The following is a 124736-nucleotide window of genomic DNA, read 5'->3' as shown; positions in this document are numbered from 1 at the left end:
TATATATAATTATGAAAGCAAGAATATGGTGGGCATAGCCAGATGATTTCCGAATGCCCTATTGCTTAATGCAATTTACTTAGTTTTTTTAGTATTCTTTTTAAAATAAAATTGTGAAATTTTTAAAATATACCGATATATATTTGTGGATGTTCATTATTTCCTCGATCTTTGAGGTTTCTTTTAAAATTATTTTTAAATTTTTAAATTTTAAACAAGTCAAAATATAGATTTTGGGATTGATAATTATTTTCTTGATTTCTGGAACTTTTTTAAAAGACGAATTTCTCATTTTAAATTTTTTAAATTTTAAGACATAATTATAGATTTGAAATAATACAGTTCATTCATTTTTTGAATTGATATGAATTATATTTGTATTTTAAAAAATCTATTATCAATTTATATAAGTAAATAAAAGGGCAAATTACACAAAAAAAACTTAAGTTTTGTAAAACGTCTCAGTTTTGTCCTAAATTTTATTTTGTAACAAAACAAACCATAAGTTTTCTAAATTGTCTCAAAAATGACCTCCGTTATAAATTCTATCAATTTTGCATACGCGGACTATTAACTTCAGACATAAATCAATTAACAAATAAGATAGGTTAAATAAAAAAATTCAAATTTTCAAAAACGTCTCAATTTCATCATAAATTTGGTATGTAATGAAAAAAAACCATATGGTTTATCAGAGGATGTGTAAACTTTGTGGGTCCTGTGAAGTCCATGTAGGCAAATAGACGGCAAACTTAACATAATGGTAACGGGAGGTCAAATCTGAGACGATTCTCAATACATGTGATTTTTTTTGTTACAAAACAAAATTTAGGACAAAACTGAGACGTTTTACAAAATTTAGATTTTTTTGTGTAATTTACCCTAAATAAAATAAGATCATATATGCATTTCAAAAAATAAATATCATAGTTTTTAGATATATGAATCAGATTTGCTTTCAAAAAAACAATTATATAGTATTTATATAGACATATAAATCATATTTGCTCTCAAAAGACAAGTATGATCATATTTTTATTGATATTCCGCATGATACGTTAGGAACATGATCTATCACACATAAACTGCGATAGATTCGGCTATAAAAGATACTATATGATGTTCAATTTTTTGCTTTTTCTAAGTTCTGATTATCGATCTCAAATACGAAAATAGAGATCTACCTATCTCCATTTTTTTATCTTTTTTTCACTGATTTGCAAGTTTTCTATGTAAATTATTAATCCTTATCATGTCTTTGTGTTCTGCTTGCTATTAGATGCATAGAAGTTATTGATGACTGATGGTTCTTGAAGATGAGTTGTTTAAATTCTTTTTTGACCGTTGACTAATAATTTCTCAATTTTGTGTTATTTTTTCACTTTTATCTTGTCGTGCTTAGAATTTTTCTTTTTTCACATTCTTTCTCTTGCAACGCATGAGCTCAACTATTAGTCTGTGTAGATATATATATATATATATATAATCATTGAGAACTCTCTATTTATAGTTGGTATCTTTACTTCATACAATATTTCATATATTTTATTTTTCCAAAACATAATATAATTTCATTATAAGAACTTTGCTATTATTCTGCTTGGCACGCTTTCCACAGGTTATCTATCATCTTATGTTCAAACGTTATTGCATGTCAAAGAGCTGTATGCATTGAATTAGATAACTTTTGCTTCAAAGAAAACTCATCATGTTATTCGGTATATCTAGATATTGAGGAATTCTAGACAACTAGTTGTCAAAATAAATTTAGAGCAAAAATAGCTTTAAAGGAAAATTTTAAAGATATTTCTTACACGACATCATGACAACTAGATGATGACCCGCTCAATGCGCGGGATCAAAATTAAAATTTAAAAATTTTATGAACATTTTAGTATATATTTTTAAAAAATTGTCTTTCATTCACCCAAAAAGTTGTCTTTCTAATTTAGCAAGAGAAAGTAATTTTAAGACAAAGATAAAAATAATAACAATAAACTAGTATTAAGTAGTATTTGAAATTCATCCTAATATTTGAAATTCAAAAATATAATATATATTAATCATCTAACAAAAGTAGTACGAGTAGAAGAATTATAATAATAATAATAAAAGAAAAGAATCTATGCTAATTGAAGAGTCGTATAACTTAAATAAATATAATTAGCTTATCTCTAATATAGGCTCATAAAATCCAACACCGAATTGTTCCTCAAACAATATAAATCAAACGACATGATTTTAGATGAAAAAAATTAGAACTATTCAACTATCTTTTTATGTAAGCACACAATCACTCGTAAAAAAAATGAATCACTCATAAAAAAATGACAAATTGCGTGTAAGCATAAGTTTCATAAAATTTGAAGACAATAATAGAGTTTGAAGGGAGAGAAAACTAATAGAAAGAGCTCGGATGAGAGGAAACGGAATACCAAATTCGTAGTTATGTATATCACAATTAATTGGATTTTATACTTTGATGAGTTAAGAAAATATAATAGGAAACTCCATACATATATATATATGAACTATTTTATTCTCATCCTCAAATTAATAAATATATTACATTGTGAATATTCAAATTTTTCTTATAATTTAATAATTTTGAGATAGCACATATATGCAAATTATTTTCTTAAAAATTAAATATGAAATTTTTCTTCCTATTCATTGAAATATTCCACTATAATCTATATATATATGTACATATAAATAGACGGCATTCGTATATATTGTGTATAATATATATTTCCGTTGGGTGAAATATATATATATATATATATATTATGTTGGGCCATGTGGATGTAATCTATAAATTCTACTATATATATTAAATAAGAAAATATTATGAATATATTTTTTCGGTGGATATATATTTCTTGATAAAGGAATATTAAAATTTTCTTACTATATATATGATGACGTGATATAGTAAGAAAGCTCCATTTTTTTTTATGATGTGGCAACATGATAATTTAACTCGAGACTTTATTTTCATATATATATATATATAGAGAGAGAGAGAAAGTGAGAGAGAGAGAGTTAGAACATCATTTCACAAAATATATTCAAAATATTACATAGTATATTTTCTCATATTCTCAGTACTTATTGTTCAAACAAGACTTTCCTCGACTTGCCTTCAGAAAATGTCCTATTCATTCATATTACTTGTCCAACAAGACTTTCTAAGTTTCCTCAAACTTCTGGATAATGAAATACTGCATCTGTATATTGCCGGAAGAACATTTTTCCACTTCTTCCATTTACTTGAACATTTGTTTTGTTTTCAAGCAATTTCAAAAACTTAAAAAAAATTATATATATTTATTTATGTGTTTCTTCCCCTCCGATATATATATATATATATTATGTATATATATATATATTATGTATAAATGATATCAACCTCCCGTTTCTCTTGGCCTATAATAAGTTTATTAAAAAAATTGACGTGTCAAACTGACAAAATTTGAATTTATAGATTACTTTGCAGGAGACCATTATTGGACGCTAGTCAAATGACCCCGTATGAATTTACACATGAATACCGATTTATATATCTCTCAATTACATAAATAATTATAACTATAAAAATATTAAATAAATAATAATGTATACTCATTTTTCTTGTCGATTTTTATAACCATGGAAGTAGCGATGGCAACAGGTTCATGTAAATGGGTATTTCACCGGTCTCAACCCTAATAGGTGTTTAACGGGTTTTACCCATTGAGTCATGGTAAGAGTTTAGGAATTTGAGGTCAAAATCCTATAGGGTTTGGGAAGGGTTTGGGAAGGGTTTAGGATTTCACCTCAAAACCTATCTCAAACTCGTTAAGCATAGATTTACTAAATTACCCTCCATATTACTCATATTTACAAAATAACATTTATTATTTTCTTTTGCTTCCCTTTATTATAATTCCAATTTCTAGTATTTGTAATACTTGTTTAGTGTTATGATTGAAAGTGTTGTGGTTTATTATTTTTAAACATATTACGAAGTTATAAGTGTTGCAATTCATTTTTCTCGAACATGTTATGAATTTATAAGTGTTGTGATTTATTTTCTTTCGTATAATTATTTTTCTAGAATTTATATTTTGTATTTGAATACCGTTTGTTATATTAAACCATTTTCTATAAATCAGATGTTATGATAAGTTTATACAAACTTTTCTCGCAAACTTATTAACGGGTGAAAAATGGGTTCTCAATGGGTTTTCGTTAAATTAATAGGATGGGTTTGAGAATTTTCTTTTAAAATCTTAACGGGTTTGGGAATGATTTAGAATTGACTTTTCTTAACGTGTATTGGTATAAGATGGATATAACCGCCCCAAACCCTCCCCAACGCCATCCATCCCTGCATGAAAGCTAAAGTAACTCCTCAACCTCAACCCGCAAAGGGCATTCTGGTCATTTAAAATAAACTGCAAAGCCCATGGCATACGAGAATGACAAGACATGGGTTGAGGATATTATTCTTCCACGTGGAAAGATTGGGGACTGAAAGTCTGAAGAAAAAAACATTTTGGGAAGTAAATTTTATTGCGATAAATGTTCGGGCGTGAAAAGAAATTTCCCTTTCACTTCGTCTTGTTCGTCTGAGCGCAGTGTCTACCCCAATCCCAGCCAGCCTTTCGCTCTGCCGAGCTCGCTGGCGATGGCGCGCTGAGGTTGAGAAGAAGCGCTCCCTCCATTCCTTCGGTGGCTTCAGAACGTGTCAGGGCTTCTCCCGGCTTCTTCTTCTTCAGCAGCGCGCGATCCCCGCTCTCTTCCATCGCATATCTAATCTTCTCCGGCCATCACTCTGTCGTCGTAATTTCTGCTCCAAAACTGCGATTTTTGAGGCGAAGCAGGCTCAACTGTTCTTGGATGAGATGAGGCACAGAGGCAAGACCGGTGGATTCAGAAATCTCAACCAAGCCTTGTCTGCGTCCGATGGAATGACCAGAATCCGGCCCTTTTCCTGCAGTTGCTGATTTTATCTTGCTCGTGGGGGTCATCGTTCGGATGAAGCACTATGTGGCCGCTATTGGTCTAATAAAAAGATGGATGAGGTCGGTATCAAGTATAATCATCATAGTTTAAATATTTGGATAAACTGTCTGTGCCGTTCGAAAAAGGGTGGATTTTGGGTTTGCTGTTATGGGTAGAATGCTCAAACTTGGCTTTAAACCAAATGTGGTGACCTATAATACTCTGGTCAGTGGACTCTCCATCAAGGGAAAAAACTTTAGAGCCGTGCAGTTAGTTGATGTTATGGAGGAAAGAGGGTTTGAGCCCAAAGCAGTCACCTACGGAACAATAGGACAGGCAAGATAGATTGTGGCCCTCAGCTTGCTCGAGAAATGGGAGGGCAGAATCTGCAGGGTGAATGTTGTTGCGTACTCCACTGTAGTCGATGGCCTATGCAAGGAAGGGAAGTCGTTGGAGGCCCTTAAGCTCTTCAACAGGATGGTGGATCGAGGTGTTGAACCCAATATTGTCACATTGATTCATGCTATGTGCTCCGCAGGACAATGGGAGGATGTTGAAGTACTCTTAGCAGGAATGAACCAAAGGGACGTCAGGCCATATGTTCTGACCTTCACCACTATAGTAGATGCACTTTGTAAGGATGGGATGTTTTCCGAAGCAGAATCAACTTTTGATGCTATTATTCGTAGAAGTATCGAGCCTGACGTTGTCACGTACAGTTCATTGATTGCTGGATATTGCCTTCAGAATAGAATGGATGCTGCCGAGAATTTATTTCATTCGAGGGTAGGAAAGTGGTTGTCTCTCGAATGATGTTGTATATACTACATTGATAGATGGACATTGCAAGGGGAAGAAAATGGATAAGACAATGATTATGCATCATGAAATGCTTCGAAAGGGTTTGATTCCAGAAGACGCGACATACAACACCCTTATCGGCGGCTTTTGTCAAATTGGCAACATACAAGCTGCAGAGAAACATTTTGAAAAGATGCAAACTGTCGGTCACCCCCCAGGCAATCTGACATACGCAATTCTCTTGGATGGGTATTGTAAACATGGTCATTTTGATAGGGCAGTTGTACTGTGCCGGCAATTGGAAGATCAAGAGGTCAATCAGAACATTGTGGTCTGACCATACTCATAAACGGCATGTGCAATGCTAATGCTGGGAGACTCGAACATGCCAAGAGACTCTTTAGTACCTCGCCTGGGAAAGGGTGTCAACCTAATGTTGTGGCGTTTAACACGCTCATAAATGGAACGTGTAGGGGAGGTCATGTAAACAAGGCCCATAAGTTGCTCCAAGAAATGAAAAGGAAACGATGTTCCCCAGATGGTGCCACTTACGATATTTTAATCAGGGCGGCTCTTAAGAATAACGAATTGCTTGGTGCCCTAGAGCTTGTTTGTGAAATGCGTGACGACGACTTCTCCTTAGATTCCTCGACAATGGAATTGCTCTTGGATGATAGGTTAGATCCGAACATCTTAAAAACCATACAAGATATTATATAGGTTCCTTTCTCTACTTTATAGGTCTCCATTGCAATTATAATATGTTTGAAGTCATGGTAAATCTACCAGAAAGCATTAGTTGTAACATCTGCTTTTTTGTCAATGAAGAGTGTTAAAAATATCAAAGCTTAGTCCTTACCAATCATCGTGTCTTTCGTGCCTAATCTTATTTAAGGCAAAAAAAGAAGAACAAACTCAGTTGCAAGCTCTTTCCGATTAAGTCATTTATGAGGCTTTTTACAATTTTCTTTTTCCATTTCCAGTTGAATGTGGCAAAGAACATTGAATTTTTTAAAATCATGTTAAATCTTTTAGAGGCTTATTTTGGACTCTCATTGTTCTTTCATTTATTCCAAAACGGAGGGAGCGTGAAACTGCAGATTGTTCTTCGAGCTTGACATTTAACATTGATGGCTTCTGGTGTTTTTTCCATTTCGCTCAATGCTGTGATGTTACATACTATTTTTAGAGCTGGACAGTGAAAATAACTGCTCCTCTAATTAGGTTGAACTATGATTTTGGTCAACAGTCTTCCAGGTTGATCGCATAGATGGAGACACCTCTGATTCCATGGGTTGTCGTGTCCTATGAGGCCCGGACCCGACGAATAAACCTCGTGAAAAAAAATGAAGTAGAAAAAATAATCCAAGTTAGAAATTATGTCAGTATTTAGTGCGTAAATTGCATGGGAAATCCCTTAATTTGTTTCTTGTTAATTGGGAGGCACTGAAAGAAACTTAATTTATTAATCTCTTCTATCTTCTTCTATAAGTTGATGATTATCTGAGACTTGCACATGGTCATCCAAACTCTGATCTTGTTCTCTCGAAATTTTGCTTTAAAGGCAGCTGACATCTTGGAGTATGTGGTAAATGAGCGAAGAGATGATTTCTTTCCGCAATATACTTTTCCATCTATCTTTTTCTATGTTAATTCGTAGTAGTACGTTATCATATAAAAAGAAATTGAAAAATAAATATTCTGCGTGCCCTGGATTTTGATAAGCAAAATTTTTCAGCTTGCTCCTACCACGACGGTTCGATTGGTAAATTGGAACTTATTATGGACTAAATATTCAACGAGTGTTATGAATGGATATTTATGGGATATATGATAAGTGGTGGTATCCAAACCTCATATAAATTCATGGTTATTATTTTATTTTTTCCAAGTTAGGGGAGACTTACACGATGCGCTCTTTTTTTGCTGTTCTTGGACATACTAGACTTAGCGTACAGGTGCGCATACTGGCGTGGACGCGCATACGCATAATCTGGTCTCTGATATCATATTGAATTTTCATTGGACTTATACGAGCTTGAACTCATTTCCATTTAAAATGTCAAACTGATAAGTTGGGATATTCAAATCTCATATAAATTCATTATTATTTTTTAAATTTTTTCCATATGGGATTATAATTCCCAACACTTACACATTTCATTTTGCTTATATTTTAGTTTAGTTGGACAAAAGAAGCCAACCAAGTAGGACAAACGAACCCCATTTAGCACAATCACACCCATCGAGGGTTAATTACCTAAAAATGCAAAAAACAAAATTCACATTTTATCAAGCAACACTAGGTGAGGCTAGGAAAATACAATAGGATTAATAACTTAGGACTTGAAGAAGCCGATTCCATGCTCTTTAGCGAGCTTCAACGCCATCCTTCGGCAAATGCTCAAGCACGAGCTCCACATCGTCATCTTAGGCCCTAGACTGTTAATACTACTGATTCCTTAGAATTATCTTGGATTGCATCTGAGCAACCTATTTCTGATATACAGGATCCTTATAAGAGACAAGCACTGTGCATACTTAGGTCATTTGCTAGTATTGAAGAACTACTTTGCAATTCTAAATCCCTAGCCCAAAATGAAAGAGTTTAGAAGATCATGTTGAGAGACAATGTATTGGAAATGTTCTGTTATTCCAAGCTGATCCGATTACAGAGCGGAGCTTCCATTATGTAGGCAAAGCTCGAGTAAGACGACAACAAGATATTTTGATTTGGTCGACAAGTATGGCCGACACCTATGGCCTGTATAAAGACTAAGGCTTTCTTTTACAAGACTGACATGATATAATGGTCGACAATTATTACATGACAGCCTAATAAAACTTTAACAGCTGGTGAAGATAAGATGGAATCTCCGCTATTTTCAAAACGGCTCATGAGATGGTGACATGTTGGGATCAAAGTTGTTGTCAGAAGAGGACCACCACGATTTCTTCCATGGCCACTGCTCTTCAGGAATCACGTGTAGGTTCTCTTCTGTCACGTTCCTTCACCAGTCTTCTTCAAACATTGTCAGTTGAGGTCAGTTGATAGGGTCCTGCAGATCATTATTGCGAGAGCTGGGTCCTGCTTGGTCTTCAACAAAGACTGGTGGTTGAGTCATTGTGTCAGCTGGTGGGTTCAAGTCTAGCTGCATGAAAGCTTTCGGGTCTAGGGAGTTTGGATCTTGGGAATCCAATGGAGGGACTGGGTTGTCCCTATTACATTCTTCAAGGGCACGTTGGATCGTGAGTCTGGTTAAGAGATAATCTCTTGGATAGTCTCTGGGGGACTTGGACGGTAGAAGGTGGCAAGATGACCCAAGGAATTACTCTATTCTTTTCACAGATCATCCTCTGAAATTCTCGGTATTGGCCTTCGAGATCTAGGATATCTGCGCTGAAGTCCTTCATACCTCAAAGGAGTAGGGTCGTTAAAACCCTGTAGGTTCTCCCTGTGCTCGGGGTATTCTTCCACGTCTAGAAACCATACTCCAAGGCTATTTAAACAGATTAATGGTGTGTCTATGCAGCTCAGGATGAGAGGACACTCTTCTGGCTTCTTGCTCAAGAAGCTCTTTCCAATAAAAGATGGACTTAAACCATTCTAAGAACTTGATAAAATGAGTATTCGGGTTCCTATCTTCAGAAAGATAGCTAAGCATCTCCCTGTTAGGGAGGTTGCAATTGAGGAAGTTAAGCATCAATTCGGAATTGAATCCCGATGGTATAGCTGTGGCATAAATACCAAAACAATCATTTCATGTCTTTGTGATATAGGAAGCTGCACAAATGCTTGAACGGGTGGATGAACGGGTATTGAAGATGCATCCCGTAAGTTGGAGAATGAGACCTTCGTGATACCGAAAGATCTTGTACTGGTATTCCCCAATGAGCTTATTAGCCTTAACAAGGAATGCTTTCATTCTGATTAATTCTAAGACTTCAAGGGGAATATCACCCCTAAGCCTTCTATGCGATCCTAGTCTCCAATGTGCACCTGTGGCTTAGTTTTGGGCCCATAGAGTTGTGAACATGCAGATGACAGGCAAAACTTGCAGTGATTGCCCAATTTGTACATGTTCCTTCCTTGACAGAAAATCAACAAGAATGTTATGCTTTCCCTCAATGTGCTTGACCTCAAAATCAAACCTAGAGAACCATTCAGCCCATCTAAAAAGTTGAGGATGAGGCACTTGCTTTTGCTTGAACTGGATCATCTTTGGGAAAGAAGACATATCAATTTCGATTGTGAATTTATGTCCGATCAGATGACACTCAAACTTTTTTATTTCATTTATAACCACTAGAATTTCCTTGAACGTGGAATGATAGTGTTGTTCAGACGGTTTGAACATTCTGCTCCTATATCCACAGATGTGGCGTTTACTATGAAGTTCTTCTATCAAGACTGCACCCCAATACTCATCACTTGTGTCTGTCTGGAGTATTATTTTTCCTGTAGAAAGAATCTAGATATGAGGTATAAGATGAATCTCAACCTTGAGCTCCTTTATGGCCTTAGTTTGGGATGGCCTCGATGCTGAGGTGTCCTTCTTTAGCATCTTTTCAAGCGGGTGAGTGAGTCGGACAATCTTGGGAATGAAGTCGTTGAGATATTTCACTGTTTAACTGTTGGATTTATTTCTTAGTAAGTGAATCTTCATGATATTTTATTAGCTCTTGGGCCACATGAGGCCCTAGTTGGTACTGGCCGTCTGCAAGCTTCATTCCAAGGAATTGGATTTTCTGTTGACCAATAACCATCTTCTTTTCGGAGAGCATGATACCATATCTAGATACTTACTCTGAGAACTGTTGGAGCAAGTGGACATGGGCCTCTTCAGTTGGGCTAAACAGAAGAATGTTGTCAATATATACGAGGGCCTGATCCATAATAGGATTGAAAATAAGACACATGGCCTTTTGAAATAGCGATGGAGTTATCTTTAGCCCAAAAGGTATGACCTTCCACTGGAAATGGGCATTAGGAATATAGAACCCGGTTTTGGCTCTGTCTTCAAGGTGAATTCCGACTTGTCAAAACCCAGCTTTCAAGTCAAACTTCGAGAATACCTTAGCTTGGGACAGACTGGTGAATAGGGCTTGCTTGTTGTCATCTTGGAGGAAATGGTTGAGGGGCTGGTAGTTGATAACCAACCTCAGCTTGCCTCGGATTTGCTATGATATTTTATTAACGTAAAAGTTCTCACATGCCCACGGTGAACTGGAAGTAATCCCACCCCATTTTGCAGTTTATCCTCAACCACGGTGGCTCTGACAAGAATCAGATCCTTCTCCATTTCCTCGGTCACCCCATCTACAAGTGGACTGCGATCAGCAGATGCTACGTCCCCTGAGTTCTTGCTGAAAGTTCTGTATTCTTCCTCATCAAGGTCTAGATGAGCAAGTAAGAGGGTCCTCAGTCGTGCTTCTGCATAGGCCTAAAAATGTTCCCGTGGTATCCTCTTCTAACTCCCCACCACTTCTAGAAAGCCTTTCAAACATCACACAACAAAGTAATGAATGCTTCACAATCACAGACATCCTCCTTCTTGACATGTTGAATTCTTGGACATTTAAAAGCTGATAGATCCTGCAAAGTGAAATTTTTACATCATCACTATGCAGCTTTTCAGAATTTTAGAGTTCATTCAGAATGGAGATGACCGGTTTTCCTAAACACGAAATCTTGTAAGGAGGTACACCAATAATACTAATGATCAATAACAGAAAGAGGAAATAGGCTGAATAAATAAATAAATGAGCATCATCGATGAAATACTTACATTCAATTTGAAATGTTAAGATAAAAACTCGAACATGAGTTCTCTCTCGCTGCAATTACGAAAGCAGCTTCACCTGCTGACTCCAGCTTCATACAATACTTTCCTAGTTCGGGAATGGCTGTGGGACTAAGTGCCTGTAAATAGAGGAATTTCGGAATCACGTCCAAGTGTTTCTTCTTCACCCATTTGGCACTCTCGATTTCTCATCATTAAAATCGTAGCCCTTATCGGGCGATGATTTAGCCTCATCCGAATGCTCAGTGGGTTTGTATCCATAAGACTGACTTTGCTTCAGAACCCTCCTCAACCTCTGTGACTGCAAGCCCATAGGCAGTCCACGATAGAACACTTAACGGACCCCATAGAAATGCACGTTAAAGTTCCTAACCCGTTTGGTTTCGCAATCAAATTTTTAAAATTTTAACTCTAACTTTAACTATACTCACTACACAACAAAAATCAACACCACAATTATTACTTTTTTCTTTTTCTTCAATTTTTTTAACCATTCAATTCAATTTTTAATATTAAATTCTCTCAACTATCAATTACTTTTTCCATAATTCAACAATACAATCATTACAACCCAATTAAAATCAAAACTAAATTCTACTTAATTCTAAAATCAAACACACCAAAATTCCCGTCTTATCATCAAGTACTTTATCGACCAATCAAGTGTCCTAAGAAAGTGAATGAGTTTGCTTTCCGGAAAATAACCGGGCATCCCAGATTATTTTATCGTATCGGCAATTTTTCCTGCTTGCACAACAGTGTCAGTTATGCGTCCATTTGTTGAGTTGGAAGTTTTGAAACCATCAACCTGTAATCTGTAAATGTGAAAGGCTCTGCATCTATGTACTGGAAATTTTTGCAGCTCATTATCATGTGATTTCTCCTTGAATTTCCAACCTGTTTTGTTCCTCTCTAATCTATGATCCCGATTCCGAACATCAAATCTGGGGAAATCTCATCGTTATTTGAATCGAGGAGATTTCCTGATCCTGCTTTCTGCCTAGCTTTGCTTAGTAAATGACATGGACGTCTTACCAATGGTTAGGTTTGAGCTAAAAGGATCCAGAATTGTTAGGTAAAAGGTGCAGTTGGCAGTGCTACTTCAAACCCATCCTTTTCCCCTTCATTTCCCTTAATGTTCTCCGTTTGGAGCATCCTACAATAAGCTCGAGATAAATTCAGGTCCAAGCACGTCATCGCTGACAGACCCATCAGTCAATAATTCCATTAGTAGGTGTTGTCACACGCTATACAAATTAGAACATATTTGATTATGCAAGAAGGGAAGAGTCGGAAAGTAGAGACCCTGCAAATCTAGAGGGATATCTCATACAAGTTCAAGCATTTCATGTTTTGAGCAAAATGAGGTTACACATTGGCACCGGTATCATATCAATTCCAAGCACCGACCTCTAGTTGAGATGATACGAATCATATCCCGATTGATATGAACTCATTCATAAAGCCAAATGTTGCCGAATCACCAGCCATAATAGATAAATAGGGCAAGGTGGGATGGAGCAGCTCTTTCTCATGAATTGAGGATCCCTTGTCCATCACCCATCATTGTAGACTTTTTAGACAAAATGTTGCTATCAGTATGAGCGTTACATTTCTCCCTCCAAAACACACCAATTATTTTTAATGAACCTTTCAAACCCCTCCATCCTGTCATTCCTACCTCTATATAATATGCCATACAAAAATCTTCTGCATAGCCCTCCCATATCAATAAAAATGGCTCGCTGTCCTTGGCTCCAGGTCTTGATTTATATCGCGTGTTCGCTAGCAATCGCACATGCGCAAGGTCCGGCTGCCTCACCCTCCAATCCACCTCCTGCTTCTGTAACGCCCTCCTCCTCTGTGCAGCCGCCGGTAAGTACAACACCACCTCCCTTAGCTGCAACTACACCTCCACCTGCAGCAGCTACACCTCCACCTGCAGCAACCACGCCTCCACCAGCAGTAACTCCTGTATCACTTCCGCCTCCTAAATCTGCACCGGTGGCGACTCCATCGGCTCTGCCACCCCAGACTCCACCACCACTGCCACCCCCGAGCCCTCCCGTCTCGGCCCCAGTGCAACCGCCGGCATTGCCCCCATCGCCAGTAGCTTCACCGCCACCACTGCCACCAGCACCAGCCTTGCCTCCACCACAGGTGTCTCCAGCACCAGCCCCGGCAAAGCCGACACCGGCGCCTGCACCGGCTAAGGAAGCGCCGGCACCTTCACCACTAATGGCACCACCAGCACCTGCACCAGCACCAACACCACCACCAATCTCGGCCCCGACACCCGTTCAAGGGCCAGCACCAGGACCAGCACCCCACAAGCACAAAAAGAGAAAGCACAAACACAAAAGACATCACCATGCACCTGCCCCAGCGCCGACCCTCCCGAAAAGCCCCCCAGCCCCTCCAACAGCAGTGCAAGACAAAGAGGATACAGCCCCAGCACCCTCCCCAGACATGGTAATATAAGTAACATGCCATTATTAGTATAAACATACTTTTGGTTATATATTATGTCATGGAAAGATCACCCATCTTTTACACGCTGTCACTTGTTTTTACAGAGTGGTGGAATTGCTGTATACCTACAAGTAAGAAGGTCCGAGATGTGGATGAGGGTTGCACTTACTTCTGCTGTTCTTCTAGCTTTCAGAAGCTGCATTTTCTGATATGATGTATTTGAATGCCATGAGCCACTTCCATACTTTACGAAGAGGGTAATCTATAGCAAATATGAAGTGGAGGCAAAGAATTACGGATATGGAAGAGAATAAAACGAAAAAGATAGACCACCAGGCTTAAACATTTTGTATTCTTTGAAAATTCTTGGAAGAATGGAAACGTTCTATTTTCTTCTTCTTCTAATTTGAACATATCTTGATCTGTTTCTGACTTTATATTAGTCTTTTCTTGCAAGTCATACTCCACGATCAGGCCAGGATTGTCGATTAACCTATGATGCCAAAGACAACTTGCACATTGATCAGGAACAATACCAGTAATTTATCCAGTACAAGACAATTTTGTTAGTCAAAATTATACACGAGATTCTAATAAAATCAAGAGAAATTAGGTGCGAGCAAGAGACTTTGAACTTAATCAATCTAATCCCTAATCACAGGCATCTCTTTTCTTAAAATTTAAGAAGGCAGTTACTTGCCTTAGAATGGAAATCACAGCAGTGTCTGAGTGACTGCTCATTGGCTTGAATGAGAATATGCATCCTACCAATGACATGACATTTAAAGTCACATACAAAGCTTTTCATAGAAAATTCTTGGTCTAGATATATTTCGACACAGTGATTGATCATAATCCACAAAACATACCCATTTTCTGGGGAATATCGTCAAAGAAATTCAAGACAAGAACAAATCCAACAACATTCAGCAAGAAAACACAATTATATCAGCAAAACATAAAAATTTTACCTGCACTAGCAAATTGGTCCACAAGTTGTTCGTGATCTTTCACCACATTCATTAAGCGTAAAATCAATCTTCTTCTTCTCAGGAGCTTCAAGTCAATAGCTGCGCCCTGCAAATAAGACATGCATTATCATGTTGCCACACAGAATTTGAGCTTTCGCTTTTATATGTGGAAAATACAGGACTCCACCAAAACAGGATGTTCCACAAAAGAAGCCACAATGATTCTCGATAAAGTTATCCGGATTGGATCGTAAAAGCCTAGAAACATCCGACGAGAGAGGATAACATTAGGAAAAAGCTAATAAGCTGAAAGCTGGTTTTTGTAAAAAGAAAACATGTATCTTAAAAAGAGCATTGTAAAAGGTAGTTGAGTCTGCTTTGGAAGCTGTCATTTTCTACACAAGTAAACAAACAGAAACCTGATCTTGTTTAAGAAGCAAACCGATTGATGCAAGCCAAACCGTATAGCAGCACAACCGAACAGAACTTAACAGATTCTATTGAATACCAAGTCTGTATGCACTGCAGCAGCTTCCTGATCATTCAACAATGCGGGAACTGCCGGACTCCAATGTCACGACTTTCCCTCTCCACCTAAAGTCGGAAAGCAACCCCCCTACGAAATGAACAAGGAATCCGTAAAAATTGGTGCAAACCAGAAACCAAATTGAGGGAATGATATTAAGAACAAAGAAAATGAGACCTTTAAAGTGGGTTAGCTCTAAGTCATGAGCCCAACTTGGAGAAGCCGATGCTGCGCTTCGTGTTGATAGAAGATTTGGGCTTGAAGAAGGAAGGACAAGATGGATTGGGTCTGTGAGAGACTACCGACCCTCGTTAGATGCTTATTCAGCAGCCAAAAATGTTAATAATAAAATTGTATTTTGACAACACTAAGATCCAGAAAGCAAGAACATTCGATAGGACTGACAATCTTATATGAATGTCTACGTCTAATCAAACTCCAATTTACCACTAACTATATTCAAGCAGTCACAGCAGGGGTACGGTCCCCGTAATTCAATCTACCACCAACTATACTGCTCAGTGAAGGCTCACACACATAAATGAAAAATCCACCATAGTAACTCTCAAGAACTCAGTCCCCTCGAGACTCGCTCGCACCAATCATCGATATACAACGAAAACTACACCTGAAGAGGAACGGCCCGCCTCCACATACATGACATCCTATACATAAACTATAAAATGCAGCAGCTCAAGGTGATCAATTAAGAATTGAATTGAAAGGAACATCCAGTACATGGAAAAACACAACATAGCGGCGGCGAGAGCATCGAGAGAAGCGGGTGGATTGACAACCGCTGTCCGAGAATCACCGCCCCTGCCTTCAACCAACACCTGCCTCAGAGCCCAAACTGGATAACCCCAATTCATTTCAATGTACAGGCAGAGCATAGCAGGGAAAAGTATTGATTCGAGAGGGTTGATCCTCAAGATCGTCTGCTCTGCAGAAGCAGAAGCATTGTTTGCGAGAGAGGAGAGGAGGGGAGGGGAGGGGAGAGGAGCCCTGTACGCTGCTCCAATTCATTTCACATTCAAACTACAGGGAATAAATATATATAGCAGGGGAAAGGGTTAATTGACGTTGCTTGGTTTTTAGGTTGTTTTAAGCCTTTTAGGTTATTTCAGTTTCATTGATCTTTAGTTTTAATTTTAATATAATACCTTTTTTTTTATTTGTACCTTTAAGGAAGCATAATTTTGGCTTCGTTCTTTTCGGCCCTGTAACTTTGTGCGTAATTTGGCAGGATTAACTCGAGTAATATGCTCGAATATGATTCTCCAGGGGTGGTTTTTTTTTTTTTCGAGTTAGGAGACCAACAAATCGAACGGGACGTGAATCCGGGCTGAATGAGAAAGTTAATGGACTGACAATAGTTGCTAGGGTTGACTGTGGTCAACATCGCCATGGCCATGAACATGACTGCGGTCAAAGGCAGAGCTTGCAAATTGCTATAAGATTTTCCTATTATTGGAGAAAATCTTGTATGTAACAAAGGTATCACATGACACTGTATATATTTATATTTAGTATGCTATTGAGTTTGACATCACAGATATTATAATGGGTGAAAATTATAACTTATATGTCTATATCTATATCTATATTTATGTGAAAGCGGGATACGAGTTGGGTCCTGCCAGAGACCTCAGAATGTTCTATTTCTAAATGAAATTTTTTCATTTTTTAAGTTTTTAATTTCTAAATTATTTTTGAAAATACCATAAAATCTTTTGTATACTACACAATATGTTCAATTAATTTTCAATTATAAAATCTTCTAAAATTATAGAAAAAATCTTTGCATAGTATGGCGATCTCTTATTGAAACCTATACGTAATATATGTATTATAGTACAATATATATCTAAATATATTTATATATTAATTATATATATAACATATGTATTATGCTTTCTTTTTTTTTTTTTGCCAAGATCGTTAAGTATATCTTACTTATCTATGTCTACATGGCGTCCTTAAATCTTATAATGCATACATCATATAATACGTTATATAAATATAATATAGATTACATCATATATAATATAATTTATTTGTACCAAAATCATATTTGATTTTAAAAAATAAACCGGATTATATTTTATCTAGATTTTGTATAATATATTATCAATGGGAAACATAGCCCACATAAATGGTGTCCAATTTAGCTCTAAAAAGATTATGTCCACGAGCAAGTTCTCAAAAAGTTCGTTTAGCACTACACGAGTGAGTTGTTCAATTATTGTTGTTTTAATTTTTAGCTTTTTGTTGTTTCATTTCTAATTCTCAATTTCAAAAGTGCAAAAATATTGAAAAAAAATCTTAACTTTTTTTCTCAATTATATGTTCTACCTATATTGCCTATGAATTTTACACGCTTCGAGAGGAAAATTTAGCTTCGAGACGCAATATTTACTTGACAAGATTGATGAGGTAAAGTTATTCATCAATTTAACTACTTCCCGAGTACTTATTTCTTATGAATTAATTAAACTCTTTGAATACATTACAGCAATTAGAATGATGGTCAGGGAAGTAGGGAAGATATAATCAGCATAAATAATAAAGACATTAAGAAGAGGAAGCTCCGTGGAATGGATGCTGCATATGTAGTAGGATTACGATGGATATTATTTTTTTAACTACATTATGATTAGAAACTTTGTAATTTATTATTGTCTTCAAGTTATTTATTATATTTTATTTAAGAAGAATAGATTTTAGCTGTATAATTCGTACTGAACTCATGAATACAATGCAAAAGTTACTAAATACCTTTTTTTACTTTGAATTAAATTTAATGCTATTTTAGTTACAAAAATTGAGTTCAATAGTGACAGCAAAATAATGATATTAACATATAGTTCCATAAATGTACAGTATCATATTGTAAATTGCTAGAAAGGGGAAAAAGTTAGCCATGCCTTAAAAAAACAATTGGATGCAACAGTAGTATCTCCTTGAAACCTAGATGATACAAATAAATTGTGAAAAAAGTTTTTTCTTTGTATAAGAGGTAGACGGTGACCCACACGTAGATTAGGTTAAGACATAGATATAGATATAATATCTTAAAATAAAGATATAGATTAAATTATCTTAAGATATTGAAATCACCCACAAATTCTTATTGATAATAAGAAAACAAAACGATAAAAAATTTAAGATATTTGAACAAAATATTTCTTAAAGATGATGATATTAAGATCAAATGACATGAAAGAATTAAATAATCCTTCACTATCTAATTGGTGGACATATTCACAATATAATTGGTGGGTGTATTCACTATATAATTGGCGGGGCATACGCTGCAATAAGCAAAGGCTCCAGCCAGTCATGGACAAATACATGATAGAAAGCAGGAGGACCATATTGGTCAATCGGCCCCATAGAAAGCATACTAATTTACTCACTCACTAATTTGCTCAGATACTAATTTGAACCGGTGATTTTTTCAATATATTTTTGGCTTTTATTATCTAAGAAATATTTAATAATCTTGAAGTTTAATTTTTTATTTATGATGAAAGTTATTATTTTATCCCTATATACAAAATAATAATATTAAAGTATATATACACTAAAATAATAAAGATTAATATACAAAGAAGTTTAAAACATGCATATAATGTTTAATATTATAAAATTGTAAAAAAAATAATCACGTTCTATCCCGTGCAGCGCACTAACTCCACGACTAGTATATATGAAAGCAAAGACAATGTTGGTCTACTCATATGGTCTTAGAACACTCAATTTCCGAATGAAATTTTTTCGATTTCTTTAGTTTCTAAATACTTTTTATAGATTTTTTGTGATACATTATAGATAGCACAGCCTGAGGCGTTCAATCAACTGTACAACCTAAGACATTCAGCCAATTTAAGTGCTTTAGGTCATCGAATTTCTTGACCAGCACTAAGGTATTCTCTTAATTTAGCTTTGAAAAAGTTTCTTGCCGATTTTTTTTTTTTTTTTGCTTTTGCCAGATCTAATGAGATTAGTGACATGAGTTCAAACCTTTTTTTTCAAACCTTTTTTTATTTAAATCTTAATTATAAGTCTTAATTGTAGGTTTACATGTACTCATTTGTTATTTTTATTTTTATTTTTGAGGATGTCTTATAATTTATTTATGTAGTAATTTGTCTGTAATGACCTAACCCGAGTATTTCCTTCTCGCGGTATCCTTTTCAGGTTGATCTCTAATTCTACACATGACAAAATATTTCTATTAAGCAATCCAATTTCTCTTTCAAATTCTTATTCATCATCTCTTTTCAAACTGGCGGAACTATCCTGTGTAACACACGATCTCCACGACTAGTATATATAATAACAAAGTTCCCAGTCGAATTTTCACGCCGCCGCATATTCAAAAATATAAAACGGAGTTCTCTCACGTTGTCACGTCATTATTTATATATTAAGGAAATTTAGATATTCTTTTATCAAGAAAATATCCTCATATAGATATTTTAATTAAATATATTTATAATATATGTTCTCATTTAATTATATAGTAGAATATAGGGATTATATCCACATATAATCCATCGGAATATATAAACACTATATATAAGGCAAGAATATAATATATACATTGGCCAATATATAATTTATATATGACGAAATATAGCCCAATAGTGGCATTATAAGTTGCAAGCCATATACAAATATAGAGATGTCGTTTGTATTATACCAATATATTTATAGATTATATGCTGACAGATTTACATTGAAAATCATACTTTTATTGGAAAGTGGTAGATATCATCTAATAAGTTGCAAGCCATATACAAATATATAGATGTCGTTTGTATTATACCAATATATTTATAGATTACATGCTGACAGATTTACATTGAAAATCATACTTTTATTGGAAAGCGGTAGATATCATCTAATATTTAAATAAAATTATTAGTAGCCTAATTGGCATATGAAATTCTTATATAAGTACCCACTGTTAAATTTTTAACATCACTGGCCTTTTTATTTCATTCATACTCCTCCAACACCGTAATTTTTTCTTCACTCATATTTATGTATGTTCCTCCTCTTTTTCCTTGGATCTTAGTTTGATTTATTGTTATACTCATTAGAAATTATTCTATTTTACCCGCCTTTTTATATTTTGTTAGATGTAGTTAATTACTTTGCCGAAATAATTTGTATGCATTCGATATGAAGGATTTGTTTTAATTTAGATATGTATAACACAATTCATCTGATTTCTAATAAGTCATATTTATGCATTACCTATATAACTATCTGACAAGATTAATTTGGTAACTAAAAGTTGTTTGATTTTTACCCGCGCAATGAGCGACTATTAAACTAGTTTGGCTTAATTTGCGATTTCCACTGATGGTGTTCTTTTTCTTCTCCGGTGAAAATGAGATCGGAACCGAGGTTTTCTTTTCTTTTTCTTTTCCGGTGAATAGAACGGAACTAAAGGTTAATTGAATAATGAAATACGAAATATCAACTGCTATTACTTATTAATGCAGGAGTACTAGTAGCCTATTACTTTCTCTCTCCGATTTTACCCTTCTAACAGCTAAGCATATCTCATGGATTGAAGTCGGTGTAAGTCCACCATCGAGGCTCCTGTTACAGCAAGATAAGATTGACAGTAGTGGCAACAATAACAATTGTATGGCATAAGCTGCAATCCAAGTTTCAGTATCTAGCGTAGGCTCTCCATGTAGCGATTCATTTAGTCACCCTGGTCAAGCTAGAATTCATGAAATATAGATGCACGTATATACATCCGACCAAACCAATCGTAAAGTTCTATTGTCAGGTATGAAACAGGCATTAAATTTATAGGAAACAAACTTTCCTAGAACTACTTTCACACGGGTTCAAACAATAGTATAAACTTAATAACACAAGGGCAAGGAAAGGCATCATAGCAATAGTCACATTCAAAAAAACAGCCACAACGCCACCTGAAATGCTCTTGTAAATCCATTTTGATAAGCTCAAAGCAGATCGATTCCCCCATAGATCAGAGAGCATTTCAAGAAAGCAAGGCCAGAAATATGATCGTAGATAGAAAACCATAAAAGACATAACTCTTCATTATGCGAACAGAGTCCGATGTATAACAAACCTTTCCTAACACAGTTTTCCAGCACTACTCTCATAGCTCACCCATAAAGAAACAATAAGAAGCACAGCTGAAAAAGCAAAAATTAATGGACAAAACCTGAACTTACAGCTCTCAGAGCGATAGCATTGCCTTAATACCTACCCCTGCGCCCGAAAGACTGAACAGGCATTGCCTGTGGCTCAATCTCAACGAGCCCGGGAATGTTATCCTTCATCCCGAGGGCAGCAAGCATCTCAAGGGTCTCCTTGTCGACCTTGATCTCGTCGGTCCTGATGGCAGACTCGTCGGGGACGAAGTCCATTCTCCTCTCGCGCTCCTCCTCCTGGAGCTTCAGGGAGATCCCTCGGACCGGGCCCTTCTGGATCCTCTTCATAAGGTGGGTGGAGAAGCCCGCAATCTTGTTGCGGAGCCGCTTGGAGGGGATGATTGCGACCTCCTCCAAGATCTTCTTGTTGGTGTGGAAGTCGAGGGTCATCTTGGAGTAGTACCTCTCGATGACCTGTCTAGAGGACTTCTTCACGGTCTTGGTGCGAACACGTCCCATCTCCGGCTCTTAAGTCGTTCCTGACACATTAGTATTGGTAAAGAGATCAGCTATACAAAGACATACCCATCCACCAACATAGTCAGAACCGAGTTAACTAAGAGGATTTCCAACTATTATGGCCAAATGCGGGAAACATTTCAAGGAGAAGTCAACGAAAATAAAAAATAACGGACTTTTACGGATCACAGCTCAAAACGAGAAACAACATCGATTGATCATTGCATTGAACCCAAAAATTTCAAATAAAGGGGCGAAACAAAGCTGAAACAACAGGAAATGCTGCAATCAAGCCACAACATTAATCGATAATACAGCAGATATACAAGAGAGCCCCGGCCCGACAACTAAACACGCACAAACACAAGCATATGTATACAGGTGAAAATACAGGGACATAGGATGTCAAAATGGAACAAAGGTTAAAGCAAATATATATATTTATATATATATAACGCAACACTATTACTGCATTGAACCCTGATGTCTCAACGAAAGGACACCCAAAAAACCTCTACTCCTATCCTACCACTGCCTGGCTTGGAATACACAGCAATTCAAACGAAATGCTGCACGCAATTGAAGAGGCAGGGCATTCGTTCGGGTGTTCTACTGCTAGGGCTACACGGGAACCAAATAGAGTACAAAGATGAAGAGAAGGAAGGGAGAGTAGTCACCAAGAGATGGATCTGCCGGCAGTGCCGAGAGAATTGCGAGCGAGCTGCAAGAGACGGCTGCCGATGCTAGGGATGGAGTGGGGAGACGACGCTAGGGCAAGCAAGCAACCGCTGTATTAATCATTTGGGGAAGAAAACGCACAGGGGAATTAGGTTTGGAAGGACTTGTGCCTGTTGGCTGCGTCAGATGGGCTTCCGAGGAAGCCCATTTGCAATTTAAGGCCCATCTTAATTTAACAATTATTATCTATTTGGTTCGGATATCAAGTGCTGCCGGGCTCAATTTTTCATTCTAATTTGTGACCCCGTCTCTGTCCCTTACTAGACTCATGGGTCTCCTGCGATCCATCATGTATTGCACAATTATTTGTCATGGCATCCATTTAACCCTTTCACAAAATGATTAAGTATAGGAAACAACGTTGTGCCAGTTCTAGAATTTATTTTATTCGTCATTAAAAGTTTCTCTTATTGATGGAGAGAAAATTTAATATTTTCCGAGAAGAGTTTTTTTTTATTTTAGGAAATTTTAGTTACAATTTTTAAATATAATAATCCAATATACTAATTTCTTTAAGGAAAAAACTGAATCAAGAATTGAGAGAAATTTAAAAAAAAATGAATCAAAGTGAAGTTCCTACGTTTTGCACAATATTTTTTTATAATTTTTTATGCCTTTAAAATAGATATTCAACCTAAGTAATAAAGGAACAAATATAATTGCAAAATTGAATAATACAAAAATGCTATTGATATTTTTAGACAAAGTATAATATTTGTTAATAAAAAAAACTTTTAAACATTTGACGTTCGTTTGCAAATTTTAATATAATAATTAAATATACTAATTTCTTAAGAAAATATAATTTAACAAAAAAACGAGAGAATTTAAAAGATAGTTAAATGGAAATTCCTGCATTTGCACCTCTTTTTATAATTATATATGCTTTTTAAATAGATCATAAACCTAAGCAATACATGAGCTAAAAACATATTTGCGACAATAAAATCATTTAAAAAATAATGCTTTAGAATATATATTGTGGATGTTTTATCTTTTTGGAACGTAATTAGCACTTTTTTTTAATCCCATAAACATTATTATTTTTTAAGAAAATATTTCTAATCTTATTTGCAATTTTTAATATTATTTTAATGTATCAAAATTTCTAAATAAAAAATAAAAAAAATGTAGAATAGTCAAAATGGAGCTCTTTACGTGTTGCGGGAAATTTTTATATTTTTTTATATAAATGAGATTTGAACATGGTACACAAGATATGTTATGGTTGTAGGGTTACCCTTTATCATTTCCGAAAGGAAACCATTTTGCTCGTGTTCGGGATTTTGTTAAATCATTTTGCAAGTCCCCAAACATTCCAAAAGAACCATTTTGCACATGGAATGTTCAATTCTTGGTTCAACTTTTCTGAGATAATCATTTTTTGCGTGATCAAAATTTCTCCTAAATAATTCTCCTGCCATTTTTTTTAGCCAAAATTAGGTTTCTATAATCGTCCTTTTTTAATGGTTTTCACTATTTCATGAACAATTACTAAATAAGAGTCTTTTGTAAATCGAGACGGGTTGGACTCTATAGTCTTGTCGGTCAGGCTTTACCCTTAATTAAAGCTTTCTCCCACGCTACGTGCAACTAATAAATTAAGCAAAATCATATTAAATATTTTCAATTTAAAAAAATCAAAATGAAATGAAAAAGATAATTAAAAAGAATTGAAGGTTGGGGTGGAGGTAATGCAAGAGGAAGAGAGGGAGAGGGGAATGTAGGAGACATGGCGCAATGAGGAGAAGGTTGTGAAAATTGATGAATAGATGCTTTTAAGGTTTTATCCTTATATCTAACAATTTTCTTAAATATAATTAGAATTGTTGAGGGCAATTTAGTAAATTACAGTTAAAATAACTATCTACCATTGTTATTAGAACTAGAACGAACCGATCGATTTGACCGGTCGAATAGGAAACCGGCACTTTGACCGGTCTGATTCTACCCGTGGACCCAAAGTGTATGAATGAACTTATAAACCAAAGAATCGGGAGGTTTTCAAGGAAACTCACATGAACTAGCCGATTTTATGAGTTATCTTTATTCTTTAAAAATTGTCAAAATAGCCATGGTTGGAGAATGAATTGAACATTAGACCTCCAAGTTATTACTTCACCCACTAATCCACTGAGCTATCAACTTTTTGTTGTGCAATTTTTACCTTTCATTTGTGATTTATCAGAGTGACCTTACTAAATGTTTATTCATAATCATATTTTAATTGTTTTTCTTAGTAATATTGTAATTATTGCATATTTATCAAACTATAATTATTTTGATTGGTAGTATTATTATTTATTTAATTTTTAATTAAACGTGCAGTCCGATCTATCGAATCCCCAGTTGAATCCATAAACCTGTGAACCCATACCGGTTTGATATCCGGTCCTATTCTGATAACACTATCAATAGTATCAAAAATTTCCATTATGTATATAGTAGTGATTTCTAGGAGAATGCTTAGATGCCTTCCTTCAAGTGTGCAACTTTCTTCATTCCGTTTAAGGAGTTGCACCATTTCATTTAAGGAGTAAATCCAGTTCAATTGTACTTCTACCGCTCTTGAGTCTCGATTCTCGATGGATCGAGATTGCTACATCAGTTATCACACCATGAGGCCCTAGCCGATATCCAATTACATCATTGGCTGGCAGTTCGCCAGTCATAGCTTTAACCCCAAATCAAAAAAAGGCACCTAATATTACATCATTTATATTTGATGAAAGGTCAGTTAGATCCTTCAAGATTTAATGCCATTTCGCCTATAACCTAACTGATTGTATGGAGACCCAACTGACGTGACTGAGAACTTACTAATGTACTTAAGGACCTAATTGATATAACGCATTGTCTCAATGACTAAATTGATGTATAGAAAGACTTAATTAATGTAACGCATACTTGTTTGATACTTCGAAATGTAAGGAACCATATTGATGTAAGAAAAAAAAATCAAGGACCTGATTGATGTAACTTACCAATCTCAAGGACCAAATTGCCTATTTAACTCATTAGAAAACAATTACCAGGCTTATACTTATGGTTTTCAACTTCTCATTGGATGCGAGTAGACTGATCTAATCAATGTTTCATGCAAAATACGGATGCTTGTATAAACATCCAATCAAAACAATCGTAAAGTTGTATTATCAAGGATTGAACATTGGAGAATCTATACGAAAAAACTTTCTCAACCTGTTATTGTACATTGTTCAAACCGATTCAGTAATTCACTTTTGGACGGGTTTAAACAAAGAGTATAAATATTCGAGTACAAAGGACAAGGAAAGGAGTCGAACTAACACTTGCTGTCAATGAAAGTCTCAACGCCCCTTGAAATGCTCGGTAAATCCATAAAACCAATCGATTCCCTCATCAGTAAATCAGACCCATTTCAAGGAAGAAAGGGCAAATATGATCATACACACAGAAAACGATAAAACCGAACTTTTTCATTAACCAATCGATAATGATATATAACAAGCCTTCCTCAATCATAGTTTTTCCACATTAGTCTCATAGCTCATCCATTAAGAAACAACAAAAAGCACCTACGAGAAACAAAAGTTCACCGACAAAAACTGAAGTTACTGCTCTCAGAGTGACAGCAACAGCATTGTCTTAATACCTACCCCTGCGCCCGAAAGACTGAACTGGCATAGCCTGTGGCTCAATCTCAATGAGACCGGGAATGTTATCCTTCATCCCGAGGGCAGCAAGCATCTCAAGGGTCTCCTTGTCGACCTTGATCTCGTCGGTCCTGATGGCGGACTCGTCGGGGACGAAGTCCATTCTCCTCTCGCGCTCCTCCTCCTGGAGCTTCAGGGAGATCCCTCGGACCGGGCCCTTCTGGATCCTCTTCATAAGGTGGGTGGAAAAGCCCGCAATCTTGTTGCGGAGCCGCTTGGAGGGGATGATTGCGACCTCCTCCAAGATCTTCTTGTTGGTGTGGAAGTCGAGGGTCATCTTGGAGTAGTACCTCTCGATGACCTGTCGAGAGGACTTCTTCACGGTCTTAGTGCGAACGCGTCCCATCTCCGGCTCTTAAGTCGTTCCTGACACATTAGTAGTCGTAAAGAGATTAGCGATACAAAGACATACCCATCCACCAACATAGTCAGAACCGAGTTAACTAAGAGGATTCCCAACTATTATGGCCAAATGTGGGAAACATTTCAAAGAGAAAGTCCAAAAAATAAAAAAAAAGAACGGACTTTTACGGATCACAGCTCAAACCGAGAAACAACATCAATCGATTATTGCATGGAACCCAAAAATTTCAAATACCGGGGCGCGAAACAAAGCTGAAACAACAGGAAATGCTGCAATCAAGCCACAACATTAATCGATTCAAATACAATATACAAGAGAGCCCCGCCCCGACAACTAAACACGCACAAACACAAACATATGTATACAGGTGAAAATACAGAGACATAGGATGTCAAAATCCGGTTAAAGCAATATATCTATCTATCTATATATATATATAACGCAACAAACCCAAAAAACCTCTACTCCTATCCTACCACCGCCTGGCTTGGAATACACAGCGTTTCAAACGAAAAGCTGCACGTAATTGAAGAGGCAGGGCATTCTTTCGGGTGTTCTACTGGTAGAGCTACACGGGAACCAAATAGAGTACAAAGATGAAGAGAAGGAAGGGAGAGTAGGCACCAAGATATGGATCTGCCGGCAGTGCCGAGAGATTGCGAGCGAGCTGCAAGCGACGGCGGCCGGTGTGAGGTATAGAGTGCGGAGACGACGCTAGGGCAGCCAAGCAACCGCTGTATTAATCATCTGGGGAAGAAGACGGACACGGGAGTTAGGTTTGGAAGGAGTTGGGCCTACTGGCTGCATCAGATGGGCTTCCGAGGAAGCCCATTTGCAATTTAAGGCCCATCTCAATTTAACAATTATTATCTCTTTGGTTCGGATATCAAGTGCTGCCGGGTTCAATTTTTCATGCTAATTTGTGACCCCTTCTCTATCCGTTACTAGACTTATGGATCTCCTACCAACTGGCGACCCGTCATGTGTTGCACAATTATTTGTGATGGCATCGGTTTAACCTTTTCACAAAATGATTAAGTATAGGAAACCGCGTTGTGCCAGTTCAAGAAATTATTTTATTCATTATTAAAAGTTTCTCTAATTGTTGGAGAGAAAATTTAATATCTTTCGCGAATAGTTTTTTTATTATTTTGGGAATTTTTAGTTACAATTTTTAAATATAATAATGTTATATACTAATTTCTTTAAGAAAAAAACTAAATCAATAATTGAGAGAAATTAAAAAACCTGAATCAGAGTGAAGTTCCTACGATTTGCATGATATTTTTTTATATATAATTTGTATATATGTTTAGAATAGACATTCAAGGAACAAATATAATCGCCAAATTGAATAATACAAAAATGCTATTGAAATTTTTAGACAATGTATAATATTTGTTAACAAAGAAACTTTTATTTTTCAAGAAAACATTTAACGTTCATTCGCAAATTTCAATATAATAATTAAATTAGGAGTGTAAACGAGCTGAGTTATTCACGAACAGTTCAGACTCAAGTTGATGAAAGCTCAAATTTGACTCGCTCTTATAAAGTTCAAGCTCGGCTCGAGCTCGCATGTTAAAAAAGTCGAGCCAAGCTTAATCGTATTCGACTCATGAAACTCGCGAACCTAAAGGAGCTTTATATATATATATATATATACTCTTGTAAGTTATATATATATATATATAATGAGTTATTACAATATTTCAATCCAAACACATGCCTAATCCAAGCACATGCGAGCTCGAGCTCACAAGTCTATACAAGCTTGAGGTTACAAGCCTATACGAGCTCGAGCTCATGAGCCTTATACGAGTGGAGCTCTGTAACGTGACAAGCCTATACGAGTCAAGCTGAGCTTTCATTAAATACAAGATGAGCCCAAGCTCGAAGAGTTAGGCTCGTGCGAAATAGAGATGGAGCCCAAACTTGTAAACTAATAAATGAGCCAAGCTTGAGCCTAGTATATTCATGTTCGGCTCAGCTCATTTACACCCCTAAATTAAATGTACTAATTCCTTAAGAAAAAGTAATTAAACAAAAAATCGAGAGAATTTATAAGATAGTTAAATGGAGTCCTTACATTTGCATCTCATTTTATAATTTTTATCATATGTCTTTGAAATAGACCATAAACCTAAGCAATACATAAGCTGAAAACATAATCGCGACAATAAAATCATTTAAAAATAATGTTGTAAAACATATATTGTGGATGTTTTAATTTTTTGGAACATATTTAGCACTTTTTTTAATCCCAAAAACATTGTTATTTTTCAAGAAAATATTTCTAATCTTCACTTGCAATTTTTAATATTATAATAATGTCTCATGATTTCTTACTAAAAAAATAAAAATATAGAATAGTCAAAATGGAGCTCATATGTGTTGTGGAATCTTTTTATATTTTTTATATAAAAAAGTTGAGATTTGAAGATGGTACACAATATAGGTTATAGTTGTAGGATTGCCCTTCGTAATTTCCTATAAAAGAAACCATTTCGCTGGTGACTGGTATTCAAGATTTTGTTAAATCATTTTGCAAGTCCAGCTTCGTTTGGTTTTCAAAATCAAAATTTTATTCAACTCAATTCATCTTGACTTTTCCCTCCATTCAACAATACAATCATTACATTTTTATATTTTTTTAATTTAATAATAATTTCTCCCACATACTTTTTTCTAATCATTTTATAACTGATAGTTTAATAATAAATTTCTCATATGCTTTTACATCTATATATACATATAAATTTTTAGATAACAAATTTTTCATCTTCTTTCATATTTATATATACATACATATGTATTATTACACATCAATATATTTATCAACGTTTGTAGCCAATTATTAAAATTAAGTGGAGTTATCCAACTCGAAAACCAAACACAAGCACCATTCCAAAAGAATCATTTTGCACATGGAATGATCCCATTCTTGTTTCAGCTTTTCTGGGAGAACCTATTTTTGGTGTGATCCAAATTTCTCCTAATTAATTCTCCTGTCATCGTTTCTAGTCAAATTCAGGTTTCCATTATCATCCTTTTTAACGGTTTTCGCTGGTTTATGAACACTTCCTAAATGAGAATCTTTTGTAAATGGAGATGGGTTGGACTCAGTAGTCCTGTCGTCCTCATGCTTTACCCTTAATTAAAGCTTTCTCCCGCACTGGGTACAACTAATAAATTAAGCAAAATCATATTAAAAATTTTCAATCTAAAAAAATATCAAAATGAAATGAAAAAGAGAATTAAAAGGACTTGAAGGTTGGGGTGGAGGAAATGCAAGAGGAAAAGAGAGGGAGAGGGGAATGTAAGACACGTGGAGTAATGAGGAGAAAGTTGTGAAAATTGATGAATAGATATTTTTACAGTTTTATCCTTATATCTAACAATTATTTTATATATAATTAGAAATGTTGAGGGCAATTTAGCAAAATCACAGTTAACAAAACTATCAGGAATATCAAAATTTTCCATTATATATAGTAGTGATTTCTCCCATTATATATATAGTAGCGATTTCGGGGTTAATGCTCAAATACCTTCCTTCAAGCGTGGTACTTTCTCCATTCCGTTTAAGGAGTTGCACCATTTCATTTAAGGAGTAAATCCAGTTCAATTGTACTTCTACCACTCTTGCGTCTCGACTCTCGATGGATCAGGACTGCTGCATCAATTGTCACACCATGAGGTCCTAGTCGATATCCAATTATATCACTGGCATCCACCAATCATAGCTCTGAATCAGACACCAGCATTGGAGGGGCACTTGGAGATCTCGTCCTGCTGGCCACAAGTCACACAGTATCAACTTTAGTTCCATACGCGTCTTCGTGTCATAACTGGATGTATTAACATGTCCATCTCTTGACTTGTCTTATGTCTATTATAACCAAGTAATCACTCGCTCAACGTTAGATTCGCTTTGTGATAAAAAAGAAAAGGAAAAAAAAACCATTAAAGACTCGCTTGTTGAACATGTAAGATATGCATATTTGGTCATGACAAGTATGAGCAAGCTGAACATCAAATTGAATTCAGAACCTTGATTGAGCCATCAAATGAAACTAGGACCGTGCAATCTCCTTCAAAAAGCCAAATATGGATAAAAACCATCAACTTCCTCTGAATTGGGATAAAAGTGACTGTACGCACCCGAATTTTAATCTCGTTGGGGTTCGCATGCGCATGCTTACGCAACGCGGCTTGGAAGTGTCCATCTTTCAGGGAATGCGCAACGGACGCACGTGAGAAGGAGTCGCCACCTGCCATTTTACGACCCGAAGGTCAAAGGTCAGTAAGTTACCCGGGTCTAGGGGTATGCAGTACACCTAATTGCTAAGGCATTGGTAGTACGAAAACCGGAAATTCCGAATTCGGGGGCTCTATTACGTGCGGATCTATATCTCGCACGCCCTTTCGGTACTCTAATTTGCTAGGCTTGCTGTTTATTATTTATTTACCGCGTTTAGGTTGCACTCGATTCGCCCGTTTTGATATCGTAAATTCGATGAAATGATCACTTCAGGCCAAGGCCTCGAAAGAAAAGTAGGCTTGCATCTCGAGGAATCGGTTCACTATCTTCGCGTTACAGTTCGTAGAACTGTGCTGGTCGATTCCCTGCACGAACCGAGACCACGAGTGTTCGAGCTTACTCATCTCTTGGTAACAATAGACCGACTTGACCGGTTCGACACTCGGACCTCTCGCTCGCCGATTAGGGATCCTTACAAATGAATAAATAAATGTACAAACGAAATCCTCGCAACGTACACTCGAATAATTACAAAGTACAACTGAATAAAGTAAATGGATCCCGATCGATTTGCATTGGGCCAATATTCCGCTCCGGCTCACGGTGAGATATTTGAGTGACCGACAAATAAATTAAAGCAACGCGGGTTCAAGAAGCCAGGGGTCGGGTCCGACCGGACCAATGGGCGACACAAGAATCAATCGATTCTCAAGATAACTGTTGGACCGTTCGAGCTCCCGGGTGATGTCTAATCACGATTCATACACCCGATCCGAGTCATCTTCCACATAGACATTACTCGGAGTAGAGTGGTGACTCGAGGCTAGACCTCATTCCGCACTCGGGTTGCGCGCGCTCGGTGTATATGGGGGAGTTGGAGCCCGTGGTCGATGATTTGGGGTGTTGGACCCAGTGATAAGCGTAACCTATGGGTTCGGGTTCGAACCGCGACAAATCAGCAAGCAATAATAGAAAATAGAGAAAAAAAATGATAGAAACAGATGAAAACAAACAAAAACTGATAAATACAGACTATACAGACAAGTCCTATATTAAGCCGAATTTACGTGATTTAATAAGTTATTAACCGGCGTTATTTGGAAAACAATTTATCTACCCTAGGTAAGCAAATGGATGTACTAGTATGCAATTCTAGGCCAACTATGTGCATGGGTTTGTTTTAAGACTTTATTCTATTAGTGACACACTGCGGTTTCACTGAATACGCCAAACTCGTGTTTTGACCATAGATTTGCAACTTAGAGTTCCACCTAACCATTATCTAATGTTTGATTAAGTCAAGTGAATGATTAATTCGTTTTTATATGTTTTGTGACAGAGATAACAATGCTAACTACCGAATCTACGGTAAGAGAATAGAAACACCGAAAGTGAGCAAAATGGGCCATGCGAATGAGACTCGCATCCAAACGGATTGCCTCTCTTTACCCACGGATCGAGGTGTTTCATTCTCCTTAACGCCTAGGATATCGGCAAATCATGAAATGATGGTCATGCCCTTGAACGGTAAGATATGTGAAGTGCGTATGTAAAAATTGAGATCACATGACACGAAGACGTCTAGAGATGACTCGTATATTTCGACTTGAGCAGCCTCAAATTAGGTCCGAACTTGAGTCATAGCACGCGAGTGCTCTCTAGACACCAATTCTATTCATGTCACACACCTTGATGTTTTGAGATTATGAATTTTAAAAGGGCATTTCCACCATTTGGTGATCCGTCGATGCGTTTACAAATTAATACTCGATTCATCCAATTATTTAAGCCGAATGATTTAATTAATTAAGTGATACATCCCATTTCCCGTTTGTGGAGTGGTTTAGTGATTGAGGTCTTGGACCTCGATTATTATGGATTAATGAGATGATTGTTCAGGATTAACGCGCCTAACATGCAAATTAACACGAAACTAATGATTTAAGCAAATGATTCATTACGAACAATTCCGAGAACCAACTTGGAATCGAAGGAGGAGACCGCCCTTGACTCGAGGAAGGTCATGGAGCTCTCGGCCTCTCTCTAGGAGGGTAAGCCGAGAGCCATCTTGACCCAACTCGGGTCTCGGGTGGTCTCCTACATTGATTCTTACCACTTCTCGCATGTATAAGATATCGAACATAATAATGACATACACATTTTACAAAATCAATGCCGCCAAGATCTTTGAACACAATCGAGCATACAAGCAAACACATACACGATATTTAAAGAAATTGATAAAATGACACCGGTTCATGCAATGACAAAATAATAAAAGGAAAAAAAAACAACACACTGGAATGGATTTATTTCGGGGCAAGGAGCTCATTTAAGACCTGAATGAGTCTCAAGGAGCTCTCGGTCACCCTCCTCAGGAGATAACCGAGGGCCTCCCTTGGCTCTTCCGGGTCGTGGTGAGCTCCTTAACCTCAAAAACACATTGTTTCCCGTCATACCAATGTACAGCATAATCATAAGAACGTAAAATGCAAGAATCGGCCATCTTCGAAAAGAAAGAGATCATTTTGGTCTCGAGTAGGGCATAGAACCTCACGGCTTCCTCCCATGGAACCTAGCCACCTTGACCGGACCGTGGTGGTCTCTTCCACCCCGACTCTAGTCGTTTCCAGTCACGATGAATGCATTATAGTAACATGCGAATGTAACGAGCGACGTAAATGTGCATGAAAACGAATAAAAACCATAGTTTGCATGTGACGTGATTACTTAACCACCTTATCACCCCTACAACAACCAAATATTGAGGACCTAGCTTCTCTAAGTCGTAGTGGAGTTATACCTAGCCTCGATGTACGAGGAAAGGAGTCGGAGAAGTGGTAAGAGGGTCAAATGACCTGGATGGACGATGAGCACCGAAGCTGACCCGAGAATACGGCAGCGACACCTGGGAGGAAAATGGCTAGCTCGGGCTGTTCGACACGGTTGCACGAGTTGGCACGGGTTCCCTCAACTCCTAAGGGAATGCTCTTGATGTTCGTGACCGATTTCGAGCGTGCAAGGGCCTGAATAAAGCTAGAAAATACAAAGAAAATCCGGTAACGCTAGGAGAGCCCGATGAAGAAAAAAGAGAGGAAAACGCGGTCTTGCACGGTTGGATGGCCCTCGGACCGTGACCACCTCTTCACGAGGGAGGGTGAGGGTTGTGAGGAACCCTTAGAACGTGATGGCACGACTCGCCGAAGTCGTGGGAAGGATTGACACATTTGAAGGTGCCGAGAACCCGCCTAAGGGTTCCGATTCAGGACTAGGGTGAAACGGATAGACGGGGACCTCGAACTGAAAATCTAAGGTTGGAAATGATCTTAGGAGGCCAAAGGCATGTGGAATATAAAGTTTGGTTGTGATTGGCTTTGGTTGGGTTGGGCGGTGGTCGGAAAACCGGCTGGTTTTCCGTTGGTTTTGGCCAGTTTGGGCCTTGAAATGGGCTGGACGATGATGGGGAGTTGAGAGGATCTTAGAGGAAAGTTGGCTTGAGAGAGTGGAGTTGTAGTAGTGATTAAGGTTAATGATGGATGGGACCTTATAGGGGTGACTAATGATGCGATTAGGACAAGCTAAGTGTAATTATAGGGGGAGGTCAGGGTGGCCGGATTTTGACAGGGGGTTAGGGTGGGGTTTATGTCATTTAGAGTATAGAAGAAGTAAGAGGAGAAGTGATGGGAGGTGATGAATGTGAGAGTGTGTAAGAGATATTTGAAATGTGTGGAGAGGGAAGCTCTTGGGGTTGAGCCACCGAAATTAGAGTTGAGCCGCCGGTGGAAAGGGGATTAGCTGCGGCTGCCACAGCTTGATGGCTTGGCTTGGGTGAGCCATGGTTTGTCATGGGTCCCACGCTTCTTGGGGAAAAGCCGGAAGAAACTTGGGGCCCGATTGGTTGCGCATTCGGACTCCAGGGTTCGATTAATTGACAGATTTGAAATGCTTGCATGAAGAGGATTCGAATGAGCCCAATATCGCCATATTTCGTGTAAATGAATATTCGGGTGGCTTGGCACCTCGAAAGCCGGTTTTGCCTCGTTCGGATGACTCGAGCAAAGTTGTTCCTTTTCGTCGCCTGTTGGGGGCTCTGTGCATTGTACCGTTCGTATCGGCGCGCTTCGCGCCTTAGGCAGAACAGTTGACTCACCGGCCTCAGCTGAAGACTGATAACCAGAAACGCCCTAAGAATCCGTGGATAGCTCTATCCCGATGTTTTTCGAGTGTTTTGACGTGTCCGGAGACCACTACAATCTCCGTTCGTCGAAGAGGAGTCGCGAAGATTTGCCTGGAGGCGTTCGTGACTCTTAAAATGTCACTCGGGAGACCAATATGATTTGCTTGGTCTGAGCCGAAATGATTTCCTAACTCCTGAAGGTTGTTCGGAGTAGGTGGTGCAGAGTTCGGGCGTCAACATTTCCCTGAATAGGCTCTAAGCGCAATATTCCGTCTAAAAGGAGCCCTTTTGTCGTCGGAATGATATTCGGGAAACCTAAACGGAATGTGCAATGTGAACATAGTTCATTTTCCAAGCCCTTGAGGTCCTTGAGATTAATTGACATAGATCTTGTGCACCGATGATTTGTTAAAAAGGGCTCCGGCCATGTTTCTGAGCAAAAATGACCCATTTTTCGGGTCGAGATGCACTCGGAAGGCCAAGATGAGTTCTGAAAGGTAGTCTGAAATTTGTCCCCTAGTCCTGGTGACCCTCGGGTGTGTTTAGACCTGTTTTCGGGTGCCGTTTATTGGTTCGTGGATCGAGAGTCCCGGGAGCCCCGTCAGGAAGGCGTCTGCAAATGTTCAAGAATACCCCGACTTAAGCATGAGACTTCTAAAATGTGCTCGGGAATGCCGTTAGTCATTTTGGTACCAAGAGGAATTTTTAGAGTCCCATATTAAATACATTCTGATGCTACAGTGATTCGACGGTGAATAGTGCCACAGTGCCGGCTTCCGTTGCCCCCATGTCTATTGTCTGCTCGGCTTCTCTAGTTTCTTGCTGTGTCATTTCTAGGGGCCCTTGCTTCTCTTTTGTGATCCATGCCTCCTGATCATGTGTTTGCCCATGTTGCCCCGACTAGGAATAGTGGTCCAAACTCTTCTATGCCTCGTTTTGCCACGCTTACGAGGCTGTGGTCTTGGTCACCATTGTTGTCCTCTATCGGAGCTAATTGACCAAAATGGGGTGCTGACAATGACGGTAAATTAATCTAATTTGTGATCAATTTGCTTGTGCTTCCAACATTTGGTCCAAGTTGTCTAAACACTCGCACGTTACAAGTACATTGACCACCCAAGCCTAGTTGACATCTGCCAAGCTGAGCGGTTAACATTGACACTGTTATGGCAGTCCATTTTTTGATCCCTGCGAAACCGAAATAATGTATAGTCTGCCAAAGGTAACCCCATTAATAAGTTTGAAGAGGCAATAAGCAAAAGCAGGTACCAAGAGAAAAAAGAAAGGACATAGAGCAGCATCTGATGATTCTTCCTTCTTGAACCACAAAACGACAAAAGAAAGGAACTCTTCAACCAATGACGGACAGGGAATCTGGCCATAGCTCAACTATATCCAGCCAGATAGTTTTAATCGAGTGATCGACAATGGAACAAAAGAATGGATAAAACTTAAGAAAATATGCAAAATGCAAAGGAAACAGGGACTAACACATACAAATCCAGCTCCGAAGACGAAGCATGAAGAATGGATTTCACCAGATCATTTGAGGTGGTTCTCCCTGAAACATTAACTGTCAATCCCTCTTAGAGCTGGGGAACTTGCCGATAGCATCGGATGTCCGTTTGCACATGAAAGACAGAGCGTTTGAGACCATTGAGTCAATCTCTTCCTCCTTATTCTCATACACATAGAATGCTGTGAATGCAACGAGAATCACTGTAGAAAAGAAAAGGAAAAACAAACATGTCAGGCACAAAAGGATACATTTATTGAATCAGACTAACCAATTGTAGTAGTATAGCTCAGCTTAGGTAACACTTATAGTTCGGTTAGTAGACGTACTCTTTAAGAGTCTAGGATGATAGAGGGAGAGAACAAAGAGGTCATAATCACTTGAAATGGTCATTACTACAGCAAAATCTAATTGCTTCAATAATGGAGTTCAACTTTTGGCAATGATTCAGTACCATTGCACAAGGAATGGGTGGAACAGTAGAGAAAGATACCTATCTGAAACAGACTCTGAAGTGAAACGGATCCAAGAATGCTGGCAAGCAGAAGAAAGCCGACCACCTGTTTCAAACAAGAAGACAAAGGTCACGGTCAAATTCACCAACATTCATATTAATTAAAGACTACATCTAACATAGATAATTATGACCCGACCCAGAACTATGAAGAAATTTCTCTATTAATCTTCTCTACAAGTTCATCAGCAGGGTATTGCATCCAGTTCTTTCTCGTCTAAGTGATTGTAATAGCCAGCACCAGGGTATGAACAACCAGATGGAAATACCACAGTACTTTTACAGTTCCTTATATCTGTGAGTGATTAGCTTCAACGGGAAGCAAGACAGTTTTCAGTCTCTGAAGTATTTCTGTTTGTCAATTCTTGTTCTTGTTTGGGCATAATGAACGCGATATGTATATATACACATATTTATATCAGACAATTCTACTTGATAATTTGGCCCACTTGTAAGCTTTTTTAATAAAAATTACTCAGTTTCATGATTTTTGACAAAAAGGTTTGGAAGTTTGTTTCAGACAAACAAAATGTCAGTTATTAAAAACCTCAAAAAAGAGACAATTCTCTATTTTCCCGTTTTCCCTTGTTTCAGATTAATATTTCAATGCAATAAAGTATTCAGAGCTCAAGAAGGTATAATTCCGAGTGAGCCAATAAATCAAAAGGCAAACAATTAAAAACCTTGAAAAAGAGCATCCAATCTTTCCCCTGGCAAAGGGCATTCAGAATTTTTACGGCATTATTCCACAACGAGGCAACTGTCAGAGCAACGTGCTGAGCTTTCTCATCTGACATGCAGAAACTGGACGCAGAGATTTTCTCAACCTGGTAACCCATTCTACACCAGGGAAGAAATATTTCATCCGCACTGACAGGATTAAACTGAATCTAATATTGAAGATAAATATGAAGAAGGAAAATGCCTTACATCTTTTCAGGAAGATAACCATGCACGAACAGAAAAATTGATGACACCAAAAGAAGCTTCGAAATTGCAGTGACAAGTGATGACGAGGAAGCGATGAATGTATAGTAAATTGTGGTCAAGACTAACAAGACAGTTAGCGTCTGTTTCCTATCCTTCCAGAGAAGCGTATTTGCAACTGCAAGAAAGAAAAGCAGAAAGTTCTCAATTTTCCAACAGACATGAATGAGTGATATATAATAAGAGACTTAACATTCTAATAGCTTAAACTAGTATTAAAGTACGCAACCATTGGTGATTCCAGGAAATGAAACAACAATAGGAACATATATAACATCAATAGGCTCCGATACCATCTTATAAAGCAGACTAGCATCCTAAAGGCTTAATCTTGTAGGGAGGTGAATTAAAATTCTTTAAGATTTAAGGGACTTAGTAATGATATGAGCCAAGGAGAACAAGAAGTATCATGCATCTTTATAAACCAAGACATGTCTAGCAAAAGGCATGCAAGGCAATTATCGCATTGACATTGTAGGTTTTAAGCTCTCATTTCAGACTCCATATAAGAGTTCCATTCGACAACCAACATTTCAGGTAGGAAGCAAAGAAGTACGAAGACTGGTTATGGTTTGAATTCTCATAGTGGGACTTACCGTGCCCCTTTATTTCCCCTTCTCTATTAAGCCCATGGGCCTCCTTCGTAACTGCAGAAATTATACTTTTTTCTTTTAATACAAAAAGATTGTTTTAAGTGTGATCATACCCCTTCCATCTCCAAGATATAGCGCAGCCTTGGATGGGCCTTCTCGTTTAGGTTGTTGATCAGCCCTTAGATGTGCATACGATTCAATTGTCCGCCTTAGACCCTCCTGTGGAAAGACAAAAAAATGTTACTGTTTCTGAAATTTCAGCGTGTACAATTTGTGAATAAACTAAAGAAAATGGCACAGTTCTGCTTATGAACCTTCTTTATTCTCTAGTTTTGCCATCGACCTGTCTTTTGTCCTGCTTTTTCCCTTATTATTTACCGAAAGTTTCTATTTATTCATCTCAGCATCAACTTTTAAGTTAACTTCAATGATGAACAAATAATATGGCGAACCAGGCTCTCAGTCCAGCTGTCTGCTGAGACAACAGCCTAGTTCTTTTTCTTTTTCGCCTTTTTCCTTTATTATTCCATATTAATAATTGAAAGATAGAAACAACAATGTTTAATATCTTGGTGATGAGTTGAACACATCCCCGCCATGGGTACTGAGATACAGAAAAGCTGAGAACTGTTCGAACTTAGAGAAGCCTCAAATCAGGAAATAAATCTTAATCTCGAAAAGATGAAGTATATTATACTGATCCCCGTCTTAAAATAAATCAGTAATTCTTGAGATGCACAACTGTAAGCATGTTGCCTTCCTCGCAAGTTATTACTTTGTAAGAGAAAAGATAACATAAGCAGCAAAGTTCAACAAAACAGTGTACTACAAATATCATAGACATATAAACCTTAACTATACTTAGCATGAATGATACCTGAAGAGATACAACAGGTGCATAACCGAGTCGTTCTTTTGCCTTAGAGCAGTTAAATGATCTATTGCAAGAAAGGAGCCTAACTCGAGAAGGAGTCAGCTGTGGCACTTTCATCCCATATGGGGCTAACAACTTATAAATTAGCTCCACCAAGTGTGCAATTGGCATCATAACAAAGGCAGGGATTTTTATTCTAGGCCTGCACAAGGTAGTGATTATTATTAGAACAAGAAATAGAAAGGGAATAAACAAAAAGAGCAAGAACAACAATACAACAAGAAGAAGAAGATTATAGCCCAATCGTACTCCATGCTCACTCAGTAGAATTCTCCAGAACTTATCTGGTTCTCATACGAGAAGTTCCACCCTTGACTAAGATTATGATTCATTTAATTTGCAGTAAGGTTTTTATTGTTGTAGTTTGACAAGAGATGTTAAAAATTTCTCCAATATAAGCTTTGAACAGGGTAGAGTAAATTCTTAAGAGCACCTTTCATAGCCAAGACCTTCTAGAACCTGTGACATAAATTCCCAGAACTTTATAGGCTCCATATTGGTGATGAAATAGGCCTGCATAGAGCTCTCTATTAATAAAATGAAAAATTGAGATTCTCTCATCTAAAATGACGCTGCCATCACCTTTCATGCATGACAACTGCCTAGTTCCTAACCTATAACCAAAGTTTACAGACAAACAGAATGATGAAATCATGAAAAAGTGTCACATCTCCCTTCGATGTCATAGCAGCATAGAAATTAGATAAACCCATCTATGATGGTCAAGAGTGGGTCTTATTTAAATGGAAAGTCAATCTTCATTCTTACTTCGAGGCTCCTGTATGGCATATATGCATCTCATCAAAAACACAATTCACTGCTTTCTAAATTTCATATCCAGAGAAAGCTCAAATGTGGAGTTTTTACACTTCTCTAACCCACTAAGCAACATTTCAAATGCGAAATGGAAGAAAGAAAAGCCACTAGCTGAAGCTGCACTTCAGGCAGAGCAATAGGGGGATATACCCATCAAACTTTTGTGCTAGACCAATCACAAGGTAGAACTTGGAAAAACAAACTGGTACCTGCCCTGAAGCTTTCTCTGACACATCCCCTCCAGAAGCTAGAGCTCGTTCAGCACATATGTGAGCGTGAGCCACATTTTCAACATAAGTGAAGTCATAGTTATTGTTGCCATCACCAATTATGAACTGAATAAAAATCCAAAACATAATTAAAGAAAAGATGTCAGCTTTATGCTCATTCTGTGGGAGCATTACGCAAACAAGTTGTTACAGAACAGGCAGGATGAAGACTACTATTGTTTTGAAAGAGACCATAGGAAATACGGGAGTCAATGAAATAGGCCTGAGGTCAAAACTTAGGTCATTTTGAGAGAACTTAAGCTATTACCTTTGATTTGCCTGCTCTGGCAGCAGCAATTAGAGATGGTACCAGCAACCTATCACCCGGGCCAAAAATGCTACTGGGCCGTATACAACAAGTTAGAAGCCCATTCACTCCATTTGACTTAATGACTAAGGCCTCTCCTTCAGCTTTAGTAGCAGAATACGAATCATTATGCTGAATTGTCATAAGAAGCGACACTTAGCATGCGAAATAAAAATGATAAGGATGGACAAATATTTAAAATAGTATGCACGTATAGGCATAAGCATAAGAAACCGATTGCGTCTATGTTTGTGCAAAAGGAAATTGCTTAATAACCCAAAAGGGTTGGTTAGTGATGGAGCGACGCCAATCCAATGATGAAGACTTTAAGTTCGAGCTATTGTGAAGCCATGCAAAAGAATATTTCCTATTGGGCCACCTGCATGGCCTACGTTCCCATATTTTCTGGCTTGTAAATGTTCACATGGGCCTTAGGCTTTTGGGGATTAGTCAAGTGAAACTAGAAAACCCTTCATCATCAAAAAAAGAAAAAAGAAAAACAGAACTGTTTATTTGTGTGACTTATTTCCAGAAAAGAATTTATATTTTGTTTGCATTAATATTATTCACCGGGGACACGATGAGAGTCTTGATAGAAATATGTCAGGGGCTAAAGAGTCAACACCTTTGCTGCATAGGGCAATGATTCATCTCCATTGAAGATTGGGTGTACTCCATCAGATACGACGCTTGGAGAACTGGTATAAATAAGTCTCTTTGCTTTCAGCTCAACACAAGCATCAATAACATTCTTTGTACCTGCAAGTCAACATTGACATAAAGAACAAAGGAAATAGAAAATCAGAAGACAAGGATAGGAACTAGACCAAGTTACCTTGCACATTAACCGAGTAATGGAGCTGATAGTCATTGATGGATGAATTAGGAGCCGCCATGTGGAATACAACCTCTGCCCCTTCCAAGGCTGTACAGAGAAGGGACATAAGTGAAATTATGCACAACTGAAGAGATTATGACAAGAAACATGCTTGAAAGCTTTCCCATTTTCAAATTCTCCAGAGATCTTTTGCAAAGATTTAGGTAGTTGTTTCCTCTAATTTTACACTTGGAATCGTCATAAAAGTGAAACCTCATTATAAATTCATTCAATGTACAAAAATATGAAGCTTCCAACAAACCAAATAGGTAAGGTAAAAACATGTCAAATATGATACTTGAATATAAGGTATTAAAAGCAATATCCCAAAAACATAGAGCAAAGAAAGGAAAAGGGAAAACAACATTCAAGAATTCTTCATGGGAATTGATAAACCGTCTAACTTCTCACGCCAAGTGAACCTCCTGCATCTACCCTGTCAGAATCTTCAAGAAGTTCACCACAAAATCCACTATTTGCTATCGTATATAAATCGTTATGTGCCCAGAGTGCTAATTAGGCGCAGCAGCTATGCACATGGATGAAGTAAATTTGAGCGAAGACAACCTTTGAGCACTTGGGACTTGTTACAGAGATTGGCAGACACGTATTGGGCACGTCCTGAACGTAAAGCTTGGCCGAGAATCCCCCCTTCTTCATGCGGTTCGAGCTCGATCTGAGAGCCCAAATCAACAATTCGAACGGAGAACATCTCATATCTGATTAGCATTTCCACCAAATGACGTGCCGCGAAACCCCTACCACCCGTCACCACGCACCACCTGTCCTCCCCGGCCATCCTTTTCACAATACTATCATATGGTTATTCAAATTATACACATGAATGCCCAGAGAGATAATCAAGGATGATTCTTTCATTTACCTTGTGCCGTTATTCCTTGATTTCTTCGATTTCGTCAATGCCGTCAAGAGGCAAGCCAACCGTTTCGCTCAGATCGGCAATACCAAGACCGCAGCTCGGATTTATAGCCGAATCAAGGGTCTCGGCCCGGAATGGGAGCCACTCGTACTCGCGATGTTGTCTTCTCTCGACAGTAGGGCACCGATGAGCTCTCCGCTCGCCCTCTCCTCGACCCCGAGGACCGCCGGAGCTACGCGGCCTCCGTCCAGCAGACCGCCCCTCTTTCGGCTCTTCTCGGCTCGGCACCAGCTGAGGCTCACTTGGTTGGTGGTCGCAACGACAGGAACTGCGGTGCCGTCGCAGTGGTTGGAATGGCAGAGGGACAAGTGGTGGCCCCGTCTCTGATGGAGGAAAGCCTCGACCTGGAGAGGAGGTGAAAGAAGCCGCCGGTGGAGCTCAATTTCGGGTCGACCCGAGATCCACATTGCAGCTCTTCAGGTCCAGCCCAATGACAAGCTATTCTATTATCCTGGGGCCCACTCGCACGTGGCCCAACTACTGCTGGCCCATCTACTTTTCAATTTCCTGCAGCTGAATATAGGCCCAATACGTTGGGCTTCAGTCACATGTTACCTGCTGGAATTGTAACAGGATGGAGACCACATTGCCCCATTTTGCCAATTTAACTATAAAATTTTACAAAATAATTATTTTTTAATAATTAAAATTGCTCCTGATAATTAATATCAGTTTACTTACCAAAATAATATAGAATAATAAAAAATTTATTTTCAAAATAAAATAATTTCAGAAATTAAAAAGAAAGGGAGATGAACCAGTTTAGGAATGAAGAAGAGCGGGGAGGTGGGGGCTCAAACGCCAACTACCACCATCCCACACAAGGTTGTCGGCCAACCTAAAAGTCGCCGATGACCACAACTGGAGCGGTGGTGGCCGGCATTGAGCCCCATTGCCATAGAAATCATGCTTACTATCGGCCATCACTGCCCCTCTTCAGCTTCAACCTAAATAAAAAAAATTGCATTTTTGAAAAGTTTGAAATGAGGGAAGGGGCATTTTTGTCTTTTTGAGCAAAACGCTATCTCAATCCACCCTTAACCAACTCGTTAACTTGGAATGCTCCTTAATTGTTATATCTCAATGAATCCCAAACCCAATCCGTATCCTATCGGCACCAAACATGGATATAGGATTTTAGAAATCCTATCATACTATGTATCTCGACGACCCAAATGTGGTCCTGGTGATAATATTGTGAATAATCACTATAAAAGATTATTTAGTGACAAACTTCAAAACACTCATAAGTTAGAGATCTTTTATGACCAATATATGGCATAAAATATCAATATTTTGCCAACTTTCAACTCTCTAAATTTTCTCAATTTTTTCGATTAACCCTAAGCTCTCTAAATTTTCTCAAGTTTTCTATTATTTTTAATATGAAGTCTCCATTTTTTGTCCACAGTCTCTGTCCCATACCGTCCCTTTGAGTTCCTACATTAAATTTATTGAGTGTTGGGCCTTCAGTGCGGTGACAGAAGAATTAATTGAGACATTTTCCAAAGCACGATGCTTCACATCCGTTATGGTAGCATTATATTGTGGTAAACGAAAATTCCAAAACTATCTTATGACATCTCCTGACGCAGCGCAGATCACGATTTATCGCGCCTAAATCTGAATTTAGACTCGAAAGGAATAGAACACGGCTAAACCCTAACGATATGCTGAAAACAAAGTGTTATGACAAACTCAAAGTATCATTCATCAATAGGTGTTTCTGAGATATCCTTTTACAATGAGGTGAATAGCATATATATAGAGGGAAGAGACCTCCTTTGACTATATAATAGGAAACTGCCATCTAATTCTTTTAGATTACTTTCCTAAAATGGAATAAGAAAATAATCTGAAATAGGAAACTTCTGACTTCTGTCTCAAGCTAATATAGGAAATAACATCAAATTAAGAGAACTATATTATAGCAATACTCTCCTTTAGTAGCAGCTGGAGTCTTCTAGAATATGGGCCGTCACTTTAGGTTGGACTCCTCGTCAGTCTTCCCCACTTGTGGAAAGCTTGTCCTCGAGTTTGTGTTGAACTCAGGATATAATGGCTCTTTCGAATCATGGTAGATATAAATGTCTGCCACATTGAATGTACGTGAAATACCCATGGACTCGGGAAGATATATGACATACGCACTGTCATTTATCTTTTTCAACACCTTGTATGGACCATACTTCTTCGGCTTCAGCTTGTTATAACTTCCAACATGAAATCTTTCTTTCCTAAGGAACACCATCACCATATCCCCCTCTGAAAAGAGTCGCTCCTTATGATGCTTGTCAATGGCATTCTTGTACTTCGCATTGGTAACTTCCAACTTTTGATGAATTTGTTGTTGCATTGATTGCACCTCCTTTGGCATACTTTCAGTTGTTGATTAAATCAATAACATGCCTTGGAACCTTTTGACAAACTATCACGAATGGAGATCTCCCAGTAGCACTATGAACTGCACTATTGTAGGCAAATTCAATTTGAGCAAGAGCGAAATCCCATTGCTTTGGTTTTTCTCCAAAAATGCTTCGAATCATATTTGCCAAGGTCCTATTCATCGACTCCATTTAACCATCTGTCTGCAGGCAAGCTGTACTACTGAACTTTAATGTGGCATCAAACATTCTCCATAAGGTAAGCAAAAAATGGCTAAGGAACCTGGTGTCACGATCTGAAACGATCGACTTTGGTACACCGTGCAAACGAACCACACTCTTTGAAAAACAATCGAGCCACACTCGAAACATCTGTAGTTTTTCGGCATGGTATGAAGTGTGCCATCTTCGAGAATCTATCCACAACAACAAAGATGCAATCCATACCCCGTTGAGTACGAGGCAACCCCAATATGAAAATCCATGGACAAATCCTCCCATATATCTTCAGGTACCGGCAACGGTAGATAGAGACCGGTGTTTTGCTTCTGTCCTTTAGAAGTCTGACACGTATGGCACCTTCGCACGAACTTCTCCACATCACGACGCAATTTAGGCCAACAAAACCTCTCCGAAACAGCAGCTACGGTCTTGTCACGTCCAAGATGTGCAACTAGTCCCCCACCATGTAAATCCCTAATTAGTTTCTCTCGGAGGGATGAAGGAGAAATGCAAAGCTGGTTACCTCTCATCAGAAATCCCTCATGGTTGTGAAACTCTCCAACCGCTTGGCGATTTTGCACCTTGAACCAAGTTTCGGCAAAATCCTCATCATCCACATACTACTCCTCAGCTCTTCAAACCCGATAAGCTTGCTTCTCAACATCGTCAGCAATGTTGCCCACCTGCTTAACTCATCGACAACCCTATTTTGCACCCTCGATTTGTGTACTAGCTTAAAAGGGAACTTTTGAATAAATGTAGTCCATCGAGCATGCATATTATTGCTGATCCGCTTTTGACTATTCAAATACTTCAATGCTTGGTGATCAGAGTACAAAATGAATTACTTGCCAATAAGATAATGCTCCCAATGCTTCAAGGCGGGGAAAACAGCATAGAATTCCTTGTCATAGGTTGACCAGCTCCGACGGGCATCGCTAAGCTTCTCACTAAAATATGCAACTGGCCGTTTCTCTTGTGATAGAACATCTCCAATGCCAACACCACTTGTCTCGCATTCCACTTCAAATAGTTTCTCAAAACATGGCAAGGCTAGAACTGGAGCTGAGCATAACTTTTCATTGATCAATGCGAAACTAGCTTCTGCTTCTTCTCCCCAAATAAACCTCCCCTTCTTCAAGCATTCGGTGATTGGGGCCATGATCGTGCGGAAGTCGCGTATAAACTGTCTATAAAATATAGCTAGGCTATGGAAATTTCTTATTTTTCCAACCGTTTTTGGAGTAAGCTAATCTCTAATTGCACTAACCTTCTCATCATCAACCCGAATGCCTTTTGAGCTTACTATATACCAAAGGAACAGCAAGCGCGACGTCATAAAATTGCACTTCTTAAGATTGATAATCAACTTATTCTTCCGCAGCACAGTCAATACCTCACATAGATGCTTGAGGTGGTCATCGGTCGATCTGCTATATATCAAAATATCATCGAAGTAGAAAACTACAAACCGGCAAAAAAAGGTTTGAGTACTTGATTCATCAAATGCATAAATGTACTGGGGGCATTCGACAACCCGAATGGCATTACCAACCACTCATAAAGCCCATCTCTAGTTTTAAATGCAGTCTTCCACTCATCTCCTGGACGAATTCAAATATGGTGGTACCCACTCCGAAGGTCAATCTTGGGAACACCATCGCCCCGTATAATTGATCCAGCATAGGGAAACTTGTATCTCATCGTAATCTTGTTGATTGCCTTGCTATCGACACACATACACCAGCTCCCATCTTTCTTCGGTGTCAATAATGCGGGCACGGCACAAGAACTCGGACTCTCTCGAATATGACCTTTTCCTAGCAGTTCCTCTACTTTCTCCTGTAGTATAGCACTCTCGTGTGTACTCATGCAATAATGGGGCAAATTAAGTAAGCTTGCTCCAGGTATCAAGTCGATTTGGTGCTGTATATCTCTCATTGGAGGCAACCCATCTGGCAACTCCTCATGAATAATCTCTTCAAATTCAACAAGTAGGGGCTTCACTTCCTTTAGCACCTCCATGATTTGCTTCTCCAATGGTAAATCCTTCACAATCAACACATGCATTTCCTTTGACTCTTTAAAATCACCTTCAATCTCCCGCTCCGAATGAGTCTCTATCAAAAACGCTTTACCCTCCACTTTTGGGACAACTTTGGGCTTAGGTTTTAATGATAAGGGCACTAGGGTGTAGCGTACCCCTTCCTTTACGAGCTGATACACATGCTTTTTGCCATGGTGTTTTACATCAGTGTTATACTGCCAAGGTCTCCCAAACAATAGGTGGCAAGCTTCCATATCCACAACGTCGCAGTATACCTCATCTTGATATTTGCCAATGAAGAAAGGAACCTTGCATCGTTCGGTCACTCGGATATCACCTACTGACTTTATCCAGCCAATCGAATAAGGATTTGGGTGCTTCTCAACTGGCAACCCTAGCTTCTCGACCACAGCTCTTCCTATGATATTCTCTTGACTTCCGCTGTCAATAATCAAGTTGAAAGTGCATGAATGAATGTTGCACCTAGTACGAAATAGTTTGTTTCTCTGGGATTGGTCTTCTTGCTTAGGTGCGAGCATCAACTTCCGAACCATGTATGTCTGCTCATAATCATCCTCACCGTTGTGTTCTTCCTCTTCCTCAGGATCGCAAAACACATCTTCAACATCTTCCTCATGCTCCACCAGAGCTATAGCCTTTCGCCAAGGACAATCACTTGATCGATGACCCGGCTGGTTGCACTTGAAGCACTTTGCTGTGAATTGCTTGGCATGAGAATTTTGGTTCCTTGAAATTCCAGTCTCTGTCACCAGCTTCTTGCCAGCTGATTTATCGGAATTCCCTTGACCTTGCTTGTTTAATCCAAGTGGTTTAGTAACTCGACTTCTTTCTGTAAGGTTTGTGACAATTTTGTAAAATTCCTGCGGTATGGATTTCCCTTGTCTTGCGCTATCATCTCAGCCTTGAGAGCTGAGCTTCGAGTATCATCCACCGTTGCTACCATCTGCAAGCCAATCTTGTCCCGAATAGTTGGCTTTAAACCTTCCATATACCGGGCAACTTGTTGGCTCTCTGACTCGTTTAATGCATTATGCTCCGCTAACCTTAAGAATTCCGCCGTGTAATCATGGACGGACCTCAACCCTTGCACACATCTCTGGTACTTCATGAACAAATATTGCTCATAATTTGGAGGAAGAAATCTAGCTCTCAACATTCGCCTCATGCATTCCCAAGTTTGGATGGGCTGCTTCCCTACACGTCCTCGGTTCTCTTGCACACGATCCCACCGAGCAGATGTTCCTCCTTCAATTGGTATGCCACTAGCTTCACACGCTTCTCCTCGGGAACGTCAGCGTATTCGAAGAACTAGTCGACTTTTGATAGCTAATCCAAGAATTCCTCGATGTTTAAGCATCCGTTGAAAACGAGACTATCGACCTTCAAACGAAAGTCTCCAACATCTTGGCGATTTCCCTGATTCCTTCATTAATGAGCAAATCGATCGTATGCAACTCTACTCTCCTCATCTGAATCTTCATAATATTGGATCCTACGGGGAACACGTTGAACAATGGGTGGCTCACGAGGAAAAACTCGTTGTGCCTGATCGCTGTCTACCGCATTCTAGTCAGCACACAAGTTTAGAGCACCAAGCATGGTACGTAGCTTCTCAAACCTCTGGTCTTAACCTCCGCTCGAGAGTCCGTTCCATCCTTTCGATCCTCTGCTATAGTGCTTGAATCGCGTCCACTTCCCACTCTTCGGCATTAGGATGGTTGTGAATCGCCTCGTCCGCCATGATCAGATTTAAGCAACTCCTTTTCTGATAACAACTGACTCAGCGTGAATCACGGTTTCTCGCGGCTAAATCTGAATTTAGATTCGAAGGGAATAGAACACGGCTAAACCCTAACGATATGCTGAAAACAAAGTGTTATGGCAAACTCAAAGTATCATTCATCAATAGGTGTTTCTGATATATCCTTTTACAATGAGGTGAATAGCCTATATATAGAGGGAAGACATCTCCATTGACTATATAATAGGAAATTGACATCTAATTCTTCTAGAATACTTTCCTAAAATGGAATAAGGAAATAATCTAAAATAGGAAACTTCTTACTCCTGTCTCAAGCTAATATAGAAAATAACATCAAATTAAGAGAACTATATTATAGCAATATTCTCCTTTAGTAGCAGTCGGAGTCTTCTAGAATATGGGCTGGACTCCTCATCATCTCCACTCAAGCCCCATCCTATCCCTCTTTTAAGAGTCGAGTCTTCTGTGATTGACATCGTCAAGGTGTCTCCGAAAGGTAATTCAACTCGGTCGATGTGGATAAAAAAATGTATCGCACAATCAATTTGAGGATGGATGTTGTTACCAATTTACATTACATTAATTTCATTTGAGGCACTTTTGATATAGAGATCTTCCATTATAGGGAAAACTTATCCAAAATTTGATTGCCACTTTCTTCTATACAACCTTTTGCTTTGGAGTAATCTCGACATCGAATCCTATAACAACTCTAATTTCCCATGACATGAATTAGGTGCAGTTCAGTGAAAGTGAAATAGCTTATGATTTCTTCTGCAAATTCTATGTATAGAAACACAATCCTTAGTAAATCAATAGCAGTTGGAGAATACAGGGGCTCACTACAAGAAACTTGAAATATAAGGATACAATATTTTCTAGAAAAAGCTTATGGGCCAGTGTGTTGAGGCTCTCTCATTGGAAGGGGAGTTTCACATGCCAAAAATTATTTACTTAAATGTTTGATTAGTATATGGCTTATGAGGCAAATTCAAGATCATATCTCATTTTAATTTCTCTTAAATTGATAGATAGATGATATTACACCTTCTTAAATTGGCTTGGCTATTTTCTCATCTCTCAAAAATTGATGCGTGTGATTCCATTCATAAGAAAGTGAGTAGTATTGATAACCTTATTTTCGGGTTGAGAAATGCAACAGTGCTTATCTGAATAAAGTTCAGAAAATGTATAATATTACAGTGCTGCTTAAAAGCAGTAGTCCGCATGCATTTTTATGAGTTACAATCGAAGTGAAGTTTTTCAAAACAATACCATGTTAACTGACTTCTTTATATATTCAATTTCCCACACACAAATCTATCTTTATGTATAGGTAATTAATTTATTAGGCTCTTGTGAGGAGGCCTTTCATTCATGTAATGTGGGCTTTTCACGCAATCTCTCTTAGATTAGCTACATTTATCTATCGTTATAATCATTAATCTATTGATGAAATTATTACATCGATCCAACAAATTTATTTATTGCCACTCAGGCCAAATAATTTATTCAAGGACAAGCAAGCACTTGATATCCAAACACAAGTCTCAATTTAAGACTACAACTGCTAGCTTTTGTTCTTTCTCTCTTTTTTTTTCCCATTCAATCCTTAATGCAAATTCAATCCAAGTTAGTAGTTTATGTACACGGATGATAATATTGGATTAGATATTGACGTTGTCCATTTCATGGTTCAAAGCATGGTGATAATGTATTAGTTTTCTTTTTTACGAATATAGTAATAATGTATTAGTTTGTCTGACCTCTAGCTAAAGATATATTTCAATAATTTAAAGGTAAATTGGTAACTTATGAATATTTAGATTGCACTTTTATAAACATCAATTCTTTTATTTAATGGGTTATTGCATAATTTTCTTGAGATTTATTTCGCTGAATTTGCCCAGGAGTAGAAGTGGTGATCATTTACTATGTGTTTGTATTATCTTTTAAATGGTTTTACTTAGTTTCTTTAGCCTTTTTTCTTCTGTTCATTTTGTAGTAATATTGAAAATTAGCTTTTTGAATCAATTTGGCTATTGATGGGACTAGCTCAGCATCGGAGGTCAAGAGGAGTCAACGCCGAGCCCGTACGAACCCGCGATACGCCAATTAGGCACTCATCAGTTTTATTCGTATTTTAGTTATTTTCTATTTTCGAAATAATTTCCTATCATTTAGGATTGACAGTTGATCTTGTGGATAATATTTGATCTCGCAAGGATTTGTGTGCTTTGTTATCTTCTGTTACCATGCTAAAGCTTCAAGTATATAGTGGGGATTAGCACATCGTTGGAAGGGGAATAAAAAAACTAGTATTTCCTTCTTATTCTTGATCGACAAGAGCATTCGATACCGTGAGATTGCATCAATTGGTATCAGAGCAAGGTCACGATCGTATCGGAACCCAGCTCAAAGCGAGGCGGAGATTGCATCAAGGTCTTGGCAACAACGATGGCAACGAATCAGGAACGATTCGAAAGGCTCAAACAATCTGTGGAGGAGATAGGGGGCGGCTCAATCAGTTTGTCGCGGTCGTGTCGTCACAGCAATCCAGCTCTCAGCGTCGGTCAGGGAGGTCAGGAGGCCACCGCCGCAGAGGGAGCAGTTCATCGTCATTAACAGCGGCTACGAGTTACGGATCGGAGGCTGAGGACCGAGACTCGGATTCTGAGGCAGAGGGCTCGATTCGAAGCTATAGGTCGAGGCATGGGAGGGAGAAGCTAAGGTGCGTGAGGATGGAGTTTTCATGATTTTCGAGGGAGGACCCGCGCGTTTGGTTGGATCGCGCAAGGCAGTACTTTGCGGCGCAAGATATAGACAAGGAGGAACACGTGAAGCTGGCGACATTCCACCTGGAAGGAGAGGCAAATCAATGGTGGCAATGGCTCAACCATGTGAACCGCCGAGAGAGGATGTCGTGGAGACGGTTTGAGAAGGGATTGCTGGTAAGGTTTGGATCTTCGGAATATGAAGACGCCAATGAGGCTATGAACAAGCTACAATAGAAGGGGGCCTTTCAGGAGTACCTGGGGGAGTTTGAGCGCTTAATGAACACTCTCCCTCATTGACACCCGAGTGCGTTACTTGGTGCATTCATGGCCGGGTTAAAAGAGGAGATTGTGGGACAGCTGCGGATATGGAAGCCGAAGGATTTGCAAACCGCTATCGAGCTCACAAAGAGGAAGGACCAGCAACGGCAGCGTGCACGGAGAGCAGGGGGCGGTTCAGCTCGGTCCGGCTTCAGAACTGCAACTGGAGGAGTGGGCGCACAGGCTGTCCAAACCCCACCACGAGCTAATCTCGGACCAACGCGCCGATTAACATGGGAGGAGATGCAGCGGCGTAGGGAGCAGAATTTATGTTTTAATTGTGACGAGAGTTCGATATTGGACATAGGTGCAGTGGAATTAAGGCGATGTTAATCGAGGTTGTCGAAGACATGCTAAACGAGCTTCACGGGGCGTCGTGGTTCACAAAACTAGACTTGAGGGCCGGGTGCCATCAGATTTGGGTGCATCCAGATGACGTGTTTAAAACGGCTTTCCGAACTCACAACGACCACTACGAATATTTGGTGATGCCATTCGAGTTGCACAACGCGCCGTCCATGTTTCAAGCCACCATGAACAACATTTTTCGGCCCTACTTGCGGAAGTTCGTGCTCGTCTTCTTTGACGACATTCTAATCTATAGTCCGGCATGGGATGTGCACATGAGGCACCTACGGGGAAGTCCTTCAGGTACTGAGTAAAAATCAATTCGTAATTAAGCCTTCGAAATGTTCTTTGGGCAGGAAGAGGTCAAGTATCTTGGCTACTTTATTTCACGGCGGGGCGTGCGGGTCGACGATTGGAAAATTGAGGCCATGAGATCATGGCCTCCACCAAAATCAGTCACGAAATTACGAGGGTTTCTAGGATTAACGGGCTATTACCGCAAGTTCGTGAAGGGTTATGGCGGGATTGCACGACCCCTAACGAATCTCTTGAAGAAGGGTCGTTTTGAGTGGAGCATCGAAGCTGAAGGAGCCTTTAATGCGTTGAAGACCGCAATGACTGCGACCCCCATCCTTGCATTGCCCGACTTTGAGGATGAATTCATGATCGAGGCGGACGCTTCCAGCACTAGCATTGGCGCAGTCCTTTCACAGAAGGGTCGACCGCTCGCTTTTCTAAGCAAGGGCCTCAATGAATCGAAGAAGTCGTGATCGACCTACGAGAAGGAGATGTTGGCGATATTAGAAGTGGTACGTTGTTGGCAAACTTACTTGCTCGGGCGCCAATTTACTATTCGGACTTATCAAAGGAGCCTTCGATATCTCATTGAGCAGCGTATCATCACGCCCGAACAGCAAAAGTGGATCACCAAATTACTCGGATTCGACTATAGGATCGAGTACAAGTCGGGAACCGAGAATAAGGCGGCCGATGCCCTTTCCCGAAGAGTGGAGGTGGCGATTACTATGGTTGTCACAGTCCCCTACTCGAACCTGTGGGCTGAGATCGCGCAAGCAACCGAGGGCGATCCACGCCTAGGACCGATTTTACAAAATATTCGTCAGGGGGAGCTACTGGAGGGGGAATTTAATTTGAGAGGAGGCTGCCTTGTAAGGGCCGGTCGAGTGGTGGTGCCCGACACAATCGAACTGAAGAGAAAAATATTGCATGAGCTCCACGATTCGGTCACAGGAGGGCACTCGGGAATTTTGCGGACTTACAAACGGATCGGGTAGCTTTTCTAGCCCGGGATGAAGACGGATGTGGTTCGTTATGTGCAAGAATGTGATATGTGCCAAAGGAATAAGAGCGATTCACGGAGATCGCCCGGGTTACTCGAGCCACTACCGATCCCAAACAAGGTATGGTCTGACATTTCTATGGATTTTATTGAGGGGCTACCGAGGTCACAGGGAAGGGACTCGATTATAGTCGTGGTAGATCGGTTATCGAAGTACGCGCACTTTATTGCACTCGAGCACCCCTATTCAGCCAAGGAAGTAGCCAAAGCGTTCGTTCGGGGGATCGTGCAGCTACATGGCATTCCAGAATCGATCGTCACGGACCGTGACCGCATCTTCATGAGTTCGTTTTGGCGGGAGCTGTTCAAGCTTCATGGCACAAAGCTGAAAATGAGCTCCGCCTATCACCCGCAAACCGACGGTCAGACGGAAGTAATTAATCGATGTCTCGAGTAATATTTGCGTTGTTTTGTCTATCATCAACCGCGGCTGTAGGATCGCTATTTAGCATGGGCAGAATATTGGTATAACATGACCTATCAAAGATCAATTTCCATGACGCCTTTTGAGGCGGTGTATGGGAGACCGATGCCGGTGTTGGAGGGGTATGAGCCCAGTTCCACGGCTGTCAACGAAGTAGAGGAGCAGCTCCGTGCTCGGGATGCGATATTGCGGGAATTAAAGACCAACCTCGCAGCAGCTCAAAACCACATGAAGGCAGTCGCCGATAAACATCGCCGGGATGAGGAGTTCGAAGTTGGGGATTGGGTGTATTTGAAGCTCTAACCATACCGGCAACACTCAGTTCTCAAGAGAGCTAATCAAAAGCTCACTAGCCGGTACTTCGGGCCATTTCAGGTTATTGCGCGAGTCGGGGTAGCAGCCTATCGGTTAGACTTACCGGATTATGCAAAAATTCACCCCGTGTTCCATGTTTCGCTGCTGAGGAGACGGGTAGGCAAGAGACAAGCCGTACAGCCCACACTCCCTCCTTATGCGAGTGACGGCTTGCCGACTTAGCACGTGTTGATGTTCGGGACTACCGATGGGTCGCACATAGCGGGGGGCGCACCCGGGGAGCTTTGGTTCGATGGAATGCCTTACCAGATGAGGACGTGACATGGGAGCCAGTCGAGGTCCTGAAGCAGCACTTTCCAACCTTGAACCTTGAGGACAAGATTCGACCTGAGGGAGGAGGAGTTGATGGGACCAGCTCAGCACTGGAGGTTAGGAGGAGTCAACGCCGAGCCCGTTCGAACCCGCAATACGCCAATTAGGCACTTATCCGTTTTATTCGTATTTTTAGTTATTTTCTATTTTCGTAATAATTTCCTATCATTTAGGATTGACAGTTGATCTTATGGGTAAGATTTGATCTCGCAAGGATTTGGGTGCTTTGTTATCTTCTGTTACCATGCTAAACCTTTGAGTATATACTAGGGATTAGCACATCGTTGGAAGGGGAATAAAAAAACTAGTATTTCCTTCTTGTTCTTGATCGACAAGAGCGTTCGATACTGTGAGATTGCATCAGCTATGACTATATGCGTTGATACCTTGATAGATTATGGAATTATAGTGTCCTACTAATCTCTAAAAATACGAAAAGTTTGCTCCATCTTTCCAGAAAATATAATAAATAAACTTATTTAGAATTACCTTCTCTAAATTGAAGTGTGATTTCAAAATATTCGTTTAAGTCCCATATTTTTCAAAAACATATTTGTTTGATTTCCCCAAAAAAATTCATTTATAATTCAAAAGACAACTACATTTTTAGTTAGGGTACTTAAATATATTTTTCCAAAAGTAAAATATGAAGTTGACCGCAACGCATGCTACAAGACTTATATATATATATATATGTTTAATTATTTAAAGTATACTTCTAAACCACATGCAACGAAAAGTCTCTATTCGTTAGACGAGAGCCCCTCCACTTATGATTTTCAAGCATTTTTCTATCTTCTCATTGATTGTCATTTTGAATTCCTTACATCAATAAATAGCCCATGTTTATTTTTTTGATGAACAACCCATATTTATTTCAAGCGAGTGTTATTACATTTCCTAATTTCAATCCGCCTGTTTGTCTTCTTGCTCTTTGAAATTTAGATTTTCCAACTCGATTCCTGACTATCGGTCCAAGACCGAGGCTAAGCTCGCCAACATCTTCCTCTGATATATATATATATATGTATTACTTCGAAGTATCCTTAAACTTCTTGATATTTCATCTCCTCTATTATTATCCACTATTATTACTAATGGAATTCGTAAATTTAATTCAAAATACTAACAAAAAGTGAAAGTATGCAAAGACCCGTGCGTTATCTATTATAGATATTTAATTTTGACTCCTTGATATTGTGCAGTAAGTGGTCTCCATTTGTGTAACCTAAATGTGCCGCATCAACACTTTAAGAAGTTTAGAAGCATCCATGCTATTGGCCCTTTATTTTCTAGCATTTAGCTTTTATTCTAAAAAACTAATTAAAAAGGACACGACATTCTTAGTCAAATCTTTGTTTTGGGTTTGTCACTTGCCTTCCTATATATATATTAATTCGACTACACTCACGGAATTCTTCATTGTGTGTGACGAGTCTTTTACATAAGTGTTTTGGACAAATTCTCAACTCGTGGTTAAGTCTTTAAGTTTCTGCATCAATATATACCTTGATTTTTTTTTCAAATTTTCAGAAATCATTTTCAAATTCTCATAATGTATTAATTTAGTTGGATGTTTTCGAGGAGATTATTTATTTTATATCTTCTGTAAACACAACAATATCAACAAATTCATAAAAATATCAATTTAAAATGAAAACCGCAAAACCAATGCAAACGTGTGGTTTATATGATTAGTATATATTAATTTTAGACTATTTTGAAGGAGATTGCTCTATTCGTTTGAGGAGAAGCCTCCGCATGGGTCTAGTGAGCTATCCCTCACCTCATAGTAGTCCGTTTCTTTGACTTCTTATTAGTGCCTATATAAAATTATGATAGTAATTAGTGAATTAAAAATTATAAGTTATAAATTTTCTGGTGTTTCATTAATCATTCTCTTGGATTTGATTGACATTAAGGATGTACAGATCCGGGTACCATATTTTTTTATGGTACCTGAACCCTACCATGTACGTGACATGTTTCAAGATTTTAAAATCGGACCATACCATATACTGTATATGTTTCAAGATTTTGAAACCGGACCTTACCTTGTTAGAACCTATAACCAGAGCCTACCCGCAACATGAATTATACTACAGGTTCTGGGTACCGTATTGGAACCTGTGACTTTTTATTTTATTTTTTTTCTTCAAACACAATAAATGAAATAAATAATTAAAATCGAAAATATCTCATTCACAATCACGTAAAACATATAAATGTCGACATAGATCAATCGGATCATATCTGTCAATCCACAGAACTAAAGGATTACGTAGCTCTCCTTAGAATTACATAACAAGTAAGCAATTAAAAGATTATGTAACTTTTTAGCATAAAAAGGGATGAAAGCAGTTCTCCTTAGTAGACAAAGCAAATAAGTTCTCCTTAGAATTCTGCTACTACGTCGCACATAGAGGATTATGTGAATATAAAATAATTTTTTCAGATAGGATAAATTTCAACAACCCTCATATGGTTTGTAAAATGACAAGTGTCACCCCTCCTTTTAAAAATTAGCCACACACCACCGTTTCTTTTTTGACATGGCACCAAGAGAACATTCACTTTGCCATGTGGATCCCATGTCACCGAACTGCACAAACCGACTCGTTATTTGATTTTTTACTCAAACTCAATCTGAATAGATTTAAGAAAAAACAGTAGAAATCAACGAAAGGAGGGGTGATGCGTGGCTAATTTTGAAAGGATAGAGTGTCGCTAGTTATTTTACAAATTATAGGGAAATAGTCGAAATTTTCCAAAAAAATATAAGTGTGTTTGGTTTTAGAGTTAAGTTGAGTTGAGTTTTTATTTTAATTGAGTTGTAATGATTGTGTTATTGAATTATGAGAAAAAGTGTAAAAAAAAGTAATGAATAATTGAGAGAATTTAGTATTAGAAATTGAATTGAGTATAATGGAGTTGTATATGGATTTATATATGGGGCCCACCTTTTTAACTTTGAAGAGTTGATTTTTGTTGTGTAGTGAGTATAGTTAAAGTTAGAGTTAAAATCTTATTTTAGAGTTAAAATAAGTTTGATTTTGATTTTGATTTTGATTGTGGAAAATGACAAATGAGATGAGATTATAAATTTGACTTGGAAAACGTGTATTTTTGTTATGTAGTGTATTGAGTTAAAATCAAAATCATGATTCTAAAATTAAACTTACAAATCAAACGGGGCCTTAAAATTCGATTGCGAAACCAAACGGAGTGATAGGTTCCGGGTACCGGTTTCATGTGTTTATATGTTGAAACAGGAATTTGAACCTATTTACTACCCGATATCCATGCACACCTTAATCGAAATCCCTTCTTTTTTTCACAGAAACTTAATTAAAATTTTAACTGCAAAGGCCCAAAGACTAGTTAAAATTTGATTTGACAATCCACCCCAGACTTGGACCAGGACTTGAGTCCAGCCTTGGAGCCTTCGCCTCCATCCCGTGCCTCTCCACCGTCAGTCTGTGTCTGCTTGTTGCTGGTGCCTCTCCTCTGTCCGTTGCCACTGCTGGTCGCCTCCGCTGCTGTTCCTCGCCCCAGCGGCAGCTGCTGCTGCTCGGGCCGACCTGCCGCCACTGCTGTTGGCCTCTGCTGCTGCTACTCGCTGCTCCTCTGTTCTGCTCCGCCATCTCCTCTGAGGTCACTAAGCCCAAGGTCGGGTCTCTCTCTCTCTCTCTCTCAATTTGCTGTCTGCAATCTGGTGGGTACAGGTTGAAACTTGAAGCCTTTAGTCCGTCTGCAAGAACTGTGAGAGAGTTCCCATTTTCAATTCGTTCCCAAGGCAAGGGGTTGATTCAGCTCCTCTGAGGGCTCCCAGTTTCCCCACTTCAGCTCCATGACCCGGACATTGTTTTGTTACGCCCCATTTCCTGTGAAGATTTCTTTAAATGTGTTTTTCTTTGCTTGATTCGTTAATAGCGTGTTGTTTAACGTTGACTCAGTGTTGTTGCTGGAAAAACAATCCTGATTGTTTGATGTTGATTTTGGAATTTGCTTAGCATAAATAGAAGAGAATGATTGTGGTGATTTTGTTCAAATTAAAGAAAAGATCGGCTTATATCAAGTTGTAATGGATTATACTTTGTATCATATTGTTGTATAATATAGTTTATCATCATGAATTTTGTTTCGAGCCTAAACAAGCCCGAACTCAAGCCTGAGCATGAGCCACCTAATGGATTTTGTTGTAATGGACTTTTGTCTGCAATCAATCGCTTCCTGTCGGTTGGCCCCCTAATTCTTTCAATGCATTTGGGGCAATAGGTTACTTATTATGGGTAACTATCTCCTCTGGCAGATGCCCGCAAAGATGGCAGCTTTCTTGATCGAATCGAACAGGAGGTCTATGTTACTTCAATGCTGGACCTGGACCAGGTCGATGACAACAAGCAAAAGGGTTCAGGACAGAAGCAAGCTCAAGAGGGTGCATGATCTTGAGGTCGTGACCGAGAAGCACAAGATAGCCTCGAAAATGCTCTTTTTGATGGAGGTGCTGAAGAAAGAACCCGAGATGGTCGCCCCGGTGAGGTCGCTTGACCAGTACCGCAGGCAGATTAACTTGCCCAAACCTCACAGTCTTGTTGATTTCATTCGTAAGTCCCCAAGATTGTTCGAGCTTTACAAGGATCAGAAAGGGCTGCTTTGGTGTGGAATGACCAATGAGGCTGAGGAATTGGTGGAGGAAGAGGATAAGCTGATTGAGGACAATATGGACCGGGCTGCTGAGTATGTCACCAGGATGCTGATGATGTCGGTTGATAAGCGGCTTTCTCTCGACAAGATTGCACATTTCCGGAGAGATTTCGGTCTTCCCGCTGATTTTAGAACTGGCTGGGCACAGAAGTACCTGGAACACTTTCAGGTGGTTAAGTCTCCTGATGGGCCTGAGTACTTGGAGCTGGTGGGATGGAATCCTTCTTGGGCAATCACGGAGTTGGAGAAGAAGGCAGTAGTTGGAGGAACTGAAACCAAATCCACCACTCCCTCTATGCCAGGATTGCTTTCTTTGCCTTTTCCGCTGAAGTTCCCTCCCAATTTCAAGAAGGTTTATAGGATTGGCGGGAAGCTCGAGCACTTCCAGAAACTTCCTTATTTGTCACCCTATGCTGATGCTCGCGGCCTAGAACCCGGGTCGAAAGAGTTTGATAAGAGGGCTATTGCAGTGATGCATGAGATCCTCAGCTTTACTCTGGAGAAGAGATTGGTCACTGATCACCTTACCCACTTTCGGCGTGAGTTTGTTATGCCTCAGAAGCTGATGAGACTTCTTCTGAAGCATATGGGCATCTTTTATGTCTCTGAGAGGGGAAAAAGATTTTGCGTCTACCTCACAGAAGCCTACGAAGGCCGTGAACTAATTCAGAAACCTCCACTGGTTCTATGGAAGGAAAAAGTCCTGAGCCTTACCGGTTACCGAGGGAAGAAAAAGCAGATCGAGACTTTCAGTGACTTTTCGGACACAGAAGATGAAGATGTGATTGAAAGTAACCCTGAGGATGGAAATGTCATAAGCAGCTAAGCTGAAGAAAAAGCTGTCTTGGAATTTAAGGATGTCCTGCTCTTGGACAGCAATGAGATGGATGCTTGAGAAGTTCACAGGGCATACAAACCCATGGTGACCCATTTTGAGGTAGTGCTGGAAAATGCCGAGTTGTTTGTGTCAACTTGTATTTATATAAAAAATAACTCACAACTTTCAATTGTTTGGTGCATTTGGTGGCATAGATTTTGCTATGTTACTGAACCTGCCTGGTGATTTGATAAGGCTGGATATTCTCTCCAAGGACATATGTCATTTCGTTCACAGTTTTGAGGTATGTTTCAGCACGTAAACTTGAGTAAAGAAATTGTGCCAGACAGCTTTTCTGCATAGCTAGTTGAAATTCTTTGACCAGTATGAGGTTCAGATGCGAGTTGAAATGCGGCTAAGATAGGCAATAGTAGTCAGATTTTATATGGAAGAAGGTATTTCTCTCGAACAGGAGGAGCAATGTGTTTCAGTCATGTGATTACGGGACTTACTGACACTGAGCGAAGTGCTGCTGCACTGAAAGCTAGTTATGTTAATCACTTTCTATAGAAAATTTTAAACTTACTTGGTGAATTTGTTCATGTTAAAAAATAACGTATAACGGAAGGATTTGAAGAAAACAAAGCTGATTTAATCCTCCTCCAGGTACTGAAAAGATAGCAAGCAAGAAAAAGAATCAGACCCTGAATCCCTGACATTTTAATAAACCTGACAGTTTTGTCGAGTGCCAAAAGTAGTTTTGTACCAGGTCTTTTATGAAAATTGAGAGCTCAAGTGATTTCCTCTAGTTCCATGACTCCTAAAATAAAACCAGATTTTGCAAATGACAGTCAGATGTTTCTCATTATAAAGATTCTTCTTCCGTAGGAAGTGGCAAACTGGCCTTCATTACTTAAGAAGCTTTGACACTTCATTGCACCTCCTTGATGATTGTCTTGGGAATTATGATGCCGTCTCTTCCCTAAACAAGGAGATGATCATAAAAAGCAAGCCTTCATAATAGATCTGTGGTACCATCCTGTCATTATTTTGAGCTGTTATCTTGTCAGGCATAGGTTTTAGAAGTTATTATTGTGAATCCAGTGAAATAATTTACCTAAAACAATGGAGCCATCATATGTTGACTGGGAATTGATTGTGGGTTTCATTTTTTTCCAATATCAAAGAGAGATGTTATATTAACATTCTCATTAGTCCAGCTTTAAATTTCCAAAAATGCCCATCTTTTATACACACACACACACACACACACACACACACACACAGAGTCTTTTAAGGCCATCATCAGATTAGATTGAACAAAAGGACAAATTCTTGAATTAAAACTCATCATCACTCTTACTTCCCAATTTTTCATTTGTCTCTCTCTTCTCACTAGAGCCGCCCCTTAATTCCTTTGGAATTTATATATGTTTTTTTCCCAAGTAACATGAACCATCTCTTTGCATCGATGCAAATATCACTGAGAAAGACCCTGTAAGTATGGAAAATCTTAGGCTGATGAGATAAATTGCATAAAGTACTTGGGAAAAAAAAAGAAAAAGAAAAAGATCGAAAAACATATGTTTTATAAGATATTCCCTGCACTTACCTGGATCATCAATAGTAGCTGTTTCACTGAAAAATGAAAAGAAAAGGGAAATGACACATGGAAAGGTGGACTAGTTAAATATGCAAAAACTGTTTACTGCATTTTGTGGAGCTCGGGCTCAAAGTCTAGTACAGATAGCTATGGCAAGGAATTGGTTGAAACAATCTTGGGTATATTAGGTTCAGTGGTTGAAGTTGAAAAAATGAAGAAAAGGTTTTGGATCTGCTACAATCACCGTCTCTGTAAGCTCTAAATGGTTACCAATTGATATTTCAACAAGTTGGGTACCCTAGATTTAAATTTGATTTGTGAATTTTCTAATTTCTGAGATTGTTATTAGATAGGGTAAAAGAAAGGCTAATTCATGCTCTTTTTCAATGACTAGCGGATGAAAGTTGTTGTCCTCTGAAACTGACATATGCAGAAAAAGAAAATGTCTTACTGGCACATGCTAAAAGCCACTTCTTTCGACATCTTAGATTAGTTCCAATTTCCAATTAAAGATTATTATTGCATTATGTTGTATAAAAGATTGATTTTGCCCACTGAGCCTCCCATGCTGTATTACATTTAAGAGCCTCACATCCAATTCATCCTTCAGAGTCTCTTCAATATTGCATCGAAACATTAAAGAATAATTTTTAAAAAAAGAAGAAAAAGTGAAAACCGGTTCTTCATTTGTCTTAATGCTCTTACTTCTCTCACTTTCAGGCCACATTAACTCCTGCTCTGACAAACAGGGACCGGGGTCCTCAACTAGTAGCCATTGATGCCGTCACCATAGCCATCGGTGAGGTCAAAAGCATGAAGAGATTCATCAACTCAATCCCCAGAGATGAAGGTACAAACTACTCTCAACTCTTGAGCTGTCTCGAGCGCTTGTTAGATTGCCTGGCTTATCTTTGAAGCATCTTCAGCAGCTTTGATACCTACTGAAGGATCTGTACACGGAGGCCTAATTGAGGTCCCTTAACGGTATTTGGGTCAAGTGATGGATCCTGGAATTGTCCGTCCATTTGCTCTGAGGGATTCCAATTACAATGTCGTTCATATCCTTTAGGAAGCTCATGGACTTGCTCATTCTCATCCATGATGTTAATTACTGCGTTTCTAAGACATTGAACCAGTGAGAATGTTTTATGTTTGGTCGAAGGTAATTCTCTCGTTTTTCCCGATCAAGGCCATATCTTGGCTCCTGGAGATCTGGTATGGCTCGCTGGAATAAGGGAAACATTAGCAAGCATAGACAGGTCGCCAGCCGACCTGCCAGATGTCGTCTTGATGAGGTTCCTGTATGAAGAAGTATTTATAGAAATTTAAATGAGATTATTATAGGGCAAACAAGCTGCAACCAAATGCATTTTTAGGTGAGAATTATTCGACACATGGATAAAAAAGAAGGTAAATTATGTAAAAAGGCTATATAGTTTGAGAGTTTTTTCATATATATAACGACTTTCCAATCGTGATTGTAAATGTACAAGGTATTATTTTCATTCCAAATCTATCCCAGCATTTTTATTCTGTTAAATGACCTTATGTAGATACACTAATTTTTTTTTAAAAAAAATCAGGAAATAAACAATCAAACAAAAAAGAAAAAAGGAAAAACGGGAGAGAGAATGACCAAGGAATGGAGGTCGACCAAAAATCTATGCCACGGACCTCCCCTTTCCAGTAAATTATTTCAAAGAAAGTATTAATATTTAGAAACAAAAAAAAACTAATAAGAGACTTGGGTTGGATTAGCATCGTACTAGATAGATACTATAGATAACTAGGAGTTTTTCGCTTTCAAATTCTCGAAAACACTCCAACTGTTTATGATATTTTAAAGAAGGCGGGGATTTTTGCAGAATTTCATTTCGATCAAACGAAAGTCAATTACCCCAAACGGCTGGGTCACCGACGGCCATTGGGCTAGGGTTCGCACTTGGGTTTCCCTACGCATCATCCTTTCTTTACAATCTCTGTTTATTTTCTCATCTGTAGGTAGCAATACCGCCGCCTGCCAACCCCCATAGTCTTAAGGTCATCGGAGGGCAATTGCGACCTTAACCGGTTGCACACGGATATGGCTTACGATAAATTATTAGTGGGCGGACTTTGCTTGCAGTATAGAGATTTAAATTTTTAGCAGAAGCACCTTGTGAACAGTAACAAGCTCATGTTTGAATATGATTAGTCTCAAACTATTAAGCTAAAAACACCCGTGCTGTTATGCTCGCTCAAAAAGAGAATTCTGAAATACGATAATCTTACATGCTGGCGCTAAAAGGCCCCGCCACGGTCCTCAAGTGTTCTGAAAAACCATTATGTATATGTTAGCTTTGAACTTCAGAGGCAGCCGGGCAGGGTACCCTAGGCCAGCAACCTCGGGTTGGTTTTCTTCACTCAAGGAAACCAGGGATCTATTTCCGATTTTCAGTTCGGGTATTAAAAAAAAAAAAAAGACAAGATAAATCGACTGAAGATAAGAAAAAACACATGTTTTCCGAAGGAAAATGCAAACTAGAATAGTTTTCCTGAAGAGAGACCTTAAGATGTTCGCAAGGTCACGCACGCACACAAAGTAAAAGCGAAATCCATTAATCTACATTCATTACCGCATTATGCTGTTCTTATCCGGTCTGAAATTTATGTTTCATGAGTACATCAGAAGATTGCAAGCTCTACGTGGATATATCTGTTTTAAATAAGGAAACAATGCGGGAATTCCCTCGTACACTGTTGTGTTACAGTTGATGAATTCTCTACCCTGTAAAACTAAAAGCATACAAAACCGCTTGAACTACACTTCCAGGAGGGTTATCCTCAATGAAGCAGGCAAACCTCAACCTGATATAATTGTCAAGAAACATGCAGATTTTGAATTTCTATTTGCAGGGTCCGAAGTCGATCCTCGACACTGGAAAGTTCCTTTTGGATTTCGAGTACTTTGTCGAGTCTTTGCTGAGCTGCCTCTTGGTAAGGCCTGCTGATGATGTTTACAAAGTTCTCCATATTTCCAATCGTTTCTGAGAGATCCTTTTGCATGGCCTCTTCGACTTCGCAGGCAAATGTGTCCACAGCCTTGTTCACCTTATTGATCACTGCTTGCCGTTTGCCAGGAAAATTTGATATCGCCAATAGACTGTCATCAAATAAAGAAACTCCAAACTCAGAAGAAAATCAAATAAAATAAAACTACATTGCAGGAAAATTTGAGAGTGCCCACAAAATTGTCTCACAGCATGCTCCCAGATTGAGTTTTAGCTTGCAACCAGTAAAAAAAGCAACAGACTAGCATGCCAAACAGAAGTAAAGCCCTCACCCTCCAGCAGAGCAAAGCCCAAGTGCTAGAAGATCTTCGAGAGTGGTTGGCAACACCGATGTCAGGAGGGAGGCAGATAGGCCCGCTGCTCCGAGTCCACCAAAAGTCCCCAGGAACTAAATTTAATGCCACAAACTCGAGATAGAAATCAAGAACTTAAGGTAGCGTTGCCCGAGCCTTTCAATAAATAGAAAATATAAAATAAAATAAGAGATCAAGAATTACGTATATGCTTCCTCACATAATCCTTCAGTGGAATGGATGTTCTAATGAAATTAAATCACCCCCTTCTCTTAAGTGTCAGAAGAGGAGAGAAGGAGCAACTTTGCTTTTCTTTCCTCTCTAACTTTCAATATAGCAATTGCACTCTGCTCTGCCCTCAGCTCCCACTCAGCCCTCTTTCGGTCTACCCTGCCACCCTCCCTCTTTCCTCCCTATTGCCAACCCTCTTTGCTCTGTCTCTCCTCCCCCCATCTCTATTTGTTTCCCTTGCTCCTTGTTATCAACTTATTTGTAGCTATAACCTGAGACATATCCAAAGGTAAGTTTTGTCTGAAATATTCTGGAAAACCAGCTTACTACAATCTAGCTATTTAGCCTAGTTTACCTAGGCACTCAAACTTTTTAGCTGCTATCTCCAACACCTTTTTGTTTTTGTTTTTTTTTCCTTTTCCTTTTAACACTAATACGTCCATAAATTAATTTGAAGTTTAACCAAACAACCACCTGAGTTTTGTCATAATTACTGAGTACATTTTGTCTAATCATCTGTAACTTGGCACACGTAGTAGGACTATCCTTTTTCAAATATATGATGGGCAAAGAGAGCATTAACAAAATCATTGTAATAATTTGCACAGTTCTAAGCATGATGGAGAGATTTTCATAATAATATCAGCTTTTAAATAACAGTCACTTAAGTAGGAAGTCCAAGTTTGGCAGCAACTCACCACTTCCCTAATTTCTTGCTCGAAAAGCTTGGACGAAGCGCTAGCACTAAAGTTCTTGACTACCTTCAGGCTGAGTTCATTTTCTTTTCTCAGCAACTCCAGCCTCTCCAAAGACACCTCATTCGCTGGATAGACCAGTGAGGGCCATCTTCTCTCAAAAGATTCCTTATATAGCTTTCCTTGCTTTGCGTTGCTTGATTGCAACCATACCACATAATCTATAAGTAATCTCTGTAAAGCAGCAGACAAAGAGGACCAGAAAAATCAATATTTTAATATTTACTATCAAGGAAAGATATACAGACTCTTCGATTAGCAGAGCAAAGACTGTTTAGTTGCAGTCCATGCGGCCAATCGGGAAAAATACCCCTTGTGTTGACAAAAGTGCATACATTTTTCTTTGTTAACTAAAAAACAGACTCAAAGAAATAAATTAAATGGCATGTGAAACAGTGAAAGAAAACAGAAAACGTGTTTCGGAGAAAATGTGGAGCAAGCAGGCATTGTACATTACAGAATGTCTCTAGGACAGCAATTTAAAACATCTTTTCTACTCTTCCTTCATTTTTTCCTTGAAAGAAAAGGAAAGAAAAATGGAGTCTTCCAAGTTTCTATGTCAATATTTCATAATATGTGAATGTGAGGCAATAGATAATGCATTCAGTTAGAAGATATTCTCAACTGAAGACACCTAGCAGCTTACACGGGCATCCAGAAGAGCAGGACCGATTATGTCATTTTGGACCTTAGAAGTTGCAGGCATTCGTGCAGATTTTTCCCCCTTGAAAACATATGTAGCAACAATATCGAGGTTTGACAACTGGAGAGTAGATCCTATAAGTTCCATGACACGGGATTTTGTGGTTGCAATCTACAATTTCAAGCACCAAAGAAAACATAAATATGTGAACCATAATAAGAAAATAATTATGCAATTGACCCCTAAACTTTATTGAGGCCGATGAACTATATGTTAACCAGTCTCTCTAATCTTTGGAAAGAGCTGAAATCTCACCTCTACGGCTAATAGGTACAAATGAGCAAAACTATAGATATAATAATAACCCATCACCTTCATATATATTTTCAAGAAACACCTTCACTATACAACCACCCAACCCAACTTACAGCCAGCAACAAGGGCAAGCTTATGTAAGGTCCAGAACTAGCATTGCCGAAGCTCCTTCAGGCTAAGCTTGGCCTTGGAAGGCCACTTGCAACCTTGTTAAGGTCCATCTCAGTCTCATTTGGCAGGTCAAAGGGACAGAATCAACAGCTTCAATATGGACAAGGCCTACTCTACCAGAGGCTAAGAAGGACATCAAGGAACTCCAACGAGGCAAATGCCCATCCTTGCTAGTATGACCTGCGTGGGTAATGTGGTTGAGGGCAAGCTGTTTCCCAAACTATAAATGAAGATCAAGAGCTCCTTTGGTGTTCACTCTCTTTAGTGACAGCCATCCTACTGATTTAGGTGGTAAGCTCAAGAAAATGTTTAGAATAATTCCTATCATCACGGTAAAGGTTGGGGAATTATACCAAGAAAAAACTACGAAATCCATAATGTGTCTAAAGAAATTACCAGCGACAAAATCTGTCTTCTCCATGAGATACTTTCGCCTTCCATCTTAATGGCATATTCTTTAACATCGTCAATTATGTCTAGCAGAGAGGCCAAATCAAGCTGCGCAACTTGGCATTCTTTTCTCAGAAGGGACCCACATGAGGAAATTAGTTGCTCACCAATTGCAACTGGTGTTTCAAGTTTAAGTCTTATCCTTTCCATTCCAGTACTCGTTGACCCGTCTAAGAAACTGTTTAAGAACTGCTCAAGTTCGTAGAAGCTACTGGTCCTCCATTGAAGATCAGAAACTGATAGTTCTTCATACTCGCCTGGAACAGCATAGCAATCTGAAAGTTTTGCTTCAAGAGCAGATCGGGCAGACACTGGATACAGCTTCACATGTTCCACATTTAGCAATTTACGGGTATTTTCTTTGATAAATGACGTTGCTTCCTCAAGCTGCATGATTTGAAAGATATAATTGGGAAAACTAATTACTTCAAATGAGAAGAATCATAACTTTGTGTAGTGTTCTAGATAAATAAGTTGATAAAACATGAAAGTGGATGTCTTAGAAACCTCATCAGCGTTCTGGTATATGTCAGACTTGTTTAGCACAAAGACAACCTTTTTCTTCCACTGCTGTGTGTATCGAAGAAAAGCAACCTAGAAAAATGTGGCAAAAGTAATAACGAAATTAGCATTCCATCGAATATTGAAATAACATTCATCAAGTTTGGCATATATTCCTTTGGATGATACATGTACACCTTCCATATTCACTTTCAAAATTAAGGTCGAAAGAAAAAAGTGGAAAAGAAAAGGGAGCGCAATTAAACATAACAGCTAAGCAAGGAATTTTCCGTCTGATATCTCATGGTACAAAGAAGCAATCTATCAGCGAGATTGATCAATCAGGAGTGATGAACTAAGTAATTCTGCATCCTTTACTTAATTTCAAGGAATTTATCAAGATTAGAAGAAAATCTTCATGACCACTGACATAAATTCTATCAGTATAATTGACATGCTACAGCAATTCAAACAAGTAGCTGTTTATCGGTTACGACAACCGGAGTAGTTTTCTACTGCTACAAGAAACATACCTCACTTTCAGTCAAAGGACGATCAGCAGAGATAACAAATAAAAGTAAATCCGCACGAGGTACAAATTCCTCTGTAAGCCGTTGCTGTCTTTGAAGAATGACATTAGTCCCAGGAGTATCGACGATAGTCATCTGGTTCACAGAATTAGGATAATCAATTTGACGTAGCAAATTAGTCAAATCCATGAAACTTCCATAATGTTTCACTTCTATGAGCTATTTCACAAGAAAATTGAACGTATTTGTGCTTTCAACCAACTTGGATTCAGCAAATCATGCCTCTTATCTTTCTAAACAAGTTCAAGGAAGAAAAAAAAAGGCAGATAAAAGGGGGAAAACAAGGCAAGAATAAGGACACTTGTGAAGCACCAATTAACTGATAAGTTAATTCATCCACCAGATAAACTGAAGCTTACTAGATGAATAAAATTTACAATTAAGTTAGTCCTGCAAAGTCAATGACTTCTGAGTCCCAATTCTGTCTTGCCTTACTCGTTTCCCTGTATTTTCTTCCTATATAACATTTCAATACTTGTTCTATTAAGCTCTGTGTCCTTCCTCATTCATATCTGAAGCATCTCCCATTTTTCTTTTCTGGCTCTAAGATTTCATGGCATATCACTGAACCTACCACTTGACAGAGCATTTATAATCTCTTCACTGAATTTTCAATATTCACAAACATAATATGCATCCAACTTTTCAAACTAGGACTCCTTAACCTATATGTGACTAATTCTACAGCATCTTCTGAAGAATGGATAATAGCACTTAAGCATCTATATAATTATTTGACTGCACTTCCTATTATCCAATGTAACGGATCTACCTGAAATATCATTTATGTATAATACAAGTCATAAATATAAAAGTAAAAGATGGGTCGAATCTACTTACTTCTTTAAGAATGGGCGCAGGAAGGTAACATATAAGCTGACCATCCGGGTGCCTTTCACAGCGTTGCACTTCATCAGAAGCCAACTCGGAATATCTTAGAAATGTGATCTCATTTGTTGTGGGAACAACCCCCTCTTTCAGATATCTCTCTCCCAGAAGTGCATTGATAAAAGTTGATTTCCCGGAGTTGAATTCACCCTATGCATCAATGAGGAAAGAGGGCCAGCCACAAACATCTAAGACCTTTTAAGACCCAAAAATTTTAAGAGAAAAAAACAAATGGCCACAAAACAAACTTTGCTCATCAGGAATATGTAAATCATAATGTTTCCCATGCATAAGTTTGGATAGATTTTATGCTGGTCCAGTAGATAATATTTCACTTTCAAATTTTACATAAAAGGAAATCTATTGCCTACTCTATTAACCAATATCAGTGTCTAGACTTTGTAATCTTCATTTGTACTTTTTCCATTAATGAGGTGCCTCTGCTTAACACAACCAAAACAAAGAATAGAAAAGACTTACACACACACAAAAACTCACAGAATGAAGCCAGCCAAGAAAGGTGTCTGCACATCATAACTTAAGTACTGCAGTAATTTTCTACTTCTCAAGCCAGGGCAGATATAGAGCACTGAAGAAAAATTTCAGAGAGAAAAAATTCTTTTAAGAATTAAGAAAATAACTCATTTGAAATTTAGAGCTAATACCCATGTATATCCCTGGAACCAGAATTTGTGGGAGTTCAGCACACAATTACCACTATAACCAGTAAAAATGGCTCATCAATTTGAGAAACGGCATCAATCAGAAGTGAAACCTCCTCCATCTGCAATCATTAATTAATAAAAGTTGCTTCAGACTAAAGTAAAATAATACTATTTAATTAAGTGAATAACTGCTAAAAGAGCCAATTGAGCTACCAAATATAACTAAAAGATCACCATCGGAGCAGCTTTCTGGATCACATTGATTGCTTCCCCCAATATTGATCTCTCTATTTCTATTAGCTCTTTCTCTCGATCCTCCAGTCTAACAAAGCCAGCCGCCATTTTCTTCACATGAAGATCTTTCTTTTTCTCTAACAATCTCAGCTCATTGGAGCTGCCAGGCACACTGGTTACTTCATTCCTCAATGAGCTTGCATTGTTAAATAATCCACTAAGAATCCCATCACTAAATAAACCCATGTCCTTGAATGAAATAGCGAATCCGCTGGCTCCGAATCTCATTAATTTCGATGCTTCACTGAGCAAATCCAACTTCCCAATTGAAGAAAGTGAAACAAAAATTGGTATTTTTACATCCTCAAACACAGATTTTACAAGGTTATTCACATTCTTCTCTTCGCTGATACTGCATATAAGAAAATCAACCCCCTCTGAAGTAGAGATGTTCATTGCAGGGGTTGTAGTTTGCACAGTCCGACCCACCAAAGGGAGAAACACTGCTTCTGATTTTGAACCCGCCATCATGTTACGGGCCACAATTGCTGGAAGCCCTGAAATACAGAAAGGTAATTATTAACATCCCCTTGTCTTGTACCCCTAACATAAACCAGTGAACATTCATGTTGTCACTGCAAGCATACTTCCCATCAAGGAAAAGTTGTTTAAATTAATTGACAGGATAAGATATCTTCAAAAAGCTATTAGTGAAAAAACAAGTGGAACCGAGAAGTTGGATTTCAAATAGCTGATGAGACTACATATCTAAATGGCCACGTTTTAGTCATAGGCTATGCTCGAGGCACGAGAATGGGAACTATCTGTTAATAATCGCGGTGCATAAATTGGGACCATGCCCACGTACCCAAAACCACCCAAGTGAAAAATCATCAGGGGCCAATACAACTGACAAGATTGAGCACTGCCAGCAAACTAGTTACAGTCAAACGTTGGGAAACAACGAAAACAGATGGGTCGCCAGCAGCCCGACTGTCCAAGCTCCTCATTTCCGATTTGATTCAAGATTTGAGACCTTAATCTGATTTGCAAGCAAACGGCAATAGGCGTTTGTCTACTTACTAACTACAGCAGTGAACTCTAACAAAACCAAACATTGGACCACATAGGCCCAAAGTGCCAGAAGAATGTAGCTAAGCTACCTTGGTCGGAGAGCAAAACCCCGCTAGCATTGACGGCGGAGGCGATGTCAACCCTCTCAGCAATCAAGAAATAGGCCCTGTCCCTGACAACAGACTTCACTACACAGGCAGCCTCGTACAGGCTCTTCCCCGTCCCCTCCCCACCACTCAGCACCACGATCCCGACCCGGCCCGACGCTGCCTCGTCGACCAAATCCACGCCTTCCCCATTGTTCAGGACGTCGTCGGGGGTGAGGTGGAGGATGAGAGTGGGGACTTTGATCTCGGGGCGCTTGTAGCCGCCAGGGAAGAGGGTCCTGGGCTGCTGCTGAGGCTGCTGGGGGATCCTATTGGGGGGTTGGGAGAATGGGTTGGTGTCGGTATTAGAGATTCCGGTGATAGGGAAATGGGCTCTCCGGGGCGGGGGCTTGAAGTGGGTGAAGAGGGGAGGGGAACGGATGAAGAAGAGGGGAGGAGGGGCGGTGGTAGAGCTGCGGAAGGAGAGGTGAGGTACCATGGAAGTGTCACAGAAAGACAACAAAGAGAAAGGGAGCAGAAGTGGGGGGGGAGGGAGGAAGAGAGAGAGAGAGGGGAGAGTTTATCAGCTCGATGCTATGCTCTCGGTTTGTGGCTGAAAAATGGTGATGGAAACTTTTTTCTTGTTGATAGTGAGAGTGAGTTGGAAGGCGAGGAAGCGTGCGCTTCGTTTTTGTTGGAATAATGCTATTTTCCATTGGGATTAACTTCAGATAGGATGCTGCTTAGGAGGATTACCACGGCCCAATGGGAGATTATCACGGCGCACTTTATCGGATAATTACCAGTAACGAAATAATAAGAAACATTGTTTGACAATAAATTTAGCTTGCGTTTTGTTTTTTGAATTGAATCATAATTCAACTTAACTTGATTTTATATAATGATTGTAAATATTAATAAATATATGAATGGACGAGAATATATATATATATGTATATATAGAAAGTAGATGTAAAATTTATTATTAAAAAATAAAAAAATTCATGGACATATCGGTTTGAAGCTTAGTATCACAGTGCATCATATTTCGGAAAATTAATATGGTGCATCAAGAAAATTTTGAAAATTTTCACCGTGCATCATATCGTTATTCTTCCGTCCAAAATGGGATTGAATGGTGACGTTACAACGTTTTCAGGGTCATTATTGCACAAAATAAAACTTTAGGGTCTTAAATCAAATAAAATGTATAAAAAAAAACAAAGGGGCTAATCGGGGCCCTCGTCCGCCACCGGGCACCCTGCCGGCAGTCGACCCCCCGATTGGGGTCGTTAGCCAGCTCAGACCTGGCCGGCGACCCCAATCGGGAGGTCGACTCGCGACAAGGGGGGCCTCGAATCCCCCAATTTGGGGGGATCCAGTTGACCCCCCGATTGGGGTCGCCGGCCGGCTCAGACCTGGCCAGCAACCCCAATCGGGGGGTTGACTACCGTCGGGGGCTCCCTCACCGGGAGTCGACCCCAATCGAGGGGTCGATTGCCGGCGGGGGTGTCATGTGGCCGACGGTGGCCCCGATCACCCCCTTCGCTTTCTTTCTTTTTTTTTAATTCATTTTATTTCGTTTAAATCCCTCAAGTTTTATTTTGTGCAATAATATCCTTGAAAATATTGTAACGTCACCATTCAATCCCATTTTGGACGGAAGAGTAACGATATGATGCACGGTGAAAATTTTCAAAAGTTTCTTGATGCACCATGTTAATTTTCGAAATATGATGCACTATGATACTTGTCTTCAAACTGTGATATACGGTGTTATTTTCCCTTAAAAAATTTATTATGAAAATAGTTATGAAAAAGTATTTGAGAAATTATTATTAAATGAAGAAAAAGATAAAACAATAATGATTGTAGCATTGAATTTGAGAAAGAATAGAGTTGAGTTGGGTGAAGTAAAAGTTTTTATTAGAAACCAAATAAAGTCTAGTGATTCAACTCAACTTGATTTTTTAAAATAATTATAGGTGTTAACAAATATATTAATGTATAAGAATATATATATATATATGTATGTATATATAAATGTGAAAGTAGATAGATAATTCATCTTTAATATAATTGATTATAAAAATAGTTAAGAAAAAGTATATTATTAAATGAAAGAAAAAGACAAAATAATAATGATTATATTGCTAAATAATATGATTAAATTATTCTTGGAAAACCAAACAGAGCTTTATTATTTTTAAATATAATAAGATAACTGCTAAATAATAAGAAACTTATTAATTTATAGGAAACTAATTATATTGAATACAACAAGACTTTTATTGAATAATAAATTTATTTCTATTTAGCAAGAAACTTATTTTTTTCGGAGCATCCTTAAAATCCACCTTTTAAGAAGGTTCCTAATGCCAGCATACCTTTTTTTCCCCCTTTTCAACATGTACTTTAGAATTTGAGAGCCAACGGACTCCAACTCATTCAGTTCAAGTTAAATCGACCTACAAAAGTAGTTAAGCTCTCTCAACATGATTTTTTTTTTGTTTAAAAGTAACGTCAATATCACAATATATATATATAATAACAAAGTTCCAAGCTTAATTTTCATACCATCACATTTTCAAAAACATAAAACAGATGTATCTTGCATTGCCACATTATCATTTAAATTAAGTAAATTTTTGTATTCCTATTATGGAAATATTCTCATATAGATTGTTTTAATTGAATATATTTATAATATTTTATTAATTAATTATGTAATAGAATATATATATATATATATATATATATGATATACATATAATCCAACAGAATATAATCAAAAGAAGGTGCAACGCAGTGGCACACGCCCTCAACTGATAACCAAGTGGTTTCAAATTCGATGTCCAGTGGGACTACCCATGCCACTTTATTAGCTATTATAATTTTTATTTTATCATATTATACCCACGGATCTCCCTTATAATAATAAAAAAAAAAGAAATATATACAAGGGAAGCAAATATGCAGTAGAATATACCTTCTATATATACACTCCCCCAAAAATATAAATTATATACAACTGAAATACTCCATTAAAGGCAGTACCGTAATTTGTATGGCCGTATGAATATATATTATGTTTATGTATTGATTACATAAGGTACTAAGTAAAGGACCCATGCTTCCCCGCGGGGTACAAAATATATTAGTCGTATTTCTAATTTAATTTTTAGTTAAATACGACTTGAATCAATTATCTTATAAATTTAAATAGATAAACAAAGTTATTTATATAATATTATCAAGCAATGTTATTGTTACACTTTTACCATGACAATACATCATCTTTGTGTTATTGAATTTTATCTAATTAGAATTATTACAATATATTTCAATAATTAGGCTACTTATGAAACATTAATGATGAGCACCCTATACGTACGGAAAATTATATATCAATTGGGCAGTATATTTAAGAAGACTTGATTAATGTAAAAAAGAAAATGAGATCTTATTTGAAAATAAGGAATCGGAATTTATATATATTTTTAAGATACGATGGCAAAATTATTAATTAACAGAAACTTATAAAAGAAAAGAGATTACAATAATAGTAAATTTAGTTAGAGGGTAAATAACTTTCATATGACCTTTTCATCTCCTCTCTTTTTCTTAATTCAATAATTAGATAGTGACAAAAGCAATGTCTTAAAACTCAGCCTTAGTGTGGTTATGCAATCTTCACTGGATCGTGGGCCAACTGGTTCAACTATAATTATAAGAAATTCTATGATTTGATCTACATTTGGAATCATTAAGAAAGTCATCCATTATATTTAGCATTTGAATATGGAAATAGAATTATTTGAATATCGTATAAAGACTATGAACAATCTGAAAATTAATATTTGAATATTAAGGGTTTTAATTTTAAAAACTACTTTGATATGAGATCAATTTATAAAACTGAAATTTAAAAAATATATTTGCATATATTCGAATTTGTATATCTAGCATTTCGGTTATAAAATTTAGTAAACTTGGAAAAGAAAATATTTTTCTCAGAATAATTGATTTGACCTAAAGATCAAGTCATTAAGGTTGGACACCCGGAGTTTAAACATGGACAAAGATTGAAATTGTTTTTTTTTAAAGTGAAAATTAAGAAAAATGGTTATGGTTATTCTAGTTTAAAATTTGGAAAGAAAATATTCTTTTCTTGGAATAATTGATTCGGTCATAAAGATCTGGTCATTGAGGTCGGCGTTTGAATCCAATTTTCCATTTCCTTTTCCTTATCGGGATTTTATTTTTCAATAAGGAAGGTCTATGGGTTTAATACAACGAAAGTGAAAATCCTAATAGTTAAAAAAGGGCACCAACAGTCCACCACGATAACCAAACCTAGAAAGATGGTTAAGAGGTGATGGTATGGATCACTACACTGCACCATTTTTCTCAAATTGGGATGGGTTGTAAAACATGAAAAGAAAAGTGATGAGATTTTTTCCCCAAAAAAAAAAGAAAATTTGTAATATATATTTCACCATGAGAATCGAACCTATAAACATGGTTGAGATGCGAGGGCATGTGTCATGACACTACTTCTTCTTTCTCGAATCGAGATGGATTTTAAGATGTGAAATATTATGGATTAATGAAGGGCACCAATAGACCACGGAAATTGAACCTAGAAACATAGTTGAGAGATGATGGTGCATGTCACTACACTACGCTTCTTTCTCAAATTGGGACACGTTTTAAAACATGAAAAAAAAAACGATGAGATTCTTTCAAAAGAAAATTGGAAATTTGTAATATATATTCCACCATGAGAATCGAACTTAAAAATATAGTTGAGAGGCGACGATGTATGTCATTATAGTACAACCTCTTCCTCAAATCAAGAAGGATTTTAAAATGGAAAATGAAAAATTAGTAATATGTATATATATATTTCACTATGAAAATCGAACATACAAACATGGTCGAGAGGTGAGATGTGTGTCACTACAGTACACCTTCTTTCTCGAGTCGAGACGGGTTTTAAAACGTGGAGAATAATGATTTTTCTAATTGAAAATTTTTAAAAAAAGAAAAGAAAAAATGTGAGATGTTTTTTTATTTTTTTATGAATGAATATACAGGAGAAACAAAGATGCCATATGCATATCTATAGATAGAGATGTGGTTTGCATTACACCAAAGTATGTATATATGAAATATAATGGATATGCGATGGAATATATTTTCAATAGGGGTATATTAGTGGAATAAGGATAAGTGGAATATAGAGCAGAATATATTTATGATAGGGGCATATTAGTGGGACATAGTCTAATAAAGGCATTTAAAATAAGTTGTAATATAGAACATCGTTTAGATATATATCGTAATAGTGCGTAACTATAATTATAGTGCAATAATATTTTCATATATAGGAATATTTTTAAAAATAATTATTAAGGAAATAATTACGCAAATAAGGTAGATTTTTTTCCTCATGCAGTAGATCTTTCCTTCGTTTTCTATGAGGCTCATAAACACATTTGTTACTTCATGGACAATTTCATTGATTGAGGCTGGAATAGCTCTTTTCACTAGTCGTTATTAATTTATTTTTTCACATTTATCAAGTTTTCTTATTTACATTAAATTTATAGGATCATTCTACCGTATTAGGATTTGGTTATTATTGCAATTTCTTCAACTTCTATGAGTTGGCTGCCTATTCATTATGATTTAGATAGTTGCCTTGCTCCTATCGTGTTACTGGTTTGAAATTTTTTCTACTCTATTCTATTCAAGAGTTGTGATTGCCATGCGAGGTATAGTTTTTGTTAAGATGACAATTCCGATTGTGCGAGCCTACAAAATTGAGCTCAATATAATATACTGATAATAAAAATAATTATTTTTTTGAATAAGTACCTTAAATAACTTGGCTTGTTTGGTTTTTGAGTCGAGATTTTAAATCAACTCAACTCAATTTTGGAGAATAAAAAAAGATAAAAAATAATTATTACAAATGTTGAAAAATATATGAATGTGTGAGAATATATATATATATGTATGTACATATAGATTTAAAGTAGATAGAGAATTTATTATTTAAAAAATAATTATAATAATAATTAAAAAAATATGAGTAAGATATTATTATTAAAAGAAAGAAAAAGACAAAACAATAATGATTGTAATGTTGAATATGTGGAATAGTAGAGTTGAGTTGAGTTGAGTGATATTTTTATTTTAAAACCAAATAGAATAGAATGAACATATAATAAAATAAAAATTTTGATGAAATTTTATATTGTTTGGTTGGATAGAATAGAAAAATGGCAAAAATCGAAGAAACACCGTAAACAAGATAAAAAGACATAAATATCATTCTTTTAACATATTAAATTATTATATTAAACATAATAAAAAAAAGAAAAAAAATACACTGTTCATTTTCAATGTGAAGAAGACGAACGGTACACAGCTCCCCCCTCCCCCCGCACACAGCCCCACCTTGGGACCCCGCGACCCTACCTTGACCTCGTGACCCCACCTTGACCCGTGACCCCCATGGCTAGTCTCGCGACCCTCGGGATGGGTTCACGATCCCAGCCGTAAGGGTCGCTTGGTCAAGGTTGACCTCCTACGTGGCTCAAGAGGTCGATTCCGACCTATTGAGCCACCCTAGATCCGACCTCCTCGGTTGATTCCACTGGAGGAGTTTGCAAGGTCGCCGACCCTCGATGAGTCTCGTCGTGGGGTCAGCGATCTCGCCTCGTGGTATCCCCGTGCTCCCAAGCCTAGGGTTCGTGGCTGAACCATCCCACCCCGATCTTGCTTCTTCGAGGTCGGGTCAGGCTTCGTGACTTTGAGATCGGCTAGGAATGATGGAAGCCGTAGTCGAAGGTTGAGCTAGAGAGGTAGCAACGACGGTGGCTATGGAAGGGCAGAGCAGCGGTGACAGTGGAGTGGCTGAGCGGCAAAATGGTGATTGTGATCTATTCCCAATGAGAATTGTCGTAGATAAGAGGAGTGGGGTGTGACTATTCCCCCTCTATGGAGGATGAGAGACCCCATCCGGAATTGCCATTCCCCTTCCGGATGCAAACAAACACGAGAAATGTTATTGCCCGCGGAATAGATCCGGAAAGGGATTGGCATTTTCGGTCAACTAAACATGCCCTTATTTGCTATTCCATAATTATTTGTGTTTTCTTGTACTCAAGAAATTGACACATTACTTTTCCAAAAAAAATGCACATTACTTCTATTTTTTACATAAAAATCATTTTTCAATTTCAAATTGTATAATTTTTAATTGTTTTACTTTTGTAAGATATTTATCTTAGATCATGTGGTTTCAGTAAAAACCTCACTTAGGATATTAAAATTTCGATACTTGATGAAAAATAGTTTTCCGCAAATATCATTTAAAGTGAAACAATCTTAGTTCTCAATATATTTTTCACAGATAAGAAATTATAATGAACTTATCTTTAAATATTACTAATTGTTAAAAAATTAAAAAATTTTCCCACGCAAGAAAAATATATACAGTGAGTTGCTGAATAGAAAGGTCGGTTAGGACAACAACAAGGAGATTGACTGAAAAAGCAGTCCTTACATATAACTGGGTGCGTGAATGGGGCATCCATTACAAAAAGAGTCATCCATTATTGAATGAAAAGATAAAGCAAGTCACACAACTAATGAAATCAAACACAAATGACTCCGAGCCATTATGCACTCAACACAGTCCGAGACTATTCAATCACGAATCAACAAGATCGAGGAATCCTCAGTACATACCCCATATAGAACAACAAGGCGAATGCAAAAACCCTGGATTGATCTCATCGAACATACATATAATAAGTGTTAATCGAAAATAAAATATAGAATAAAAGATAAATTGATAGGGGTTTACCGCAGTGTTATCAGAATCGGATCGGACCGGACGGTTTTACAGGTCAAATCGGAAACCGGACGTACGTCCGGTCCGATTAGCTTAAAATCGAAAATGCATAAATAAACCGGTGAACCTAAAAAATCGGCCGATTTTTAGATAAACCCATCAAACCCATCTGAACTAGCGGTCGGTTCAGAAATTTTAAAGAAAATCCCCCTGCCCGAACTGAAAATGGGCACTGGAGAAAGAAATCAAAATCGATTGACGATCTGAAACCCTAGTCTTCTTCATCTTCACTCTTCAGTTCAGGCATCCTTCATCATCAGTGACTTCTGCAGCTCTGCTGGAGGCTGAGCTTCCTCTTCTCCTTCGAGCATCACAAGATTGCAACAGGTTCGAGTTTCCTCTTCTCTTTCTGTCTCTTCTCGGCTTCTCCTCGTCCAGACGCAGCAGAGTGATGACTCGGGAGCGGATTCCTCACCGGCAGGGGTAGGAGACGGCCATCTCAAGGCACATCAGCTCCTGATCAAAGTTTGATCTTAACTTCAATATAAGTATCAAGTTTTTTTCCCTTCTTCTTTTGATTTGTGATGATTCTCTCTGCAAGTTTTTCTCTTGTTGAATTTTCTCTTACTTGATCCCATTATTTCTGATCTCCCGACTCTACTTGACTAAACAATTAGGACTTCGTATAGGAAGTTTGATGTTTCAGATTTAAAAAGTGTCTTTGGGTATATGGATTTGTCAGGAAGGAATAGCAAATTGTAGCTGCTATCACCGGTCCAAATACAGGGATGAGCTTTTGGAGATGGAAGAAAGAGTCGATTAAGTTTGCAGAGATGGCTTCAAGAGTTGAAATTGATGGAGACAGTGATACCAATAATAGAGGCAGCATGTGGGTTTTGGATCAGAAGCTTGATCAGCCCATGGATGAAGAGGCTGGTAGGCTCAGAAACATGTATAGAGAGAAGGTACAGTCAAATACACTAAATTACTTCGCTGGGGATTCTTTTGCTTGTTGGACTCTAACTTTCTTATTCTTGATTCGGTCTTGTTTCTTCTTTTTCCATATGGACAGAAATTTTTGGCTTTGTTGCTTCTCCGGCTATCGTTCCAGAGTCTTAGAGTGGTTCATCTTTTGATTCTACCCTTAACCTTGTTTGGAGCTGTAGTTTGCAAACGAATCAGATTGATAGGGATGGACGCAACGGTGAGTTTGATTTGATGAAATGCCCGTGTGTGAGAAAGTGGTGCTGTCCGTTTCATGTGCAGGGAAAGACGAGAGTTACTTTTTGTGAGAGATTTGTAAAGGAGTGTCGTGGTCGCGGTTGTGGTGAGAGCTTCGAGCGTTCGAGCTTCGCGCGTTCGAGCTGAGGGAAGAGAGGTCTGTGTCTTTTGGGGAGTGTTAGGATTTCTCATACAGCTTTCATGTCGTTGCCTACACTGGTGACTCAATGGAGCGAAAGCTTGTGGTGAGTCCCTATTCTTTGTCCATTGTCTACTACTGTCTAGGAGGAGGTGGTCATTTTTCAGGTAATAGGAATCAGCAACAGTATAGGTGAAGATCTCAATTTGTTGTACTACTTTTAGAAGTTCATTATACGGAGGAAATGGGGAGGTGGTCCCTCTTTTGATTTTTTTCCCGCGCTGTAAGCTAGACTCTTGGCCATGTGTTTCAGTTTGGATAAATGTAGAGGTTTATGATTATTTTCATGTATTTTATATTATTTTCTTATAATAATAATTATTTATTTATTTTATAATTAAACATGCGGCTCAACCCATCGAACTCTCGATTGAACCTTTAAATACATGAATCCATAGCTCAGTTGGTTCGATGTCCGGTCCGATTTTGATAATACTGGTTTACCGAACTTATATAAATAAGTGATATACACCGAAAATAGAATATTGCATAAAAAAATAAGGAAAGACAAAAAAAAATGTGAAGAGTTTAAACAAGAGCATCACTCGCCCTCTCCTACCTATGGACGAGATTTTATTGTTTTATAAAATAAAGAATTCAATAAATGTAAATTATATCATATGGACGGGCTATCAAATCAGTCCCAACTGTAGCTATGTCTTCCGACTCCAAAGCACAAAGGTTCTCGTAGGTAGGTAGGCCTACACTGGGTTCTTGCAGGTGGGTCCCCTCTGGGTCACTGCTCAGCCTCTTTCAAATCAAAGTCAAGCTCGTCTTTGGACTGCATAGACCGTCTCAATCGACAGCCCCGGAAAGGCTAGAAATTTCCAAAAAGAAAAACATTGTCTTTCGTCGTCTTCTTGTGCTTGTGCTGGCTTCTCTTCTCTGCAAGTGAGCGGCACACTATGGGAAGAAAACCCCTTGCCTCTAAGGCCGAAGAGAGGGCTCCTCCGGTAATACCGACATTCTCTGCTTCTTGTTTGAATCTTGTTTCTGTTGCTATCGTTTATGTTGGTTCATTTTGTTGGGTTGTTGTTTATGGGACCTTCCATTATTCTAATAATTTGTCTGGGGTCTTGTTTGGATGGGTGCATGCACGGATGCTTTCATTCCAAGGAGCCGGTCTTGCTTCAGTGTTGAGGTTGTCTGTACAAAACCAAAATGTGTATTTTTTTTTCCCTCCTCTTCCTTCGAGTCTCTTTGGTGTCTGTATGGGTTGGGCCAAGAAGAAAAAGATCCTTCGTTTAGGTGTTATTTGGTGTGGTTTTACAAGAAAGACATGAGTTTAAGGTCTTATTTTGGGACCTTGGAAAGGCATCGAAAGGAAGATGAACCCCCCCCCCCCCCCTTTCGGATCTTTTTTGTGGGACCTGACATGTAATAGAAGGGAAAGGGAATAACCATGGGCTTGTTTAGGCCGTAGTACTTGTGCATCGGACTAATGTATCTGTTAAGCTTTTAATCCTTTGGACCATGAATAAGACTACAGTAGAGGCTGCAGAGATGGATCAGGGAACACTAGATTGCGCAATCGCACCCATTCACCGGGGACTGGGAAAACTTTTGATAAATTGTTATATACTTTCTTGTGTTGTTTATTCGAATGGTGGAAAGACTTTGAGCTGGAATCTCGGTACAATGATTGATCAGTTTGCACGGTGATTCTATTTCTTTCCATTTTAACATGGCCTTAATTTCTATAAAGAACCCCCTACACTGCGTCCAACTTGATCATGGGTGTTGTCCAAGGGATTTGGCTTCGCGGTAAGGAGGAGCTCCAGAGGCTCGATTCCTCTTGACGCCAGCAGGACCCTTTGGGTTTACTTTGTCTTGTGCGCTTAGCCGGCGCACGAATGGGGCAGTGGGGATTAGTTGGGCAAAGTCCGGACACCCCACGATATCAAAAAAAAAAGAGAGGGGGGGAGGGGGGGGGGGGTTTGTTTGGATTTTCACGTTGTTGGAAAGGCGCTCATGTTTTTTTAACACATCAATGGTTAGTTCTCTGCTTCCGAAAATCAGCAACATGAATAAATATCTTGTAACTTGAAAGGCAGAGTCTGCTGCACATTCTGAACTCACAAGCTACAAATTTTGCAGCATCTCATAGGTAAAGAAATGGGGCTGATTAATTGTGATCATGTTATGTTTGTCTATGTTGTATGTCGTGTGTATGTGTAGTTTAATTGATGTGGAAGGCTATGTTTTACTGTCATGGCATATGAATGAATCCTTGTCCTTTTATGTAAACTGTCTTTCCCATTTTCTGGAAATGTTTCCTGATATAGTGATCCTTTTACTGCATGTGCTGGAACATAACATTATTGATTATTATTAGCTAATGAACTTTTTTCTTTTTCAGACTGATGGAGGCAACTTGCCTCCGACCGGAGAAATTTTGGGAGTTAAGACAACAGAATTAGTTCCAGAGTCACCAGAAAGACTGCCTGAAAATGGGAATGCTGCATCTGATGGAATGAAACCACCCTTGGAAACCTTAAATCCTTCTGAGGTTATTGCAGGATCACGTCCAAAACGGAAACCTAAGTCTCCTACTGACGCTTCAAAGGCTATAGCAAAGAAGCCTAAAGTGGCTACACCTCGTAGATCTGGACGTCTTCAAAGTGCTGTTGTACCTGCTAGAAACAAGGACCTAGCACCCATATCTCAAGACTTAACTGCACAGGCCGTTGAAGAAGAAGTTTTGCCCCGAGCTCCTGAGGAGACACGACTACCAGAACTGAGCATACGTGAAAAGAACCTGGAAGAAAAGGTCATCTCTCTGTCTGAAGCAGTGGAAGAATTGAAGACTTGCATTGAAGTGCTTAAGTTGAAGGTTTGTAGAAATTTCTGGGGACACCTGACTACAAATTTTCTGGTATATAAACTTATGCAAGTGTTGTGTTTGTTGAAGTTCAAAAAGATGGAGGAAGCTTGGGGCAGGACACCGGGGGTTGGAACAAGCACTAATGGCTTGCACGAGGAATGCCAGAAGAAGGTTTTACTCTCGCATTTCTCGTTTTGCACATGTACTGTATTATTTCTTGTATTTAACACATATTTTTGTCTCCATTATGTTGTTATTTCATGCAGATTGAAGCCCTGATGAATGAGAATCGCGAACTTACTGGAAAGCTGGGCAATGCCCATATGATGGTATGACTAGAGATGAAACCTGCCTATTGCTATTGTACCTGTGCTTCTCATTTGAGAGCTTCATCTCATTGGACTTGAAAATTTCCCTGCAAAAAGCTGCTAACTAGTGCCTGTGCATTTGAGTTGCTTTATATTTTTCATAACTTGTTTTAATAGAAATAGGAGGCACTTAACTGGTTTCTCAGAATATATAAATATAATGGCAGCCGTTCTATACATAAATTTTCATGAGGATCAATCTTTTAATTGTTATTTTTGGGCTAGCACTTCTGAATATTACATGCCAAGATATTGGGGCAATAACTATTTAGAGGGTCTCGAACCCGAGATATACTGAACACCTTTATATATACAACTTATGTGATCCTCTTGTTTAACATGTAAATTAGCCATCGTACATATCCAAATAACAACCCAAAAGCTAGACAAATGACTACTCTCACCATATCATCAATTGCCAAAGTTCTGGGTTTGACATATGTGCTTGTATTTATATGTTCTAGGGTCAAGGTGTTTTAGGATTCTTTGGTGCATTTCTCTTGTGGGTTGATGATTGCCTCCTTAGGAGTTCTTCGGGGCCATTAACAACCCTCTAGCCAATGAGCCATGCAATGCAAGTATTAGCCTGAAGTCCTTGTGGGCACCCCCATTATGTTAAACAAGAACAGAAAGAGTTATGTGTCAGCACACCTGAATCTGCTTAATCACTCAAGCAACATAATACAACTTTCTATATGTGCGAGGTTTATGGTTTACCGAGCTCGTGCAAAATTTAGTTCATGAAGCTGCAATGTGATTCCAAAATGCAGAGCTTTATGCAATTTCTTCCATAATGCAATGAGTCTTTCCATTTCTTAATGAAATACAGGGTTGAACAATTACTGCCTTGGTCCATTCAGGGAACAGAACAGTTTGAAATGCACCACAATCTTATGGTTGAGATCATTTTTTTCCATTCGTATATCATTTCTTGAGTTATAAATGTTATCATGAATCTTGAAAATATTTTAGGCTGCATATGGTGTTGGAAAGACGAAACAGGGCGGAATGGAACTGTTGTATAGAGATGTGTCTGTATTATACAGCAAATCGCATTCCTTTGTTTTTCCCAATCCTTTGCACCAATTGGGATATTAATGACAAAAATGTGATTCCATGTAAATCGCACTCATTTGAGGATTGCTGATTGTGTTACCTACCAAAAAACTTCTTAAATCAACTTGAGCTGCTGTTTCTTTGTTTGTAGTATTCAAAGGGGAACTGTCTATTCAGTGAACTCATGGAGAAAGTGAAGGACATAATGCTACTCTTCGGTCTCAAAGCTGCTGAGATGGCTCCTCCAGCTCCAAATGCAACCGATTCCACCCGAGGCAGAGGGCTCGTGGATGGCATGAACTAGCAAGATTAGGCCAAGATTCCCTATTGTATAATACTCGAATACTTTTTGCAACTTGACATTCGGTGCTAGCTTATGTTGTGCCAAACAGTAGCTTTTAGCGGTGAAGTTACTAAATCTAGGTCTTTCAGACCGTCTAGCCACTAAGTTTGACACATTAAATGAGCTTCTTGTAGCTATTGACTATCGTTTCTTTTATGCTGCACACCATGCAATAACCAGTAATTCTTGTTCGCTGCTTGCTAATGTGAGATCACCGTAGAACCGAAGTTAGGGTGAAGCAAGCTATTAAAAAGAACACGATTTATTAGTTTGTTTGCTCTTTCGGGCGTTAATTTAATGGCTTTTGAGGCTTGACGAGGATGGTAAAAGCACGACAGTGGATTTGAGCAGAATCGGAGACGCATTGTATGAGAGCATTATGTTGCTGTTACCATAGTATTATCTCGTCACATGGTCCGATCAAGTCATTAGATATGTCGGGGCATTTCTGTAAATTATAAAAGTCTGGGGGTGTCGGCGTAATATTGTTGAAATCCCATAAGAACGACGTCGCTCTTTTGATACAGTAAAAAGACCTAGATTCTTATGTTGTGAATAGACAGAATCTGGATGTGACTGTGTATGGGGTTACATGACTCAAATTCTGTCACTAGGCTTTAGAATCTAAACGCTAACGATGTCGTATTCGAATCATAATTGCGTCGGAATCTGAGCAATCATGACGTTGTCTATGAATCACGATGTCTGAGCAGTTATAGATTGAGAAGATAAAGCTTATCCGAGATGGATTGGATCAAGACTTTGGATAATTATTATGTGGGGATAAGATTTTATCTTTAAAAGTATGAGTAATTTAGATATCTCGAATTTGTAGCGGCAGGGTGATCCCCTCAATGATTCAAGTTCACAAGTCTGTGGCGCCAAGATTATATCCTCAACGACAGAGTCATGACTCCATAAGCTTGTTGACGGAAGGTTTCATTCTCATCGCACGGCCACTCGCTTAGAGCGTCTCAACATGGTTGCATTCCTTCTATTTCGTTTACATGCAACCTCACACTTGAGTTTAGAGCCTAAACTACCTGTCTCGATGGAAAGTAGAGTAAGTCATTCTCTGTAATTTTGGTTTGAGTTGTTTATTCCTCTTTCTTTGTGTTGTAATTCCATCATTGTATACATCTTCTTCGTTTAATGAACTATCTTTCCTCATATTGGATGCTTTCATTTGAATGAATCTTTTTAATGCACATAGTCCTTCTATGGAAGGCATTACCAAAAGTATCCACTTAGGATTTGAAAGAAAAAGATGTTTTCTAGTTTTTTCTCTTTACAGAGGGATTGGAAACCGCTTTCTCCCTTCACCAAAATCCGATAACAGTTACCGATTTAAGCTTTACGATCAGCTGCTTGTCACAACGCTTTCGGAGGAAAGGCGGATCACCATTAAATGATATGACCGAAGGTGCTACGAGGCAGTGTATAATCCTGATGGAACCTTTTAGGTGCGAGGGCTGGACAGGATTGTCATGCTAAAATGCTTCCGAATACAAAAACATCTTAGTATTGATAGAGAAGGATATTTCGTGTTCGGAAGCTTCCATGGACATGCCTTTCTTTAGAATCAACCAGTAACGTAAAATGCTAAACAAACGGAAATTTAATGAGTTGAACAGAACAAACTTTTTATATGACATTCAACTTAAGTTTCTCTAGCTGTTTGAAAAATCATACATCATCACGTACATGCCAAAAGATTTCTTCAGGCTCAACTCTGCTGTAAAGAATCGTATCTGCAGATTGAAATATACTGTCGAGAAAAGGCAAAAAAGGAAAACCATCTAATAAGCAGGTCAAGTGCTATACTTCTACCCGCTCTCTACTTGACCCATCATATGTAGGTATTCACCTTATCCCATCCTACATGACCATTCATTTCAGTTTGACTCGTTAGCAAATGATTTTGGAAAGCATATGCACCGTAAACTGAGATGTTAATATACGTTCTGTTAATGCTTCATGATGGCCAAATCCTTTCCCAAAATTTGCCCCTCTTCTAAGGATAGAAAATTTGCCTATTATGATCATGCCGCAATTTCCATCAGGATTCTATTATAGTATTAACGCCTTACTGTGCTACCAAGTTTTAAAACTACAAGAGTTGGTTTCTGAAAGTAGGAACAGATGCGGTTGTCTTTCGGTGATCCAACATACAAAGTTAAATTGCAATCGTGATCTAGTTTCCCTAACAAGTCACCCTACCGAGATTAGCAAATATATGATATGATTCTGAGAACAGTTCACAGTAATCTCACTAGATATCATATATACTTACTTTGCTTTGTAAATAGCGAAAGTTTCTTCCAAAGACTTTATACTCAAGTTTTTTCTTCATAATATTTGTACACTAGAATCAGAATAAGCAAATTCTCAAGAATGCATGAGAATATGAGATTGCACGAGTTTTCCGAACAAAAGGATATTTTTTTTTCATCATCTTATTCTACCCATGTAGAAAAATATTACACTATTCATCTAACTCGAGGGAAACAGGATAAAGTCTTATTTGTTAACATTCAACGAAAATCTGACAGCAGTGATTAGCCTGCCTGTGATTGCTCTGCATGCTGTTGCTGCTGCTCCTGCTCGAACAGTTCATCGAGGAAGCAGAGATACCAAAGATATCCTTTGGAGAGGACCCACGAAGAGCTCTCTCCTCATCATCTTCTGCTATGGGTGATGTTGGAGATGAGAAGTCTAAGCACATTCCATGAATAAATTCCTCATAAGATGCAGAAAGATCCTGCGAGTTTAGCTGATGATATGTGACCAGCTGATTGAGGCATTGGTTTTCTCGAATCAAGTTTGCATTCTCATTTGCAAGTCTCGATTTCTCAGCTAGCAGTGTTTCCAGCTGAAGCCTCACCTGTTGATAACATTTACAGATATTCACATAACTTTGAACAGGAATAACTAGTAAAGGTACAAAAAGAGGATCAACATAACTACGTGTTTACCAAATCATCTTCCTCAGGCTGGATCCCATTAGATAATCCATCTCGAATCCTTCTGTTCTCTTCCTCGAGCAAGGCACATCGTTCCTGTACGAAGTTTAAGACTGATTTCATCGACTTGAGTTCCCTGGCAAGTGAAGCTGCTTTTGTTGCCATTGATATAGCAAGCTGCAATTGGCAAAAAACCGTTTCAATGAAGCTGCCATTTGACGACAGAAAGAAAGAAAAAGAAATGGCTAGATTTACCAACATTTTTGGCTCTAGTCATCTTTGCCATTTTCTGGCCCCGAGCAACTTCCTTGCCCGAGTCATCGTGTTGATCATCATGGCAACTGCTGGAATCAAACTTCCTCTTTAAAAATTTCGCGCCCTGTTCGTCCTCCTTAACATGCTCCTTCACAGCATCGGTGGTGCTTTCTGTGTTTCTCAGATTGCTGTGGTATATATCAGTCAACGTCGGTGGTTTGGCTAGATCTCTAGCTCCCTGGAAACAGTTCAAGCAGAAAATTTTCAATAAGCCGAAAAAAGCATCTTATAAACATCAATCACTTAAAAATTTGGAGGATCTCCAGACTATGAGGTTCAGCTGAAGTTCGAAATTTTTGCATTCTTCATTGAGGCACTAGCACATATATCCACAACCCAGATAGCATATATGCAGTTTCAAGTCTCTAGTCCCTTGTAAGCTTCCGTTTTCGTTCAATTCTTGCATGTTCTACTCATGGCCTACTTTGTCTTCCTACTGCAGGAAATACTATGTGAGGGACGAACTTTTAAGTCTACAGTTGCTCAAGAAATCCCAGAATTTCTCACTGTATATTAGCCGAACTTAATAGTCTAGGGGCTTCTTACTGTCAGCAACAGAAACCTAGATTGATTTGGAAATGTTCGTAAAATCAAACTAACACATTATGAGATCTTGAAGCTTCGGTCTGTGGCCAATTGGTACCTGTAAGAAGCTTAAAAATAATTTCTTTCTATAACATAATTATAGCAGCCACTAAGTTCTGGAACATTTAAGAGAACCAACAGTGCAAAAACCCGTTAGAAGCTTAAAAATCATTTCTTTCCATCTCATAACTATAGCAACGGCCACTTAATTCTCGGACGTTTACGGACACATCCAAGACAGCAAACACACGACCTACCTAGAAAAATCTGAAAATTGACAATAACGGAGAATTTACTTGAAGGGCATTGTCGATATTGTCAGACAACTGAGACAATGTGTTGGCTACCGAGTCGAACCCCCTCAGCAGAAGCATCGAGTCCTCCTTCAGCCGCTTCGCCCGCTCCGAACTTCCAACGCTCTGCAAAATTTAACAAATTAATACAATTCAAAATGCCAAATCGAACCCAACATAACAATTGGGGAAAGCAGTGGTTCGGAGTCGTACAATCTGGGTCGGCAGCACAGGGCCGGAGCCGGACGGTAATTTCGTCTCCCGGCTCTCGAGGAGCATGTCCATCCGACCGCGGAGAGTGCTCCAGAATCGCTTGTCGGAGGAGGGACTGAACAGAGGAGAGGAAGACGAAGGGGAAGGAGAAGCTCCAATCGCTGTGCCATCCTGAAACGAACCAGCAAATTTCAATTTCAACCAAACAAAGAAGAAAAGGCTGCGAGATAAACCGAAAGAGACCCATCAACGAGCAGATCGGATGGAAGCCAAACGGAGCAGGACACAAGAAAGGAAGGAATAGATCAGTAGATTTTACCTTGATGAGGGCAGATTTTGGGGAATCTAGCGAAGTGGCAGCCATTAGAGGGGGGGAGAGGGAGAGTCAGAGCAACGGCTAGTTTGTTAAGGGGTTGAGTAGAGGAGGATGAAGCGAAGTGGGGGAGATTTTTAAATGGGGAGCGCCGATTTCGGTAACGTTCCAAAAATCTGTACTTGAGCTTATTTTTTTTCATTAAATTATTTATTTATATAATTAAAATATATTCAATAAGAAAAAGCTAATAAATATGGTCGGGTCGGGTCGGGTCTCAGACATTCACCCCACCTGCCAAACGGCCGTGCCCGAAGTCAAAGTGGGACCGACGCACATCGTCGAAGTTCAGTGACTTCTATCGACGAACCAAATTTCCCTCGTGGGGCAGTGTCGTAATTACACGGAAAACCAGGGGCGCTTTCTAAAAAGTGGGGGTGGTCGTGTGTTTTTTTTTTTTTTTTTTTGGGGTATCGGGGGGAGTGGCGGGGCGCGTATGAGATGTTCCGTCTCTTTTGTTTTTCACCTGTTGCCGGGTAGTGACATTAGGGCAAACAGGGTTTAGGATTGTTTCTACCCGTCCTATACTGCTTCTAGATAGATAAGATAGGGGAGCCGGAATCCGGCCACCGCTATGCCAGTTGCGAAAGAAAAGGTAAAGAAGATAAATGGATCTGGCCAATGAAGGCCTACAGCCTGAAACATCGACTTGCGGGTGAGGGTCTATTAGAGTAACGTGTATTTTGAACTAGGTCTATTTTGCTACCCCTAGTTGCTTATTATTGCTTTCCTTAAAGGCTGCCTAACAAAAGTGAAGAAGCTCCTGGTGCAGTTGATCAATCAAGATTTTTTTAGCAATCTTTATTCGTTCACAATGTCACATCGATTCTGATCACTCATCAAATCTGATTACTCGAAATGTCGCATTCAGGTACGTTATCAATAGTTTAATTTTGGGTTTGTCTACCATATTCTTGGTGTCAAATACTGGATTTCAAATCAGAGGTGTTTTCTGACATGATTAGGGTTTACAATCTCTTGATTTCGTCAACATAAAGAGTATGCTAGATACAAAAACCTAGCAATTTTGCTAGACTAAAGTGATACGATTATCGGATCTATTGGAAATCAAGACTTTAATCCAACCTTTGGGTAGTATCGATCTGTTGAATATCCATATGAATTTTTGAATTTCAACGCTAAGTTCTGAGGAGGAATCAATGGACTGCCAAATAATTTGGGTGGTTGCTTTGCTCTATTGGCGACTGTTTTCATTCTCTGGAAGGGCAGTAAAATAGGTGAATTTCTCCATGAATTAAAAGAAATTCCCCAATACCACGAACACAGTGGTCTAATGGTTAAGCATCAAGCGCTCTACTTGAACATCACGAGTTCGAACCTCACTGATGACGTAGAGCTCGCCACTATGTGAGTGTATTATGGGATAGCGGTGGCCGAGCCTTGAACTTAATTCACTAGTGTGTTGATAGAGTTGCGGTGATCAAGTTGGGCTAAAATCTCAGCGAATTATGACGTAAGAAATATTTCGTGATGGTTAAGTTCTCTTAATAGAGACAAACACAGTGAGTTAATAATTCGACCTAATCTTTTATTCAGTGAAAAAAAAAATCCCCCAACTTTTTTTGGTGAATTGAAAACTCCCAACTTTCTTCGGTGTTTTTTATACTTTGCTCTAGGTGACGGCAGAAGGGTGTATTTATTGACCTACTGGGGGTAAAAAAAAAAAAGGCTGAGCCTACTTCTATCCTTTTTACAATTTATACGTTATCATACCAAAATATTCCTTAAAATTTATTTATGACTATAATAAATATAGATGAACCCCAAATCACTCTGCTAAGCATATTTCTTCCTTTCTTCATTCCCATTTGGTAATTAAACTACTCTTTTTTTTTTTGCTGAAAGGCAATTCAAATTAAACTACATATAATAAGAGACAGATGAGTTTTAATAAAAATGAATATAAAATTTTGAAAATGAGACATGAGTATTTTCATTAACGAGAATTGAACTTAAAAATTTTAATGTGTGCTTGTACACTGCACCTTGTCTTTTTCTCCTTTGGCATGTGTGACAAAACTCATTCTCCTCCATTAGATGCTTCTCCCTTTCTTTCCTAATTCACACCATATTCGTTGGAAATTTTTGAGATTTGGAGAATACACTAAAAGCGGGAAAAATAATATTATAGAAAATATCGTAATTTTATAGTATCATAATTATGATAAATCAAATTTTTATGATACATCAAAATAAGAGATCATATTTAACGAAAAACTTGACGAATTAGATAACTCAATTGATATAATGGCTAGATATTTCCAAGAAGTTATCTCATGCTTAGCAATTTTCCCACATTAATATGCGGGTGACTTTCACGGAATACTAACTAGAGAATACAGTGCTCATGAGAATAATCTTAACTGTAACTCACAATTGCTCCTACAACTAGAATCAAAACTGAGATAATATATAAAATAATATATGAATAATGTAAAAGCTAAATTAAGTTTTTGCTCTCATGTTTTTCGAAGTGTCCACACCCTTTCATAGCCCAAATAAAAAGCACCGTTCATGCTAACAAAAATTGAATTTATTTTTATTCTTCTATAAAATATATATTATTAAATTAATTATCCAAATTAAATCTCCCATGTAATTTCATTTACATCCCAGAAAGAAAATCATCAATATTATGAATGGAGTTCTACCTCTATTTCACATAGTATCTAAGATATACTTGGTGGAAGACTCGAGTTCATTCGCTGATAAAATGTTGAATTAGTTTTCTATTGTTGTTATTGTTATTGTTATTGTTCTTGTTGTTATTGTTATTGTTGTTATTGTTGTTATTGTTGTTATTATTGTTATTGTTATTATTATTATTGTTATTATTATTATTATTATTATTATTATTATTATTATTTATGTCTTGATGGAAACCGTAAATAATATGAAAGATGTATCCCACTAGAGCTACAAATTTATCATCTCCAACTAATAATTTTTGGAGAGAGCGTAAAAGAGATGGGAACAATTTTGTATAACTTCTTGATTTGTCAGACTTGGTGTGTGTGTATATATATATATACATAGCTAGTAAGATAGATGAAAGAATGGAAGGGGAAATCAGGGAGGAAATTACCAAACAGAAAAACAAACAAATGAAAAAAAGTTAATTCCCTGATATTTCCCGAAAAAATCTCGAGTGTCTCCAATACACCCCCTCAAGTTGGTGACTGGATGTCAAACAAGCTCAACTTGCGAAGAAGAAAGTGGAACTAGTCACGTATTTTGTGAAAATGTCGACGAGTTGGTTTTTGGTGATGTTGCAAATTCAGACCTAGAGAACCGCATACTTAACCCGATAAAGGATTTAGAGTTACATGGTTGAAACTATCAATTAAGGTGTCCAAGATAGAGTTGAATGACGGGCTTTTGGAGATTTTCACTGGTGACTGCAAGCAGCGAATTGAATCAATCACGACCTTAGGTAATGTGCCAAACTAGCGATCATCAATCCCTAATTTATAATACAATCAAAAAGTCAAAAGGGCATAATTAAAGGTCTTTATGACCTATAACAATTAGGATTCACGCAATGATGAAGTAGGAATACTATTTTCTAATTTGGTCGCTCAACGCATGTAGTATGAAATACATTCTATAATGGAGTTACTTTTCCAAGGAGCTTATGTTAGAATTCTACACAGTACAAATTTTTGTTTAGTCACCATTCTGCCTCCTAACCTAATTCCTCAATATACTCAGTCTCAGACACTAAATCGAGGTTTTGCATCTGGATTTTAACTAAAGGCACGATGGAATGTGGGGTTATCCATCTTGGTCGCTCCCATAAAGACCTCATCTCAGTATCTCATTGAGGCAACTCAATGGACAATTGTGTCTCATCCTTGCTTTGCGTCAAGGGCGACTATTCGTGTAAATAAAGTAGCCTCAACCTATTAACATTCTAACCCTTGCGATGTGCTAATTTACCAAGTAAAAATAATAAAGCACAGTTATCAACAAAATGAATAGATAAATCATGTATTAATTGATAGTATCCCAATGAAATCAAATGTCGTCAATAAAGGAAATGACGGTCTCACTATCTAAAGTAAAACACATTCACCATCTACGAAGTCTTAATGCTCTCATATGAGCCTCAAAACAATATCTAGAGATAGGCTTAGCAAGAGGGTCTGAGATCACTTGACATGTAGAAATGTGTTTCAGGACCACTTCTTCCATTCAACTACATCTCTAATGAAGTTTTATTTGAACTCTGTGTGCTTGGTTCTCATATAATACTTAGGATCCTTAGCATAAGCGAAGGCAACCATGCTTGTCACAATGTATCAAGATAGGATTTGAATCCTATGCTGTGAACCCGAGGTCCTGCAAGAAACGTCTAAGCCATATGGCTTCTTGCACAGCAGTTGAGCATACAACGTACTATGCCTCCATCGTAGACAATGCAGTGCAGGTCTTGATGCGAACCTCAACGAACCTGTCAGGTCTGCTTCTTGCTAGCCCAGGTCATAACGCCTCCATCTGACAAGAAGGCATATCCGGTAGTAGAGTTGCGTTCATCCATGTCTTTAGCCCAATTTGCATCACTATACCCTATCTTGTGTATTTTAGTACCCCAATAAGAGAACACGTAATCCATAGTGCCTCTTTTTACTGCCTAGCAAGGGTTAGACTGGAATCGACTATTTAAGTTGCAACATAAGATATGTCAAGCCGAGTGCACATTATAGCATACATTAGGCTACCAACCGCATATGGTAAAGGATACCGGACATGCATTGCTCTTTTTCTATAGTCTCTAGATGTATATTAAGGCTTAAGTTATCACCCTTGGCTACAAGAGTGTCGTAAGGTTTACAGTTGTGCATCTAGAATCGTTCGAAGATCTTCTGAATGTAATTCTCTTGGGACATTCCCAAGAGCCTCATGAACGATCTCTCAACATCTTAATTTCGAGCAAATAAGCAACTCCGTCCATATCTTTCATATCAAAACGTGGACAACTACTCCTTAAACTCAACAAGCATTTGCTTGTCATTTCCAGCCATTAAAATGTCGTTGACACAAAGAGAAAGTATCAAGGAGTTTTCGTTGTACTGCTACACACAATGGTCATTCTCAGTCACCGTAAACCCATTAGATGTAATAGCTCGATGGAATCTAAGGTACTCACTTGTTCACGATGGTCTTGCATCCCGGTGGAAGGTTAACCATGTCCCAAACTATCATACCCAAACTGTTTATGTTAATTTAATTTTACTTTTTGAAAATAGTTTTAATTTTCCTGAGACCAAGGCAGCGAGTATTTATCTAAGCAATTTAAAAGGCTCTATGATGAAAAGAAAATGCATAGGTAATTAATAATTCTTGGAACACCACAACAGAATGGAATGGCTGAGATGAGAAATAGAACTCTCCTAGACATTGCAAGATCTATAATGGCACTATCTAATCTGCCTGTATTTTATTGGGTAATACAATAATACGAATACAAGGCTTGAAACGCACTTTTCCAATTACTGGGCATTTCATCCAATGCATTTTGTGAAAAATAAGATGAATACAATGTTCGAAACTCATTTTTTAGTGAAGCAGGCACCTGCAGCAGGTACAAATGAAATTCTAAGCTTTTCTACGTATTTATAGCTTTTGATACCCGAGGTCGGGCAGAGCAGTAGAAAGGAGGACCAGCCGAATAGCCTAGTCGTCGGGGAGGGCTCGTGATGAGCTCATCGTCAAGGAGGGCTTGTTGTCGTCATCAGGGATGAGCTCGTCGTCGAGCGGAGCAACAGAAAAGAGAACGAAATAGAGAGAAAGAGAGCGAGAGTTAATGAAATAGGGAGATCGGAATTAGGGTTCAAAACCCTTGCTTGGTACTTCAAATGGCATCAGGCATGCAATATATTCTATTTAATATTTATTTATGTTTCCAATTTTCACTCTTTTCAGCTTTCACCTCTGTTGGTCACAGGTTCAAATCTTTTGAAGACCATTCTTTTGATTTATGGTTCCTTTTTTTTTCCCTACAAATACCATATGTCTGCCTTTGAGTACATAAAGACCCGAGGATGAAAATTAATTTCGGTATTAGTTCCTTCTTCACAATTTAATATATACATATATATATATATTTCTTTTTTTTCTTTACCTAATTGTATTTGTAAGTTTTAATGTTAGTAGCACTTTTTCTTTAAGAAAAATTAGAGAGCATGTTTATTGAATAATATTGAAATTATAATTTTAAAAAATACTAACAGTAATGCAAATAAATATAATTAAATATTCACAAGAATAAGTGAGTAGAATTCATTGCATAAATGGAATAGAAGCAAATAATATAAACATAACAAGAATTCAATGCATAAAAACAAGAATCAAAATACTCTCAGCACATGAAAAAAAAAGTTGATTAAAGTGTTAGAAATTCATTCCTAATCAATCTGCTCGTCACTCTCATTTTCTTGTTCTTCGAGTTTTGACTCACCAAGATCGTCTTCTTCGACATCTTCATAGTCATCATTTTCGTTTTCATCATCATACTCCATGATATGATCCAGCTAGAGGACCCTTCGCATGGGCATGCGGAAGCATTACAGGATGACGGGGTATGGCATGAAGTCGAGCATTGGGACATGCACGTGCTAGTTGGACCAAGTAAAAGAGCACGACCCAAGCGAATCGAACAAGCCATGCAAAGGATGATATTGCACGTCCTTAGAAGAAAAGTCGAGCTCTTGGGCGGGCTGCATGTGGAACAAGAAGCCACGACCGTTCATATCCTATAAATCTATTTAAAAGATTATCACAGTTCAAGGGCTGAATTTAGTTGTTTTTCAATAACTTGGGCCTATTTTATTTTTTGGGCTCATTACACTTGGGATTTATTTTAGCCCAGTCCATTAGCCCAATTAGGTTATCAGCTAGTATCTCTCTATAAATAGGCATGTGGCATCCCTAAAGAGGGGAGATCAGTTTTCATTCAACTTTGTGTGAGAGATTTTCTCCGAGCTGTTGCTCAGCAACTTTGCAGATATTGCAAGTGTGATAACTTGTGATGCCCGACATTTATAATATTGGTTTCTAGCTCTTTATAGCTAGCGGGTCAATATTCCGTTTATAATATTGGTTTGTGGGTCTTTATAGTCATCGGGTCAATATTCCCTATCCTTGAAACCTTCATTGGACGATTCCGGGTTTGATCTCATTCTATTGTTGTTGGGTCTTGCGGCAGGTTCGTCATGGTTTGCATCACTCCATGGCTAAATGATCATTGCCAGAGCTAGTACTAGCTCCATCTCCTCTCGTTATGCTAGAAACATCCGAAATTTCAAAACTCTTAATCATCAATCAATGAAACCTCCGTATCATCGGAAGTTATCTCGCGAACCCTTGAGGGCTCATCATTTTGAAATGCCAGCTCTAGTAAATCTGGTGCTTCCACTCAGCTAGTTGCCTTCGTATATATAATAGCCCACCAGTCTTCTTTGGGTTTGATATTCCCGGGATATAACACATAGTAAACTTGCCAATAATTGTACACGATGATGAAGGGATCGTAATTGCATAACCTTTCTTGATGAACTCTACAAGTGTCTCATCCAAGATCGAACCATTCGAACATAAATAAAACCACTTAATGCATAGGCTGTACAAGGTATTGTAATTCAATGACCTCCTTTTTTTTATCCCATAATAGTCACTCTCACCTGCTCCTTTGCCGACATCCCCCTTAACCCAAATGCCACTATTATTACAAGCCTTCTTGTTAACGATTCCCTTGTTTGCTTGAAACTTGAACCCATTCATAAAATATATTTTCACGTCCTACACTTCTTATTAGGACCCAAACCTAGGGACAACAAATGAGGATTGGTTATTTGATAACTTGGATCTTGAGCCTTTTATTGAAAATAAGTATTTGTTAATTTCGTGGATGGAAATGGGTGGGAAATGACATATGTTCTATGTTTAAACCGACGTATTTCTATTACGTAATTTGGGAACCAACTTGGGAATTCATATGCAGTCCAAGCTGATGCTTGTCGTTCTGGACTGATGTTGTTTGTCTCCTCAAAATAGTTATTTTATTAATTATGTTAAAATATTGATTAGGTCATATATATTATAGTTTCATAAGATCTGAATAAAATAAAGTATCAATATACTTATGTGATTAATGGTTTCACCTCTTCACTGTTGAGCAACACATGCAAGTGAGTTGCCTTACGCTCTTCTCCAGTCAACCACCTTTTGATACATTTTCTGAAGGATCGACCAGGCTTATTGAAAATCGACAAGATTGGCCCAGTCAACTGATCTTGTTCCCCATCTAGTTCTCGATGTAAGCAAATCCAAACTGAAGTAAAATAAACATAAATTCACCGTCTCTCGACAAACATAAGCTTCACAAATTGAACCCTCCACTCGAGCCTTTTGCATCACCGTTTTCTTAATCTTGCCGAGATATCTGTAATTCAGGTTGAATGACAAAAGTGTAAATTTAAAGTTATAATACCATACGAGACAGACATATTCAACATATATGATTCTTCATCCTTTTCTATAACAAAAACATGTTAAAAAAGTATATAAATGAAATAATTTCTTACATCTCAAACGGGTACATCCATTAATATTGAACTGGGCCTCCATTACGAGCCTCCTCTACTAAATGAATAGGTAGATGTTCCATTACATCGAAGAAACTCAGTGGAAAAATTCCCTCCAACTTGCACAAGATTACTAGGATATTCTCCTCCATTTTGGCCAAGTCTTCCTGTCCTAAGTTCATGAAGCACGGATCTTTGAAAAATTTGCTCAGCTCGGCCAATGGCTTCAAGATGAGTTCGGGCAATTCTTTGAAAGCAATGGGAAACAATTGTACCATAAATATATGACAGTCATGGCTCTTCCATCCACTGAAATTTCCAGTTGAAACGTTAACATGCATGATAGATTAGACAAATAACCATCAGGCATTTGGAGAGACTTCACCCATTCACTTATAGTTTTTTTTTTGATCTTGTGAGAATGTATACTTAGCTTTTGGCTTTCGAACTCGATTATTACCAAGTTGCTCAAGATGCAACTCTGGTCGTTTGCATTATAAAGCTAAGTCTAGCCGAGCATTTTCATTATCCTTTGTCTTGTCTTTGACGTCCATTATAGTATTGAAAATATTGTTGAGGAAATTCCTCTCGATATGTATGACGTCCAAATCGTGTAAGAGTAGATGATCCTTCCAGTAGGGTAGATCCTTAAATATACTACGTTTGGTCCAATTGTGTCTAGAACCGTATCCCTTCATTCTACAATCATGACCATGATCAGTGACTTTCGGCAGAGACCATCGCACTGACTCCCATACGTCAGTAGATGTCAATCTTTTGGATGAACGTTCCACTTCGACTTTATTCTTTGAAATTTCTCAAAATAGACCTGTATGAGAAACAATCAATTACGGAATTTTTTTTGGTAGTATAAGCCAGAAAAAAAATATTAAGTAAACTAAATAGTGCATATTACATTAAATAGTAAAATATTTAAATATTTAAAGATATAAAGTAAAATAATAAAAAATAATCAAATAAAGTAAGTTAAAAACTAAAATTATGAAGTAAACCTAAAAACCTAAATAAATAACTCCAAGGGTTAGCGCAAGTGGTTAGTACGTGTATACGATTTGTGAGTAGTTCATAAGGTCGTAAGTTCGAATCCCCCCTTACGCTCGTAGCCCCTGGTGAGGCCACCCACACATATGTTTCCACGTGACTTACTTGGATCTGTTGGCATGTGGGGTGTCATGGGCCTAGGGAGAGTAAACTTCTCGTTTTAAAAAAATTAAATTTTAAAATGTTATCAATTTAAAATTAAATTAAATAATGCAAATGAAATTAATATCCGACAAAGAAATTTAAAACATTATTAAAAAGTGAAAAAGTAAAAGAAATTTAAACATTGTCTTAATATTAAAAAAGATTAAAAATGAAAGCAACAAAATAAATTATAAAACTAAAAAGAAAAAAGAAATTAAAAAATTGCCTTAAAATTAAATAAAATAAGTTTTAAAATGAAACCAACAAAATAAATTAAAATCTAGAAATTATTAGATGAATAGAAGAATCTAAATAAATAAGAATTATATATGTACGTGTGGTCAAGGGGTAGAAACTGACAATGACAATCGAACTAGTTGTTCTTCAGTCCATGCTTCAAGGTGAACGTATAGGCCCAGGATGAGTACTTGATGAATCTGTACCTTCACACGGACAGCTAGCTTTTCGTGGCGAGATGGTATCAGAGCCCAGGAAAGTCTTGGAGGTCTCGGGTTCGAAACCAGAAAAACAATGTGGGGGTCGTCCGCTGGAGTTCACCTAGCACGGAGCGTGGTGGGCCCATGATGAGTACTTGATGAATCTGTGTCCTCACACGGACATCTAGCTTTTCGTGGCGAATCCGTGCAATAGGGACAAATCAATTTTTCTGCTGTCATCCAGCCAGATAACATACTATGTTGGGTCGCTAACAGTTCACATCAACGCTGCTCTCATAATGAAATATCTTTTTCTGGATATATCGTAAGTCTCCTCACCGGCATCCCATAACAACTTTAGCTAATCGATAAAAGGTTGCGGGTACACATCTATGTTAGTTTTCAGATTCTTGGGTCCAAAAATAATGCTAGTAAGGAACATGTAAGGGGGCGTCATGCACATCTGAGGTGGCAAGTTATAGAGGGTGACAATAACAGACCAGTGTAAATAAGGGCTTCCAATTGACTGAAAGGGATGGACTCGTTCGAACAAAGACCAAGCCTCACATTTTTGGGTTTTGCTTCAAACTCTAGATAAGCATGATCAAAATCCTTCCATGCTTTCCCATCCGAAGGATGACACATAACCTTGTCTTCTCTCTGGTTCTTGTAGTGCATGTCGTGTGTGGCGCTGAACTCTTTGACGCGAAAAGCCATTTTTACCTAGGAATAATGAGCAAGTAGTGCATTCTCTTAACAGGAACCCAGTCGCAACTATCCTTCTCCCCAGTGGACCATTCCATATACCGAGAGGAGACACAAAACTTACAAGCTATCGTCTCGAGTTGAGGCATCGTCCCCTACCATCTACTCTCTCCTTCTCAAGTTATCTTCCTTCATTTAACATTTAGCACAACTCGAGTTGATGTTACTTAATCATCAAGCTTTGAGTAGATTTATATGCTTCACGCTATTATTTTAATTATTAATTTTAAAAAGGTATTTGTTTTTGGAGGACTAAAAATAATGAAAAAGTAATTTTTATTTCAAGATATGTCATGTTGGTAAGAAGTTTAACTTTGAGACAATATTTGACAAACAAAAAAGAATTAGGACAAAAGAATAGCATAAAAAGTTTGAGGACCAAAATTAATTTTTTCTTAATAATTATTTTGATGAAACGATCTAAACAAAAAAATATTGGACGAAATTGAAACAAGAAAATGAAAAGAATTGAAACAAAAAAGTATTCAAAGGTATATGACGTAAACGATAAAAAAATAGAAAAAAATTAAAACAGAAAAGTAATCAAATTTAGAGGATTAATTGTATAATTTTTCCTAATTCTTAAATAAATAAATAAATAAAAAGAAAAGGTCGACATTGAGACGAAATGGGGAAGGAGAAAGGGAATGGGTCGACCCCCTCTCTTAATGAGACTAGGAGTGTGCACGGATACGGGGTATACCCGGAACCGGTCGAAACCTATCTGTTAGGGTGTGGTCCGGATAACTCATATTGAAAATAGGGTAAGATTCGGATATTAAAATCTGGTTTCGATTACGGATATTGCATATAAAGTACCCAGAACCGAAACCGGAACAGATACTCGGACCAAGATCACTAATTAAAAATAATAATACTGAACTGAAACAAAACCTAACCAAACCAGTAAGTAACCCACCCTATCATTCTCTTCTCTCTGTCTGAGACATTCCTAATTTCCCCCTTTCTCCTTATCTTTCTCCATTCCCGATTTCTTTTGAGCTCTAAACCTAGTCGCTGCCTACTATTTGGATTAGCTTTGCCGTCTCCATCTTCTCCATTCTCGATTTCCCCCTTTCTCCTTCTCCTTCTCGATTTCTAATATGAACTCCAAACCTTGCCACTGCCTGCTAGTTGGATTGACGTCGCCGTATCCACCTTCTCTTTAACCAGTTGCCGTTGCCTACTAGTTGGCTTGGCGTCGCCGTCTCCATCATCTCTCTAACTGCTGTCCCCATCTTCTCTCTAACCAGTAGCCACTGCCCACTAGTTGGCATTGCCGTCCCCATCTTTTCTCTCTCTTTGTGCCAAGGTGAAGTTTCGTTTTTTGTTGGTTTTCATTTTCTGGCGTCTGGTTCTTCGATTTAATTATCACTCCTGGCTTGTTAGCGAGGAAAAAAAAATTACAAATTATAAAAAGGATATTCGGAACCTGTCATATAATATAGGTTTCGAGTTGTTTTCGATTCCAGAATTCAACATGATAGGATTTGATAATAAAATCTTAGAACCTATCCCTTATAGGTAGGGTCCGATTATTGTGAAAAAAATAGGATACCTGGACCCGAACACCTCTAAATAACAACCCATCCCCGAGAAACCTGAAGATTTAAATAGTTAAAAAATGAATTAAAAAAGTTTTTGCCTTTCGATATCTTGGTGAGGAGATCCCACGGGAAGAGACTCGGTGTCAGAGTCATGCTAGAAATTGCTTTTGACAGCCCATTCTCTCTCTTCAAGTGGGCTTTCTTTCTTCTTCTCAATCCGGGCAAGTCCTGTGTCCTCAACCTTCTGAAGCTTCTCTGTTTAGCCGCTCACCCTCCATCGTTGCTAGTTGGCTGCCGATAAGCCACCCCCAGCCTCGGCTGCTCCGGCCAGCCCAGCCACGCAGGCTCTGAGCCTACTGATAGAGGTGACAGTTCTCAACCTCGGTATCCTTTCTTCTCTGTTTTAATTTTTGACCTTGAGTAGATTGATAGATTCGTCAATGGTTTACCTGATGGTCGAAGCAGGTGAGAGATGTGCTGTCTTCTTGTTGTTTTATTCACGGGGACAGCCTATGAAACTCTGCTTTGATGTTCTATTTTACAACATAATGGTTCTTTAAAATTGTTTTGAATGATATCGGTTTCTTCAAGCCACGCCGACTGATTATATGATTACGAATTGTTAGCGAATTTTTGATTATTCGCTTTCTTCTGGTTCTGGTTATCGTTTTGTATATGTAGCAGTGAGAAAGGTACAATTCCTTGCAATCAAGAACTTTAGAGTAATGGTTTGTTTGGGATTGGAGGATAAGGGTGGGAGTAGGGAGCGAAGGTACTTGCTATAAGTTTAATGCGACACGCAAGACGAGAAATATCCGTATTTGGGTTCCATTTTCTGTGAAAAGAACAGGCATAGTTCATCTTTCCTTCCATTGAAAAAAGAAGTCTCCTGGAGTACAATACAATACATGATTCATAAGTCTTAGTGGTTACTGAAATGAAGGATAACGGAAGACTAGGATGTCCTGTCAACGAATTCTTCGAAATTAACTAGACTTTTCTGCAACACTGATGTTATGTATGTCATTGCATGATGCATACCCTGCATTAATTTGCCATCTTTGTGAAAATTTGCGGCAGTTGGGTTTTGAAGGACATGGCAACAAGGGCACCAGCTTTTCTTCCTCCCTCCAGATTAGAAACTCAGAATTCTCATAATGGTGGTATTCCTCCTAGAGAACCTATAATACCTAGGAGGCCAGAGCTCTCTTTCTCCAAGCCATCTTGGATCGTGCGAACTGAGGCATGTTGAGTTTCCTTTTCGATTGGAATCAAGAAGCTTATTGCTTCTTGATTACTCGAGTGCTTTAATTATTTCGATCCCATGTATTCCTGTCCCTTCTACGTGTCTATGCTTTTGTTATTTAATCTTGGTCGCTACATCTGTTTGCCTCTTACAGTCTAACGTGCGTAAAGAAGCTAGAATGAGGCTGGATCCACCTTGTGTCGTATGTAAAGGCAGTGGAAGGATTGACTGCCACCCCTGTAATGGAAGAGGTCTTTCCTTTGAACTTCAGAAAGTAGTTTTTGTCACACAGTACTAGCTTCTTTCAAGGGAACTTTTCTTCTACAAGGTTTCATTTTCCATTAGTAAGCGATAGTAGTATCATATCTCCGTCGACAGGCAGGACAAATTATATTCACTTGGCAATGCTGCCAAAAGGCGCATGGCCGAAATGGTAAGTTACCAAGTCCTTTGTTTAATTTCTGAGGTGGAAAATATCTCTTTGACCAAAGTTAAGCTAAGATCAGGCTGATGATTCATATGCAGGTGCAGAAGGTGCGGCGGAAGTGGTCTTGACTACTGCTCGCGTTGCCTCGGTACAGGAGAATATCGGTACATAATGGGCTTCCGATTTATGGAGAGAGACACCAATAGCAATGGCAAATAGTAAGTTATACTGAGTCCACAATATCTGGAACCTCTTCTCCATGTACATAATGGGCATTATTTTGTCAGTAAGATACAAATTGCTGGAAGATTAAAGCGATAATTCCGTATAAGTATCGTTTAACCTTTTTCCTCTTTATATAGTATTGCACATCATCAAACACAGGATATAGTATTGTACATCATCATCACCAATGTTATGCTTAAGTTTTAGCTTTAGTTTCTACCCCTGAAGCATTCATTGGCCTGGACAGTTTATAGCCTTCAATAAGTACATGACAGATTTTCCTCTTAAACCCTTGCAAGTTCTCATTCTCTCATTCTCTCTCTCTCTCTCTTTTTTTTTTTTTTTTTTTTGTTTATTTTTAAATACGTTTCACCTCTGCAGGGAAAGGATTGTTTTGCTATGTGTCCTCTTGAATAATATGGAAGGCTTATCTCTCTCCCCCTCTCTGTTTTTGTTGTTCCATTGTGGAAAAGAAAGGAGACAAATACATACAAACTTATGTATACTGTATACCGTACAGCCAAATCTCTTTGTATGGGTTTATTTACAATTTCATTCTTTAACTCGCTTTGGAATTGTTAGGAAATTACACGAATTAATCTCTTTCAGAAGTTTAAAATGATAGGCGTTTTTATTTCTATTTGCGTTTTAAAATATTTTATTAATAGAACATTATCGATTCCAAATTTCCAAATACATACATTAGCTAAAAGTTTTTTTGATCAGTATATTAGCTAAAAGTTGGAAGTTAAACAACAGAGAATAGTTAATTAAACACTTAAAACAAAATTAATAATATATACACATATATACTACTAAAAAAGGGTGAACAAAAAAGTTCTGGTCTAATTTTTTATTTTTTTTCAAAGGCTATTGGATTAAAGGATAATATGGTAAATACACACCACATACTAATCGGCTTCCGCTTTTGCTCCATAAAAAGGGTGAACAAAAGTTCTGGTCTAATTTTTTAATTTTATTTAGAAAAGGCTATTGGATTAAAGGATAATATAGTAAATACACACCACATGCTAATCGGCTATCTGCTTGCTCCATATTTTTCTCACAATCTGACTCTATCCCAAATCTTCCTTCAACAGAGGCGGTGTGAGAATTATATTTCCCAGCAGCCGAATTACTTAGGCGTTGTTTGCATTCAAAATTTTTTTTAAACTTAATTCCACTCAACTCTGTTTATCTTCAATTCAACAATACAATTATTATATTTTTCTTTTTCTTCATTTTTTAATTGTTCAATTTAATTTTTAATACTAAATTTTCTCAACTATTCATTACTTTTTCTACAATTCAATGGCGCAATCATTACTTTCTCTCAACTATTTTTTTTTTTTTCATATTTTTCTCATAATTCAATAACACAATCATTACAAACCAATAAAAATCAAAACTCAACTCAACTTAACTTTAAAACCAAACACATTCTTATGCCACGTTTGGTTTTAAAGTAGGATTTTAAATCAGATTTTAATTTTAAAAAAGAGTGGTATAAATGATTATGTATGGGGTTTACCATTTGACTTTGTATGAGTTATTTTGTTTTGTTGTGGAAAAAAGAGTGGTATAAATGGGGCTCACCCTTTGACTTTGTATGAGCTATTTTGTTTTATTATTGGTAGAATTAAGTTAAAATGTAATTTTAAAATCACACTTTGAAACCAAACAAGCCATTAAATTCTCTCAACTATTCATTAATTTTTTACAATTCAACAATATAATTATTATTTTATCTCAACTATTCATTACTTTTTCCCATAATTCAACAACACAATCGTTACAACTCCAAATAAATGCAATTATTTATAATTGGAACGAAGTGAAGTTAAACTCTATTCCATTCCCAAATAAAGCCAACTGGGCATCCGTTCTCTTAATTTTCTTTTTAATTTTTTAATTTTAATTTTTGGTAATTAAAACTCTCCCAAGTAGCATCTAACTCTTTCTTTAATTAAGAAAAAAATATATAAATTACAGAGAAATGTTAGCATGTGCTCGATAACACAAAATAAGTGTTGAACTTAATCATTATTTTTTACCAATTAGCTAAGCAGGGGGCTTTTCTTCATTTATTATACCGGTGCCCTCAAAATTTTCCTTTGTTTTCAAATTAATCCACCCCTGTGCGCCCAGACCGATAGAGAGAGAGAGGGGAGAGGCTACTCAGTGCCCCCTCACCTTGCCACCATCGATTCCAAGTGGTGTTGGCCCAATCGCCGGCCACCACGAGAGAGAGGGAGGAGATTTGAAAAACTCTCGGCAGTGGTGGCCGGCTTCAGAGAGAGAGGGGGGAGGAGGATATACGGGTGGTGGTGGCCCCTAACGAGGTCATCGGTAGGCTCTATGCTTGCCGGCGACCTTGTCTATAGCGGTGGTGGCTAGCCGATGAGCCACCACCGCCCCCTTCCTCAGATGATATCGCAAATTTGATCTCTTTTTTATTTGTTTTTTTAAATAATAGAAGGGAGTCAAAGTACAAATAAATAAAATATTGGACTTCTAAATAATATACTATCAAAGATCTTAAATTCTGACCGCTTATTTTACCAAACAATTTTGATTCAATCAATTAAGCATTTATTTTATTAAGCGTTTAATTTTTTAGTATTTAATTTTAAGTTTCAAAATTTTAAGTCCAAACAAAGTGTAAAGGTTTGAGAAAAAAATAATGTGATATTGGAAATTGTAATGAGAGGAGAGAGGAAGGAGTAACCGTGAGATGGAGAGAGGAGTGGGAGAGCTAGAAATAGAAGAGAGTGAAAAGTGGAGAGAAAGTTGTATTGGTGAGCACTTCTCATCTTTGCCGGAGCACTCGATATATTGCAGGAAGCAGCATTAAGGCATGGATTTACATGAGCGATGCATTTGGTTGAGCTGTTAAAGAAGGAAATTATGATTTCATCGTATACGGATCGGTTGAAGCGTTTTCAGTCCAACAATGAGAGGAGTTTACTTCATGCTGTTGTGGACGCAAATCTTTATGTTCTAAGTATGGGATTTGGCGGGACAACGAGGTTCCACTGAAAATTTGTGTCTATACTCGAGACACAAAAATTAGTGTCCATGGCAATATGGTGTAAGTTGCACTCATTCGGACGAAAATGTTTCAGTCAGTCCGCATTGATTTACAATGAAATCAATGTCTCTTTTTCAACAAGTAGAACTAATGCAGCTCTCATGTAATCAATGATATTGATTCCCGTTATATATACGAACTTCGACTGAAAAACGAAAGCACTCACCACCAATTTCCATGAAAATTATTGAGATTATAGCTAGTTGGTTACTTAGGTTTACTTGATAAAAAGGATGATTATAATTGTTTTTATGGCAGTCGGAATGTCTAGGGGATCTCTTAGTTTGACGAAAGTAGTTCATAGTCTCATCAATTGATCACTCCAACATTGGAAAAGTTCTGTCAGGCAGTTGAAATTTCCTTTCTTTAAATGATTTCTCGTCTGTCAGAGTTGAAATTAGTGGCGTCACCCCATGTTTCTCTTATCAGATAAAGAGAGAGTTCATTAAAGAACCCTAAAATATAGTTTTTTTTCTTGTTGTATTGCTACCATGTTAAAGGCTTAGAACTTTTGTTTTCACCTTGCAATGGAGAAACCGTTATGGGAAACAATTCCGGGGTCAAGAAGAGCGCTGCTACTCCTAGTCCAAAATTTTCATCCTAGGTTCGCACAGATTGCCTCGTTGAGTTGTGGCTCGTGGGGACGTTGTCTGAAGGGGTACTAGGGCCTCCATACCACTGCGCAGGTATGGAAGCTTTAACTGAGCACCTTGCTCAGAATTCTGTCGCTCGTGAATTCGACTTGCTTACTCAACTTCATCATGTCAAAAAAGGAGACAAATCCCTGCTGTAATACCTTCGTGCTTTTGAGTTAATTTGCCATCAGTTATGTGCTATTAGAAAACCTATTTCAGAGATTAATAAGGTTTTCAGATTGCTGGAAGGACTTGGGGATAAGTACGAGTCCATAAAGATGACAATGCTCCGTCCTCCCAGCCCATCCTATGCTAATGTTGTTGGTCAGCTCCAAAGCTATGAGCTGAGGAACAAGAAGTTCGTCAGTGCAGTCCTTCCAGCTCATTCTGTCGCTTTTGCAGTAAAAACACAATGGGAAATTGAAATTCCAGTAGAGGTCGAGGCACCCCTCGAGGCAGGAACTCATTCAATCGTGGAGGACGCCCTCCGCAGTATCAGAACAAGGATCAGACCGGACAGAATCAATCTGGTTCAAACAAGTCGTGGATTCCTACATGTCAGATTTGCAAGCGGCACGAATATACTGCATTGTGATGCTACCATAGGTTCGAGAATAGCCATCAATCTATTGATGCTCCTCAAGCTTTGGCTGCTCTCAATATATCTGACTCGGCTGATGAGGAATGGCACCCCAACACCGGAGCCAATATTCATGCCACCAAAAGTACAGGTAAATTAAAAAATCAGGTTCCTTATCGTGGCTCGGACAGTTTTGATGCTAAGGCAATCTCTGCTGCGTACATGGAGAATTATGATTGAGAGAAGCCCAAGCTCCATAAGCCCGAGAGGAAGAAGTCTGAGAATAAGAGGCCTACATGTGCATCCCAACACGTGAAGGCCGGAATAAGCTGATATGGTTGGAAGGAGAAGTCAGGCATAATTGAGTAGAGAAGTCAGCTATTCATTAAAGAAGTAGTTGGTTGTAATCTGCCGCATACGCTTTGATCCTCTCCCATTGAAGGCATGCTACATGTGATCTTTGTTTTTTGGCTCCCAGTAGACATGATTCTATGAAAAGGCAGTGGAAATTTTCATGTTAGAGTGAACCGATAACCCTGCAAGTTAAAACCTATCCATATATAATAATCATATATGCCTTCCATTTCAAACCACATCTCCAATGTCTCGTTAGGGATCTGACCTCATGTAGCCCAAGGACCATAAAACTTGTCAGTGAATATGTTCACGAGGGGACTGATGCCTTTGTTCGAGGGACAAAACCTGCATTGAACAATCAATGATCATAAAGCAGTCATATCATCATTTAATCACATTTGTAATGTTTTACAGAAAAAGAAAGAAATTATAGTGACTCGATGCATCAATTTAATAGCTCATTAAAAATTAGTCTTTACGTCTTCAATTATGCAACTCATTTCGGTTTGGAGAAATAAGGTGGCATCAAAACATTGCATCATTTGTCACGTTGTTATTAGTGGTCACACGAAATGTCACGTGATGAGAAGTTTTCTCCATCGTACGTGCCACTTCTCAATGTATCGTTTTTAATATACTATATATGGATATATATAGAATCTTGCCTCATTATACTTCCTGCTACTTCAATATTCAACTGTTACGATTACAGGAGGGGATTTTAGTGTAGTGTCACAAGATACAGACTCAAAACCAAAATATTCTGAGTTCAATCATCACCGGTGAGATTTATATATCCTTCTAGTTCAATTTATTTTTAATTCTTATATTATGCCAATGAACCTCCTTTATGACAAAAAAAAAAACCTATTACAATCTTACATTGGTAATGCAAGTTTACACAAAACTGTTCTCTTTGGCAAAATCTAATATCTGATTTGTTTTCTATTGGATTAGATTTTCCCTATGGTAATCCCATAAAAATTGGGTCACTAAATCGAAGGGGCAACATTTTATCACGTGTCTTCTACCTCCTTATTCTCTCTCTCTTTTTTTTTTTTTTGATAAGTCTACTTCCTCAAGTTCCCCAAGATCTTTGGAGAATGGGGAAGATCTGGTACAATTCTTGGTGGTTGGACTACGCTATACGGGATGCGGTTGGAGAAAAAAATATTGTATTTCCTTATAAACATATACAATGAGGATTGTTCCTTCTCTTATTGATCTGTTATAGCAGCTAAAAAATTTGGTCAATCAAACATGCGTATTCCATCAGAGAAGTTTGAAAAAAGTAATAACACTAATTCCTAATTGAATAATTGGAGAAAAAAATTGTGTCAAGTTATATATTGCGGGTGAGAGAGACAAGAGAAATCTAATTAGACATATAAGTCACGAGTATGAAATGATTGGCGATGCTAGGGCCAAAGACTTGCAAGGGCGGGAAAGACATGATGGCGCGTCGAACAAGGTTAATAAGATGAACACGACTTCTGAGCAAAAACACTTCCAATAGTTAGCCAAACAAAAAAAAAACTTTCAATAAAGTTATAGTTTCCCATGCAAGGAATTCAAAGCATCTTCACGACAATGCCGATTATCCTCGTATGCTTGAGAGTTCCACAGGGAGAATAAAGACAAGCTTTCAGATTCAATTTCTCCCTAAACAATAGGGGGTGCATCGTTGCAATTGAAACTACAGGGGCCTCATTGAGGAACATGAAAAAATGTAAGGACGGAATTGAAATTAACCCCAAAAAGGGCTGTAGGAATGATAAAAATAGTGACAGCATCCAAAACAGTTGGACGAGAAAAGAGAGGAGCAGAAAGCAGAGCAGAGTCTCCAATGGCCACTCTTTCTTCTTCTCCATCTGCTTCTGCTTCTGCTTCTGCTTCTTCTTCTTCTTCCTCATCCTCTCTTCTCTTCTCCTCGAGGCTCCGTCCTTCCTACCATAAGCTCCTCTCCCTCTCCTCTTCACCACCTTCCTCCCCCTCCCTCTCCATTTCCTCCTCCTCCTCTTCCTTCTTCTCCCATTTCCCCGTTGCTTCCCAACTCCGGAGCTCCCGCGCTCGCTCTGGTAATATTTCCTTCACGGTCAATGCCGCTGCTGCAGGGAAGAAGAAGGTCCTGATCGTCAACACCAACAGTGGGGCTCATGCTGTGATCGGGTTCTACTTTGCCAAGGAGCTTCTGGGCTCCGGGAACGATGTCACCATTTTCACCGTCGACGAAGAGACCTCCGACAAGATGAAGAAGCCCCCCTTCAGCCGATTCTCGGTATGTTTCAAAATTCAAAATATATAGTTCTGGTGACAATAATAGAATTGCGCAATTTTCGTAATTTTACTGGGAGAAGGATTGGCAAGTGCAGATACAATTTCAAGAAAATAATGTTGGAGTTAATGCTGCAGGAAATCGTGAGTGCGGGAGGCAAGACGGTGTGGGGAGACCCAGCAGACATAGGGAACGTTGTCGGAGGAGAAGCCTTTGATGTGGTTTTAGACAACAACGGCAAAGATCTCGATGCTGTGAAGTTCGTATTGTTCATTCGATAAGCTTTTTTTTAATGTTGACTGCTGCTATATACCAGAGTACCATTAGATGTTTGATGAGCTTCCAAGTAATGTTACGGGAAAAATAAATTGTAGATGAAGCGGGGTACATAACAGGAGTCGATTATATGTTCAGAACAAATCCTTTCATGATTCATTAGTAGTAGTTAGCGAAACAATTAACCGTGATTAGAGAGGATTCAGCTCTGTTATGCTTCCCTGCGTGCAACATGTCCACGATTAGATGATAATGTGTTGATGTTGTGATGATCTAGGCCGGTGGCAGATTGGGCAAAGAGTTCGGGAGTGAAGCAGTTCTTGTTCATCAGCAGCGCTGGGATCTATAAGCCGACTGACGAGCCACCTCATGTTGAAGGGGTATGTTTAGGCGGGCGTGAACTATCGATTCCTCATTACGTATTCTGATCTGTACTTAGCCGGACCATGTTTTCTTGAATTTTGCAGGATGCTGTAAAGGCTGATGCCGGTCACGTTGGAGTAGAGAAGTACATGGCTGAGATATTTAGCAACTGGTCAGTGTTTCGACCACAGTACATGATCGGTTCCGGCAACAACAAGGACTGTGAGGAGTGGTTCTTTGATCGTAAGTCCTAACCTCTGGCTAAAGCTTCTAACAGAGTCCAACCGGTTTTGTTTCGATGACTATTTTGTTTTCGATTCAGTTTTCTCTTCTCGTTGGTGTTTTCTCCAGCTCAAACAAGCAAATCCTTCGTATTACATCAAAAGCACATTTTTCTGCGGGGGCTGGCTGAAATTCTTTATTTATCCCATGAACTGACGGATAGGGACTGACTATTTGATTTCATTCTGCAATGTTTGAAATGGAGCAGGAATTGTTCGAAACAGGCCAGTTCCCATCCCCGGGTCAGGGATGCAACTTACGAACATTGCTCATGTTAGGGACCTCTCCTCTATGCTCACCCTGGCAGTCGAGAACCCAGGGGCTGCATCGAGCAACATTTTTAACTGCGTGAGCGACCGAGCTGTGACTTTAGATGGAATGGCAAAGTTATGCGCCCAAGCCGCAGGTCTCCCAGTCAACATCGTCCATTACGACCCGAAAGAGCTCGGGATCGATGCGAAGAAAGCATTCCCTTTCCGTAACATGGTAACAGCACATCTTTGGAACTGATAACTACTCCATTTTTTTATGAAAATTATTTTGATTCGAAAAGTGTGTTCATTGGACCTGTTATCTTCTCCTGGTATTCGGAACTCAGTACGACATTTCCTATTTGTGGCCTTCTGCAGCACTTCTACTCAGAGCCAAGAGCAGCAAAAGACATTTTGGGGTGGAAAGGGACTACAAACCTCCCAGAAGATCTCAAGGAGCGGTACGAAGAGTATGTAAAGATCGGGCGCGACAAGAAGCCCATGAAGTTCGAGTTGGACGACAAGATCCTCGAGTCTCTCAAGGTTCCGGTGCCCGCTTAATCGAGCAAGACTCTCCCTTTCAAAATCCATGGGTTCTCTGAGATAGTTTGACGTGATCTTGCTTCATGATTTGTAGCCATATGATGTGTACTAGTCGTGGCTCAGGGGATAGTCCACCAATCTAATTACAAAATAAAAAAAATTTCGTTCGACAATCAAAAGTAAAACAAAATTAATAAAATAAACAAACACCCTTTACGATAGAGGAAGGTACTTTCTAAGACCTTGCGTATATGAGTAAAAGGCACATCACCAATCTTGAGAAAGAACACGAGGGAAAAAAGCAAAAATTAGGAAAAACTAAAAAATTTTAATAGGATAAAAATGAGAGAAAAATCGAGGATAAATTTAATCAACTCATAGGGATAGAGAAAAAATCAAGGCATAAATTTAATCAACTCACTTACATCTAGGTATAGATGTACAGCTTGGTTTAGTTGTAAATGTATTGTTTGAGAGCTAAATAGGCTCATATATATGTATATGATAATTCATATTTATAACTATCATAAAGAAACTAGATAAAATATAATCTAATTTGTTTTCATTTTCGGTAATCAAATCTGATTTGTTTTTTGAAAAGAAAATCTAATTCATATATATCTATAAAATATTATCTAATCTATTTTTTAAAAATAGATTACTATAAAACATATAATCTATATATAATTTTTCTTCCTATATATACTGAAAGTTTTCATGTAATATATACTTATTTTCATGTATTGATGTTATGAAATATTAATATTAATTTTTATTTAAAAAATCAAGATCATTAAATAATATCTATACAAGAAATAACATCTTCTCATTTATTTCAATGTTACATAAATTATAAAAATTAAAGAAATCAAGAATCGGATTTTAAGATGAGATATCCTTAAAAATATTTTTATTAAAAATAATTAAGTAAAAACCAAGAAATTTCCTTTTAGAAAATATATGCTAATATATACTTATTTGAAGTTAATATTGATGTGATGAAATATTAACTTTTATTTTAAAAAATTCAAGATTATTAAATAATATATCTATAAATAATAATATCATCTCATATATTTCAAATACATTATGTTATATAAAGTTAAAAAGTAAAGAAATCAAAAAATTGCCTTTTATGTTAAGATATCTTTAAAAACTATTTTTTATTAAAAATAATTATAAAAATAAAAATATATAAATAAAAACCTGAAAATTCCTTTTAGAAAATATATACTAATATATACTTATTAAATTCCATTTAGAAACCTAGTGTTCTAAGGCCATATATTAATATATTTATATTATGTATGAATACATACTAATAGACACTTATTTTGATGTTTATATTTATGTGATGAAATGTTAATTTTTATTTTAAAAATTGAAGATTAGGAAATTATATCTATCTATACATTTAATAAAATCTTCTCATTTATTTTAAATAAATTATGTTATATAAATTATTAAAATTAAAGAAATCAAGAAATCGAATTGTATGATGAAATATCTTTAAAAAATATTTTTATTAAAAAATATAATTTCGAAAATAAAAAAGAAAATGAATTATTTGATGAGATATCTTTAAAAAATATTTCTTTATTAAAAATAACTAGGAAAAAAAAGATAAAAACCTACAAAATTCCATTCAAAAAATTCATATTGCCTTTAATTGTAGATCAGCATAATATCAAAAAGATTTTATGATATTTTCGATCTTTTTTAAATGAAAGATTATAACCAAAAATAATTTTGGAAGATTTTGTTACTAATTTTATAATAAAAGATAATTTTAAATTTTAAAAACTCAAAAATTCGAGAAAATACCATTCAGAAACTGAGCATTCTGAGGTCATCTGGTCAGGCCCACCTGTATCTTACTTATATTAAGATATATATCCGCTTAGCAGCGTAACAACTCGTCTCTTATTTCATATTCTTTACAACCAAAAATCCCACTTATATCGTTTCTGCAGTTGAAGTCCAGTGTTCGACCCTTTTAAAATCTATAACCCTAAAACCCTTTCAAAACCTGACTGAGTAGGGCTTGACAGTTGAACTGAAATATGATGGCCTACTCATTCAGGTATTGAATTCATAATGCTTGAATGCGATTCACTTACTTATAAAGTTGAACACGGAGCCCAAGAATTGGTCCTGATTCATTCGGTTTTGATCGACAGAGTCACTGAGATACAAGTTTAATACCCGAACAGAAATCTCGGATTCAAAGAGAACGTCACATAAATCTTATGAACATAGTAATCTCATACCAAGTAGAGCTCTTTCAGGGGAAATTTTCCCACTAAAGTCTGACCTATGATCTCTAAGCAAATTAGACAAAAAGTATGTTCGACACTGAACTAGCCAACAAGGAGCAAAATTTCTTAAATTTAGATGCCCCGATGGAAGTGTTTCCAAGTATGGAAATCCAACCATATCCTACCTTCTAATGCTTGATTTCGAGGTCCTTAAGCTTTGCTTCCAATTCATCCTCGTGCGGACCACCCTCCTGCTCATCACCCTCCTCCTCGTCCAGATCCTCCCCCTCAGGATCGTTCTCATCAAGTGGGCCCAGCATATCCGGACAGCTCTTAAATATCTCCTTCACCTCGTCGACTCCCTCATCAGATATGAAATTTGCATTGATGTTCAGCAACTTGAACCCAGGCTTCTGCACGACTGCCTGGGCCAGTACCCGGGCCCCTGCCCGTCTAATCGAGTTCGTGCTTAGGTCCACTTCAACCAACTGCCCATGACCCTCCTCCAACGCCTTCCCAATCAAGACTGCTCCTTCATCCTTCAGCTCATTCTCAGAAAGGTTCAACTTTGTTATGAACTGTTTTGCTGCAACACAGGCCGCTATGGAGGGCACAACCTTCGCCGTGATATCATTACCTGCCATCTCAAGGACTTCCAGAGAAGGTGCTGACTCCTTTAGGGCATTAGCAAGTGATTCCGCTCCCTCATCCTCCAAGTTCAGGTAACTGAGGTAAATCTCAGTTAAATCGGGAAATACAGGAATAGCCCTACTCAGGGATAATCCAGCTTCAACCCCAAACATGTTGTCCCGAAGATCAAGCTTCTTCATTCTGCTACAGCTCGCAAGGGCCTCTGCTAGGGCAACTCCTCCCTCAGACCCAACTCGAGTGGAAGAGCACCGGAAATCCTCTAGAGCTGGGGACTTCTTCACTATCTCGGAAATGGCAACAGCACCCTCATCTCCCGTCATATTATTGTGAAAGTGAAGGATCTGAAGATTTTCAGTAGAAGGAAGCAGCTCGCAAACTGCTTTTGCAGCTTCCTCCGAAATGCCATCATTCATCAAATAAAGTTCTTGCAAGTCATTCTGCGATTTAATAAGCGGCCCAAATGCCCTCACACCCTTCTCTCCCAAAGCATTGTTGGAGAGATTCAGATACCTCAGAATACATCCTTCGAGCGCTGAAGAGAAGATATTCATCACCTCCAGAGCTTCAGTCTCAGGCCGTCCAGCAATGAAGTCAGACAAATCCAATTCAATCAATTGATCTTTGAGGGATGCTAGAATGGGCCCCGCAACACGAGCAGCATCCAGTCCAAAGCTCCTGTTGCTAAAGCAGATTCGCTTGTATGAATTTCCATGCTCCTTGAGCGGTTTAAGTATCTCCTCAGCTTCTTCTGCATCAATAAACGCTCTTCTACCTCCTGAAATATCGAAAACCGTTTCTTTTGCTGCAATACCTCTCTCGGAAAGGGCCACCTCCCCTTCAACCTTAGCTCTCGGGCCTCTCTTAATTGCTTCCAACATTAGTTTGCTGGACTCCTTAGCATAGAGCCGAACAGCTGAGCTCCCATCACCGTCGGGCTCCTTCTCATACAGTTGAGTTGCTGCTGCAAAGGCTAATTCCTCAATTTTCTTTGCATCCTCCTCTGCCTCTTCTTTGCTCAAGAGGCCATACTTTCTTGAAAGGACCGAGGGGGTAATCAGGTTCTTAGTCATCCGTTCCACGAGCATTAGCCTCGTGCTCTGGGTTGGGGGCCACAGCTTGATTGAAAGCGGCCTCTGCTGAAATCTTTGTGCGGAGGAGTCCATGCCGGTCACCTGAGACCATTTCATGACAACTCATATAATTAAATGAGAACAAGATCGTAAATAGAGGACAACATAAGGAAGAAACTAAATAAGTTCATAAAAAGTGAAAATTTAATGATTAGTTTATTTAGCACGAGCAGGCAATAGCACAATTGTTTTTAGAGAAGTTACTCATCGAAAAGAAATCGGTCAACATATGAGAAGAAACTGTTTGAATGCAGAATGTAGCACTTTGAAAGTTGCATAATTCATAAACAACTTTCAATGCAGAAAGTTCAGGGTCAAAAACTTAAAGAGAGAATCTTGAGAAAAGTAGTTAAACTTCTAAAAAAGAACCACATAAGTATGAGAAGTCTTCCGAGCATAAGCAGTCACTTACAACTCCAGAGCAAAAACCCTAGCCTCATCTTGCACTCCAACTTTTAAGGACATTGTAATGAAATGTCTGCAGATTCACATGGGATTCCATGTGCCCCATGCTACTTAGATGAGAGCGTAAGCTAGTGATGCTTTCGGATACTGGACTCTCCATTAGGGAGGATTTTATTGGCCCAAGCACAATAATATTCCCATTCACATAGCATATAAGGTGGTAATGGAATGCAAGAAAATCGCAATCTATAGCCAAAAAATTTTGCATGTAATTTTTCTCATGTGGTTCCAACCATGAACTGCTTACAAACTACTAAATTTCTCATTCATCACTAGTACTTTTTGTCTCAATCAAGTTATAACCTTGATTTTCATCTCCTATCACAGTATGTCAATCTCAAACCTCATCAAGCCTCCATTTAACCAGACCAGCACACTACCCCAGAATGTCATCTTCAAGAATACATACTGATCTCAGAAAATTGAGAGGAAGAGTATATGACAAGCTCTAACAGATGAGGCTGAGCTTTTTCACCGCTAGATTTATCCAAGGCTACACGACAAGCATCATAAAAGCAAATCAAACTTCCCTAGGTAAATGTAATGGCCGAAAAATTCATCCACATATCAGATATAGCTTACCTAAGACATTCCCAAACTTAGATACAGATGTTCCGCTGGTTAGTCAGCAAATTCAAACAATTCTGATTGATACTGAAAGCTAATTTGATCCATATTTCCGTGAGAAACTCTTTGCAGAAGCCTTTTCCTTAGCGCTTAAAAAAACAATTTACTCAAACCAGAAACTTTTAATTCATTATCATGTTGCTCTGTACATAACTTGATTTGAAAACAACCTTCTTATTCTCAATTATTCGATTTGTGAGCTCTCTTCTTTGTATTTTGCTGCATTCTGATGGTGAGATACTCTCACGATATTTAAGAATTTGGGATGGTGATTCCACATTATTCCTCAATCATGCATTTCATCTTAAATCTTTTCCCTTTTTATTTGTTAATATGTTGCTCTACAGATTTCAAGATGGCTTACAATCCAAGGATGTCTCACCACGACACTTTTTAAGCTTAGAACCATAACCACTCTTCTTTTTCATCTAATTCTGGCTAAATCAAATATACCAGAGTTTGTGTAGTAAATATTGACAAACCCAGTAAGCAGCACAATAATAAAAACATATTAAAAATTACTAAGGCATCAGGATTTTTTTTTCATAGCAAAATTTGATAAGTTAAAAAGGAGAAAAACAAAGACAAAGCCGATGGCGCTGCCATTAACAAAAACACTGTACAGATTGAGTTCTATGCCCAGCACACGACCATTTGAATTGTGGATCAATAAATATATACATAGATACATACATATATACGTGTGTATGTGTGTGTGTGTGTGTATAATATGAAGCAACAAGTTTAGAGATCGAGAAAATCTGAACCACATCAAGATGCATACTCAACATATTGATTATTCTAAATCTTATAGACAAATTTCTAGAATACAAAGTTGTTCATACGTCACCAGGATATCTGTTATTAAATGAACTACTATCTTCTATTTCATTCATGCAGAGGAACCTCCACTGGACAATTCGTACATAGGACAGAGGAAATATTGTGACAATTCCCTTTACTGATATGGTATTTTATCTTCAGAATTTTACACCTAAAGCAAGCGGTTGCTCCTTTCCTTTCTCAAGAGGAGAAGATCAGCAACATTTGTTGTCAGATGGTGAACCACATCAATCTTTCTAAGCAACAAAGGTCTACCCCCCCGTTATGGACGTGTAATCATTATTTGTGGCGCGTGTCATGCTAAGTAAAGTCAAGGGCAAAGCCATACGGCCTTTTTTTTAAGCTCGGTAGGCGATTTCACAACTGAAGCAATCCGTTGCATCAGGGATGAATGACCCATAGGGGACCTCACAAATATAAATTTTGTTCAACTTCGTTGGCATATATTCGCATTCCACCACTTCTACGAAGGCCCTCATGGGCATGTGCTCTGATTTAGTCAGACTGAACATCTTTCTCCCGAAACAAATCGTAGCCCGAATTACTCGTAGAACTGACATTAACAACACACCGAATAAACTACCCAAAGCTGACATTTCATTTCTCAACCAGAACCCCATTCACCAGTGCCGGCCCCAAATGAATTACCAGATCCACGCGAAGCGGCGAAAGGGAAAAACTGTAACTTTTGTCAGCAGAAACCAAAAGGCGGCAGCAGCAAAACCAGTCTGTTAAGAAATTCGGGGCAAGGGAAAAGGAAACGAAGAGGGAACAAGCAGCTAAGCAATCGCGAACAAGTAAGTACCTCAAAAGGAACGAAACCCCCAGAAACCTTCTCCGAAAGCAAAGCTAGCCAGGGGATTGCAACGGCAAAACCCTAAGAGAGAGAGAGAGATCTGATGTTAAGGTCGGAAATGGCCGATTGAAATCGGGAATATTCAAGAAGAGGATGAATGGTTTCTTCACGTGCGGAGGATGGAATTTGGAGGGAAAATTCTTCTCTTCTGTGCTCTCGGCCTCTCTCTCTATCGCAGTCTCACATTTCAATTTCAATTTCAATTTCAAGTTTCAATTAGACAAAAACTCCAAGGAGCCCTTCGTTTTCACCCAAAAGTTTTAATTCCAATTCAGTTACTAAAGTTTGCTCCCTTCCCGTTCTAGCCCTTCACAGTTACTATCATTTCTTTCAATTTGACCCTCTTAGTTCATCGCAAGTCTCCACATATTAAATTTTGGACAAATTGCGGAAAAAAAGATCATCAAATTTCACTTTTTTCTCTCAGGTTTGTCACCGAGTTTCCCTCTTGCTATAAAAGATTATCACGTTTCATTTTCTTCTCTAATTTATCACGTCGTTAGACAACAGTGACAATTCCATCCAAGTGCTAACATGGAGGCTAGCAGTGCTCGTGTGGCACTTTAATCTGATGAAAATTTATTAAAAGGAATTGAAAAGTAAAAAAACTAGTACTAAGGGAGGGGAAGGGATGTTGGAGCCACTAGTCCCTTCCCCCTCGCGAGGGTGATGAAGAGAGAGAGAAAGGGAGGACATATCTGGTAGGTGGCGCCTCGTCAGGGGCCATTGCCCCAGTATGATGTCACGCGACAGCTTCTGATATCGTCGTCGACACTAGGCAAGAGGCGATGGCGCGCCTATGAGGTATTGCTGCCCCAGACCAATTCCCAAGAGGGAAGGGGAGGACAAAATGGGCAGTGGTCCTTCGTTGAAGGCCACCACCGCCCCAAACGGGGATCTTATAAGGGTAATGACCTCCAACGAGACACCATAACCTATAGATGTAGAGAGAGAGGGAGGATTATCCAAGCGAGATCACAAGGATAGGGGCAATCACTCTAGCAAGGTATACTTGTCCTTCCCTCATATCTTTTTTTTTTTTTTCAGAAGATTAAAGTGCCATCTCAGCACTATTAACTTCCACATCAACACTTAGGCGGAAAGTGCCACAGACATTCAAAGACATGAAAAAATTGAAAAGAAAATGAAACAAGTTGATTTTTACAATAAGAGTGAAACTTAATGATAAATTTTGGGGAAAAAAAAGTGAAATTTGGTAATTTTTTACGTAATTTGTCCTTTAATTTTCCTATAGCACGCTTCATTTTGTTTGAAGAATCTTCCAAATGAAATGTCTTACATGTTAAAAAAAATCTTTACATGAAGAGGCTGTTTGATTCGTGATAAAGTGAGTGGACTCCTTGAAAGTTCAATTATTCCATCGGACTTTCACATGTTTGGCAAGAAAAAAAAATCCTAACAATTACCAAAGAAACACATGGAATTTATGAATTCCAATCATGGGAACCGGTCATGGTAATCTCAATTAAATGCTTTCGCCTCAATTTGCCTTTCCTTTGGGGAGCGTTTGATTTGAGAGTATTTTTTCTTTCGAGGAAAGCCTATGGATTTAATATAATAAAATAAAAATTCTAATATTAATAAAGAGATATGGGTACTCCCATTTGAATATTGAACATGGAATTTTTTTGTTACTAAGTGAGATTATGCGTTATTGCGCTATATCAACTTTTCTATTACAATGGAAGTCCGTGAGTCTAATACAATGAAATAGAAATCTTTATAGCTAATAAAGAATACGAGAAGTCCCAGTGATTATTGAACTTAAAACCTCAGACGAGGGACTTGTACCACTGCGTTACATAATCTTTTAAACACTCTTGATTATCAGACGATGAATGTGTGTCATTGTACTACGTCCTCTTTTGATAAAACTACGCTCTCTTTCTTATTTGGGTATTTTTAGATTAATGAAAAAATTATGGGAGAATTATTTGGAAAGTTGACTGGTTCATCATTTCATATAGGTTGTTGTATTTGAAAAGTGTATTGAATTGCTTGAAATATGAAATTGTATGACATTGTGTTGTTTGATACGTAGAATAAAAATTAATACAGTTTTATTATAATGTCCTTGTTTGATAATCATGCTACTTGAAAATATGATAATTTTTAGGAGAAAGTCCGGCACAAATTACGGTCAATTAAAGTAGTAATACAGCCATGCTTTGTTTGGTTTTATATTTTATTTTTAACTCTAATCATTAACTCTACTTATCTTTAATTCAACAATACAATCATTACTTTCTTTCAACTATTCATTACACACTTTTTATCATAATTCAACAACACAATCATTACAACCAATTAAATATATATACAAAATTACAATAGAGTTGAGCTTAACTCAATTATAATCCCAAATAAGGCATCGGTTATTTCCTAGCTCTTGCAAATTATATGTAGGGAAAAGTACAAAAATCACTTTTGTGGTTTGAGCTTGAGACAAATTAGACTATGTGATTTTTCTAGGGACAAATAACACCTTGTAGTTCACTTTTGAGACATAATGGACCTCACCATTCATTTTTCATCATTTTTTGTCCTCAAACTTTTCTTTTGTATCATTATTACCCTCAAACTTTTAACTTTTTTGTAATTTGATCCTAAAATTCGAAAAAAAATAGCTGAAGGGGCTTGGGCCGCCTGTCGGCGACCTCGACCCCACCACCAAGGTTGCTAACACCCACAGAGGACTTCGGAAACCTCAAAAGTGGGGTCGGGGTTTCCGATTGGTGACCCTAGCTCCCAAATCGACTGGTATCTCGAGTTCGAGATCCCGATCGATTCGAGGGTAGGGCCGCATATTGCACCTCCATGGTCACCAGCATCCTATGTGGGTGCATGTGACCTCGGTGGTGGGGTCAGGGTCGCCGACCGACGGCCCCGACCCCTTCCCTTCTTCTTCTTCTTTTTTCGAATTTTAAAACCAAATTGAAAAAAAGTTGAAAGTTTGAGGGGACAATAACAAAAAGAAAATTTTGAGGACCAAAAGTGACAAAAAATTAATGGTGAAGTCCATTATATCTCACAAAGTGAATCACATGGTGTTATTTGTCCCTAAAAAAATCATATGATCCAATTTGTCTCAAGTTTAAACAACAATGAAATTTTTGTACTATATTATATAAGACAATGATTTCCAGTTCGTAGGAATGTGGGGTGAGTGAGTGGGTATTTCCCATCCACAGCCCACTACCATTAAAAAATAAAAATATTAATATGTTTTTTTTTGTAATTTTTACTTTTAAAAATTCCCTTCCTTTCCTTTTGCATTTTTAAATCCGATCCAAAAAAATAACCTGTAATTCGATCGACGCGTTATACCAAAAGATCTGATCGTAAGGTGGACGCATGATGCCTTTTTAGTGATTTCAAATCTAACCAATAAGATTCTACATAATTTGATCGACGCGTTACGCCAATGATACGATCGTAATCCTTTTTTTTTTTTCATTTTTTGTAATTTTTATTTTGTAAAATTTTTCCGCTATTTCCAGCA

The 124736-nt window shown here is 38.2% G+C and overlaps 12 protein-coding genes and 1 long non-coding RNA gene across 30 annotated transcripts; 6 read left to right on the top strand and 7 right to left on the bottom strand.

Annotated features, from left to right (window-relative positions):
* The first annotated feature begins 5157 nt into the window (after positions 1 to 5157).
* Positions 5158 to 6127, top strand: LOC116212175 (pentatricopeptide repeat-containing protein At1g62930, chloroplastic-like). The gene is made up of 3 exons (XM_031546746.1): positions 5158 to 5325; positions 5428 to 5775; positions 5891 to 6127. Exons 1-3 carry the CDS (start codon positions 5158 to 5160, stop codon positions 6125 to 6127), a joined length of 753 nt encoding a protein of 250 aa, XP_031402606.1.
* Positions 6128 to 13066: 6939 nt separating this feature from the next.
* Positions 13067 to 14479, top strand: LOC116211800 (lysine-rich arabinogalactan protein 19). Its single transcript, XM_031546313.1, has 2 exons — positions 13067 to 14066; positions 14171 to 14479. The coding sequence occupies exons 1-2, from the start codon at positions 13239 to 13241 to the stop codon at positions 14273 to 14275; spliced, it is 933 nt and encodes a 310-aa protein (XP_031402173.1). The 5' UTR covers positions 13067 to 13238; the 3' UTR covers positions 14276 to 14479.
* LOC116211801 lies at positions 13939 to 16661 on the bottom strand. 3 transcript variants are annotated; one of them, XR_004157753.1, is made up of 5 exons: positions 16302 to 16610; positions 15741 to 15851; positions 15546 to 15653; positions 15038 to 15143; positions 13939 to 14328 (listed from the first exon to the last, which is right to left on the bottom strand). It is a non-coding gene; the product is annotated as an uncharacterized LOC116211801 (long non-coding RNA). The 3 variants fall into 3 exon arrangements; XR_004157752.1 differs by lacking the exon at positions 13939 to 14328 and adding an exon at positions 14761 to 14830 and having other exon boundaries at positions 15741 to 15861; positions 16302 to 16661; XR_004157751.1 differs by lacking the exon at positions 13939 to 14328 and adding an exon at positions 14761 to 14830 and having other exon boundaries at positions 16302 to 16609.
* A 4965-nt stretch (positions 16662 to 21626) lies between these two features.
* LOC116212174 lies at positions 21627 to 27033 on the bottom strand. The gene is made up of 2 exons (XM_031546745.1): positions 26603 to 27033; positions 21627 to 22240 (listed from the first exon to the last, which is right to left on the bottom strand). The coding sequence occupies exons 1-2, from the start codon at positions 27011 to 27013 to the stop codon at positions 21821 to 21823; spliced, it is 831 nt and encodes a 276-aa protein (XP_031402605.1). The 5' UTR covers positions 27014 to 27033; the 3' UTR covers positions 21627 to 21820.
* A 9662-nt stretch (positions 27034 to 36695) lies between these two features.
* On the bottom strand, positions 36696 to 43554 carry LOC116211192 (3beta-hydroxysteroid-dehydrogenase/decarboxylase-like). Of its 3 annotated transcripts, none has more exons than XM_031545450.1 (13): positions 43169 to 43552; positions 42853 to 43085; positions 42244 to 42333; positions 42034 to 42167; positions 41370 to 41540; positions 41042 to 41167; positions 40450 to 40529; positions 39960 to 40158; positions 39196 to 39301; positions 38433 to 38607; positions 38186 to 38342; positions 37482 to 37548; positions 36696 to 37191 (listed from the first exon to the last, which is right to left on the bottom strand). In XM_031545450.1, the coding sequence occupies exons 2-13, from the start codon at positions 43082 to 43084 to the stop codon at positions 37049 to 37051; spliced, it is 1680 nt and encodes a 559-aa protein (XP_031401310.1). In that variant the 5' UTR covers position 43085; positions 43169 to 43552; the 3' UTR covers positions 36696 to 37048. The 3 variants fall into 3 exon arrangements, with proteins under 3 accessions (XP_031401310.1, XP_031401311.1, XP_031401312.1); XM_031545451.1 differs by having other exon boundaries at positions 42853 to 43097; positions 43169 to 43544; XM_031545452.1 differs by lacking the exon at positions 38186 to 38342 and having other exon boundaries at positions 43169 to 43554.
* A 3891-nt stretch (positions 43555 to 47445) lies between these two features.
* LOC116212173 lies at positions 47446 to 49064 on the bottom strand. Its single transcript, XM_031546743.1, has 2 exons — positions 48840 to 49064; positions 47446 to 48690 (listed from the first exon to the last, which is right to left on the bottom strand). The coding sequence occupies exons 1-2, from the start codon at positions 49062 to 49064 to the stop codon at positions 47446 to 47448; spliced, it is 1470 nt and encodes a 489-aa protein (XP_031402603.1).
* Positions 49065 to 58975: 9911 nt separating this feature from the next.
* On the top strand, positions 58976 to 64722 carry LOC116211429 (protein WHAT'S THIS FACTOR 1 homolog, chloroplastic). Of its 10 annotated transcripts, none has more exons than XM_031545811.1 (5): positions 58976 to 59244; positions 59888 to 61219; positions 61315 to 61403; positions 63423 to 63552; positions 64704 to 64722. In XM_031545811.1, the coding sequence occupies exon 2, from the start codon at positions 59888 to 59890 to the stop codon at positions 61106 to 61108; it is 1221 nt and encodes a 406-aa protein (XP_031401671.1). In that variant the 5' UTR covers positions 58976 to 59244; the 3' UTR covers positions 61109 to 61219; positions 61315 to 61403; positions 63423 to 63552; positions 64704 to 64722. The 10 variants fall into 10 exon arrangements, with proteins under 10 accessions (XP_031401671.1, XP_031401673.1, XP_031401674.1 ...); XM_031545813.1 differs by lacking the exon at positions 64704 to 64722 and adding an exon at positions 63632 to 64214 and having other exon boundaries at positions 63452 to 63552; XM_031545814.1 differs by lacking the exon at positions 64704 to 64722 and adding an exon at positions 63629 to 64214 and having other exon boundaries at positions 63452 to 63552.
* Positions 64723 to 65284: 562 nt separating this feature from the next.
* On the bottom strand, positions 65285 to 73271 carry LOC116210920 (probable transmembrane GTPase FZO-like, chloroplastic). Of its 3 annotated transcripts, none has more exons than XM_031545072.1 (11): positions 72652 to 73269; positions 71489 to 72045; positions 71305 to 71373; positions 70542 to 70739; positions 69645 to 69776; positions 69118 to 69204; positions 68557 to 68997; positions 67678 to 67845; positions 66975 to 67205; positions 66025 to 66159; positions 65285 to 65844 (listed from the first exon to the last, which is right to left on the bottom strand). In XM_031545072.1, the coding sequence occupies exons 1-11, from the start codon at positions 73145 to 73147 to the stop codon at positions 65794 to 65796; spliced, it is 2565 nt and encodes an 854-aa protein (XP_031400932.1). In that variant the 5' UTR covers positions 73148 to 73269; the 3' UTR covers positions 65285 to 65793. The 3 variants fall into 3 exon arrangements, 2 of the variants coding, with proteins under 2 accessions (XP_031400932.1, XP_031400931.1); XM_031545071.1 differs by having other exon boundaries at positions 66025 to 66140; positions 72652 to 73263; XR_004157580.1 differs by lacking the exon at positions 65285 to 65844 and adding an exon at positions 66250 to 66548 and having other exon boundaries at positions 66025 to 66140; positions 72652 to 73271.
* A 9319-nt stretch (positions 73272 to 82590) lies between these two features.
* On the top strand, positions 82591 to 86733 carry LOC116211393. Of its 2 annotated transcripts, none has more exons than XM_031545756.1 (5): positions 82591 to 82891; positions 84298 to 84771; positions 84859 to 84933; positions 85029 to 85091; positions 86338 to 86733. In XM_031545756.1, the coding sequence occupies exons 1-5, from the start codon at positions 82844 to 82846 to the stop codon at positions 86488 to 86490; spliced, it is 813 nt and encodes a 270-aa protein (XP_031401616.1). In that variant the 5' UTR covers positions 82591 to 82843; the 3' UTR covers positions 86491 to 86733. The 2 variants fall into 2 exon arrangements, with proteins under 2 accessions (XP_031401616.1, XP_031401615.1); XM_031545755.1 differs by having other exon boundaries at positions 82598 to 82891; positions 84850 to 84933.
* A 2125-nt stretch (positions 86734 to 88858) lies between these two features.
* Positions 88859 to 91377, bottom strand: LOC116210132. The gene is made up of 6 exons (XM_031543946.1): positions 91218 to 91377; positions 90899 to 91069; positions 90689 to 90811; positions 89752 to 89985; positions 89505 to 89669; positions 88859 to 89413 (listed from the first exon to the last, which is right to left on the bottom strand). The coding sequence occupies exons 1-6, from the start codon at positions 91260 to 91262 to the stop codon at positions 89057 to 89059; spliced, it is 1095 nt and encodes a 364-aa protein (XP_031399806.1). The 5' UTR covers positions 91263 to 91377; the 3' UTR covers positions 88859 to 89056.
* A 12408-nt stretch (positions 91378 to 103785) lies between these two features.
* Positions 103786 to 110556, top strand: LOC116211806 (chaperone protein DnaJ). Of its 2 annotated transcripts, none has more exons than XM_031546319.1 (6): positions 103786 to 104197; positions 104913 to 105075; positions 105233 to 105329; positions 105457 to 105511; positions 105604 to 105723; positions 109355 to 110556. In XM_031546319.1, coding segments are annotated over exons 2-6 (420 nt in total). In that variant the 5' UTR covers positions 103786 to 104197; positions 104913 to 104928; the 3' UTR covers positions 109356 to 110556. The 2 variants fall into 2 exon arrangements, with proteins under 2 accessions (XP_031402179.1, XP_031402177.1); XM_031546317.1 differs by lacking the exon at positions 109355 to 110556 and adding an exon at positions 106112 to 106293 and having other exon boundaries at positions 103893 to 104197.
* A 1639-nt stretch (positions 110557 to 112195) lies between these two features.
* On the top strand, positions 112196 to 114547 carry LOC116210024 (chloroplast stem-loop binding protein of 41 kDa a, chloroplastic). Its single transcript, XM_031543811.1, has 6 exons — positions 112196 to 112671; positions 112806 to 112927; positions 113222 to 113324; positions 113412 to 113550; positions 113798 to 114075; positions 114219 to 114547. Exons 1-6 carry the CDS (start codon positions 112240 to 112242, stop codon positions 114399 to 114401), a joined length of 1257 nt encoding a protein of 418 aa, XP_031399671.1. The 5' UTR covers positions 112196 to 112239; the 3' UTR covers positions 114402 to 114547.
* A 1973-nt stretch (positions 114548 to 116520) lies between these two features.
* On the bottom strand, positions 116521 to 121416 carry LOC116211539 (RAN GTPase-activating protein 1). The gene is made up of 3 exons (XM_031545978.1): positions 121324 to 121416; positions 121163 to 121234; positions 116521 to 118464 (listed from the first exon to the last, which is right to left on the bottom strand). Exon 3 carries the CDS (start codon positions 118453 to 118455, stop codon positions 116830 to 116832), a length of 1626 nt encoding a protein of 541 aa, XP_031401838.1. The 5' UTR covers positions 118456 to 118464; positions 121163 to 121234; positions 121324 to 121416; the 3' UTR covers positions 116521 to 116829.
* Between the last annotated feature and the right edge of the window lie 3320 nt (positions 121417 to 124736).

This window comes from Punica granatum, chromosome 6 (genome assembly GCF_007655135.1).
Source record: "Punica granatum isolate Tunisia-2019 chromosome 6, ASM765513v2, whole genome shotgun sequence".
Taxonomy (NCBI): Eukaryota; Viridiplantae; Streptophyta; class Magnoliopsida; order Myrtales; family Lythraceae; genus Punica; species Punica granatum.
The sequence above is the reverse complement of the archived record's forward strand: the minus strand, read 5'-3'. Positions and strand labels throughout refer to the sequence as shown.

Bases quoted from the DNA above. Each gene is read 5' to 3' on its own strand.
- LOC116211429 (XM_031545811.1), top strand. From the start codon at position 59,888: ATGCCCGCAAAGATGGCAGCTTTCTTGATCGAATCGAACAGGAGGTCT.
- LOC116212175 (XM_031546746.1), top strand. From the start codon at position 5,158: ATGGGTAGAATGCTCAAACTTGGCTTTAAACCAAATGTGGTGACCTAT. The intron at 5,326-5,427 runs GCAAGATAGATT...GGCCTATGCAAG, and splicing joins CCTACGGAACAATAGGACAG to GAAGGGAAGTCGTTGGAGGC. The intron at 5,776-5,890 runs GTAGGAAAGTGG...ATGCTTCGAAAG, and splicing joins AGAATTTATTTCATTCGAGG to GGTTTGATTCCAGAAGACGC.
- LOC116211539 (XM_031545978.1), bottom strand. From the start codon at position 118,455: ATGGACTCCTCCGCACAAAGATTTCAGCAGAGGCCGCTTTCAATCAAG.
- LOC116212174 (XM_031546745.1), bottom strand. From the start codon at position 27,013: ATGGGACGCGTTCGCACTAAGACCGTGAAGAAGTCCTCTCGACAGGTC. The intron at 22,241-26,602 runs TAAGACAATGCT...ACGACTTAAGAG, and splicing joins TCGGGCGCAGGGGTAGGTAT to CCGGAGATGGGACGTGTTCG.
- LOC116212173 (XM_031546743.1), bottom strand. From the start codon at position 49,064: ATGAGGCGAATGTTGAGAGCTAGATTTCTTCCTCCAAATTATGAGCAA. The intron at 48,691-48,839 runs GTAGCAACGGTG...GGATTAAACAAG, and splicing joins ACAAGATTGGCTTGCAGATG to CAAGGTCAAGGGAATTCCGA.
- LOC116211393 (XM_031545755.1), top strand. From the start codon at position 82,844: ATGGGAAGAAAACCCCTTGCCTCTAAGGCCGAAGAGAGGGCTCCTCCG. The intron at 82,892-84,297 runs GTAATACCGACA...TTTCTTTTTCAG, and splicing joins CCGAAGAGAGGGCTCCTCCG to ACTGATGGAGGCAACTTGCC. The intron at 84,772-84,849 runs GTTTGTAGAAAT...TGTTTGTTGAAG, and splicing joins TTGAAGTGCTTAAGTTGAAG to TTCAAAAAGATGGAGGAAGC.
- LOC116210024 (XM_031543811.1), top strand. From the start codon at position 112,240: ATGGCCACTCTTTCTTCTTCTCCATCTGCTTCTGCTTCTGCTTCTGCT. The intron at 112,672-112,805 runs GTATGTTTCAAA...TTAATGCTGCAG, and splicing joins CCCCCTTCAGCCGATTCTCG to GAAATCGTGAGTGCGGGAGG. The intron at 113,551-113,797 runs GTAAGTCCTAAC...GAAATGGAGCAG, and splicing joins TGAGGAGTGGTTCTTTGATC to GAATTGTTCGAAACAGGCCA.
- LOC116211800 (XM_031546313.1), top strand. From the start codon at position 13,239: ATGAACCTTTCAAACCCCTCCATCCTGTCATTCCTACCTCTATATAAT. The intron at 14,067-14,170 runs GTAATATAAGTA...TTGTTTTTACAG, and splicing joins CAGCACCCTCCCCAGACATG to AGTGGTGGAATTGCTGTATA.
- LOC116211806 (XM_031546319.1), top strand. From the start codon at position 104,929: ATGGCAACAAGGGCACCAGCTTTTCTTCCTCCCTCCAGATTAGAAACT. The intron at 105,076-105,232 runs GCATGTTGAGTT...TGCCTCTTACAG, and splicing joins CTTGGATCGTGCGAACTGAG to TCTAACGTGCGTAAAGAAGC. The intron at 105,512-105,603 runs GTAAGTTACCAA...ATTCATATGCAG, and splicing joins AAAGGCGCATGGCCGAAATG to GTGCAGAAGGTGCGGCGGAA.
- LOC116211192 (XM_031545450.1), bottom strand. From the start codon at position 43,084: ATGGCCGGGGAGGACAGGTGGTGCGTGGTGACGGGTGGTAGGGGTTTC. The intron at 39,302-39,959 runs GTATCATTCATG...GTCTTTCCACAG, and splicing joins CACCTGTTGTATCTCTTCAG to GAGGGTCTAAGGCGGACAAT. The intron at 38,608-39,195 runs GTATGATCACAC...TCTTTCTTGCAG, and splicing joins ATATCTTGGAGATGGAAGGG to TTGCAAATACGCTTCTCTGG.
- LOC116210920 (XM_031545071.1), bottom strand. From the start codon at position 73,147: ATGGTACCTCACCTCTCCTTCCGCAGCTCTACCACCGCCCCTCCTCCC. The intron at 71,374-71,488 runs GTGATCTTTTAG...TAATGATTGCAG, and splicing joins TCCAGAAAGCTGCTCCGATG to ATGGAGGAGGTTTCACTTCT. The intron at 68,998-69,117 runs GTTTCTAAGACA...CAAATCATGCAG, and splicing joins TATACCAGAACGCTGATGAG to CTTGAGGAAGCAACGTCATT.
- LOC116210132 (XM_031543946.1), bottom strand. From the start codon at position 91,262: ATGGCTGCCACTTCGCTAGATTCCCCAAAATCTGCCCTCATCAAG. The intron at 90,812-90,898 runs GTACGACTCCGA...TAAATTTTGCAG, and splicing joins CTGTGCTGCCGACCCAGATT to AGCGTTGGAAGTTCGGAGCG. The intron at 89,670-89,751 runs GTTGGTAAATCT...TGCCAATTGCAG, and splicing joins AGATGACTAGAGCCAAAAAT to CTTGCTATATCAATGGCAAC.